The sequence below is a fragment of the Ammospiza nelsoni genome, chromosome 4, assembly GCF_027579445.1.
Source record: "Ammospiza nelsoni isolate bAmmNel1 chromosome 4, bAmmNel1.pri, whole genome shotgun sequence".
In the NCBI taxonomy this organism is placed as follows: domain Eukaryota; kingdom Metazoa; phylum Chordata; class Aves; order Passeriformes; family Passerellidae; genus Ammospiza; species Ammospiza nelsoni.
The window spans coordinates 20,334,664-20,478,842 of NC_080636.1; the positions used below are offsets into that span (position 1 = coordinate 20,334,664).

At 38.9% G+C, this 144,179-nt stretch overlaps 1 protein-coding gene across 4 annotated transcripts; it reads right to left on the reverse strand.

Annotated features, from left to right (window-relative positions):
• Positions 1-535: 535 nt before the first annotated feature.
• ZFYVE28 (zinc finger FYVE-type containing 28) lies at positions 536-114,175 on the reverse strand. 4 transcript variants are annotated; one of them, XM_059470920.1, is made up of 14 exons: positions 114,129-114,175; positions 80,961-81,101; positions 62,431-62,568; positions 59,694-59,896; positions 57,871-57,960; positions 55,429-55,518; positions 52,706-52,807; positions 43,453-44,817; positions 32,106-32,210; positions 17,295-17,449; positions 16,584-16,700; positions 14,908-15,012; positions 3,740-3,843; positions 536-2,847 (listed from the first exon to the last, which is right to left on the reverse strand). In XM_059470920.1, exons 3-14 carry the CDS (start codon positions 62,536-62,538, stop codon positions 2,716-2,718), a joined length of 2,676 nt encoding a protein of 891 aa, XP_059326903.1. In that variant the 5' UTR covers positions 62,539-62,568; positions 80,961-81,101; positions 114,129-114,175; the 3' UTR covers positions 536-2,715. The 4 variants fall into 4 exon arrangements, with proteins under 4 accessions (XP_059326903.1, XP_059326906.1, XP_059326905.1 ...); XM_059470923.1 differs by lacking the exon at positions 32,106-32,210 and having other exon boundaries at positions 17,295-17,446; XM_059470922.1 differs by lacking the exon at positions 32,106-32,210.
• Positions 114,176-144,179: the final 30,004 nt, after the last annotated feature.

Sequence of the window (144,179 nt, forward strand, 5' to 3'; positions counted from 1 at the left end):
GGAGCTGTAACGTTTTCTGTTCAGTGAAATGGCATCCCAGAGCCATGCAGCATTAGGTCCACTGGAAAAGAAAATTAATTCCCATAAAACCTTTAACAGCTGTATCTCATACAGGGGGCAGAACAAAGCAGCACTGGGCATTTATATTTCCCAAGGATAACTGTGCACAGAGATCCAAGGAGCACTGTTTTCATTGCAGATTTGTATCCCCCACAGGAAAGATTATTCAGATGTGACACAGGCAGATCAAACATGCCTGATGACTGAAGTGGCCATTGACACAAGATATTTTGGGAAAGGAGATTTTCAGCTGGTGGCAAGAGATAGCACGAGGCAATGCTAAAGTGACAGGCTGGTATTCCAGCTTTGATTTACCACCCCTTCACTGTATGGGTGACTTCCATCTCCAAATTTAAGCTCATTTCTTTCACATTTTTTGCAAAATGAGAAAGAGTTAAGGCCAGTTTGTTTGACAGGATGGCAGCTGTCACTCTATGTAAACAGACCCCAGAATGAAAGAGCAATCCAGCACATGGAAGTAGAAAGTCCTGACACTTTAATTATCTGAAGAGATTACAAGATGAAAGTCTTTCTTGAGGCAAATGTATATTAGTATTGATATAGTCATTGTGCTTTTCAGTAAGAGAAATAGGAGTCTGTATTTACATAAGAAACTATAGTGTCTGAGATCTTTAAATATCATATTTATGGAAATGATTCTGAATTACAGCATTTACAAAATAAAAACAAGCTTAAATAAATATTCAGTGCATTAATTAAGATTTTTTCCACAGAAGCAACTTTTTGTGCATATTTATTTCACAATTGAAGTTTGTTGCAATTTTTTTATCCTATAAAAGAAGCATTAAATTTCTTGCGTGTTTTTCTGTTTTTTTCTTCCTAAAAATAAAACTGCAATAATCATTGCAATGTGAAGCCTGAGATTTAAGCCTGAATAAGTATCATTGCTTGCACCACATTACCCATCTCCCACCAATCACCCAGCCCATGCCTTTCCAAACTCTGGTGAATGCAGACACTCCAACCCAAGAGTTTCACGAGAAGGATTTCAGGGATGTAATAATAATAACAAATATAAATAAGTGAGGATAACACATCAGAGCTGACATTGTCTACAAACAGCATCATAAGGCTTGTGCATTACACATCAACTAAGTGAAGCTGTTTCATCTGAATCAAAATGACAGTAGTGCCAAACTGCAGCACCCTTATATGGCTCATTAACACTGAACAGTAAACCACTGAGCAAAGAGAATGTCCCCAAAAAATAAATAAACTTAAAAACAAATTAACACTGGCCAGTTTTGCCTTATCAGTTTGAGTGACGACCTTTCTCAGGCGTGATACCACAAACAACTTCCTCACCCATTTTGGTATTTCTCACTTTGAAACAGTGTGTAGTGCCACAAGTCAGGAAAGGGGGCACAGCAAAGAGCTCTTGATCTCGTTTCCTCTGTAACCACAGCACACACTGCCTTGCTTTTCATGTGGCCAACTCAAAGCAGGTCCAAATGCCTTTGAAACCTCAGTGCTCAGGGAGCTCTTACTGCAAATAGTTCGTGCAAGATCATAGCATGAATCTGTGTGAGTCTCATTTCTTTCCTCTCTGAGTGGAGATAACAATTATTCCCTGGTGTTTCAAATAAATATAAATGTCTTCTGAGTTGTTAGCATGAGTGAAGTACCAGTATGCACTATTTTACATGGTTACTCTGCCAAATGTGGACAACAAGTACTCTTCTCTGGCTGACCATTCTGTAAAACCTTTTGGATATCTCATTACATATTTGCCTTTTAAAAAAACCTCAGTATGTAAGAAATAATTTTTAAAATATTGTCTACTAAATTTTGCTGCCAAACTTTCAAAAATATCTATTTTAATATGAATTAATTTATTTGGTAACCACTTCCTCTGAAATTTGTTAAGTTTAAAATGCTGATATAGAAACCAAACTTCTGCGTCAGACTTTATTAACAGGATTTAGCATAAATGATTCAGATTATAAATACTTCCAAAATTCCAAACTATGGAAATGGAAGTTGAAAAAATTCTTAGAAGACAATTTGGAGTTATTGCTCTGCTTGGTAAATAAGAGGCAACAGAAATATATTGTTTTAGGGCCTTCAGGGCTTCCTATGGGACTCACTGAAAATTTTGCCTTTGTAAATATTGAATAGAGATTTGCAATAGATTTGCTTTTTTTAATCCTAGCATAGGTAGCAAAAATCTAGACATGGGGAAGTTAAATGGCAGCAGGTGGGAGTGTGCTGATGCCCACAGCCATGCTGGGATTCCAGTGGGCACAGGAGCGTCTGAGCTTTGGGACCGATCCACTGGGGATGGACTAATTAACTGTCTACTCTGTTCCTAGCATGTAAGATAAGCAGCAATGCCTGTTCAATTCTCTGAGCTCTATTTCCTTCCACACAGTGCATTTGTTCTGCATATGGCATCGTAACATTAATGTTATAAATTTATGGAAGACTGTCCTGTAGCCTCAGAGCTACAGACGCCTCGTAGTTCCCTTTAGCAGCTTAGTAAAATGCAATAAAAACTGTCTGTACAAAATTTATAATAATGGATGTCAAAGCCTACGTGCCCTCACTGGGTCCCTCTTTCAAGTTAATTCTTGGCTTAGGTCAAATATATCAGTCCATGTAAGACTCCAGAAGACACAGCAGTAGTTTAATTTGTCAGATACCAGCTCTGTCACTATAGAAAGGAGTGACATGGAACATGTAACAGTGAGTGCAAACACGGACAGGCTTCATCTGGCCATAACGAGGTAATGGAGCAGAGTGGGAGGAACAGCGGGAACAGAAGATCTGAAAAACAAGAGGGAAAATTTCTCCTCAGTTCCTCTGAAGAACAGGATGGGACAAAATTCATTTCAAGGGAGGGGAGAGAAGATTGTATGAGCTGGCACCAGCACCGTCCTCAGCACAGCAAGTGAAGGGCCCCAGCAGGCAATCCCCACCCAGCTTATCTGGCCAGGCTCAGTCCCTCTAGTGAGGGTGCCCAGCACTGACAGCAGCCAAGGCTGGCCCGTCTTCTGCAGCACCTTCAGAGGTGCAAAGAAGCATCTCTCCCTTGGTTTTAAAGAAAGGCTAGGGGAATACTTGTGAATACCTCTGAATTTCATACTCCTGCAAGTCCACTACATGGTTAAAGAAGCAGCTTCTTCCTTTCTAACTTGTACCCCCAGCCAGCAAGTGAAATGGGATTGCAGATTTCTGGCTTCCTGTGGTACATGACTGCTTTTTTCTCTCTTGCTCCCTCTTCCACCCCCACAAACTTGCAAAGCAGCAGCCCTACACACAAGAGTGATCCTCCAAAGGTTTGGAAAGACAGCAAAGGGACACCCTGTCATGCAGCTGAGCTGTGTGTGCATCACACCTGGCAGTGCAGGCTGCCCTGGCTCCTTAGAGCTTACAGCAATAGTCCAGAGTGACTCTGTTGGGGTGGGGAGTGTTCTAGGATCTCATCAGGGAATTCTGCTTTTAGCTTTATACACTTATTGCTGTATAAAAGTCGAACCCCTCCCCAGTCCTTTGTAAACATAAGCTGAGAGCTGGCAGCCCAGGCACACAGAAGCACCTGTGAATTGAGAACCCTGGCTGAGTGTGCACATTTTGCTGTGCAGCCAGGTTCTGTGGTGCACATGAATTTGCTGCTGGCTTTGGTGGGAGCTCCTCACAGCCCTGAGTGAGTCATTACCTTGCCACAGCTCCTGCAGTGGTGCTTCCTGCGAATGACTGTGAAAGGAGCCTTGCATGCTGTGCAGTAGCTGCAGACTTCATCAGGAACCCAGTCAGGAGGATCTGGCAGAAACACAGCAACAAAAGGGAATCAATCAAAGGGGAATGAAACCAAACATGTGATTACCAGATCCACAAGGAAGTAGGGAGAGTAAAATATAACAGCAGCTGCTTTCATCTGCATTTCTCCAAGTGCTTTGCAAACAGTAGCTGAGTGAGTAGATGCCCAGGAGGGCTCAAACTCCTCTCTTCTCTGCCAGGCACTCAGCTTTGAGCAGAGCATATCAGGCATTAAAATGGCAGCTTTGAACTCGAAATAAAATCTATCTTAGTCATATGCAAGTCCAGGGAAAAGAAGAGAAGCAAAATAAAGCAAGAAGACAAGAGATTATTAAAGCAGAGCTGAATCACAAGTGTTTTTGTCAGTGCCACCACCATCAAAACAAGCTTAGAGCTGAGATCATTCCCAGCCTCTTCAGCCTTCCCTCCAGAAAGGCCAACTGCTTTTCTTCAATTAGGCAAGCAACTGTACAGGTAATAAACCCAAAGCCTGATTACCATCTGTTCAATTATTAGGACTCTTCCTGGAAGTCACCAGTAACTACAGCAAAACCACAAAATCAAGTGTACATAGCTCAGCAGAGAAAGAACTTGCCCATTACCACAGACAGCATGTTTCAGTTGTTTATGTCTCCTGTGAGCTCTCCAACCTCCCATAAAAGACAAGCAGGGAAATGATTTGGTTTTGGCAAGGCAGAAGGTATTGGGCTCCCTTCTGTCGAGCTCTTTCTGCTCATGACAGGCTGACATGACCTCAGAGTCTGGAGTTACAAGTGTAGAAATGATGAAGCTGACTGCTTAATCAAGTTGGTAAAAATCTAATGAGTGCAAAGCAAGTTCTGTCCAGAAGGAATCCATGGACAGGGTGAACATGAACTTCTGGGTGTATTTATCAAAGTTCCCTGCATGCAGCTCCTTTTTTACTATTATTTACAATTTGCAAGCCATGCAATTGCTGATTTATAAACCTGACAAGCAACATCCCTGCCTCAAGGAGCATACTATCAAACAACAAAATATATGGTGCAGTTGATGCAGAGGTTAAGAGGACTATAGCTACAGGCAGAAAGATAATTAAATGAAAAATCCACTGGTTTGTTCCAACATAACTATGACCAGTTTTCATGTGTTTGTCACATTGCAACATTTGTCAAATTAAAAGTACAAAGGATATAGCATTCAATATAAGAAACTGCTCAAAAAGCAGATTAGTAAAAACAAAGAGAACTTAAAACTTGACTCAGCTTTTGTAGGCTTCTCTAAACTACTTTAGAGGTTGAACCAGCTTAAGGAAGTTATCCTTCACTTAATGAGCACATCAGTCTGATAAAGGTTACACCTACAGGGACAGTAACCAAACCCAGAAGTTGATGTGCAGAGAAATTACTGATGTGGTGGACAAAAAGGAGATTGCACAGAGAAGCCTTCACCTCATCCCTGAGAGCAGTTCACCAGAAAATGTTCTCTGGGGACCCAAGGCTACAAATCCCTGGTTCAAAGCAGGGTTTCCTTCAGCAGCAGGGACATACAGGACTGCCAGCTTAAGCCAAGCATTAATAACAGTGCAGCCAAGACATGTTGCTTTCTACTTTTTTTTCCTTTCCTGCCATCTCCCAAGGCACTACATGTATCTTGCCCAGTGAAAATTACTCCCAATATCAGTTTATGATGTAGATTTTGAAAACTTTGTCACTTTCTCTGATCTGAAACCATGGCAAGCCTGATGGAGAATCCCCATGTTCTCCATCCAGGAGGCCCTTTGGGTTATCACATATACAAAAGGCAAAGATATGAACCAATAACAATGTTCCTGTTTAAAACTTGTCTCTACATAGATTATGTTTCCAGGGATTAAACTATCCATTGATTCTCACTCATTTTGAACACAGCAAAAATTTAGGAAATTATCCAAGCTCTGTGCCACCAGGTCTCCCTCTGCAGGTCTGGTGGAAGCAGGCTTGGTTAAGATGCTCAATTTGATACTGATGCTTTATAAACTGCATTGCAGGGTGGGCTACCAGGTTCAGAGAGTTATTGATTTTAATATTCACAGAAAAGCCACAAAGCACAGGCCCTTTCTGTACCCCCTGCAGCATCCCAATGTGATGTGCCACTTCTGCAGCAGCTGGAGCCATCATCACTCCTTCCCTCAGATCACAGCTAGGTCACACACATTATAAGCCAGCACAAGCCCACCCCAAAGACTCTGGGACTCATCAGCAGAAAGCAGCTTTCTTATCAGCTGCTTAATTTTTATTTTATTTTTTAGTTTCCTTGAGGGGCTTTTTTTGTGGAGGAAAGAGTTATTTTTTCTTCCCCCCCTATATTTTTCTGTTGTTGCCCATTGAAGTGCAATGCTGAAAAAGTTATTTTTTAATTGATCTTACATAGATTTTTCTCCATGCTAAATAGAAAGACTAACTGCAAAAAAAACCCCCAAAGACCCCAGCCGCCTCAAAAAACCAAAACCAAGCAAATAAACAAAAACCAAAAAAAACCCACCCAGCAAATTTTGATAAACAATGACCTCAAACTAACAATAATCATATAAGCTGTAATTAACAGTTACAGAATCACTTGACAGACAGATGAATTAATCTGAAAACTTTTGTTATTGTAACTTGGTTTTCATAAAAAATAATTCACAACTTCTTGGCAATGTATAGAAACAGCACAACCCTCTCCACAGAACACTCTCCCACAGCAGAGGGAATCTCTCTGCCTCCACACTGGTGTCACCTCAGCTGATTCACTGAATGTGAGTGTCACTAGGGTGGCCAAAGGGCGCATTTCCCCAGACAGCGACTCATCAGCAGGGGGGCACAGCCAGTCCCGTGCCCCTTGCCTCAGGGGTTTCATGCCCTCCCAGGTGCTCACGCCAAGATCTGCTGCACTGCAGCACACCCCCAAATAGTAACATTTGGTTATGTAACAGCTTTTAGCATTCAAACTGCTCTAACAAATGTAATTGCTTTAATCCTCATCACCCAGCTACAGTCAGTGTGTGGGGAGAAATCAGGAGAGGGATGTCTTGCACAAAATGAAAGCGGTGCAGCACTGAAGTGACATTTGAAATGGGGAACTCTGGGCCACTACCCCAAAGCCTTTCCTTCCAGCTGACTGAAAACGGCCTTACACTGACTACAAACACAGAGCTGTGAGAGTTAGAAATGCAATGCAGTGCTGGAGTGGAGCTGAAGTGCTCACCCTGGCAGGAAGGATGAAGTCCTGGTTAGGTCTCCCTGAGCCCATACAAGAAGCCCCAGTGGATGCCACCCCTTGGTTCCCTTCCCCAGGCTCATCTCACTCAACCTTGGGAGCAGCCCCTGACTTACACACATCAACAATTGAGTCACTGAGCTTTTAATAGAACAGGCTATTGAAATACTCTCTGAAGAGCCCTCTCCTGAGGGGAAAAGCTTCCATGTGAGGAGCAGAGAGTGCGTTACACGAATTAAACCCCGAGCACGAGCCTGGAGCTGTGCTGGGAGCAGGGCAGCAGCACTGCACCCACAGGCTTTTTATGTTACACTCCTTCTCCAGGCTATGCTGCTCCATTAGCTCTGCATGCTGCAGCAAATAGCAACATCCAGTCTCTAAAGCATTATCTGCCTGTGCTTCAGGGATTTGGACAAGGAAGGGAGGGCAAACCTTGTTCCTGGGCTAATTGGCCCAGTGCTTTATCATGCAATGAGAGTTTGGAGAAGTCTGCTGGGAAATGGATGAAGTCCACAGCACAAACATCAAAGAGGAGGAGGAAGGGAAGGAAGGGATTAATGAGACAGAATACAGATATAAATTTTAGAAGAAAACATTAAAAACATGCACAGGAAAAAAGGCAGAGAAATGAAGAGAAACAAGTATTTAAATGAATAAAAAACAAGTTTAGAGAAAGGAAAAAGCACAAGATAAAATTAAATAGTGTTAAGACTGAAAAAGGCTCTTAACAATTCAAACATCTTGCATAACAATTTCTCATAAATCATGAAATTTTAGTCTTTCTATTTATTCTGTAGCTTTTAGCATTCTCCTTTACATGTGTATGCTACCTCATTAGGTAAATACATTTTCTGCTACTGGAGTTAAAAGTCAGGTAAATCCAAGATGCTGGAGCTTTAAGAAAACCATAATCATGGACAAAATATCACAGACACCGTAAACTATCAAAAAGAACACATTAATTGGGCGTTAAATATGTGCATTATACCTAATGCAGTCCCATCTAATCTTAGAAAACCAAGATGATCCTCTCTCTGTCTCAGAACCCAAGAGGAAGAGAACACGGACCCAGGTCTATCTGCTGTGTGATGACTGAAACATTAGCCCAGAAAGCTGAAGATTTTCTGTGGTGCTGAGACACAAGAGACCAATGCAGAGAGAGAAACAACCCCAAAAGTTGTTGGAGCTTGCAGAAGGCCTAGGCCAGCAAATCTGTACTCTGGTAGGAAACAAAACAGAAGCAAGCACAGCACAACTCCCTGCTGAAGAGCAGCTGCTAAACCCTAAACTGTGGTGTTTGTGTTACAGCCAGACAATTCAGGGAAAATACCCCTTTCTGCACCTTTTGTTTTTATCCAATGTTCCTAACGCAGAACTCCAACTTAAAAGTTCCTCTTGCATTAGATTTCAGAGCACATAATGCAAAATAACCCTGATTACTCCAAACTGAGCTGCAGAGTGCTGCTCCCACAGCATCCTGTGGAACTGCCATGCCTGCAGCAGTCACACCATTACTTTCTCCACTGCCAAAAGGGTCAGATGGGGCTGCTGGAGCTCTCTGAGCAAAGCAGGATTGTAAATTCTCACAGCTTTAAGCACAGAAAGTTGAAAACTACGGTGGCTTGACTTTACCCCTCACTTCAACTGCCACAGTAAAATGAACCTTTTTTGTTCCTCATCACATCTGATTTTCCACGTCATTCTGGGCAATCTCTGACTTTGATGTAAGATTTCTACCAGGCAATTGTACCAAAGTAATTTTTGTCCTTGCTCAGAAGATTCAGTGCTGATTACAGCCAGCTTGACATTTTTCAAAAAATAAATTTTTATGCTGAATATAATTTGATGAAAATTTTGGGGCTAAGGGAGAAAAGAGGTACATACTTCTTAGCTTCAGCTCTGGTCAAATGGCTTTGTTAGGATGGAATTTCTGTGCCAATCTAGAAAGCTTTCACCAAGACACAGAGCTTTGCAAACTTGGGCTCAAGCCTCTGCTCTGCCTGATTCAACATCACCTTGAATGATGTCCTGTGTCCATTCTGTCCAGGTACATGATCAGCAACTAATTCTTTGGGCAAATTAATTATTTATATAAAATGGAGCAACTCTCATAGAAAACACTGGTTTCCATTGAGATATGGGTCAAATCTTTACTTTAAATCAGATGGAGCAGAGACTTGAGTCTTCCATATAACCATTAGTAGGAATATTCTCTTACCAATCTTTATAATACAGAGAAGTTGATAATGTAGATCTACATAAAAACATACCAGAACACTCAAAACACATATTTATTAGACAAAACCTAATCAAAATCTCAGTTATGATGTTACAGAATTGATTAAGTCTGTTCTTTACAGTATTTAGGGGATTCTTTACAGTATTTAGGGGATGTTTTCCCATAAGTGCTGCATGGAATTCTCCACAAGTTCCACATAGTGCCAACAAAGAGGGATAGTCTGAGAAGGGAAAAGGCTCTGAGCAAGTTCTTAAAGCCTAAGTCAGATTGAATTATTTCACTACAACCTAAAACCTGTAAGAATCCTGTAATTCTACATGCATGAATAAATATGTTCAGTTGATTATAAAACATTGCCTCCATATGGAAATTTGATTCCTCTCTCACACAGTGTAAGCAGAGCTGCTGACAAAGGAAAAAGTGAAAAGTTATGTGGACAGAACATGTTTGGCCAATGAAGTGTGCAACAGTTTAACTTCTTTCATTCACAAGGTGTTGCTGGTCATCATCATAAATAACAGAGGCACAGGCAAAAAGAGGACACAAGAAAAACCGAAGCATTCAGCTGGGTCTGACAGCTATCTCAGAGCCATGGTGATTAGATTCTGCACATACAGGAGCATGGGTGGGTTTTTCTGACCCAGGGACTTATAATGCAACAAGAACAAGGGGCTGAGCCTGTGAACTTCTGACTTTTGCTTGTGCTGCTGGATAGAGAGCAGTCAGGGCCTGTGACCAAACAGGAGAGGGTAGGATGGCAAGGGATCAGGGAGGAATAGTGTGTGCTGTGAAGCAAACAGATGCTAACACTACTTGGCACAAGCAGGTATTTGTACTGGCAGCCACAGCAAATCCATTATGTCTGCAGTTTTTAGGTGCTAGCAAGCAAGGCAGTTCTGTGCAGATGCTAGAGAGATAAGGAGTGAAGATGCAGGTATGGCTGCAGAGACAGCTGAGATGCTACAGCAAATATTTTCATGGAGCACCAACAGCTTCATAATGCTTGCTGGCTTCCTTGAGAAAAATTTTCAGATTTCTAGATATCTCACGCTAGGACAAGAATTATAACTCACTTTCTTAGCCTGCCTTTAACTTCATTAAATGGGAAATCTAAAATATTCACATTTCCCTCAGTTGTAACAGATCAGTCCTCCTGAGTAATAAGTTATCCCAAAATACATGTCCAGTAAAACTCAGATTTGCCCATCTTTAGTATTAAAATCATCAAACTCACAAGGATAAATGTAATGCTCCCAAATATGGTGAGCAGGGTCACACTTATGCTTTATCTCATTAACAAACTGATAAATGAAAACAATAAAAGGCAATAATTTTGAAGTCAAAAAATTTAAGTCACTCTGTGTGTGTGCACACCTATGTATACACATGGGAATCTGCTAAGCAAATACAAAGGTTTTCTGTTAGGACTAGAAATATGATGCCAGATGCATAAATGGCAGAAAGACACCAAACTTCTACTTCCCTGGTGTTTCTAAAGTTGTACTGGATATTAAGAATGACATAGCTCTATCCTGATGAGGGATGCATTGACACTGGGTTAAATAAGAGCAATTTTCTTACATTTTCAAGGTTTCCTTTACATTGTGTGTGACCTGTGCTGCCCACTCTCAGTCAGCTCTCATCCAGCTGTGCTTTGTCCAAGCTGGAGCCCAGGAACTTCCCAGCAAGGTTCCTCCTGTGCTGGTTTGTAGCTCACCAGGGCACAGGGAGAAAAGGCAGTCCCATGGAAGTTCCAGCACACAGGCCCTGTCTGCTGTTACTGCAATTCAGAGCCCAACCTTTTTGCCCAGTTGTAGCCTGCCACTACAATTTGCTTTGAGTTTATACACAGAATTTTGTATCCCACTTGCCATCACTTCCATCATACAACCAGGACAAGAAATTCAACTATGTTTAAAAAAAACTTATTGAATATTGCATAAATTAATATTCTACCATAGGAAAATAAAATTGTTTTACACTCTCTGCCTATAAATATATATAATTTTTTAATACTCCATGAAGTATAAATGTATATACTTTCTTGACAAAAATCTTAGAGCATTAGGACACCAAAGATTAACATATGGACCATAGGCTCATGCTTGTTTTGGAATGCCAATTAAGCTGTAGCTTATTGTATTTCAACCTTCAGAAGGTCACAGGATTTAACTCTTAAACCCTTGCCAATGTCAGTTGGCTCATAATAAATATTCATATTTGTTTTATGTCCTAGACCAGCTGGTGGGTTTTATATACAATAAGAATGAAAAGTCTGACAAAAACAAGTGATTCATCTTCATAATGTGAGTAGAGGCTAAAACCTTCAGTACAATCTTAAGGCCATTTATTTGTTCAGGTTGCTGGGCTTGCTTTCCATTTTTGAGGTTTTTTTAAAATTTGATTGAATACAATCTAAAACATTTGCTACATTCAGTTAGAGGGATTTATTTGGTAATAGGGAAGAGCTTTCCTGGCCGGTAGCTGGCTGGACCTTCTCAATTTGATACATACTCTGCCACAATGGCAGAAGGAAAGAGCTATGATGTGCTCCTTTGCTTTCAATTGTTTTCACTTTCAGTTGAACTAATTGAGTGACCTGAGGTATAGAACTGAAGTACAAAAAAGGAATCAATTAACTTTGATGCAATGCTCTCAACCTTTGCTTGATTACCCTTACAGTGATAACTGTGGTGTATTCCAGTACTCCTGTTGATGGCCCCTGACCCAGATTTGGCCTGAAGGACAAACCCACCAGGCTCACTGCAAGAAACAGGGAACAATGTTCAAGCAGCAAAAGTTGCTTTATCCACCAGACATCTTCAACCTGCACCCAAACAACACCCAGGGGCTGTTCCTTCCACAGTGGCCAGCAAAAACAAGACACGTGGGGAGGTGCTGTAAGGGGAAAAAGGCACATGGCTGCTGAGGTTAAAATCTTGGTGGGAGTTTATGCCTCATGCTGGATGCCTTAGGGATGGCAAAACCACGTATCCCATTAGCTGTCCCTGCATACCTCAGCAGAAAAAGTCTGTACAGTGTTGCCAGCAATGACAACTTGTGATCTGAAAGGACAGGTATGTGTATTGGAGGTGAGGGATATTTCCAAAGTTCCCACAAATTCAGCAAATTGACCCACATCAGATGCCCTTTTTAGTAGCCTTTCTGTGACTTCTTGTGTTATGGAAGGTGGAGCTCATCTCCATATTCCTCAGCATCCTGTGTCTCTTTGGGATACACAATAAAATTCCTGCCCATCAGGAATGGAGCCAAGTTACAGCAGACTCCACTCTTCAGTTTACACAGCCAGAAGAGCTACACTGGTTTGTAGGTATTTATAGCATAACCACTTACACATAAGCCAAGGGAGGCTCCCAGAGAAAGCCTGCAAGGAGACTGGTGCAGGCATGGCCAAGCCCCCCACAGTGAGCCTGTGTGAGCACCAAAAGCAGAGTAACTGCAGGAGCACCTGCTATTGGCTTGGTTTAGAGGATATGTTAGCATGGGACACCATTGGCCAAGGCAGCCAAGCTCATCCTGGCATCCACATCTATTTATTCCAAGGGGACTTACTTATCCCACAAAGATCTACTTTCTACCATGCAGGCACATATAAAACACGTGCTATTCTGGAATAAAGGTGCAGGCAGGGGGTTGCTTTTGTTGAAGTTATCTCATATGCTATAAATACTACATATCTGGTTTTACCACTCACTTAGGGCAGGGACATAAATGATTCACACTGCCTGGGTGCTGCAGGGCCTTTTGAACCTCCAAAGATTCCCCTTTACTGTGTTGGCCAGAACATCACCTAAGTAGCCAGACCATGGTCCTCCTATTTCAGTAAATAACATGCCAACCCACCTCTCCAAACATGAACCCTTCCCCATGACAATACCAGCTGCCATGAAAGGCTGAAGAACCTTAAAAGCTGAGCAACATGCCAGGGAAAAAAAAACTTTTACATTTTGCTGTGACAAAATGCACATCCACTGTGAGAGGGTTATGCAGCATCCTGCAGTTCAGAATAACTGGCTTTCAAATTCTGTAAGTCAAACTCACCAAGAGCATCAGCATCGATCCAAAACAAAAGAGAAAGAATTGAGAAGTGGTAGAGAAGGAATAATCTTGCACTCTTTTGCAATACAGCCCGTACATGGCAAGGATTTTGCTTAAAGATTTGTTCCTTCCTGCACCTTCTGTGACATTCTGAATTACAGCACAATAGAAAAATCAATTAAAATGACTACTGAATAGTTCTTTATCTGCCTTCAAATCATCTTCCCGCAGAAGAGATAATATTTCTACAGTGCATTATATATGAATCAGCCCTGCTGTTCTAAATAGCTTAGATTTTTTAGCCTGCAGCTTGAGAAGGGTAAGCAAGCAAACCATGGGTTTTATATAAGCACAAAATAAGTTATAAATAAGTAGCATTTCTCTAAAATCTGATCTTTAAGAGTTCTTTTTTTCCCTCTGTGATTTCTGATCTTTATTACAAATTACATGAACCAATATTTCTTTTCTGTTGGTCACCACCCTCCACATGCAAGCAGAGGCACACACTGCTTATCACCCAGCTCTGTCATCCTGCATTCCAAACCTCTCACTGGAACGACAGTAGTGTACATGGACAAATATATAGCAATAAATCAAAGTTTTAAAGCACGAGGAAATTACTGCACACTTGAGTTTCTGGGAAGCTCAGGGACAGTTTCATAGCTGATGGTTGTCTTGTACTTCTCACTTGACCACAGACATATTATGGCTCTGGTAATTGGGCTCCTGGTGCGCTGAAACCACCACTTATCCTTGAAGATCAAAGCTGATTGCTTTCTTGTTTGCTCTATCTCATATATTTCTTTTCTTATTCTTTGACTGCAAGTGCTCTGATATATTTTAATCCATTTTTTATACTGAGTTTGCTAGAATAGGACTTGAGCCCATAACTAACTCTGAAGAAGCTCAGATTAATAAAAGAGAAACAACTTGTGGGCTTTCAGAATACCCAAACCTCAACCAAAACTGAGACTTACATGCGTTTTTCGTTCTTACCATGTACTCAGTGAGATTTGAGCAACCTCAGCAGACTTATCTAAAGCTTTCATTTTCTTTGAAATAATATGGCGAAGAATGTGAAAATATTAGCCAAAATATCTTGATCAAAGACACAAGTAAAGAAAACATGAAAGGTACTTCTACCTTGGGATAAAGCAGCACATCCACATGCAGCAAACAATACAAAAACCCTCTCAAGATTTGGCTGAGAAAACCTTACTTAGGGCTTTGCATCTCACACAGCCCTGAGAAACTCATCAGATGTAACATCATACACTGTATTAAAGCCTTTACTATACAGACCCTTTCTGCATTGATACAGAGCAATTCCTACTGAATATGACCATTTGTGGATAAGAGTTTCATGAGGCTGTTAGAAAAAACCTGAAAGAAATATGCTCAGTTTACCTTCTGCCTTTGTCTCTAAACCAGCATGACAACATTTTATACTCCCTTCCCAGAGTCAAACATTAAAAGACTTTTCATTTTAATTATCACTTTTTTAATACATTAGTGTTGTCTCATTTTAATTCTTAGAAAAAAGAAAATACCTTCAAAGTCCCCATCTCTGGCTTTTGCTGCAAGTTCTGAGGATGATATACTTTCTTGACATAAAGCACAGTCTTCCAATGCTGCATTCCTTAAACCATGATTAACTGTAAAACAATTCAAAAAACATTCATATTTTTCCAATTTTCACTTTAAAGATTCATGTTAGAACTTCTGAGGTTAGACCACAGTAGCACCTTCTTAGACTTCTTGCCTTTTCTCTACCCTGACTCAAACAGTGATTTACAAGTCTCCTGCTTTGCTTTGGGATGACAACAGAAATGAAAGATGCTGTTATTACAGGACATGCAGTCTTCTTCCTTCTGCTAGTTTAGCTGCACTTACATTATATTTCCCAATTCTTAACTTGGATCCTTTAACACAAGCAGATTTTGAGAACAGTGAGAGAGTCCCAAGGTGAATCACACACATCAAATCACACATATCAAAGAGAAACTTCACCCCAAAACTCCAATTTTTTAGCTCATTTTGTTTATGCTTACTTTTGTCAATACCTTCCTTTTTAATGCAAGAGTTCATCCATTAGAAATTACATCCATCCAAGTACTATTGTTTAATATATATTTCTCAGTGATAGTTCTTTACAGCTCCAGTTTCTTTATTACTCTTATTTGAAGGTTCAGGAGCTCTTGTGTTCTCTTTCTAGCAATTCTGTCTAACCCCATTTATTTATTTTTTTTAACAATAAAAAAACACAGTCTATTTTCACATCATGACAGGCTGCCACCATAAAACTATTGTGGAAGTTTCAACCAAAAGAAGACTGTAATGCATGTTGTGCATTATCCCACTGCAGAATTGGGACTGGAGTGTAGGTTTTTTCTGCTGACTTGATCCAACTTTTTAACTAAGTGTTTCACATAAAAAACTCAATGCTTTTAAGTGAAACTAGGAGAAAGAAAAAGTTTTCAATCTGGAGGAAAGGAAGTAGGAAAATAAAAAGAGCTCTGGTCACTTTCAGATGCTGGTAGTTCTGATGATAACAAAGGACAAAGGTAATTGCAGTCTTGCTGGGATGACACTGTTACTCTTAGATAAGTTAGCAGACTTGCCACTTAGAAAAGAAATAATAAAAATGTTCACAGAGTAAAATATCTTTTGTTGATTCATGATCTAGTTCTGGTTCCATTACTTTCATTATCTACAAGTGAAATGTGGTATTTTTTTATTTTGAAGCCAAATTCATCAATTTGTTCAAGAGAGGAAAGATTTCAGCATCTTACGATATTCTAAGATGAGCATTCCCATCTTACAGTCTGTTCTTTGGTAATTTAAAATGGACCCATTGTGAAACAAATCTGGGGAGGGGAAAAAAAGAATCTACAGAATTTACTCTGCATAAATCATGGGCTATAAACTATATGGGCTACAAACACTGTGCTGCTGTTAAATACAGGAATATGGAAACAGCAGATGAACTCTGAAGACTAACTCTTTAGTATTTGCCTTAAAATGAACTCCTGTGTTCCTAAACAGGACTTCATCCAGTTTACAGTCTGTTTCCATGACTCCTTTTAAACTTAGGTGAAACCCTATACAGTGAATCCTGTCAAAAAGATAACAATATGTTAGGGGAATTTGTGTCTAATAGCTTATGGATTTCCACCGGGCTACCAGCAGAAATTCATTAGAGAAAACAAATGTTTAGATCTTTTACCTTTCTTCTGCTTTTCCTTGTCTTCTGTTTCAGGTTTGGTTGCCATAACTTCAAACAAGGTCTTCAAGATACTTCTCAGATCACTAGCATAGTTTGTCTGCAGCTGGTCAGCAACACCTTAGAGTTTGAGAAAAATGGGTAAATCAATTCTAGACTGTTACACCATCCTTTAAAAAAGTATTTAAATCTGTCTGTTAGTACCAGTAATGGCCTCACTTATTTTAAGGGGATCACTTGTTCACATTAGGAATAAAAATTGAACACCTAATTAAACTAATTAAACTAATTCCGATTAAACTAATTCTCCTTAATGGCCAAGTTACATTCTGGTTTTTATGCTACCTGCAAGCCAATACATATATTCCATATCCTTTGGCAGGAAATACTGAAAGACTAATTTTGTATGAAAACAGAACTGCTAAGTCACATTTCATTCCTTGAACACAAAAGGGCATCACTAGGGAAAAATCAAACCTGATACAAATCCAAATTCTTCAACACTACACGTCTAAGATGTCAGCATCTCTGATTCTGTATGTTCCAAACAGGTAACAGGTCCTTCTAAACCAGACTGCAACTTAGGCCCCAAAACCAGAGTTTTCCTGAAACTTCATCTCTAGCCCTTTCTACCACAACTTGATGTGCAAAAGCTCAAAAAAATAAACCAAACCCCCCCCGAACAATACTTTAATAATTCAGTGATTCTCATACCTGAGATACAGACAAAAAGGCGGTGAATAAGATCATTACTGCCATGAAATCTAGATCTGATCTTCTCTCTTGTGGCAATTTTGGCAGCCTGCAAAGCCAGCTGGATTTCTTCCTGATCAATGTCATCAGATGAACAAGAACTTGTCATTAAACTGCTGTCAGAGAAAAAAAAATAATGTAAAGGAAAGTAATGTAAATCTTCACTCAGTTGTTCAGGATGTTCAGCAAATTCTAAAGTATTTATGACTCAGGCAAGACTCTATAGTAGTAGAACTAATTGCTGTAAATTCTTGTTGAAGTTAATCAGCACACAACCAATCACCAGCACGTTTGATTTTCACTCTGTGACAGCTGCAAAAAAACTTGAAGCAGAAAATCTCTTGTCTGTATTTTACCGCACAAAGTGCTGTGCCATTTTTCACATTAAGTTCTTCTAAAAGCTCAATCCTGAGACCATAACTCCACCAAAAATCCTGAAGGGGAATATCGACCTAAAAATGTAAAGGTCAGTTCTGAAGTCAATTTAGAAATTTACGAACATGGAAATTTTCTGAAAAAAAGAAAGAAATTCTGAATTATGTTACCTTAATATAGCAAGAACAGAATCTAACTTCACAAAAAAAAAAAATGGAAAGAGCAGCAATAAAATATGATTTACACAGTAGAGGTAGGTTAATTCCCTTATAAATGTAACATTAGAAATAGATGAAATGTCAAACTATTGTGAAGAATGGCTCATCAACTCTAAAGAGATTTAAATGTGCCACCAAATCTCTACTCAAACTTTAAATTTTTTGTTAAAAACCAGATGTCGGACATTCCCACACTTTCACCACCACCACCCCTACCACTTTTCTTTTACAGAGAAGCAGCTTAAAACAACCTGAGACAGCAGGGAAGCCTTGGAGAGAATCTTCAAATATCAGCAATTATCTTAAATATTTGTAAATCAAGATGTTAAAACCAGGAAGCACTTAGGGGAAAAGCAGCACTTTGCCCCTAAAAACTCTGAAATGGGACTGGAGCACAGGATGTAACTACACTGAAGTCCCAAGGATTCACTGTGCTGACCAGAGGAGACAGGAGCCTTCTTACTTGACTATTTTCAAGTCACAGGGAACATGAAACCATTTTTCTCCACATAGTGGAAAGAAATTAATATAGCCAATTATTACCAAAAAACTAGACTATTTTACTTAAAATCATAGTTTTGATGCCCAAAACTCCAACAGTCTTTACAGACAAATACTCAGTTAAAAGAAGAGTTACTTAATGCAGGTATAAGTAGCATATGTAACAAAAAAAGTAATTTCTAACACATTTTGAGTTCAATCTGCTTTTGTCAGGTGCAGAAACATTCACCATCTTACAGATCCTGTCCTTATGGCAGTATGCATGAACAGTTATTTTGGGAGAAGACACATAGGTAACATCACTATTTATAACAAAATTTTATAGGATATAGTTTTCCAATTCTACCTGTAGGCTCCACAGGTAACCCTTTGAAATATAAAATAGAAATAATTATGCCACCCAATATTAAAAGCCCTAAGAAAAACAGACTGAAAATAAGTACTGGAGATTAGTTATTGATAGAAATATCAATGGCAGACATGTAGCATGAGTACCTTAACTGGCCCCCCATTCTTTCAAACACAGAGTAAAGACCAGGCTTGCAGGAGACACGTTTTATTCGTGTTATCTGTTGCTACTAACAAAAAAAAAAACACTATTGTAAGGAGATGTTATTTCTGTGTTTACAGTTCCAGCAGCACCATGACTGACTGGGCTTATCAAAGACACTGAGAATGAAGTGAGAATTCTCTTTCAGTTTTCCTTTGCCTTTCCGAAGGGGATTTAGTAGATATTAGAAAAGCAAGCCTGGCAGCATGGATAGGCCTGTGTTCAGGACAATGAAAAGGTCATGTACAAATGTGGTTTACAAAAGAACAAACTGAAAGGCAGCAAGAGCCAGGAGGAGATTGCTGGCTCACAAGGGTGTGCAGGCAGAGGATGCCTGTTCACACAAACCCTCTCACACACAGATAAAGGACTCTGCCTGGCAACACGGCCAAACAGGCTCTACTTTTTGTTTCACATAAGAACTTTCTTAGTGATACACACATAAGCACCATAAACTGCTCTGCAAGGCAAGTATGGACCTCCTGACAAAGCCAGGTGCAGTCTGTGTAAATATTACTTTAGAAGAATTTCATGTGAATAACCCTAGCTTTTAGAAGAAGTTAATGTGAGTAACCCTTACACAAAGGTCTCTTCAAAGCTCCCAATACACAGAAGCTTTAGTGCAGGGAGAAAACAGGGCCACTGAATCAAGGATGACTTTTCCCTCCAAATCACAGCTGAAGAACCATTTCAAAGGAAGGTGTTAAGTGGGCAGAGAGCTGTGAAGAGCGCTTTTCAAGAATATAAACTACTTGGTCCTTTGCTGTTTTGCAGAAAGGAAGAAAGGCTCATTCCACAATCCTGACCATTTTAATAATAATGTTTGCCTTTCTGAGCCTCCTCCAGCTGGGAGGAATGCAGGTTTACCTACTTCATTCAGGAATGTGGTTTGACCTACTTCCATTGCAGACTGTTCTGTCAGGTTTTGTGGTGTGTCATTAGGACTGGCCATGTCACCACAAGACTGGCTGGGACTCTTTTTTCCCCAAATCCCCAGCAGAGAGCACATGTGAATTGCTCCAGCACTGTGGGATGGAAGGTCAGCATGTCCATACACTCACATTTCTGACACATTTTCATATGCACGCTCCCATGCTAATGACAGTATCCACATACAGGAGGTTCAGAAAAGAGGATATTTCATACTTGGGATTGCTTGTGCTACTACAAAGCAAAAAAATGAATACTTCAGAAAAATTTAAAACTGGAACTAAGAATTGCTACAGAGTCAGAAACAATTACTCTGCCTTTACCAACACAACCAAGTCCAAATAAGACAAAGATGACTCTCAAAGAACATCTAACAACCATCAGTTCTTTACTTTAAAGTATATCTGTTAAAGAATATAGCCAAAAATACAATATTGTAGAGACAGTAAGAAATACTGTAAGAACAGAAACACTGCAACTGTTTCAGATAAACAGCAGAAGAGCCAGCTACTTTTTAACATTAGAGTATCCCAAACAGCAATGACTACATCCATGCAAATAGATTCTAATGATTTTATAAATTGCTATTATAGAAAACAGCCCTGAAATGTGATCTACTGGGTGCAGCTTATCTTCACCCCCCTGCCCCCAAAGAATATCTTTCCTACTTGGCTTATGTAGGGACAATTTGGATCAACATTTTCAGCCAATACCAGATGTTTAGGAAGCATTTCATTAATGTCCTACTACACTTGGATCTAGAATGTTTCACAGCCAGCATCTACAGAATCATGTCTCATTGCACAATACAAACAGCCATACTACTGCTAGCAACAGGTCCTCATTTTCTCAACTACTGGTTGAAAGGAACCCTGAATAACCCAATGGATTAAGTTACAAAGAGGTAACACCAAAATACACATGGAACCCCTCGTGAAACATTTAACATATACACAATGCTTATCATGCATTAATTTTTCAGACTGTAAAAACATTGCAAAACTACCACATCAGAAGGTGAATATAAAGAAATAAGATGTTATGCCAAAGGTTGATTCCAAACACTAAATCTGCTTTTACCTTATAAAAGGAACTGATATTCTGTGGCAGAAAAAATGAATTGTCTTTTTGTTTAACTTGGCTGCAGCCACCCATTTTAAAATTACACTTCATTTATTACACGAGAAGAGTTGTACAACTCTTCCAACACTATCAAGGTGTATCTCTACACCTTGCCTGCTCTCAAGGCTTTACTGTGAAATTTAGCCAAATACGTACAAGCAAACAAAAGCCAATAATGTAATTGTACACCATTAAATCTTTCACCAAGATGCAATCTGCTTGATAGCTTTTGTATTTCAAAGGACACTTTGAGCCAATTTACGTGGCAGTGCTCATATGTTGGTTTTTCGGCTGTTTTAAAGACCTGGAAAGGCCCGGGGTGGCCTTGGACAGCCCACGCTTCAAAGGATGAGAAGAGGCTTCAGATCTTTTCTCGATCTCGGTGTTTATTAATTGTTTATCTAAAAGATTTTCTCTCGGCCCGACAGAGATCTGCACAGCAGCCAGCCATGAGCACACTGCGAGCCCCCGGGGCAGTCACTTATCTTTATACTCAAAGTTACGTATACAATATTTATCATTTTTCCCCAATACCTTTTACCCTTATTAACCAGTGCACTTTTAGTAATAACCAATCCCAAAGTGCCAACATCACCACAGAAGATGGAGGCCAAGAAGAAGAAGAAGAACAGGACACGCCCCAATTCCTCCACCTTACATCTTTAGACCCCCCTGTACAGAAATCCTAAACCCTGTGTCTTACACTCTAATTAACCTATCCCTTCACCATTTACCCCAGTGAAATCCTCCCATCCTCATACAGGTGTCGTCTCCCTTGTAGGATCAAAGTCCAGCCACCAGACACTTCTGGCAACATTCCAGGACTCCCGAGCCCCCCAAGGGTGGTCTCGGTCACTCTGCACATCAGTCCTGAGGTGCTGAGATCCCACACTCATACATAATGGAAAACAGGACTGTGGAACAAGAGGGTTATGACAGACATTTCAGGTAAACATCTCTAATACTGTAGACTTTGGGCTGTGCTTGTTGGTCATTGACAATCATCCAAAAATGAGTGAAAGCAGCAAAGTCTAAACCCAAACAACCAAAGTCACCAATTCAACGTTGGTGCAAATTTAAATATTTTACATTTGTGCTTGAAACATAGCAACAGCTGTAGAAATCTGTGTCCACTCACAGATGTTTCCTTTCAAATTTGTCTGGAAATGTTTGGTTCTTTAAACCTGAAATCTGCTCTGCATTAATGTAGATTGTATGATATTCTCTGAAAGAATTTCTCATTATTCACACACCAACCCCCAGAGTATCTTAAAGATGCATTAAAATTACAGCAGTAACAGACAAAAATAATGTAAAAGCTCTATGCTTCAAATACAATGAATACAAAAAAATCAACTGAATCTTCATGTTTTCAAATTAATCACAAAAAACTTTTAAAAATACATGGTTTGGTTTTGTTTCTTTATATTTTGAAATCTTAAATCAAAAGCAACAATGGGTGACTTCTTGCAAAGGAGAAAGCCCAACAGACCCACTGTACTTTTTATCACAGAATCAGAGAATGGTTAGGGTTGGAAGAGAGCTTGAAGATTATCCAGCTTCAACAGAAATATAGGATGTAATGATGTCACCAAATTTAAAAGGAAATTAAGACCATCCTTTAAGTGTCTGATTTCAGGCAAGTTCTTGAATGACAACTGATTTCCAGGAAAAGATCTCAGAAGATTGTTAGTGGTGCCTGTAAACAGACAGGGCTCACGTTTCAGTCACATAAACTCATCCCAACTAAGTCTAAGAAGAAAACTCTATAACAATATTACAAATGTTTACTAGAAAAGTGTTAATACATAGTTCAGTGAGTAACCTCACCATTTATGTTGTCCAAATACCTGTGACATCAGGGATTCTCATTCACTTTCTCTGGGAATCTCCAGCAAACTACACAAGCAGGGGCAGAAGTAGAATAACTCTGCAACAAAACAGATAACACCTTCCTGCTATAGTGAGAATTTATAGCTGGTGTTTCCACTTCACAATGAATTCAAAATCCATGCAAGAATTCAATCCATTAATTGGTACCATTCTGATGCAGAGGTTCACCCAGAGATGCATTTTACGACCAAGGTACTCTCTAGGATAGTTTGGTAAGTCATGTACTGTAGCAGGTGAGACTCCTGACAGCAGAGAAAGGTGAAAACTTTCTAAGAAGTTTTCTGTGATTTCACACATTCCTAATATTCTACACAGAAGGACATTACAGTCATAAACCTTGCTGGAAGTTTTTACAAAAGGTCAGTAGCCCAATTCTTAAATACAAATTAGTGTTCATTTAAAAACTGATTTGATAATTACAAATTATCAATTATCTACAAATTATAAAACAGTGCAATTCTTTGGACTTAGATGACATCAAACTCATTTGCACTAGTTGGCCTTAACAAATCTCTCATGTCCATTATTTAACATCTCATGTATTGAATAACTAAAGATACACACGTGTCATGTAAGTGAATTTCCTCGTATACAGACGTACATTTAGAATATTCTAGTTCTTAAAATATTTCTCAAAACACATTACCATGAGCTCCCCAACTTTCATTGTTTGCTCAGAGTTTAGCACAATGGCCACTTATGCTCTGTGTACAATATCAATAACATACACTTTTTATCCAATCTACAATATTTAAGATTCTCTCCCATTTGAGTATTTTCATCCTTATGGTAAATGAAAAAAAAAAAACCAAACCAAAAGGCTTGCAGGCAAATCTGTGTTACTGACTGCATACAATTTCTGAAACAACTTCAGCAAGTTGGTACATTGCTCCCACTGATATTTGTGTAGGCTGTAACTGGAAATCTCACCACTAACCTGTCAGCCAAGCTATTACTCCTCTACTTCAGAAGGCTGCAGTCAACTCTGGGTTCCAGTTTGCTAAAAAGAACAAACAGCAACTCCAAAGGCCATGTAAAGGTTCAAACAATAGTTCAGGGAAGACAAAGGTTGCATCCATGAGAAATGACAAGGGAAAATTACAGGGGTTTAGGTAAGAGATATGTAATTCCCATATCAGTAAGATAAAACCCCAACCTACTTCCCATCCTGCTTTTTGCAGTACCTCAGGTGTTTCTTTTTGGATACTCTTAGCAGAAATACAATAAACAGTAGGCTAAAACCTGTTGTTCTAACATGTGCTAGTTTTGATATGGTTGGAAGAGAAACTGTGAGAATCACGGCTTCTTACAAATGTTTTAAGTGAAATGAGTGGCTACGCACTTAATTTTAGAGTCACTTAAACCCAAGCCAGAACATTACATGCTATTATTTATGTAATAGCATATAGGTTTTTAGCTAAGGACTATGCTTTAAGGAATGACTCCAGAAGCTACATTTAAAGGAAACTAAAAAAAGCTTTAATGCAGAATTTTATTTCTTGTCTTTTAAACCCTAGTATTTTGTAAGTCAAGAGGGTTTCAAAATGTAACCAAATATAACCCCTTAGCTATTTCCTCTCTCTTTTAAGAGAAACAGGTCAAGAGGATGAAAAACCCCCACCAATCAACCCAACCACCCTTAAAGCACACCAAGGCTTCAGAACTTTGCCTTGAGAAAAAAATAATGTAACTGCATGCAAATCACTCTGGCTAGAAATTACCAAGAGAACTGGACTTGACAACAGAATTACCCCATGTGTGAGCAATGCCCAGCTCCATGTGCTAGAAGCCCCCTCTGCTGTCAACCTTCTGAATTCCTCAGGGGGGAATTACTTTTCACACACTGCAAGATTTGCAGAAGCCTGTCCTCAGCTTCTCCTGCCCCTGCAGAAGTGGGCAGTCTGAGGTTGGCTCAGTAAAAAAAGGAATTTGTCTAACAAATTCCTAGGTGCTATCTCCAGTCAGGAAAAAGTCCTGAGCATTGAACTCTGTTGAATTTGAAATCAACAGCAAGAACTTCTGCCCCAGATCTTGGCAGCTTCTGTAGCTCCCCACTCTGCTGGAAGAACATCTTGAATCTTTCCTCAGCTGTTCAGATCTCAAACTTCAGAGCATTCTCACTTGGACTTTGCAAAATCCACAGTAAAGCAGCATCTTGCCAAACAGATCCACTGTAAGAAAGTCAGCCTAGGAGAACTTATGGCTTACTCAAACTCATCAACACTCTGGACTGGGTTTTCAGATTAATGCAAAGAGATAGTATTTCAAATGGAAATTAAAATAAACAACACAGCCAGTGCAGAATTTATCAACTTTAACAGTGCTCTCTCCCAAATAGCTTTTTTGATCGTTATAGATAAAACTTCTATAAGTGTGCATATGAAAAAATAACTGAAGAGCATTAGTAATCAACAGTGGTGCTTTCTAACCATCAAATTTAATGTCAGAGACTTGCAAGGTACCACACTTACTGCTTTTCCTAAGTGAAACCAAAAAGGGGTAAAATCTGCAAGATAAAGTTATTGTACAATTCAAGAAAAAACAGAACAGAAAAAAACAAGAAGTTAGAATATTATCTGGATTCTACTTTTTCCAACTCCACCATGACATTTTTTCCACCACTTTCTTGTAATCAAACTTGCATTTAAAGCTCTCAATCATTCATTCACACTGCAAAAGGATAAAAAAAATGAGATTAGACAGCAGGAATATTTAAATTTCAAAAATATATATTGAACTGGAAAAACTGAAAGTGAAATCCACAAATAGTACAGGACTTATAATTAAATGGTATGTAAAACCAGCTCTGTCCCTCTGATACAGGGACAGAGATGTATCAGTCCCAGTTTTTACACTTTATACAGAACTTGACAAAGGACAGGCAGAGCTTGGATACCATAAATATTTCAGGGCAAAGAGTAATTTTATACAGCTCATTAGCAATGTCCTCTGTCATAGGCAAGGCACAGTTCTGCATGGCATCACAACAAGTGAATTATTTCATTTAGCATCCAGCTCCTGCAGATCCACTTCCCAGCACAAGGAACTCTGAGGGATTTGGAAACTTGGTAGCATGACATTTTCATGTTGCTTCCATCAGTTACTTCAAAAAATACAAAAATGAGCAGCAGAAACATGAATGCATCCCAGGGTCCAGGAGAATCCCACAGAAATTCTGCATCCAGATGTGGTAGTCAAAGCTGAGAAAAGCTAATGAAAGTATAAAGTGGAACCTTAAAATTTTAATTAGAAAAGATAGCTTTCTCTTTCACCTTCAATACAGCTGTAAGTATGAGGAAATCCTCCCTCTTTTTCCTCCAATCTAATTGTGATTTTACAATGTATCTTTAGACATGGACAAAAACTCTGCAAAAACTGCAGTTACTATAGTGATTTTAATTACACATAATCTGAAAACTCCCAAACATGCTATTCTAAGGGTTTTACTGAGAGAAAAAACACTAATCTGTAAAATAAAACCTACTTTCTGAAAGCTAGTAATTTTGTTCTATTACTATCACAGAGAACACCAAGTGACATTCAACAGCAGATTTTTTACACATCACTAAAATGAAAATGATTATAATTGTGGCCAAATTACTAAAAATGAAAATTGCAACTGAGCTATGTAGAAACAAGAACACAAGCCCATTATGATCACTTTGTGTCAGTCTCCAGCCATATGGTATGTTTGATACGCCACTCGGAATACAGCCCCCAAATGGGAAATTTGGAGTGTCTACCAATTGTGCCAGGACTGTCTTATTGCCTCTGCCACTGATGCTAGTCAGCCTAAAATATTGCCCTGTTTTACTTGATTTACACAGAGAGCAATATATTCTATATTTACTTCAACCACACTGAACATTCTAACACCTCTAAAATATGAAGTTTATAATTTTAATAGGGAAAGACCAAAAAACTTCCAAAACTGAATTCTCACCTTCCCACTGTAACAAGCATTTGTTAACATTAGCTGCCTGGGTTATTCCTTGGAAGAAATAAAATCAGCATCCAGTTACTAGTTACTAAAGACAGAGATATGCATAAAATATAGAATATCCTGTAGAATATCCTAGAAAGGAACACTATAACTTAGAAAATGCTACACCATTTGACATTTAATTTTTTTTTTTGTCTTGCAGGGTGAAGAACAAGATAGGCATGAAACACATCAAGAAGAATTCTGGCGGTGAAAACCCAGAGACATCTGCTTCAGTCACACACATCTCACTGACTAAAATCAGAAGCAAAAGCTGACAGACCTCATGGAAGCTGACTTTTTGTTTTGCTGGTACTGCTCAGCTGGTTGTTGGGGCAAGGGATTTAGCAGCTGAACAAAAAGACTGTATACAGCAACCTGTTTATGAGTGTATTACTACTGCCCTCACAGTACTTGAGTGACAGAGCTGTACAAAGCAGCACAGACTCTCACTACCTAAGAGACACACAAACAGTTTGCAGTTCAAAATCATTAGGCAGGAACAGCATCTATAGTGGAAGTGATTCAGATTTGCTCAAAGTATAAAACCCCTTTCTCTCCTCACAGCTCTGCTCACTGAGCTCTTTATTTCTAGAACTCCAGTAAAAGCCATATAAAGCCATTATTAACAGCCTCTTTCTGGTTGTGAGTAATTTCTCCATAAAGAGCAGCTCTACAGAAAAAAAAGAGACGGAAAATCTACAGCAATGCACTGATCAGACCCAAAATGACAGTACCAAACATGAATGCAGAACAAATCTGTCATTTTGCATAGCTTCAATGTGAACTGAGCACGTTAACAAAGGAAAAAGCGCAGGACAGAAGAACTGGAGACAGAGCTGATCAGGTGGGCTGACCAGTCAGCTAACATGCATTGTTAATGTATTTGTTGTACTCCATGTTATGATCTACAAGTTCCCCAGAGTAGCCGTGGTCTCTGTTAAAACCTGCAGCCATGTAATTTGTAGCTTTGATAGCTTAAGCTCTGGACCATAAGATGAAAGAACTTCATTCTCCTACTATAATTCACAGTCCTGGAGAACAACCAAGTTCTTTTTCCTTCTTGAATCCTTTTCAAGGCACTGAGTTCTACTAATGAGAAAGCACTGTATAAAACCTGCTTCTGTAAGAAACTGTCCACCCACATGAATTTTGTTTGGTCTGAGAGATGGGCAAGAAACTGGCTCAGAGCTCCCACTCAGAGTGCTGATCCATGGTCTGTACCAGGGCTGGCAGCCTGCACAAGTGGGAATCCCCAGGGATGGACATTGGGCCTCACTTGTTCAGCATCACCAAAACCATCTGGATGACAAGAGTGTGAGCACTGTCCCCAGGTTTGCTGGTGACCCCACACTGGGCAGTGAGGTGCACATGCCAGCAGGGAAAGGCATCTCACAGAGCAGGACAGGCTGGAACAGGGAGCTGCCAAGAGGAATGTGGAGTTCACAGGGACAAGTGCAAGGTCCTGCAGCAGTGATGACACCAAAGAGCCTGGCACAGGCTGGGATCCTTTGCTGAGGGGGTGCTGGGGGTGCACAACAAGAGCTGAACAGGGCTCAGCAGTGACGCTCTGCAGCAGTGACAGCACATCAGATGCTGCCATGCACCCACAGGGACAGCACCAGCAGAGATGAGAGATGTCACCATCCCAAACGACCAAGAGCTTGTCAGGCCCACCTGGAGCACTCCTGTGTGCAGCTGTGGTCACACAGCTCAAAAAAAAGGAATAGATGGACTGGAGAGCATCCAAAGGAGAACCATGAAGATAATGGAAAACCAGCCCTATGAAGAGAGACTGAAGGAATTATATCAGTGTTTTACTCCCTGGAGAAGGCTCCAGGGGACCTCATCACTGTACATAAAGAGTGGCTGCAAAGAGGATGGAAGCAGACTCTCCACAAGGAGTCACATGGAGAGGACAAGTTGCACCAGGGGAGGTTTCATCTTGATATAACAAATATTTTACACTAAGAATGATCAATGCCTGCCCACATATGCACAAATACAGATATTCTAACTGAAATATCTAGATAAATATCCCACCGTAATTGCTGGCAGATTCTTGCAGTTTTGGCATAAACTTGAGTCACAATTCATTGCAGATACTGCCTTTTACAGACTGTAAACAATGTGCTAAAACTTCACCACCAATTTTTTAAAATTACAAAAATAGTAGAAAAATATACCAAAACCCACCAGTAGTTAAGCTGCAATGACACATCTAAAAAACCCCCCAACCTGTTGACTAGGGAAAGTATCTAGTGTAACACTAAGGTTAGTTTTAAGAGTTATTACTTATACTTAAAGTTCTCATTTACTGGCTCTTTATAACCTTAAAACAAAGAAGTAGAATTTACCATGTACACTTTACTCTAGGCAGACAAACCCTTGAATAGATTCGTCAGTATTTCTTTCTCCCTGGCACTCTTACAAAAACTCCAATGACACTTGAAATCCTCTAATTGTAACTACCCTGGTTCTTCTGTTGTCTCACTTATCTTTCCTTATCGTTCCCAAATCAACATTTTTCTTGCATTTTCTAGCTGCAGTCTTTCAAAAAACTTAGGTCCAAACTTTGAGCATATCATATTATTCTTTGCTGAGAAAGCTGACAACTGGTATGGGCATCTCAGGTCTGGATACTGCCTAATGAATATTTTGAAAAAAATCATCTGAACTGGACTGAAAAATTAATTTCTTGACCACCAGACCCTCTGGGACTAGAAAGAGGAACATTTTACCAAGATCAAGTACTAATGAAATCAAACTTTCCTTAGCAAAACCATTTGAGAACCCAAACCACTGGTCTGAACACTGCTTTGGCATCCAAAGAGTTGGAATTTTCTCCCTGGTTCTCCATTTGGAAAACAATAAATGTACATTTCTACAGAATTCCATACATTCAACACTCCATTGTTTCAAATCAATTCCATCTGTGCTATTTAATACACAATTAGTTCAACCTTACTGCTGCAGTTAAACTGGTTTTGCTATCACAGCTAAATTTTCTGAAGATATTCCCAAAACATGCTACAATCTGACAACATGACTGTCAGTCTCAGTACTGATTATTAAATAGCACAAAGAAATTGTTTATGTTTCACAGGAGGATGAAAGACCACATAAATGTATTTCAAGAATTCTATCTTCTGCCAATTATTTTTCAGATAAAATTGCAAATGTTACATTTAATGTCTAATTGTTGTTAAGTGTAAACAATAAGAAATTAGATACATTAGAAGTGCATATTTCAGATGAAAAAGAAACAAACTCCCAAATTAGGTATTATTTTGGATATTCATATGGCATCATGGAAAACCCAGTTATTTCAGAAAAGAACATTTTAGAGATTATCTTTGCAAGGAACATGTTTGTTGCAGTAAACAAATAATGCAACTCTAGAGAAGCTGTTTAATGGTCAAATAAAGCCCTCTAAAGAGAGAACAGAGGAACACCTAAAAATAACATTCTCAAAAATTATACAAATAGATGCACTGAATATTACATTTCTATGTACAAAGATCTAGAAACATACTACTGTGAAGTACTTAGAACTTTAGAGTTGCTTTTTTCTTTTATTTCATTAAAACAAGCTGGTTTTAAACGAAGTCTTTCAAAAGGGGAAACTCCTGTCATTGCAGTCAAGCAGGCACTTTGCTGGTTTGTTTTACTGGACCACAAACTACATCTCTGGTAATATCCATCAGATTGCAGAAAAATGGACAGCTTAGATTTCATCAAGCCACCCAGGGATGATGCAATGCTGTTTCTCAGTGGACAAGAACACAAAGGCACATGTGCAAATACTGCCTTAAAAATCAAACTTCCTTTCTCCTAACTACCAATACAGTGCCAACTGTAGCACCAATGGACAAAGGCAGTCCAGTAAGGCCTTCCAAAGAGGTGGTGCATCTAATCAAGGCTTATTCTCCCTGCTCCAGTTATTCCTGAAGAGTCACTGAGGCTACACCTACCATCCATTCAGACAGCCCTGTGTGAAACAGTCTTCAATGTACAGAGTACTTTGAACAGGGTGACTGCTGCATGCAGGTAATTTGGGTTTTGTTTGAAGAACAGTCAAAAGAAAATATATTTTAAAAATAAAACAATGAAGAAGAGTTTTTGTTGCATCTTTCTGCCCTTATTTGAAAAATACAAAACTCTAAAAAATTGAACTTGAAGGACACACCAGCCTAATAAAACCTCTCATTGTTATTTTTAGTATTGCTTCTACCAGTATTAGAAAAGCCATCTTATCTCCTCTTTTTTATCCCCAAACCTAGATGAAATCTCAAAATCCTGAAGTTCAAATGAAGTTCTGGAGAAAAAAAAACAAATGAAAAAGAGGACAAGAAGCAGTGGAGAATGAAGTAGTGGTATTTCATCAGCTGAAGTAGTGATATTTCAATCTGTCTGTACCAAGGCAAAAATGTTATTGCATACAGTGCATGCAATACATCTCATACATGTATGTTATGCAAACAGTGAAAAATACAAAGATTTCATTTTTATGTTTTAGTTACATTTTTCTGTCCTAACTTTAATTACATTATCACTCTCAATAAGTGCTTTGAGTAAAACTAAAGTTAAAACTTCCATACAGTTTCAGAAGATAAGAATATAAAATAGGATTGCTAAAAACACCAAGGTCATGGTTTCAATCCCTGTATGGGCCATTCACTTAGAAACTGAGCTCCACGACGTCTGTGGGGCCCTTCCAGCCCAGAACATTCTGTGAAGTCAGAAGCAGCTCTTCACTGTATTCTTACCAGTGTTGTCCAGCAATAAGGATGTAAGTTAAACTGTTAACTGGAACATCTTTTATTTTACAAGGCAAAACAAAATGGAAAAGACATGTTTTTTAGAAAGCTAAAGGCTGGCTCAGGAAAACATTTGTAACTCGTCAAGATACAACCTGAAGTCTCTTCTGAGAATTGCTACATGGATAAATAAAAGTGAGATCATGGACATATGTAAGTGGTTCCTGCATGCATTAAAAACTTTTCCATAAATAGTTGCCTCATTTGTCACAGCATTGAAGAAAGCTGGCAGGTTAAAAAAAAATAAATCAGAAAGCACCTGTTGTTCAAAAGGAAGAATACTCAGAAGTGTTGCTGTCACTTGATTAATTCAATGAAAATTTTTAACCAAGCACAAGTCAGTAGCATTTGTCAAATCTGACTGCAAAGTGATGTTATTACCTCAGAGCGTAAATGCTGGAGAGACTACAGGTAGTGACAGAAACACTCTCATAGTCACTGCTGGAGATGGAGCTGAGGGGGGAATCGCGTAAGCCATCCTGAGAACTGGAAAAACACACGGAGACAAAATGAACTGCTGAAGCAAGCAAAGGCAAAAACAGCATTGACATAAGTCATGGCTTGGCATGGGTCATTCAGAAATAAGAAGAAACTGGCACTTGCATTTTTTTTGCTCTCCGGATGATGATACAAACCTATTCCGTTTTCTTTCCAAAAGGACAAGCAATTCAGCAAAGTCAGTGGGCACACATCTCACAACAATTTTCGATTTAATTCATGCCATACAGTTAAAATGCTCAGGAAATAACTGTGAGTCTTACATTTTCATTGGAGATAGAGGGAGTAGCTTGCCCACGCTGCTAAGTGTGGTATAACTTTAAACTGAAGATATAACAAAGCTGAAAGGTTCATAAAGTCATCTTGGGTTTCAGGCCAAGGCACAGTAATCCATACACTTCAAAAACTTCTGAATATTGTGACAAGTCTGACCTATGTTTGCTCCCCATAGGAAGGAAATTCCGCATTGTTTTCTGTTAGAAAACACAACGTTGACACTTGGGTGATGGAGCTGAATGCACCCACCCCTAAGTTTGCTCAGTCCCTCTAAGTGCCATATATGTACGTCAAATTTTGTGCTTTGAGCCAACAGATACTGCTGCCAACAATTTACTGCTCAGCTACTGGAAATTCCACAAACTGAGAAAAAAAATAATATGAGATAAGAAAATATGTAATCTTGAGCAGAGATATCAAAGTTGTATTGGCTCTAGGCAGTGCAGAAGATTCACTCAAGCCAGCTGAACTCAAATGTTCAGTCAACAAATCTTTGGACAATACAAAGAGAAACCTAAGAAACATCTCCAGTTAAAAGAGAGATACTTAATATAGGTCAGGGTTATTTCACCTTACTTGTCCACAACTATGAGTAGATTTTTTAATGTCCTTTTGCTTTTTAGATATATGCAAGCCAGTTATGTTTCAAGCTCTTTTTTTCTGCCAAATTTACTATTACAGCTATTTTTTCAGCTAGAAGTCTGGAAGAATGCTTAAGGGGAATTCTTCAAAGCAGTGTATGGGAGGTATGTGCTCTAATCCCACTAAGAAATAATAGGATTTGTTTGCATACCTCCCACTAATCACTTGGAAAAGGTACCCCTTCATGTTTCTCATTTCTGACTGCCAATCTGAAAATAAATCCCAAGTGTACCATGCTTTAGTTGAAAGGAAAGACTTCACAACCAGAAAATAATTTTATCAGACTAGAACAAAAATCTATTTAACTTGCATTCGTTTTATGTAATTTCCCTTGCTAATTCTGCTCATTATGAAGAGATATATGCATTTAAACAAAGGCTTACTCTTTTATAGCTCATCACCTTTACCCATCCAATCTTACAATATGGTCATGCTACTAAAATGTAATTTTACTGTCTGTTTTACAGCAGCTGAGTGATATTAAAAAAACCATTAGCACACAATTTCACACCATGATTAGGCAGGTGTGGTGGTGTACTCAGCCCCCCTTTCCTTTTTAAACAAAAGCAAGAAATGGCAGTCTGAATGTCTGTACCCAAACTGGGCTCTGGGGAGACAGGTAACACCACAGGAGCCAAGGGCCATAAATCTTGCACAGCACCTGGGGGCTACCTGAGCACACACCAGCCCAAGTACAATGGGTATGCAAATATGACTGCAAGTCACTCATTTCAGCCCAAAAACAGTGGACAGGCCAGGGCCTGCTGAGCTCTCCTGTGTGGCAGCAGCCTGCATGCCAGGATCTCCCCCAAAGGGATGGATGCCTCTCACAATTAGTCTTCAAGGCTGAGTGAATCCTTATCACAGCAGATACTGAGTAAGTGAAACTGGGAATAAGCATGCTGAAATGTGGAAATATTAGCTAAGTGACAAAAAGATTGATTGAACATATATAAATAATCCTTTAGACGTAAACCATTGATCAGGTCTGAGACTAAGTCAAGATCCTGCTCCTCTTGGAGCTGGATATCTCAAGACTCAGTGAAAGAGTCTTCCTGGCAGCTTTGTTTGATCCTGTCCTCCAGGCACTAAATACTGAAGTGTACCTTGTCACTGAACCTTGTTAAACTGCTCTTCCATTTATCATGGAATTTTGTTAACTCATTGTCTCACAGCAAATACATCACTGCTTCTCCCTTGCAAGTCAAGCACGTCACTCTTTTGTTCAGAATAAACTAATCTTTGAACAGCACAATCAGGAAACAAGAACAAGTAGCAAACTCAGCATCTTCTTGTATGCTCTTCCACCTCTCCACCATTTCCAGATTTTTCCAGTGTAAAAATCCTGCCAGCTGATTTGGGTAGTAATCATTTTTCTGAAAGATGTCAGGTTTGCTGTCCTTCAGTGCTTTCTGTGAAGCTCTGCCTGCTATATTTGCAGTCCAATCAAAATATCTCAGTTACCAGTATTTAAGCACTTAAATTCCGTTTTCTTAGGTTCTTAGTTTTCTACTTTGTTTTAAAGAATTTAAGACTTAAAGTTCTTACAGAACGCCCAAAGGGCTTACATTTTTCCCAAGAACTCAAAAGTTCACACATGTTTTTTGGGAGTTGAATGTAAATGCTCTAGGCTAAAACATAAACCAAAGCAAGCACCACCCTAAAGTAAAACCTCTCTGCTAAGAGCAGATATTATTTATTACCAACATTGATCCAAGACATGAAATCCCTTTCTATCATCAGCTACCTATGTGGAATGGACATTCTGAGAGAGAAGGCAAAGCAATAGAACACATTCATGGTAAGTAAACCCAGTGAGCATGATGAACATTAATGGCCCACAGCCAGCTGGCATTATCAACCATCTCAATGCTATCTTTACTTTCATCTCTACAAATGTCTTCTGAACAGGCAGTAAGCCTCACCTCATCTCTTCTCCATACTTAGCCTCTCATTTCAATCTTCTCTCACTCCATGCCAGTTCCTGTCAGCACAACTCCTTCTCACCAGTTTCATCATCTCACCAGTTTTTAAGCCTTGTCTTAACCCAGTTTGCCCATTCTAAACTGCTTTATAAATGCCTTCATTTTCCACTTCTTCATTTTTCTCTCGGGGCACCAACCTGACCAGGCTGAACAATCTGCTGAGTTCAGGATGAGAAATCCATCCAATCAGTCATCACTTGGCAATGCAAACTGCTTGAACACACTTGACACAAACCACACTCACAGACATTTGTTTGTTGTAATAAACTATGTGTAGTTCAGGCAATTACAACACAGAAACATTTTTCTCATTCCTGTGTATCCATATAGACTGACTCATTGTACTGGAAACAGTATTTATGATTTACAGTGTTTATTACTGGTTCATATTCAGGCTGTAACTCTTCACATAAGAAGTTCTGTGTTTATTTAGTACTAAGAAATGGGAATCCAATAATGATAACTGTTTTACACTTTCTAAGTGTTATACTAACTAGCTTTTTAAAAAACTCCTTAACAACCACTGCTTTCCCTCTGAATACACACAGTCTTGGGATAACTGTAGTTTTTTTTCTTATTAGTATCTGGCTGAAGATCCTCTCTGCTTTTCTAAGGTGCTGGTAGATCCTGAGGTGAATTGACCTGTTTTTCCCATCTCAAGATTCCCATTACTAACTGATGATGGCTCAGCACACACACTCATTAGCACAACTATAAGAGATAATCTGTGCATAAAGCCACATTCTGCAGCTGGGAGCTGCTAACCCTTCCTTCCCACATCAGCCCACAGCTGACCTGAGCTTCACGACATCATGCTCATTTGCAATAACGTTGTTTTGGATTGGGACTCATAGGCCTGCTTAAAGTGGGGAATGTGGCAAAAGTTTCTTTCGTTTGTAGGTTTTAAACGCCTACAGTGCTGTTTTAAAAATTGCATTCTGGCACTGGATAAAACCACAATCCATGCTCATCAAAACATAATTCTTCAGCACTTCTGACAAAATTACAGAATAAAGATTTGAGGACATGGAGCAAAGTGCCATGGGATGATATGGCTGCCTCTTTTCATGGAATACTGGCAGACTGAACCAATGAACCCTTCACTGAAAGCTGTTGGTCACCTTTTCTAACTATTCTAAAAAGAAAAAACAAACTGAAAGCCACCTCTATTTTATCCATGCTTTTTTCTACTGGAATGTGTTTCTAGCCTCTCACATTTAATTAAACCTCTGCTTCAGGGGACAGTTCCTTCATGAATGCTACTAATTGAATACAATTACATTTCATATTACAATAGCTAATTGGCACAAGTATTGTTTGACTGGCTCACTACATGAGGGTTGACTAAAGCCTCATGTGTTGCACCAAATCCACTCAAAAATTATCTTTTAAAACTTTTTAACTTGTTATTTCAGGAATCCCTACTTCGAAAGCTAATATGGTTCCCTGCTTAATTGATATTTGGACCTAGTAAAAGGGAAGCTGGTATAAAACAGTGACACCAAAGCTTCATAACAGCAGTGGTGTTATAGGATACTGCACAAAATCAGAGTTCAACAGGCAAGGTAAAACACTGCCATTTCAAATTTGAGACCTGTGTTGTTAAAAAGAAGGGGAGGAAGGACTGAAACAATTAATTTATATTGAATCTGAATTTGGCTAGTTGCACAAAGGCAATAAACAGAATACTAGAAGGGGAACAAAGAACTTCAATCAACAGCCAGATAAAGGATTGCTTAAGGGAAGTTTTGCAGTTAAAAGGCTGATGTTTGATTCCCAATCAAGTACTATTTGCTTTTTGCTAAGAAGAATATTTGATGAGACTTTTTCTTTCTCCTGAACAGCCAGTTAAAAGACTAATCAGTACAAGACAATAAACAGACATTTTTGTTTACGTGAACTTGTACAGCTGTCCCTAATTTTTCATAGAAAAGCCAACATTTTCATTTAAAAATATACACCATTTTCTTAAATCTTACTGTGAAGACAATATTCTAGAAAAGCATAAATTTTAGAAAAGCATAAATTTAAGACATTTAATCAAGTAAATTTGAATTTTAATATCAATTAATTTAGTTTTGATAAAGAAATACTTGTAGAAAAGCTAGAAACTCAGACAAGCTAGCAAGGTACTTGTTGTTAATTTGGTTTTGTTTTTTTTAGCAAATGTTAGCCATCCTCCAAATACAAATGGCTGAATGGCTGTTTTCCATGCACTTATAAAGGTGGAATGACTTATCTTCAAGTTACTGCACAGAAAATGTGCACACATCACATGTTGCTAAGGAGTGAACAAAATAAAGTACAGGCCAAAAAAATCAAAATTAGAAACCAACTGTCTGAAACAGGTGTTCATTTTTTAATGAAGTTATTCTAATATGTTGAGGAAATAAGATTTTTAATATATTGCAATAGACTATTGTAATATATAAATATTGTACAATATATACAATTTAGGATTAAAGAATTGAAAGACTAAGAAAAGAGATAACTTGAACACCAAGCTCAAGAATAAATTATTCCTCTTATTCTAGAGCTGCAATATAGATCAACAAATAGCAAAACATGCTCTTCCAAGGACATCTCATTCTTCCTCCTTACACTGCAAAAGCAAAAGGCAAAATATTCTGATTTTTAGTCCCCACAAGTAAATGCAAACAATGCCAGCATCCAACAGCTGCTGGACACAGCTGGAGCTTGCAGGAAGGGTGAAGGTAAGAAATTCTCCTCACTACCAACTGCAGCTCCTTTTGAAAACTGTCACTGCAAAAGGCTTCATCAAGAATACATTCAAACAGATCAAGGCAAATGCAAAAAAAAATTGTAAAACTCATGGTAGACATTTTAAACAGACCTGCAGTGGAAAAGAGAAACTACACTTAATAATCCCTTTTTTTATATCAGAACTGTTCTGAGGTCAGTATTGTAGATAAACAAACATGCAATGGAACCAGGTATTTAAGACTAAAACATGAAAACACCAGCATTTTATGACAACATCAAACAAGTTGCCAAACTTCATAAAACTTTAGCAGGTTTACATGGACTCCTCAGCTCCAGAAAGAACAGAAAGACAAATATTTACAAAACACACACAAAAAATATCTTCCCTCTTTGTAGTTTTCTTTCTTCTCTGAAAGAGCATGAATAATTTTACATTTAAATGAACATTTAAAAGAAAGAATTGGTATAGCTTGCTCCTGATTGAAAAACAAGGAATACTAGATAGAGATTTAAATAAAGCCTGGTTGTGGGGTTAACTTACATTGTTTTTTACTCCAAAACACCAAATGGTGGGGGGTTTTTGTAGTTTTATCTTCTTACATTCTATTCTTACATGGCTTTTCCCCCTTTAACTGTTTGTTTTGTTACATGACAGCCTTTATTTATCACCTTGTCCCTTCAGCAAGTCAGACACTGCATCTTTGCTAATGCTTTTCTCTTATTTGCATCTCATCAGCACTGCTGCCCAAGACTTGTGTGCTGTTGCTGTTCCATATCTTTGAGATACAAGCAAATAGCAAAGAAAGACATCAAATCAGCTAACACTTAAAAACCCAAGCAGCAGAGACCTGTCAATAGCCAGTGGTGGTTGTCTGTGATGGTGTGACTCCATCAGCCACAAGGGAAGGGCTGTGGGATGTCACTGAGCTGCAGTTCTCTAAAGCCTCTGACACAGTCCCTCAGAGCATCCTTGGATGCAAACCGGACAGAGATGGATGCAGTGCATGGACCATTTATGGATAAGAAATTGGCTGGTCAGATCCAGAGGGCAGTGGGCAATGGCTCAAATCCCAATGGACATCAGTGACAAGTGGTGTCCCTCCAGGGACCAGAATTACTTAATATTTCCATTAATGACACAGATGAAGGGATTGGGTGCACCCTCAGCACATGTGCAGGTGACACACCTGAGGGACAGGACTCCATCCCCAGGGACCTGGACAAGCTCCACAAGTGGCCCATGGCAATCTCATGGGCTCTAACAAGACCAAGTGCTGGTGACCCAGGGCAGCTCCCAGCGCCAGCCCAGGCTGGGGATGAACAGATCCAGAGCAGCCCTGAGAAGGACCTGGGGGTGCTGTGGTTGAGAGGCTGGACATGACCCAGCCATGGGCACTCCCAGCCCAGAAACCTCCCTGTCCTGGGCCCACCCAAAGCACCGTGGGCAGCAGGTGAGGGAGGGGATTCTGCCCCACTCAGGTGAGACCCCACCTGCAGCACTGCATTCAGCTCTGGGGCCCCACCACAGAGGACATGGACCTGTTGGAGCAAGTCCAGAGGAGGCCACCAAGAGGGATGGAGCACCTCCCCTATGAGGAAAGGCTGAGAGAATTGGGATTCTTCAGCCTGGACAAGAGAAGGATTCAGGGTGACCTAACTGGGGTCTTCCAGTACCAGAAGAGAGCCCACAGGAAGGATGGAGAGAGACTTTTTACAAGAGCAGGGAGTGACAGGATGAGGAGGGGTGGCTTCAAACTGCAGGAGGGAAGGTTTGGATTAGATAGAAAGAAATTCTTTACTGAGAGGATGGTGAGGCCCTGGCACAGGTTGCCCAGAGAATCTTCAAGGGTCCCATTCCTGGAAGTGTTCAAGGACAGTTTGGACAGGGCTTTGAGCAATCTGGTCCATGGAGGCGTCCCTGCCCATTGCAGTTGTTTGGAACAAGATCTTTAAGGTTCCTTCCAACCCCAACTATTCTGTGATTCTATGAAATCTTTAGTAGAAGAGTGTTTGATCTTTATTTTAAACTCCACTGAATTTTGAGGCTAGACAGAGAAGCCTGAAATACCAGCTATTTCAGATACAAGGATTATTATGGTAAACCTTTCTGGATCACAGAAATTACACCTATAATGTCATATTGTGTAGTAAAATAGTTTAGACTTACTAAAACAAATGGTTTTATCACAACAGTCACATTTGAGAGCTGCTTTATTCAGAAAAGGGAAAGAAAATTTTCTTCTACCTGGTGACTTACAGTAACTAGAAAGTAAATACATTTATCAACTTGATAAATGAGCCTATCCTGCAGCTATTCCATGTGTATGAGATTGCTTATTGTTCTAGCTAATGGGACCATCATTCTGAAAATAATCTACTGTCTCCAACGTTTCCCCTATGGTTAAGCTGGCATTCACAAGCATGTAATAGGGAGCAGTCACAGAAGCCTAATGTGATCTGCCAATTTAAAAATATCATCAAAAAGTAGTGATTAGTCATTGCCCAGGCAGCATGAGTAAGGAAAGGTCCACAAATTTTGGAACTGAATTATCTCTTTTCCTGATAACATGACTAGTGATTCATAGGCAAGACCCCAATCATATATATATATATATATATATATATACACACATTTAAGGCAAAAATAGGATCTATCCACATATAACTTTTTAATCTAGTTCTCAGTAGAACCCCAGCATCTCCATCTTTCACAGAATATACCTAAGGAGTTGTATTAGAATGCTTCCAAATAAAGTAGCAACAATCTAGTAATAAAATACCTCCATCCCTACTGCTCTACTGCTGCAAAGGTGGAATATTTGACAACTCATAACAGATGTACTGTAGTCTCAAAAATTAATACAGCTAATTAGAAGAAGTAATCAACAAAGTAATCAACAAAGTATCTGTCTAAAAGGCTATGGTGAAAACAGAAAATCCAACTAATGTGTTAACAAGATATTCAAAAACATTCACCCAAGAGTTTTAGAACTCAAGAATGAATAAGATGAATTATTAAGCTCTCCTTTAAAACTTCCCTGATGCCTGGAGTCTAAAGCTGGCCATCCCTAAAAAAAAGGACTCCATAGGGATTCAAACAGCTCTAGCTCTGTGAGCCTGATTATCATACCAAGCAACTTTAAATGTATCCAAAGCTAAAATAAGTAGACAACAATATGAAGGTCTGTCTGGGAAGACGTAAGTTGACTTCTGCAGAGGGAACCTCTTGGGAGCTCTGTGAAGGGGTCAAGAATCTTGTGAAGAATGGTGACTCAGCTGTCAAGCCTCTGGATTTTTAAACAGGTTCTGTCAAAATACCTCACTTAGGGCTTTTAGGAAAACTAAGGAGCTACAGCACAAGAGGGAGGGACTCAAAAAGGACAGATAATTCTTAATCACAAACTGGGAGAAGCTGGTAAACAATCACTTCTCAGAAAGGTGAGATTTCATTGTTGAGCACCCTGGGAGCTTTGGTTTTGTGCATCATGTTCAAAAACAGGAAAAGCAATGAGCTCTGACAGGTTACTACCAGTGTAAAATTATTATCAACCAAAAGAGACTGCGCAACTGCCCAGCCCCCCAGAGTGTGAGTATCAGGTACTAAAACAGCAAGACTTAACAGGTAAACACATGGAGAACAACTTTAGCATCAGATACAGAATGACAGCCTCTGAGACCACAAGCAACATCTTGGGGCTTTAGCAGACAACTTCAAAAAGAGCCTCAGCACACCACTTAGTAAGAATTCCAAGTCAAACACTGAAAATCACTGAAAAACAATTGAAAACAATTATGGCACTGCGCACATCCACAGTTTGCTCATACCTTGAGTAAGTGCAGTTCTAATTCACTTATTGCCAAGAGGAAATGGTATAATTGAAAACTGCTTAGGGCAAGAGATAAGGCATGATCAAAGCTATGGACAATTTGTGGACAACTTCTGAACAAGTAGGCTCTGACTTTGCCAATCTGAAAAAGTAACCAAATTGACAAAACGTGACTTAGGTCTACAAAATCACAACAGGCAGGCGAGGCCAGACAGGAATCAGGAGCACACAAAAGCAAACAGGAAGACAGACTTACAGAACTCCCTGTAAAAGGATAATTCTCAGATAAAGTTTTAAACAATATTAGCAGAGGCTGGATAAGACAGCGGACAAGTTACTACATTCATAAAACATGCGAAGCTGAAATAGCAGCTTACAGATATATATAATTTTATTAAATTTTACAGACCTGTTCTCAAAAATTCATTTATTATCCTACTCAAGGCAAAAACTGGTAGACAAAGAGTCTGAATTTTGTATTATTTATGAGAAAACTGATTAGACACAGTGATTACTTTTACATAGTAGTCCATTTGAAGTGCTGCAAAATCATGGAATGTCAAAGGGATTTGTGAATTACATCTTAAAATGAAGTCCACTTAGAAACCCTGTTGTAAGGCCTTTAATATGATCATACTTGCAAGCCTAAGATAGCAAATAGTCAGAATAATGAAAAAGATAAGTTGAGTTTTGGGCATGCTAAGTCATATTTAACCTATAAAAGCAATTAGGTCCAGGCCAAAGAACTCATGATTCTATTTCCACTACCAGTAAAATATTTCATAATTCAATTGGTACACTTATTTCTGTAGCTTTTATATTGCGGTTATGCTTTGTGGTTCAAGCTACCTCCACTGTGTTACCCTGAACTCTGTGAACATAAAATGGGAGAGTGTGCATCACACACACACAGAAAGCCAGCTGTCACAGAAATACAGAAAACAAAGGTAACTTAACTCTAATGTCTTCCCTCTGCTTCATGATATTAATACTTCAGGGAAACTGAGGATTCACTACAAAACAGGTTATCCTCTAACAGTAAACCAAAATGAAGTCAGGTTTTCTACTGATCTATGTAAGATCCCTTGTGTCTAATCAAAGTTGAGGTGAAGTGTGGCATTTTCTTTATTACAAGTATTATGATGTTATCTCCCTGTTATCAAGTTAAGTTCCTTACTGTCATTAAATATACAGAACCTTAATCCATGACCTCCACTCTTCTATCAACTTTGGCTGAAATGGTCCAACAGCTTTAAGAGCCACCTCTGCATTCTGTCAGGCTCCTTCAGCACACACACATCCACAGGTACACTTGTGCCCAAAGGCAACATGGTCACATCATGCCCTTTCTCTCAAATGAAGCCAAGGTAAAATGTGTTTAGATAACAATTTAATCCCATGCACTGATGCAAAAGTTAACTTTTTAGTATTTTCCAGACACACTTCTCCTACAAAACAGCAGAGGACAAGGGAAGTAATGACCCAGTACTGTTTAGCAGCAGTGCCCTCCTGGATACATTAAGCAGGTAATGTAACATTGATTTCAATGATACAGAGACACTGGATGATTAAAATTCAGATCTCCAAATCTTTTGCAGTAAAGCTGAGGTCCAATAAAAAGCTACCTGCATTAAAAAATATATATGGATAAATTCCCTAATCCTGCAACACTATTTTCCTTAAAATCAACATTAACGATACACCAATCACTGCAGTAGAAGGGTACAGGAATTTATGTACATGCAAATTACTGCCAAGACATCAAGTTGCTCTTACCTTGAACTAGATCTTGACTTTACATCTTCCTTTGCTGTCCTTTCACTACTAGCATCTTCATTGTAGTCCATTTTTTTATCACACGGTTGTTTCCTCTTCTCCCACTTCTTCTGCTGACTTGAGATGCTCTCTGCTTCTCCTTGGGAGTCACTCTCTACTTCTACCTGTGAACCTGAGGAATGTGCCAGGCACTTAGAGGAGGTTGGCAGTTTTTGCTCTTCACTGCCAAAGTCTCTTTCTGCTAACAAAGCAGAAGTTTCAGGTTGTAATGTTTCCTGCGCAGGGACTGAACTGTCCAAGTTATCTACATGGTCCATTTCCTTACACTTTACTAATGTGTATGAAGCATTTACAACACCTCCTGCAGAATGTTTAGTCTTTAAACCTTCAACACCGTCCTCCCTGATGTCTTCACAGCTGCCACAACACACACAGGAATTAATCAGACAGTTTGTGGCAGCTATACTGAGTTTATGGGACTCATCCTCCTCCTCATTTGCTAATGGATTAGCAGATCCAGGAATACAGCTAATAGCTGCTTCTGGGGTTGTTACTGGGGATTCTGAGCTAGAAGGAGATTTAGGATTGAATATTACAGTAGCAGATATTTTCATTCCCCCTGTCCTGTGCGCGATCACTTCTGCCGTTTCCGCGTCGTCGGCATACGCATCCCAGCCATTGAGGTATAACTGTGAGTCTGCCCCTTCCAGACAGCTACATGAGTTTGGAACTGAAATGCCAGGCATCTGTTTTCCATCTTCAACATTGTTATTATTGCTTAAGTCACTTTCAGCATCTTTTAAAAGCAAAGTTTCCTCGGTCTGATGGCCATTCTCATAAAGCAAAGCATCTCTATATTGCAGGTTCTGCTTTGAATCATGGCAAGGGTTATTCACCCAAGCAAAAGTATCACTTACTGAATCCAACCCTGCCAGGGCTTCTCCTGCTCCATCTAGGTCATCCATAAAAAACACTCTGTCCTCTTCATCAGTTAAGTTGTCAAGATGGTGTCTTGTTGGTGAAGCTTCAGCACTAGAACTGTTTCTTAGGCCAGCTCTGTGAGCTGGAGACTGACAGATGCTCGGGGGGGAAAGCAGAGAAGACATTTCATCGCCGACTCTGTGCACCATCCTGTTCAGCTGCTCCAGCTCCTGCTCATCATACTGCATGGAACAAGCCAGCTCAGCCTCTGTGTTCTCAGCTTTTGCTGAAAGTTCCTTAGGAGGCAAAGCTGCAGTTATGCCTGGTGCAATGACAGAGGGTACCTCAGGATCTGCTCTGACAGGAAAATCCACATCTTGGGAGATGCACAGGTTACGTTCCAGTGTGTGCAGCTCATCCTCAGTCAGCGTCTGAAGGAGATCCCTGAAAAAGGAGAAATACACACATCACTTGTCATTTACAATCATGAGGCATTGATGCCACAGATTTTAAAAAAGCTTTTACTGTTAGTGCAGAAATCCAGAACTTGAGGGCACAGAATACTTTTGACTGTGTTATTCAGTGCATTTGGCATTCATATCCAGAGCATGTGACTACTGATGCCTGAATTTGAGATTACTCATGCAAATAGAGGGCATAAAATTATATACATGCTTGCAGTGAAGCCTCAAAATAAACCAAAACACACACAAAAATGGAAATTTTCCCCTCCCCATCATTTATAGTGAAAATGTCACCCACAATTAAATTTATTTTATCATTTTACTTTTTTAATTCACAAATTTGACTTGGATTAGCAGACCAATTTTCCATCCCTCAAGTTGATTCAGAAAATTATTCTGCAAAAGTGTACTGCAGAAGTTTCACAGCATTAAACTGTCAGATAAAAGAATTCAATAAAACAGTAATATTGCTTATGCACCACTGGTATCTGGAAGCCAGATCACTGAAACTGGGATTGGAAGTTGGCGTTCTCGTGCCTCAAACATTGAACTCAATCTTCTAGCTTTGTCTGGCATAAACTTCATTTTCTTCACAGTGGCTACTATGGGGCTGTGTTTTGGATTTGTGCTGGAAGCAGTGCTGATAACCCAGGGGTGTTTGTGCTGCTGCTGCCCAGGGCTCACACACAGCCAAGGCCTTTCCTGCTCCTCACCCCGCCCCAGCAGTGAGGGGCTGGGGGTGCACAAGGAGCTGAGAGGGGACACAGCTGGGGCAGCTGACCCCACATAACCCAAGGATATTCCACACCACATAGATGGCATCAGGTCAGGATATAAAGCTGGGGAAGGAGGAGGAAGGGGGGTTGTTTGGAGTGGTGGCATTTGTCCTCCCAAGGCACCCTTACCATGTGATGGAGCCCGGCTGTCCTGGGCATGGCTGAATTCAGCCTGGGGAATTAGTGAGTTTATTCCTTGCTCTGCTTTGCTTGTCTGGGGCTTTTATTTTAGCCATTAAACTGTCTTTATCTCAACCCATGACTTTTCTCCCTTCTACTCTTCTGCTTTTCTCTCCAGACCCACTGGAGGGTGAGCAAGTTGGCTGCATGAGGCTGAGCTGTCATCCAGGGTTAAACCACAACACCAGGTCATTAAGGACTAAATAAAGCTCCTGCATGATGTTAAGGACAAGGCAGGGCTGGAAGCAAACACTGAGCAATTCAGCAAACTGTGTTTTCTATAGACATGCAGCATCTCCAGTGTTACCAAGTGTCCTCAGTACTGCAGTTTAGGACTATGGGCACCTGAAAACAAAGTGTTATTAAGTGCTTGATAACTCAAAAACAAATCTGCAGATACAGCAGCATGTAATTTTAGGCCTGAATTTGATTTACATTATCCTTCTCAATAAGAAGTCACATATACAAATATCCTGTCAAGAACTGCTGCTACTATTTCCAAAGATCAGTAAGTGTATTTTAGCATAAAAGAATGGATGGGAAAAGCAAAATCTGTTCAACAGAGGTTAGGAGTCCATTATTCCTCATGTGTTTAGGAATAATTTGTAAGCAGGTAACATACAGCTGTAGTAGTAGTAGTAATAATAATAATAAGCACATATTAAAAGAATTCCCTTAAAGGAGTAACTTTGGTATAAAAAAGAGGCCAAAAACCACCATTCAATACATCTCATACCTTGATTTCCAGTAAATGGTTTACATTCTTAACTTTCTAACTCAAAGATCAAATATTTTTGCAAGTACTACCAATTTTTCAAATAGCTCAAAATGTACATTACATCACTAGTATCTGACCTGTATACCAGCTACCTACAGTTTGAAAAAGCTAACATTTAAGACAAATATTCTCAAGTCAGAAAAAAATTATGACTATGTACATTCCACACCATTAACATTTTCTTTATATGAGTAATATGACCTTGAAAAAAGTTCTAAGCTTCCAGTAGTACCACTTGTAAGAACAACTGCAGTATTGTATCCCCCCTCTTCACACTCCGTAACTGAGAAGTCAGAATTTCCTAGAATCATTCTATCTGCATCTTCAAATCTAAGGTTTGACCATTTTTTTAGTCATAAAAAAGTAAGAAAGGAAAATGGGCAATCTTTGTTAGACCCACCTGCCTAGTAAGCTATAAAGCAGTATTCCTATTTAACATATTAGAACATTTTAAATACCTATACATTACTTTTGTCTACACAGTATGTACTGATACCACCTTATTATTACTCAGATCTTGTATTTAACCAGTGTCTGTAAGAGATTAAGCACTTGAACATCACCTCAAAAACAAACTGAGAATGGCTTAAGTTTTAAGGCCAACATAAAAAAAGTAAAATTATCATTCCAATTATTTTGGAAATAATTATACCAATAGGATGGAAAAAAACATAGAAGAACATTATTGCTGCCATGAGGCTTTGCATTATGCATTTGCATTGTGTTAGTGAAGAAACACTGATGTAGAATTTTATAAACATAAAGTAATGTGATATTTTTAAAAACAAACAAGAGTAAGCACAGAGATGTAACAGTGAAGGTTTTAAGCTTATCCCTCACATATTCAAAGGCATGAAGACATAGGAAATTTCTGGGTTGGGCCAGGGTCCATCAAGTAGAGAATCCTGGCACCTCATGGGTCCTAAGGAAGAGCAAAAGCACAGGACAGACCCACAGGGATCCCTGTGAGTGCATCCTTGTGGCTGCCAGCAGCCAGGAATCTCTGAACCAAGGCAGCATCCCTGGGCTCCACAATCCACAGGGAGCTTTTCTTGCACAAACTGAAAATTGTGTGTCAGCAACTGAGCAACAGAAAAGTGCTTAAACATCAGCTACCCTTCTCCATACACCACAGTCACACACAAGTTATCAAAACAAGGAAATGAGCAACTTCTACAAACAGAGGCTGCACCAGCAACATGCAAAGGAATTTGCTTTCCATCCAAGCCCATCAGCATAATTGAGAATGATCCACTGGGCCCAGGAAAATCTAAGATTGAATCTTTGGACATGCAGCATCTATTCTGGGGTTTTATTCAGTACAGAACACCACATGGCAGCACCCAGGATTATTGCATGTCTCAGTGTCCAGAGCTACTCTGCTTCCTTTCCAAAGGCTCAGAGAGCCTGGCTGCTCAGACCTATCCAACACAGGTTTCACACATTCACTGTAAATTCAGGGCTGGAAACACATATTTACTTTATACTAGCTAGCTCCATGGACTTGAGTAATAGATTCTATTTCTGCCAATAACAACACCCCAAAATTTAAGAGTATGCAGTTTTGAGGATAGTAAATAAAGCCTGGTTAAACAACAAAAACAACAACCACCAGTGGAATCAGCTGACAATCCTCATGTCTTTTCAGGTGAGTCAGATCCATGCAGCCTTGGAAGAATAACATAACCAGCTGAATTACACATGGTAGTCTACCAGCCCTGTAATTTCAATAGAAAAATAATCCTGCTTTAAATTCAAAGGGAATATGCTCATTTTCCTAATCCAAACACAGGAAATTTTGCTATTAACAAATACAGCTTATTCTAAAAGAGGTTCAAGTAATTACCTTCACTTCTCTGATTAAAAATTCCCCAGATTCACCAGTCATTTTTAAGGATGACAAATGTTTGAACAACAGGTACCTTTTAGATACACTGTACATTAGATTATACAGGACTCACTGCCAATCTGTCATGTTGTAAAATGACTATGAAGATACTGAAAATGAATGTTAACCAATATATGGAAAGAAATGTGACATTTCACCACTAAAAAACTGAACATCAGGCGTCATCAGTAAACTTTAAGCTTTAATTAACTGTAGCTACTTCAGTGGTTCATTTCCTTTCTGCTGAAGAAGCTTTAACTCATTGTGCTCATATGGACAAAAAGGATTTCTCCCTTTGCTTACATTATTCAGAAGGCACAGGTAAAGTCAGCTTCTGCAATCCACCCTGAGGAGCAGCAGTTGCACTTTCTTCTCAGAGGGGCTTCAGAAAATACTCAATTTTAAGAAGTGCATGTCGAGGTTTCACCTGCTTTTTTACTCTTTTTGGCATTGTATCACAGAAAGGCAATCTAGCTTTAAAAACAGGAGGAACATTCTTCTTTCAGTGGTTACAGCTACTCTCAGAAAAACAAAGCAAGTTCTTCAGATGTGCTCTGCCTGTTACAAGCAGAAGCAGAGATTTGCTCTGCCTACTGCAGAACCAATGAAAATATTTCATTTCTACTGCCAATATCCAGGGTACAGAAATGACAAAAAAAACTTCAAAGACATGAGGCCAGATGTCTTTAAAGACAAGTCCAGCTTAACAGAGGTCAGGGCCACAAACATGCACATTTCTCAAGCCTCCTCCATTAACTTTCTCCTATTCTGACCAGAATTTTAAACTGCCTTGTTGTCAGAGAACAGCTTAATTGCCATGTCCAGCCTGTGCTTCAGTTCATGCTCCAAAGAGAGCACAACCAGCTGCCCCAAAGGAGCTGCCACTGTAGGAGCCTGCTGCAGGTACACAGATCCACACACATCCCCCCACTCCTGCTGTGCCCTGCTCACCAAAGTCCACAGTAGTGTCTGACACACCCACACTGAGAAACCAACACTGAGATATGTGACAAACTGCACTGACACTCCTTTACTGCCACAGGTTTGAATCAACTCAAAGTTTTGAACACAGCCACCTCAGAAAAACTAATCCAGTTTTCTCCCAGCCACTGTGCACACTTAATGTAAAGAAAACAAATTTACACTGCCCCACCCAATTCTTTAAAACACAGAGAGTATGCATACTACATTTAATTTCTAGTCAATGATACAGAAAGGTTTCAGTGTATTTAAAATGGCATGATTCTTGGATTCTGCACCACTTGATGTGCACCTCCTTGATTCTGCACCACCAAAATCCATGGGGACCCTGCCATCACTTGGAATGGTCTAGAAACAAGCACCAGGAAAGCAAAGAGCTCTGAAACAGGGCAGGATAAAGGAGTGTTGCAAAATCCCATGTTTGCTGACTTTGGAAAATCCCTGTACAGCAGCCTCAAAGGCATATGTAGTATAGGCAGTGTTTTATCACAAGAATGTTCAGTGTGACAGGCCCTCAGTGACATATCTGTGCACAGAGCAGGTGATGTGATCTGGGTATTTGCTAAGCAGATTGCAGCAGTTTGGCAGAAATGGTTCAAACACCTTTGTTTCAAAGGCACAGGGATAGCACCACTATATAATTATGCTTTGGTAGATGTAATGCTAATATTTTACATACAAAATAATAGTCAACACAAGCACCTGGCTTATTAATTAAAACATTCAAAGCCATAATTTGATGCTCAACCTTTCAAAAAACTCAGCAAGAACCTTTATTGCTTTTTCTCAGAGTCTCAACAATCTCTATTGTTTTCAAAGTTGTCAGCCACCAGTAGGACACCAAAAATTTTCATACCTAATAGATATTTATCTTCTCTGCTAGCTCTGATTTAATTATGTGGATAAACATAATTAAATACGGTACTTATCTTTGCCTTACGGATATTTTAGGATAACACAGTTTTAAAATTAATTACCTGTAATCCTACAAAATAATCAGCTCTATGATGTTAGTCCATGAGCTAAAATACTTAGTTGGCTAAAAAGTTATAGAAATTTACAGAGAAATTCACTGGGATGTGATCACATTCTGCAGTAAGATGTTCTATATTCTTACAACAGGCACAGAACTGGAATACAAAATGCAGCTGCTTTTAACAGCAAACTTCTGAACCTGTTTTCATGCCTTAACTATTGGTGCTGGAGACAGGAGAAAGACTCCAGGGAAAAACACTCTTCCTTTGTTGGGGAGCAGAAGTATTGGTATCAAATATCATTCCATCATCTTCATAGATTTCTAAGAACCTTCTCACAGAGTATGGATTGCAGTCTGATGAGTTAAAAAAAATGATAAGGAAAAAAAAAACCTACACAGCTGAGGGACTTTTAAAATTAATTCAATTACTCTGTATGAACAGCACACTTATTTGCATCTCATTGTTATTTTCATTCAATGTATTTTCCATTCAAGATTATTACTAAAGGATCTTTCTGAGCTCAGTTCTTGCCAGTATTAGAGTTCCTTCAATGCAGAGACTGCCAGACCTGGAATTTCATATTACTTCTTGCTTGAATTTTAGCTCTGATAGATGTTATCTCAGTAAGAACACTTTGCCAACTTTGTCTCCCAGACAACTGAAGTCACATTTTTTAATGTTCCCTTTCCTTTACAGAATAAATATAAGTCTTAAAGCATATCAGAACTTTGCCAAAATTGAATATGAAAGATTTCTATTTTTTAAAGTTTGCATGGAAAACTGCAGTTATTGAACAATCAAGGATTTTACAAATTTGTTTTCAACCCCAGAGCTACATTCACAGTAAAAAATGAAAATTAAATGAAAATTAAATGGGCTGAGCAATACACTGACTTCACTGATTTTCATTTTCCACGTTGTGGAATATGAGGAAAATAAAGCAGAAAATACAGATTATGAGAAGAATATTAGCTTTTAAGTATCTTTTTGGCTTTAGACAGCAAGTGGAATGCTGGGGAAAATAACTGCAATAGCCACATATTGGGAATAAGGTAATTTAATGTAAACTTCATGGACTTTTCAAGCTTCAGTACCAATAAAGCTTTTTCCTCCTTCTAATTTCAAGTTTTGCCCCTCAGTTCATTTTGTTATTCTTAACCCAGTGTTTTAAACTACCATAATTACTCAAAAAAACCCAACAAACCAAACGTTCATTTGTCAATTTTAATTCTCAGATTTCAATATGAATATCACTAATGTACCTAAAAATAAGACTCGTAGACAAAAATACTAGGAAGTTTTCAAGGGACACACAAGGATGTGGTCTAGATATTTATAAAGGCTAACTTCAGAAATAGCTCCCCTCTGAACCACCCCTGACAGAGCTCACATTCCCTCAGGAGATGCCTCACCTCTAAGGGATGAGAGGAGATCAATCTGGATATAAACTATGTGAAAACTATTTTTGTATCAGACTGTCACTATGACATTCAGAGAAGGCAATAAACTGCTGAAAATTGGACACAGGGAAAAAACCCCAACCTTTCAAGTTATCGCTCGAGATTTCTAGGAACAAAAGTTGCAGTTGGTCTATAAATCTGAATTTTAAGAAAATAACAGGGCTTATGGATTAAGAAAAATTTTTAACACCCAGATAAAATACCTGAAGAGTGAACATAAAGATCCTTTAAAGATACAGCTCAATTTCTCCAAAGTAACAGATCAGTCTTCTAAAAACCTCAGCTAAGGAAACAAGATTTTAATGTTCTTTATACTTGAGCCAAAGCCCACATCTCCAATGGTAACCCACACTGAAGCATTATGGAAAGAAGTATAAAGTGATTCATCCTGTAAAAAACAAATCTACAATATGAAAAACTGATAGTCATTCCTATTAGGTTAAGAATTATCTGGGTATTGCATCATAGCATAACAAGAAAATGTAATAAGCCTAGTTAAGCAGAAACGTTGATGCTAATTAGAAACAGACTCTCCCAAAAATAAACTCTAACTTTAGTACTTCAGGCATCATCTAACCAGAAGGAAAATGTGAAATGCTATAAAATGATACTCAAAAAAAATAAGAAACTATCACAGAGATTAAAAGTTCAGAAAACTACCATGAAATGAAAACCTACATTTAGTTATTTCATGGGTATATCAGGCTGATGAGAGGAAAATGCTGTTTATGGTTAACACAGCAAACAGAAACACTTTTTTAAGCATTTATGAGGACTCTGATTTTCACTTCAGAAGGGAAGCAATTACAACTATCATTTATTACTTGCCTTATTTTTCTTAGCAAAGTGTGAAAAGGTCTGAAGAGCTCAGACATATCTTCTGGTTTATGGTCCAAGTTTAATGGTCCCTCGGAGTAGACAACAAGGCCACTGTAATTCAAACACATGCATGAACACACACAAATGAAAATTTTATTACACAGAGCAACCACTGAATAGTCAGAAAAGCAATTGTACATAAACATTAGAACAACATTTAACTACACCTCGTTATCTTATTTTTGTATTATTCACCCACAGCTAGAATTAGATGCTATTTAAAGTAACAGGAAAAAGATCCTCTCCACTCTGTTCCCCTTTCTTAAACATGGCAGAAAAAGCAATGGAAGCATAAAGGGAAGAACACACATTTATTTCATTGCTGCAGCTGAATTAAAAAAAAAAAAAAAAAAAACACAAAGAAAACCCCACAAAAGAAACCTATTATCAAGTACATTGGGGGAGGGCCACTGATTTGAGATACTGCAGATGGCTTTTCCTTTTCAGTCTATAATTTCAAGGTAAGGTAGCTGACTCCTGAGCTCCTAGTTTTTTTACCTCCAAGATAAATATAACATTGTATTGACATATGGTAAAAAAAGGAAACAGATTTTCTTAATCACATAAAACATATTTTGAAGAAACCATGCTTTTAAATCAATTCAGCATTTGTACAAATTTCCCTGGAAAGAGGTAAATTCACAATCCTGAGAGCCTCCAGGTACTTCACTGTAGGTATCTCAACAGCTCCTCCTGACCAAACCACCACTGCCCAAACCTGTTTGTGTACCATGGATTAAACAAAATTCACCTTCACATCTGCTGTGCCACACCATACAGGGTCAGAGAGGATTCCCAAAGGCACCACTCTGCTTAAAACTATTTCATCCTCTGCCCACTGCAAAAGCAATGTATGTTTCCCAAAGGCAACCCATTCTCACAGCTGAGATTTCATCAGTTTTCTTTCTCCAAAGCCATTTTCCCCTTCCTGTCCATGGTGTCAGTGCTCTGTTATCCAAGATATTTCAAAGGCATGTTACTTTCCTTACACTTAAACTCCATACTGCTCCAGGGAGCTATCCAGCACCCAAATCACCCAGAGTAACACAAGTCAAAGTCTTTTGGTCCCCAGCCTCTCCCTAGCAAGCACCTGTGTGACCACCAAAGACTCTCTGAAACACAGCAGCAAAGCTGATATCACCAGCTATAGGAATTCCTCTGAAGTATTTAAAAAAAAGACCAGGGGATTAGGGATTTGAGGGCAGGAGCAGGGAAGAGGACAGACAGAAAAAGTTGCTTTCTTTGCAAGTTGCTTTTTTTTTTGTGGCTTAAGACAAATTATCTTGTTGCCAGGGACACATAATTTTATCTTTTTCTCTATGCTTGCCAAGCTTCAACAAGCAGGCTGCCACGAAGTGAAGCAGTTATTGCTGACTCATGTCTTATGTTCTGCATAAGCAAATGTTACTGCTTTGCCCTGTGAAAGCTCAAGGCTACTCTCCTCAAACTTCTACCTGATGCAAGTCACTGTTCCTTTGGCTTTCAGGCAGTTTGCTTGCCACAGAATTTAACTCTTGGAAAAAATAAAAAAAAAAAAAGTGGGCTAGAGCACTACAGAAAAAAAATATTATGAAATGGCTTCTATACGTGCATAACATTTGAAAGAGCTGTGATACTTCATGACAGTCATCTAGTTTCTTATCACTGGATAATCAGGAGCACTTAAACTTCTTCTCTTCTTCTCTATCCTTCTTTGTAACTTGGGATAGACATGATGTATTTGCCAGAGAGCCCTGGTTTTCCAGTTAGTGTTGGTGTGTTCTCCTTCACCGTGTCTTCCAGCAGCTTCAACCTGAGTTCTCACATTCCTGTTGTCTTCCAACAATCAGATTATTACTGTTATTATTTTTAGAATGACAGTTAGAGACAATATGCCATTTAACAGGAACAACAGGCCACAGGGATTTCCTGAGGAGAAGTGTATTACACTCAGGATTTGAGGGTTTTTATTTCCCTCAATTATCCTACTTATATTAGCTAACTGTAAAACATTCACAATGGTAAAATATTAAAAATATGCTGGCTTTACTCCAGAGAAACTGCTGCCTTAGTAAACAATGAAGACTCATTAGGAAAAATCCATCTGATTTGTTCAATACTGCAAAAACTGCATGAAGCAAAACCACTGTCAGTTTAGTTGAGTGGTCAATACAGGGCACAAATCAACACAAAAGTTACAAATGTTAACACTTTCCTTCAAGAGAAATACACCTAACTCAACAGTTACAATGCAGTTTGCCATGATAATTCCTTCTGAACCTAGAGTCATTGAGAAAAAAACCCACAAATTTAATTGAAAATTTGTAGTTTTCAAGACTTGTATCCTTAAGTCATCCTATTTTTGAGTGTCACAAAATATGTGCTTTCAAAAAATATTTCTGACAACATGACATTACAAAGACTGATGTTCCTAATTTTTAAATTTGGCTGGTGGATGCCTGATCAATTGTTCCTGCCTGCTCTATTTAGAGATCTACCATCTTTATTTTTTGTCTTGCTATTCTACATTAAACTGGTAATGATTTAGAACAAAACAATCCTCCTCTTTAATTTTTTTTTAAAGTTAAAGCAAAATCAGGTGTGAAAGACCATCAAAATTCTAAACACAGCTCTTCAAATCTTCAATAAACCTTTAAATGAGGCAGAGCAGAGAGTAGTTAAAAATTACTTACCATACAATGGCTAATCTTGGAATTGTAAACATTAAAGCTGGTTCATAGTCATCTATCATATCTTGAGTGAGGTATCCAAGCCTTAAGGCTCTAAGCAGAAGAATAAAGTTATTTAGTAAGACATCAAAGTCATGAAGAACACATTTCACTAAGGAAAAGTTTGAAAAATTTGTTATAAGCCAAACCAAACTGATAGTATTTAACTCATGCACTGGTTTTGTACAATCTAAACCACTATATACATAACAGATTGCTTAAGTCTCTGCTTTAAAGAAAAATATAGTATAATACAAACATAAATGCAAGAAAAAAATCCCTTTAAGCATTTAAAGCTTTTATAATCATTCAAAACACAATTCGTTTTTATGATTTTTTCTCTATTTACTATTTCATGTCAAGCTTCAGCTTGATACTGAAAACCACTGGTGCTGGCAATTTTTCAAATAAAAGAAACATTTTTAAAGTAATAGCAGAAGTACTTGGTTTCATTTTTAAATACAAACTGCTCTAATTATCAAGGTCAGTCTCCCCCTTAACTAACAAAAAACCTAAAAACCACCCAAGAACAGCACAGTTCTACACTATAACTTACTGAAGTCTAAGGATTTAATATTTGGGGGAGACTTCATTGTCCTCAAATAACTTCTCAAATGTCTTAAGCGCCTTTTAAACTAAACCCCACTTTGCTTGGATTTTTTTACTTTGCTGTATTTCCCAGGTTTCTTCACAATTTTCAGATTTTACCATATGTTTCATAACATCTTCAAATTTCTTCTCTGACTTGTTCCATCAGTGTTTAAGATTGCAATGAAAACTGCACATGAATCCTGCTTTTGGTCCCCCAAAGAATGGAAATAACTTTCTTTTTCCCTGTCAGCATTGTCCAGCCAGTACTGCTGGGGGTGGATGGGACACAACCACAAAAAGCAAACCCTTGCTGGTGCCAAGAGTGGATGGACACACTGGTGTGTGGCCCATCCTCACCCCCTGTTCCTTCCTACAGCCCAGACAGATTCCCAAAAGCTATAAGTAAGAAACCATCTTTTAGGTTTTTTGCCCTCTTACTGGGCAAATGCAGAATCCCAGAATTGTCAGGGTTGGAATGGACCTCTGGAGATCAGCCAGTCCAGGTGACACAAGAACACATCCTGTGTGTTTGGAATGTCCCCAGAGAGGGAGACTCCACAACCTCCATGGGCAACTGTTCTGCCACTTCAAACTGGAGAAATTCTTCCCCATGCTGGTGTGAACTTGTCTTGTTGTAATTTATGGCTGCTACTCCTTGTGCTGTCCCCAGGCACCATGGAAGAGAGCCTGGCACCATCCTCTTACACACACCTTTGAGATATTTGTGTGCATGGATCAGATCTTCTCAGGCTTGCTGTCTAACAGGCCCAGCTCCCCCAGCCTCTCCTCCTAAGAGAGATGCTCCAGACCTCTCCTCATCTTTGTGGCCTCTGCTGACGTGTATGCCACAGGTGAGTGTGTGCATGTGTGGTACTCCCTGACTGATGGAAGGTAATTCCTCCTACTTGTGACCCTTTCTGAGTTGTAATCCTGTCCCCAAAATGCCTCAAACACCTCTGATCTTGGTGCCACATACAGACTGTGGCAGTGTGCTCTGCACTCCTCCATTCCTTGAAAGGGTTGATCACACCAGGCCAGGGTCCTGCTTCCCAAGTTCTCCTGACATGACAGTGAAACCAAGACTTATCCTAAGGGCCTCTTACAGTCAACTGGTATCTAATAATTCTACACAGAACATAATTCACTAATTTTCTTTTAAGAACAGTGCTGCACTTCTCAAAACCTCACTTAGGCTGAGTATTTCACATGCTGCTCCCCTCTACTGCCCATCTGCAGGCTAGTTAACCTGTCACAAGGGAGAAGAAAAAGAGCTGTTCAACACAGTATATTACAAATTCACACTTTTCTTGGCACTTTATACTTCTAGAAGAACTCATGGATTGCTGAATTGATTTCTTTCATCATTGTCCCTTCATATATATAGAGCCAAAGACCAGTCCTTTGAGATTTTCAAGAGCTTTTATGAGTTCTTAATGAAAATCAGAGGAGGTTCACAGATTATTTGAACCATCTTTCCATGTATTCTTGCATGAAATATCTTTAAGTCTTGATGCCTTGAACAGACTAAGCTTATTTAAATGCTGAGTCTTCATGTACACTTCTGTAACTAGGCATACCAACAACTCAGTTACTGTTGGATTAACTCTCGTGTTTTGTTTTGTATTTTTTAATGTAGAAAACAAAAAACCACAGGCTTGTGCCTGCCAAGCATGCTTAATACCTTTGAATTTGGATACTTACTATAAAAGCAAAATACCTGGTGTTTTAGGACAATTCTTCAATATTAATAGTTAATGCACTGCAATAAAAACTCAGACAAAGCAAACAAAAATTAAGATCTAATCCTTAACTTACCTCTCCACAGTTTCACAGAACAGTACAATAACCTCTTGCTGTACATAGTATTCTTTTGGAGACTTCACAGGTACCATGGCTGACACGTAACTACAAAAATTACAAAATAATGTACCACTGTTTCATGTGCTTTAACAATAAACCAAACCTAGGAGGAATCATCTTAGAAACCCAAGATGATTTCCTGCACCAATTTGTATTTATTTCAACAGCACTCACTATGAAAACTCTACTGTGTAAGAATCTATGAGAAACACAGCCAAATTACTTATTGAAGTGGAATTGAGGCAGCGGAAGTCAGCAGTAATTTAGAAATATTATAATTCTATAGCATATTTATGATACAATGATGCAATTATGATAGCATTTAGCTATCAGAACCCTCTACTGTGTGGCATAGTGCCTTGGAAGGATCTTCACTGCCCCATCTTAAAGACAGAATAGTTTACTCTGCATTTCCTCAATAAAAAAAATCTGACTTAAACCAAACGTTTTGTCTATAATAATTTTACCTGAAACGAGATGAGTAAAATTCAGTTACCCAGATGACACAGTTTATGACAGTTAAAATTTTGCCTCGTTTCTGTGTGGAATTACTAGCAAAAGTACTAATTCAACAAGGTAAGAAACACTGGTAGAAGTTCAGTGGTTTTCTGTCACTGTGTTACTTAATTGGTCATTTGTAGAATATAAATAACACATAAAGGGAAGAAGCTGTTTGCAAAACAATGGTGAAGAAAAATGCTGTGCATAGAGAGTGGTATTGACAGGCCAAAAACGGCACAGACACTGCCAAGAACCAGTTACTGATTGTTATTGGTGTCTGCACTCAAACCCACACTTAAAAACATGTTTTTAGACAACATTTTCAATTAAAGTGATTGCAATGTACCAGAATAATGATGCCTTTTCTAATCAGAAAAAACCTGCTTACCCTGAGTGAAGAACACAAGAGAATAACAACTTTGAGGAAGGGCAAGCAGTAATGTGGGACATGACAGTCTATAGGTTATTACCAAGAAATACTAAAAGACTACCCATTTCTAAGAAACATGTTCTGCTAAGGGCAGCAGTGACTGTGCCATATTAGATCCACAGATAATCCTGCCCATTATCTTGTCTGTGGCCAGCACCACAAACATCTAATACACAGGCAGGTAGCTGGCTACACTCTGAAGCACAGTGCCAGACTGGTCAATGTGACCCTTGATGCAAAAAAGCATCACTCCAAAAAGCAGTTATTTTTACTTAAGGTATAAACCTCAAAGTCATTCTTCAATCACAAGTTTTCAAATCAGTGATTTCCTGTGGTTAATTATGGTTCATGTAAAAGCCCTTCCTCCATCAAAATTCAATCTGCCTTCCTAAATTCACTGGGTACATCTTGCTTGTACCACTAAGCACAAGAGAACAAAACCTCTGTCTCTAGAATATTCATTATCATTCTTTTCTTTTTAAACATCTATTTGTTGCCTTTTCTCTGACAAAGAAAACATTAAGAGATTTATGGTTTCCTTTTGTGTCTTGGAAATTCTCCCTCAAATGCCACATGCCAGTATGCAAATGGGGGATTATAGTTTAGTTGGAGAGAACAAATGTTGATTGCTAAAAAGCTATTTAGTTTTTATTATTGCTACACTGGAAGGAGAAATCTAACAATACACAAATTACTAAAGAATTCAAATACTATGATAAAAAATTTACATCCTTTTTCCACTCAAAGAATATAAAGTGAAAGAGTCAATTTCCAAAAGCCAACAAGCCAAAAAACAGCTGCAGTGGCTAAGACATGGCTCACAACACAATTACTTCATCTCTTTTACCTTAATTCAAACTCAGCAAAAAGGACATCAAAATGCTTGAGGGAATCTTTCATTTTTTCTGTGTAGAGGTTCAAATCCCTTAAGGCCTGGTCACGGATGATATTTCTGACTTCCTCCAGGCTTCGGGTCAGGTCCTTGGCCAAGGGCCTCATGGCCATACTCTCAATTTCACGATTCATAATAATTGAACCAGCAGCCAAACACTATGAAAGACATGAAGAGAGAAAATACTAGTTTTTACAAAGTAAAAATCCTTCTATACTCAAAAACAAAGCACAAGATGTGCTATTTAATAAGATGTGCTTTTGAACAAGGGCAGTACTTAGCCCCAGTTGGCTGCAAATTATTAAACAAGGGAAAGATTTAAGGCTGGTAGGTCTAGAGTCAAAAGCTTTCACAGAAAAGGTTAGGGAGCAGCTCAGCCAGGGAGACATGAGAAGAGGAAAACGTTGAAGAATAAGAATGTCTTAGGGTGACCACAGTGCTGACAGAAGAAGTAAAGTTATTCTCCCACTTGTTAGGCAATTAGTAGGATTAGTAGGATAAACATTAGTAGGATAGGTCCTCTATGCACACACAGATTCCTTGCATAAAAGAGATGGGAATCCAGCAAAACTACAGTCTATGGACCGGTTTGATTTGAGCTTTGATTTGGATATTTTGTTGTAAAATAAATCTGTTCATTATAAAAAGAACAAATTCTGCAACTGTGATGTCTTTTACAGCAAAACTGCTCACACTGGCTAGCACACAGGGATCCAGTTAGGCCAGTATCCTGCTTCCCACAGAAATTATACAAAAATCAGGTCACTGAGTGATTCTTCCCTTCCAGTGTCTGGAAAGCACCTATTTAGGACTCCTTGCCCCAGGCATTATACATGGACTCTCTCTGACCAGCTGACAAAGACATTAACAGTAGATTTTTACTGTAACACATTAATAAAACCTTTTAAAGATCTTGCCACTAAACACAACTGCTGGCTTTATTCTTTTATGGTTACATTTGGAAGACAATGAGCCCCAATATAAATTACACCTCCTGCATTAATAGAAATACTTCTGCTAACTGAGAAAATACAAGGTTGTTCTCAAAGATCAGGGGTTTTTCCCTTTTTTAAATCTCCATTTGCAGCTGTGTCACCCCCCCTCCCAGGCATCCTGTGGATGGGAGCCACAGTATGAGGGACCTGCAGCCCCAGAAGGGATCCTTTCTCAGCAGTCTGATGCATTGATTTGAGGGCACTCAGAAAAGATCATGTTCTTCCTTCTTATCAGCCAAAGCAGTGTTTGTGGGAAGTATGGATAAAGTAAGTGTTACCTGCTGAGAGGGATTCTCAGTCTGATAATTCAGTGATTGTACTGACAAGGACAGAAGTGTGTACTCATAAAGCTCACACAACCTTTCTGCCCCATGAATTTACAGGAGGACGGTGCCTACAGCAGTAGGAGTTGGCATTACATCATCACTGCATTTGTTCCTTTCCCTGAAACCAACAGGTCTCTCCAGCCTGAGGGTTGCACAGTGAAAGTTGGATTTGGAAGCAGGTTTAGCTCATATAACGCAGCAGTGAATAAAACAAGACTCAGGACAGGATTACAAAGCACTGACATATCAAATTAATTTTGTAAATTCTGAGACTTCTCTGACTCAGAGGAGCCTACAATTAACAACTGTCAAAGCAAGTTTCAGAAACAGAACATATGGAGGCATATTGGACTGAGCAAGATGGGAAATCTTCATAGAGAACATGCACTTGAAAAAGAACGAGAAACTGGTAGAGAAAAAAAAAGATATTAACAGGAGGCCAAGGATTGCTTCAAATACAGGAGAGGCAACACTGATAAGACCACATGCTGTTGTGTGGTGGAATGTCTGGACTAACCCACTCGCAACAAATTCATGGTGTCACCTTAAGTCACCTTCAGGCCAGTAAAAGTGAAGAGCTTATCACTAAAGATGCCACAATGATTTACTTTTTTTAGCCAAAGACATCAGTACAAATAAATAAATATACAAATAAATAAATATCTTGTATATTGTTTTGAAACTTCAGGCTTCCTTTGGTTAAAATAACAGAAGTTTATTCACTACAAAAATTCCTTGTTCCCACAGGTTGCTCTAGAAGCAAGTCTTTGAGAGAAATCAGGTAAGAGAAGAAAAGTGGACTTCAGTGTTCTACAGAGGAACTACATTTGTTTCACATAACTGCCTTGTTTCATGTGTATGCCATGTATGTTTCATGGCATACACATGAAACAAGGCAGTTATGTGAAACAAATGACAGCCTGAGGTTGCATATTTAGGATGAATTATAGCATAACAGAGGCATTAAAATAAAGTGACAGCATGCACTTCTATTTGTTGGAGATGAACTTTTGTCCTGTTAAAACTCCCTAATACACTTTTATTTGTTTCTAAGGTCTTCTAAACACAAAATGGCTGATCAGAAAAAAACTCAAAAACATCACTCAGCTGTTAACCCACAAAAGAATAGCTTTTCACTATAGATTACTGACAACACACAATTATGAAGATAACCTGGTATGCTCTTAGTCCAGCCGAAACCACAGTTAAAGAACCCCATTTCTCTGAGCACCCCCAGAGCAAGTCCTCTTGTTTATTTTGCCCTGTAATTCTTTTTTGTACCTCTTTCAGAAAAGTCTGAAAAGGTTCTTATGGCTTTACACAATAAAAAAGTGTCTATTAATCCAAAAAACAGCAGTGTGACAGACCTACCTCTGCTCCAAACCAAAGCTGTCCTGCAAGGTTGTCATGCCGAATTTCCTCTGGAAACTTCACACAGAAGTCTCTGTTGGCCCGTTCATGTGGAATGCATTCATCCATGATTTGGTTTATGATGTTCAAAACATTATCCTGAAGCAAAACACAGGATACCATATATACTGTTTGCATAGAAAATAGTGAGGTACCAACCCATTAAGATAGAAAATGCAGTGTTTAACTCTCATGGTCTTCATACACACAGTGAAAACAGAGAACACTGCACAGAAACAAGAGCAGCAAAATTCACTCTTTGTAGTTTTCCTAGAAACTGTTTCTCAGATTAGCTGCACTTTAATTTGACTACTCTATGGGGACTTCTGATGAGGAGGCATGACAAAGAGCTCGTTACCTCCAGTTATCTGTATCTATCAGTAAATAAATTAGAAATACAAGTGAATTATACTTCCATTTCCTCTCACCAGCCCCAACAATACACACTCCCCTTATTCCCACAAAGACACCTGACAGGGTACCTTGCAGTTGTTAGAAATTGAGTTATGTTGGGATCATTTAAGCTCATCCTGGTAATCTAAAGCACTTTACACACTTGAATCCCCAATGGGCAAGGGCTGGCACACTCACCAACCACGTCATCCCCCAGGCAGCAGGAGGATAAGGGGCCACCACAGAAATTACAGCTTTAATAACTGCTCTGATCTACCTCTGCACCAGGACAGTGATCAAAGACCTACAAGCAGTTTCTTGATATGCAGTAAATAATCTGTATTCATTTATTTGAAAAGATAATTTTCACATTCCCCTGCTGGGAACTGTACAGAATTTAATTAACATAATAAAGGTAGATTGAGAGCATGAAAAAGGCTGAGTGCTTTCATAAAGATGTTTTGTCTTCTGCTTCTTCCGCTATTTACAGAATTTACATTTTATTTAAAGTATTTCTCAAACAAATACCACCACATCTGTCTGTACAAAATTGCTTAACAGACAGAATTGCCTTAAATGTACACTTCACTGGTTTATTTTCACCTACATTTAAAAAACAAGGAGACAGGAATTTTGAAGAAACCTGCCCCTTTAATATGTTCCCCATCAAAAAAGACAAAACCTACTATAGCTACAAAGAATGATCCACATTTTCTGCAATTTCTCCACAGACTGTTGCACCTGCTGTTGCCACAAAATAATCTTAACATTAAGGCTGTAATTACAGTTGTCTTCATCCAAAATAAGGGAATAAATTAACAGTCAGCAATATTTATTACACACTGGTATAAGGTACTTGATGTGTTAACCATTAAAACAGTTTCACAATAAAGCATTTTTTGCAAAGCTGTCATGAGATAATAAGTTTCATTTCAATAAAGTTGTAAAAAACAAACAAAAAACCTCATCTCATACAGTTAAAACACACAAAGAAATGCAACCATCAACCATCTTCTCTAGATGTAAGACTGAAAATCAAATGCCCTGTAGCCCCTCCAGGGCATCACAACACAGACCATGGCCAGCAGGTATGAGAAAAGACAAGAAAAGAAAACTAGAATCACTGACAAAATTCCTGATTTTAGAGATGAAATCTCCCCCTCACTGTGCTGGGCCCATTGTACTGCCAGGATCAGTGGGGCACTAGGATCCCTTAGAACCCAAAGGGATGCCCCTTGCAGGAACAGATGGAAAAACCAACCTTAAATACTGCCTGGGGTCATTGCAAGGAGCACTGGAAGCTCAAATGCTGGAAGAGAACAGAGCAGAGATGCCCAGACCCTGCTGCAGCAGCAGCATCTGGAACCGCTGGCTGCAGAACATGCACCACCTCCAGGACAACAGGGAGTTAGACAAACAATCACATCCAAACTGGCATGACACTTTAGGGTCAGAAAAGCCAGAATAACAGCAACTTTCCCATCCCCCTTCCATTTCTTAATTCGTGGTATTGAGTACACTTCTCTCACCATTTTTTAGCTAACTCTGCCTGGGAACCAAAGTATTTGGAAAGTAGGTCTCCTAGGAAAAACAACTCCTAACCTACCCAGCTGCCACCCAAAGTAACAGAGCAAAGACTGGAACTGAGGATAAAAACATTTACATTGTAGAAAGGCATGAGTCACTCAAATCTGTTATTACTGATCTATTTTGAGACCAGGTGCTTTGCCTGTAGCTCTTACTTTATCACTAGTGCAATACAAGTTGGTCTTTATCACCAGGATGAAAAAGCCAGATTCCTGTTTTCAGAGAATTAATCAAAGTTTGTAAAGGCCTTTTTGCATTAGAGAGATACAGTGGTAAAAAGCAATCTTACCAGTTAAAATTTTGTAAAACTTTCACAACATGCAGAGAAATATTAAGGCAGGAAATGGGAGAAGAACACTATTCAAATCTGGTTATATCAGACTGTAAGTAATCCAATGACATTTTATTTTAGAACATGATATTCCAATTTATTTTACTTGCCAACCAACTTTAATATGGGGAAATGCAATTTTTCTCTTACTTTTTTCCCCCTAAAATGCTACACAGAATAAGAGGAAAAGACATATTAAAAAAACTTTCCTCCCTAAATTTTATTTTACTTCAGTGGATTATTTTATAAATGTAATCTTATTTGACAGCAGCTACAAGATTGAATTTCCCTTACATAACCACCTATATACATATTCAAAATTCCTGAGTATCAAAGAAGATTTTACACAAATAGAATAAAGAAAGAGGACTCACAGCTGGTAAGCAACCGTTCCATGGTTTTGCTCTGTTTTTTTAATCATTATACCTGTTAAAAAGCTCTAAGATGGTCTAAATCATCTCAGGAGATAATTATTACAAGCCTAATGAAATTTTATACCTTAATGCACTTAAATATTGCAACTAAAGACAAGATGATGTAACGAAGATAATTCAACTTTATACAATATGCTAATGTTTAAGCATATAATTTATTTGCTTCCTACTTAAAAGACCCTTAATATTCTTCCTCATTTCTTCAACATTCCTATAATCTCTAGATGCGTCTGCTCCAGAGCATCCAAGATCTACCAATATATCTCCACTTATGCCAAACTTGGAGTCAGGTGTTTTTTTAATATGTGCAGTACTACTAAGTTAAACTGCAGATAATTAGAATTTTAATATGCACTTCCCAATGGAGATAAATCACAATAGCCCATCTCCAGTAGCAGTTGTCTGTATGCTTCATGTGGGCAGCTGGTTATTCTGCCAGAGAGCTGAGTGAAAAAGCCAATTGAAAAGATGGGCATCTTTTCCTGCCTGGTCTAGCAGAGATACAGGAAGATTAGGAAGGAACAGTTGATGGAACTTAGATATAAAATGTACAAATACTGAAAGATTTCTACAAGGTAAATTGCTTTTGCTGCTTCAAGATGTGCAATTTCCCAAATTCCCTGTTGTTCTACAGGGTTTATTTTATTGTCCTACAGAAGAAAAAAAACCCCAAAACAAACCAACATTTCTCCATCACTTCCCTCTACCATTTTTCTTATGACACCCAGAGCAGAATAACTTCCATAAAAAATCTGGAATATTTGCTCCCATAATAATTTCAGATCTCAGATGCTTTAAAACTGGAAGGATGCCAGCCAATTTAGACAGACTATCCAAGGCATTGTAAGCAAATTAGTCTTTTCTTTATAAGAGCTTCAAGAAACATTCAATTTATTTAATTACAGTATTCTGCTTTGTAAGCTAATAACAAATGGGTTTGGATACATGGTAGCACTGAAATTTTGCTCCAATTAAGCAACAGAAATCAATTAGTTGGAATTGAAGTAGTAAATCTTTCACTTGATCCATCTTTCCACATAAAAGCCTCTGGATTTTAATGCCTCCTTTGGTGGCTTTATCTGTTATCTTTTGCTTTATCTGCACACTGGGATGTGCACAGTTTTGTTTCAGGTGCTCTGCTGAGGCTTTTCAGTAGCACAGGCAGCCACTGCAGAGATTCTGCTTTGGGATTTACTCCAAACTCCTCATTTCCTGGAAAACACAGCTCAGAGTTTCACATAACAGACAGCACTTATATTTTATGCTGATAGGGAAGATAATGAGTGGTAGTGAGACAATGTATGTAGGTAGCCAGAGTAGAGGACAAAAAGTTGGTTTATTTTTGGCCCATCAGTAATTAGCCATATATGAAATAATTAGAGCATAACGCTAACATCAATTGCTGCCTTAGCTTCCTGAATAGGTACCAAAAAAATGCCAAGGTATCATCTTCCTTATACTATGAAACATATGTTTACAGCAACAAAAGGCAAACTAATCTACTCTTTTGTACATGTCATTGATGAAATTTATGCCGCTCTTCCACAACATTAAATTTAATATGACCTTTCTGAGGTCTTTTGCAAGACTTCTTCAAAGGAAGGTAACTTTCTGTGCTCTTCAGTACCTCTTTAACAGTCATGTTTTGAGTTATCAGTAAAATCCAGCTAAGGCAATGTGGTCTATGACAATATCACCATGAGCTGAAGAGATGATTCTTTATCCTCTTCATTTAATTAAGTCTATGACATTTTTTGTTACCTTTTCTAGCTTGGTAAGTTCCAGAACTCCTTTAACATCACATTATTGCAATCAGAAGTCACTGAAGAACAAAAATTAATGCCAAAAATAAAGGAAGATTTTATTGTAATTAAAACAATTTGTGAGTATTTAGGGTTTTATGGGCTACTTTAACAAAAGAATCCAGTACCAAGGGGTGGTGTCCTCTGTGATGTAACAAACAGGTTCTCAAGGTATACACAAAAGTCCTGGCTTCAGAACCCAGACAGTTATTTCACACTAGAGATCCCAAGCCTCTCTGAGGTCTTCCCTCCAGTCCATCTTGCACAGATCCAAAGGCTGAGCTTTCAGACTCTTTTTGCCTCATCAGCTAATTGATTATTTCCTACTGGCAATGTAGTTCAATGGAATTGTTTGGGGTGGAAAAGACTTTTCAGATCAAGTCCAACCACTAACACAGCACCACCAAGTCCCCTGCTAAATCATGTGCCCAAGTACCACATCCACAAATCTTTTCATCACCTCCAGTGATGGTGACTCAGCCACTGCCCTGGGCAGCCTGTTCCAATGCTTGCTAACCCTTTTCATGAAGGAAGCTTTCCTAATATCCCATCTAAACCTCTCCTGGCACAACCTGGGCCATTTCCTCTTGCCTTTTCTATTATTACTGAGGAGAGGAGCCTGAACGCCACCTGGCTACAACCTCAGGTAGTTGGAGAGAACAATAAGGTCTTCCCTGAGCCTCCTCTCCAGGCTAAATATGTCCAGCTGCCTCAGCCACTCAAAATACCTGTGCTTGGCCACACCACTGCTGATCCAGCCCAGCTGCCATTGGCCTTCTTGGCCACCTGGGCACCCCGGCTCGTGTTCAGCCACTCTCACCCAGCACCCCCAGGTCCTTTTCCACGGGGCCCTTTCCAGCCACTCTGGCCCAGCTGTGGCACTGCAGGGGTTGCTGTGAGCCAGGGGCAGGACCCAGCACTCGGCCTTGTTGAACCTCAGAGCCCTGGGCCCACTGATCCAGCCCGTCCAGATCCCTCTGCTGAGCTTTCCTGTTGAAAGAGATCAACTCTTGTTGAAGAGATCAACCTGTTGAAGAGATCAACTCTTCCACCCAACTTGGTATCATCTGTAAACTGAGGGTGCAACTCATGAGACTCCACTTTCTAAAAGTAACATAATTTTTCCATGTATGAACTTTGGGGAGCAGCCCCTAGTTTAACCCATCCCACTAGAGAGTAATACCAAAACTGACCATGAAAAGGCACCTTGGATATCTAGCAATTTAAATTCTGTATTGCCCCAGCCTAGCAACAACTCTCAATAAATAAAAGAGGAATCCCCATTCAGAGGGCAGAATGAAGGAGATGTCATCATGAATTACTGCCATCTTCACTTTGCCTTCCCCTGCTGCAATGAAAGCATCCTGCATCCCCAACACATTCATTACTGAGTTGGCATGGATCCAGCTTTCTTCCCTACAGTTCGCTGCTGCAAATTAATTCCCTGACCTGCAATGCACAGCATTTTCATTCCACTCTGTCCACAGTCTTAGATAACAGGAGTTTCTCACAATGACCTATCTGACCCTATGTGAGCAAGTGGAAATACATGAAAAAACTTGTTAACGTGAGAAACTACAATTTAAGACTACAGTACTAAACATTATTAGGATCCTTTTTTCAAGGAAAAAATACATTTAAATATTAATCACTCCCTATATAAGATCAAATATGAAATGTAGAAAGAAAATACAATTCCTGTTAATGGAATACATTAAATACATTCCTGTTGATGGAGTTGTACTGATGGCCCAACTTACAGTCAAGCATTTTATATTTTATAGCCATTTGCTAATTATTCTGTAGTGACCAGAAGTTTCCCCCAAAATTATGAAAAGCTGTTAAAAGCCAACATTTAAAAAGACATATTTATTTTTTTTATTGATAATGAATGTTTAACTCTGCAGGTTTGTTTTTCACCCAACTACAACATTCTGCTGATCACCTGATTTACTGGGGGAAAAAAGGCAAATTTAACATCTGTGAACCAAACCCAACAGACAAAACACACAACTCTTATGATACTTATAAGTTCCTTAGTGTATTTACAACAACCATACTCAAGTTCATTTGCAGTGAAGTATGGTGAAAACATATGAAAGGGTTGACAACTCTGCCTGCTTGCAAAATAAATGTTAAGATCTTTCACTCAATGGCAAATCCAAGTAGGAAGCAGGTACCTGACACCAACTGTTTGAAGATGTCAGGCAGCAAAGAGAAGACATCTGTTAGGGCAATGCAACTCACACAAGTCATCACTGCTAGGAGTAATGAAATGACAAATGTTGCCATCAATTATAAAACAACTGAACTGGAAATGAAAGTCTAAGGGAAAACCACCCAAATTTACAAGCTCTGTGATGACAGGAAAAAAGTAAAGTAGATATGTGTATTGTCTCAGATTTAAACTTAATCTTGACATCATCACTTTAAAATGGCTCTTGTCAGTTTTTCTTTCTTTTTCTAGACTGGCACTGTCCCCACTAAAATTAAATTGGAAGACACTGCATAAAAGAAAATAATTTTCTCCAAATAAGTCTTAGCTCACTCTCATGTCAAACAGCCTAATCCTGGCACAAATTTCTGACTTTACTGCAGAAAGTCTCTTAAATACAAGCCTTATGAGAACTTATTTCTAGAGTCCACCAGCTCTGTTCCAGTTTAAAAAAGGCCTCAAACACAGATACAATTCAGAAAACAATCATGATTCCCTCCTCACCACAAATCAATGAGGAGCACCCAACAAGTTGGACAGAGTTTGCTTCTGGTTCTTACTTCTTCCCTCTGTTGTTAAAAGGCATCTTTGTCTGCTACAGTTTCTAAACTTTGTGACCACGAATGTTTCTTTCGGTCAACTTTCTCTTTCATCTCAGGAATTACCCTGCTGTCTCCTTCACTGACATAACATAACTAATATAATGTCTCCAGGGTTACAAATTAGGCAAGAAAGACCTGGCCATTACTTCAGCTAAAAGTACTCCTAGTTCAATCCACACTGTTTAACCTTTGTATCAATTAACAAAATAGCATCAGGAATAGATTCTTGCCAACTGCTAACCAATCATTAGGTTTCAGAACCCAGCAGGGAGTTCCTTTCACTTTTGGCTAATTTGTCTCCTTTAATGAGATCTATTTCCATCTAATTCTACAAGAAAATGTTCTTCAATGGACAGATGCAATCAAACAGGAAAACATCCCACCTCTGAACTGTCTCATTGTTCACAGTGATTATGGTACATACTCCCAGTTTGCTCCTGTCAAGGATGTTAATGATACAATTAGTACTTCACAGATAACTCACTGCCAATCCATTACAGCACTGCCCTCTGAGTTCTTCAGCAGCTCCTGACAGGTACCCTCTCCATCAAGGGATGCTCCTTGATGCCGACTTCCTTTGTAAAAACTGCTTCTCTTCAGCATGGATCCAATTCCAATAAAGCACAGAATGCAAGAGCATACATTTCCCCCTAGAGATTCCTTATTCTCATACCACTTAAACTTATCAGATAGCAGGAGACACCCTCAGATAAGGTTTTTTTACCCCTGAAACACAAAGCCACTTTCCATCACAGACTGGCGTCAGGCCATTCTGCAGTGTCAGCCTTTGGCAGGAGACTCAGCCCTTATCTCCCCATCTCACCCACCCTGCAGTCCCTGTCCCCATGTCCCACCAGCACTCAGTGCTCTTGTGCTGGGGACACCAGGAAAGGGTTTCAGTGCCAGAGTGACCCACGTCATTTCACTGCTAGAGTTCACAGGCAGACTCCACAAATACGTGCATCAGTACAGCTGAACAAGTGTTTGCAATGTAAAGCTTACCACAGTTTATTTAAACTAGCCTTGGATAAGGATCTAAAACTTCAAAGCTCTCTCAAAGATGTGCTTTGAGGGGTGCCATGCATAAGTGTGGGAATAGGAACAAGAACAGTGTAAATTTTTAAACTGACGCTGCCAACAGACCACGGAATAATGCCTAAGGAATTATGTGTGATAACACAGAAATACACATTGGAACAGGGTTATTTTTATATAAAATCAAAGTTCATTTCTCTCGTTAGCCCATGCTCAACTACACAGCCAAGCAATAAAGTTAAGATATTTACTGAAACTAAAATGTTTATAACATTTCTACCAAGTGCCCAAGGCTTGCTTGAATCCAAGACTGGGCAGCCAACATGCAGAGCTGCTAAAGCTATCACAGACCTCTGACCAAAGCCACTCAAATTTACAGAAATGTTTCCTTCTGAAACCACTCTATGCCCTTCCATTAATACAGTTATAAAGCCCACTCATAACCCACAGCACTGGTAAATTTAAAAGCCTTTACCTGGTAGGAAAGAAAGAACACATTTAGTGTTAAAAATCAATGAAAAATCTGATTTCACTGAGTACAGAATTAATTGAGTTATGCTGAAGTTGCGCAGCTGCAGACAAATGACAAAAAAAGGCCAATTGTGAAATTACACCACAAATACAGAGTTATATCCAACAACACTTAAATTGAAAACCAAGGAGCCCAAATCTTTGGAGACTCATTCTAAGAGTGTTCGAGCTTCAAATAATTTCTACAGTGTGTGTATTTTAAATGAGTGGCCTAAAGTTCTCCTAAAAATTTACATCAAGATAATGCTGCTTTCCTGGTTGAGGAATCCCCTCATAATTTTCTTTTCTCAATTATACATTATGATATTTGCATTTCAGAATAAGCCAGACAACCACAAATGTTTTAATTAGATCTACTGAGAAAACTCATCACATTCCAGCTACAGGGTTAAAAGATTTTACAGTCAAATTTGCAAAATCCCTATGGAGGAATATGGTACAAATAATAAACAAGGCTGGCACTGAGGCCAGAGGTTTGTACAAATGTATGAAAATGAAAAATAATTTCTCATACCAGTTATCAGCTAAGTCAAAGGTAAACATGACTCTGAAAGCCTACTAGATTCCATCTCTGATTATTTGTGTCTGCATCAGACCCAAACAGAAAAAAGTGAACAAAAAACACCAAAAAAGACTTTTTCACAGTACCAGAACAATTCCAAAGCAAAAATAACCAGAGCTTCCATCACAAAGGCAGTTTAGCTCAGAGCCTCAGTTGCACAAATCAATTAAACAAGCTTTGCAGCCTCGAGAGGATCATCATTTACCACCTCTACATGAACTATTACTCTGTTTGGTTATAAGCCCTGTGTATGTGGAATAGCAACAACCTCAGCAGCAGTTACAGACACTGCAGGGCAAGTGAGAAACCAAAGAATACAAATATCTGCTGCTTGGTATTTGTGTAAGTCATCTTCAGGCACAGAAACCTTGAGACCTCTAGAGAACTGAAAATGTATTCTCAGGGCAAACCTAAGAATTTGCATTGTGTACATCATAAGTTAGTATCAAGAGCACTACATTTTCTGAATTAAATTCTGAGCCTTTCTCAGAACTATGGAACAAGGAGCAGTATGAACATGTAAGAAGTATCGAGCTTTATCTCTTCAGCAGGTGAAGAACCATGTACTTGGGGTAATGCTGCTGCTGCTCACCTCAACACCACTTGGACAAGTGTTGAAAAAATAGCACTACTCTAAAAAATGGAAACCCAGCAGGAGAGAGTAGGTGGAATAAGCAAAAAAGGTAAGCTTCCTTAATCAAGAGAAGATTTTCTGCATAATTAATTTTATACAAGTACAGATTTCCCAAAGCCTTTAAAATGGGAAATTTTTATGAGTGCAAGCAGTGCATAAGCATGCAAGAACAAAGCCCACTGTCTGAAGCCTGCTCTCCAACAGCAAATCCATCCTTATCACCAGCTGTTTTCATATCAATCATTTCAAACTTCTTCGAAGCAACACTAGCTTGCTAATACATGTAATGCTTTCAAAAATTTATAATTTTGTTAATTATTGTCTTAAAGTCTGCATTATTTTTCACCAAGAACACTGTGCAGCAATGAGTTAACACAAATTCTTTCAAAAGGATAAATGGGAGGCAGAAGATAAACAGTGCATCTTTTCTCCAAAGAGAACTTGGAGTTATAAGGGAACTATTTAAGTTTCTCATTCTCTCTGGCTAATTATAAAGTTGCAATGATTGAACAAACCCTAATGGCCAACAATTTATTTTCTTCCCATCACCTTGAATTCCAGCCATTCAATTAGTAGTATATTGTTAAATTATACACTAATGGTAATGAAAGGGCAGTGTGAAATTCATCTTTTCTCTCAAACTCTAAAGCATTTTGCAATCCCTCCTTGTAAAATGCAGAAGTCCTTTTTGTGTCCAATATTTAACATATATAGATATATATTTAACATATTTAACACCTAAAGGCTTTCATCCCAAGGTGCAGCAGGAGGATCCAGCAGGAGGAGCTCAAAGCCTTGGCCCAGCCCCAAGGATTTGGCATCAGTGGCATGAGCAGAACCTGTGGGATGAGTTCTGTGACTGCTGGAGGGGTGCAGCTCTCCAGGAGCAGAGGGCAGGGCAGGGAGGGGCATTGCTGGCTCTGTGTGTAATGCAGGGCTGGGATGCACAGAGCCTGGAGCTGGCAGTGGCACAGTGAGAACCTCTGGGGAAGGACTCAGGGACAAACAAATGAACTGGGGATGTCCCAGGAGGAGGAAAGTGAGAGGAGACCTCAGTGCAGTTAGAACTTCCTCAGAGGGGAGGGGCAGGCACTGATCCCTGCTCTGTGGTGACAGTGACAGGAATGAGGGAAGGGCCTGAAGTTGTATCAGGGGTGTTCAGGTTGGATATTAGTGAAAGGTTTTGCCCCAGAGGGCGGCTGGGCCCTGACCAGGCTCCCCAGGGCAGCGGTCACAGCACCAGCCTGGCAGAGCTTAGGGGGTGTTTGGACAATGCTCTGGGGCACAGGGGGGGACTCCTGGGGATGGGGCTGTGCAGGGCCAGGAATTGATGATCCTTGTGCCTTCCTTCCAACTCAGGATGTTCCATTCAAGGATTTCGCTAAATGAAAACTTACTTAAAACAACCTAACACATGAGAAAACCAGATTGCACAATATTCCACAAAATATTCTTCATAATAATCCATTATTATGAAATTAATTATTTCTTATTAAAAAACAGGCTTTAACTTTCAAGTATGTTAAGGTCACAATGAAAATTAAATTCCACTGCTAAGAACTGACTTGAAAAAAATTACTGGCTTGCCTTTTTGTCTTTCTTATCATACTTTCCCAGCATTAAAGGAAAAAATAAATAAAGAAAGGGGATTTTTCTATATGATTAAGTGAAAAGGCTTCTAGCACAGGAAAGAGACTTAATCCCCAAGTACAGAAACATTGCAAAATAAATAATTTGCACATATTGTTAATCTTGCTAACATGGAGCTACCACATCCATATGGAGAAAAGAAGGAAAATTGCAGCATATTTAAGTTATGAGACTACATAAACAATTCAGACTACATAAAAAATTCAGTGGCTGATACCAGAATCTATCTTTCTTTGCAACAGTAAAAAATATAATTAAAATTTAGCCAATCACATATAGCAGAGCTGACAGCAATCCTCTGATGGCACTGCTGAAGAGTGTGGCAGAACTGTAAAGCCCCTGACAGTCAGACACATCACATTACATTAATTCCTACATAACTGGGTCTGGTACAGTATCTTACTTCACAAAGGCTCAAAAAAGTCAGCCTTAAAATGACCTGGCTCCATTGTCCTCATTTAGCCTCCAAATGTTCTGGGAATGACATCTCTGTGTCTCAGGCCCCCTGCCAATTCTCATTCAAGGTACCAAGGTGCCAATTGTTAGCAATATAAAAACTATGATCAAAGGCAAATAATCATACATTAAGAAATGAAAAATCATTTTATCTTTTGAAGCTGAGCATTGGAAGACTCCAATACCTCTGAAATTAAGAGCCTTCCATAGCTGGGTTCTCTTTCACAAAGAATAAATGTATTTTTAAATTTGAATACAGCTTGTGACCAAAAGAAGAAACTGTTCTAATTGAAGTACAGATAAAATATTAATTTTGCTCTTCTGTCAGCACCTCAAGTTTTATATGGATGACTACCTCATCCACCAAAGGCAGTGGCTTTCCACAGGAGTTTGCATGCAATGACTGTGGTCATCATGAGCAGATGGTACAGCACATCCTTGCATCACAGCTCTTTAGCAACAACCTATGGCTACCCCAGCATGCACCATTTAACATAATATAATCACATCCCTTTTTCACTGATAAAAAATTAATAGTGTTTTGTACACAAAGATAAGTTCTCTTTTCATTATTTAGCAACTTGTCAATCCAGATTGAGTTTCACCCTTGTGCATTATTGATTACCACCTGTGTTGTCATTTCATGCTACATCAACTTTTGTTTATTTTTAAATATATATAATAAGAAAACTCAAATGTCACACACTGAAGAGCCTTTCCATTTCCCACTACAGAGAAATCAATGCATGCTCTATGACAATTTACTCAGCTCAGTCATGTTTCTCTTCCACTCTGGAAATGTTACTAAGCAATTTGCAAACCCTGCAACAGCTTCACAGTTCTGTGTGATGGTGTTATGTTGGAAGTTTTGTTTGTTTGGAGTTAGATTTTTGCTGGCCTGTTGTTTTCATTTGTTTGGTTTTGTTTTGGTTGTTTGTGGTTTTTTTGGTTTGAGTTTTTTTGTGTTACTGTTGTTGGTGTCTTGCGAGGTTTTCTTAATTAAATAAAAAAACAATACAGAAATCTGCCCACATACATGAGGTAAGCTGCTTTGAAAGACAGCTGGATGCTATCCCCATCAGGCTGAAATTGGTAACCAGCCCCTAAAGTGACCCATGATCAAACACAATCACTGCTTTGGTCAGACACAACACAGTGCCAGACAAAGAGCTTCCCCACTTCTAGACTTGTTCATCCATCCATCTCCCTCTTCAGAAAGCAAATCACATTCCTAAGCTTTTAAGATATACAAAAAACATATTTCAAAGATAGACTATATATTTTCTTTTTGTGTAAAAATTTTGATTCAACGAGGCCAAGAGCAAGGTCCCTCCCCCTGCTGGGGAAGTCTAATGAGAGGTGTTCAGACCCATAGGAGGGGGCTTGGAGCTGGCTGATATTTAAGGTTTCTTCCAACCCAAACTATCCTATGAGTGCGATTTTAGCATGTGACAAAGCAGATTCCCCAAGTATGCTGCCAGCAGCACTGTTCCTTTACTCCTTGTTTGCCATATTCAATTTATATCATCTTTATATCCATTTACATCATCCACACCCCACAGTAAGCTCCCTCAGCCTGGAACCCATATTCCTTTATGGTGAGGACAAAGCTTTGTTTCCACTGACACTTGTACGTCAAACTCATTTCATAGTGATGCTTTCAGTTGTTAAATTGAGCTTGAAGAAATATGGAGATAAGTGTGGTTGAAACATAGCATTTTTGACAAAATTCACGACATATTTTGTATTGCTACAGAAACTGAGACAGACAAGTGATAAAACACAACACAGAAATATGATTAGCTTTCTCTGAGGGCTCCAACTCCGCAGCAACACTTACTTAGGCTACAGAGGGTAACAAAGTTCAGGTTCACAGGTGCCTCCTTCTCAGCACTGTATGAAGGAATGACCTACACAGGTGGCAGTCCACTAAAGACTGCATTTTACAGCCTCATGTTACAGCAAAATGGAACTGCTAAAGCTGAATTGGAAACACTGGGCTGCCAATTGCAGTAATTCAGGAGGTGTTTCCCAAGAAGGCAAACAGCAGGAAAGGAGTGAAGAACCAGTGTAATGTACTGCCAGTCAATGCAGTGTCCATCACTCCTAGCAGTGAGCCAGAAACAGTCATGTCTCACAACTATTACAAATGCCCCATTTTACTGTGCTGTGGAACAGTGCAAAAGGACAGCACAGCCAGGAGAGTCTATGGTTTGCTCTAGGTCAGTGCCCTGATGGGGCAAATTCCTCCCTTGTGCACTTCAGCAGATCAAGAGACACTGCTGAGACACAATCTGCAGGAATAACGCTGATAAAACCATGCTGGAGCTGACTCATGTGCTATTCTGAGACCTCACTACTGTACACAGAGAAGTAATTCTCAGTGCACTGAAACAGCAAGCAAGGACTATGATCCTAAAAACATTCTCACCTTCTATGCACAGGTTTGTTAGTGGTGAAGTCCTAACAAATCTCTGCTTTAGAAACAAAGGGGTTTTTTACTCTAAAACAAAACAAATGAACTTTTGTAATATTTAACAATAAACCAAACTCCATTTAAATAGCCAATAAATTGGTTTAAACCAGTTTACCAAGTCAACTAACAAAACACTAATCAATGTGAAAACAGCAACGATCAAAGCAAAATAATTTAGAGAATGATAGTGAATGCATGAGTGAGTAATTCAAAAGTGTACATGAGCTACCATCACTTCTTGTAAAATTCAATACTGTGTGATGTTGTGAAAAGCATAGCAAAGGACACCTTGTTATACCACTAATATAAAAACACTGCAATGATTTGTGTTGCAGGGAAAAAACCTCAGATGAACAAGCACTGCGTATTACTGAAGACTCACTAATGCAGAGACGTTTTTCTTAATAAAAAAAAGTTTTCCTTCTAGAACCATCAATCAAGTTCAATAAACCATAGTTTTACATTCTACCTACCTTTTGGTTCATTTAAGAAAAACTTACATGGCTTTTCATCATGCATCACAGCACACTTTAGATATTGTTCATCTTAACAGAAACCAGTAAAGAAGTGTTTTATTCTGTTGAATAGGTATTAATCACATAATAAATGCAAGATACTGTATTGATAGATATGTTATGATTTCACAATAGTTTACCACTGACATGCAAACAGCAAGGCAAAATGAGGGATGGCATTTTTATACTAAGCTACCATAACTGGAAAACAGTGTTACATCACATTATTGTGAAAATGAAAAGCTTTGAAAACCATTCTCTTACTCATCTTACCACTCTTACTCATGGATTATGCTACTCAGCATCCTGCTGTACAGTCAACCCACAGCATTTGAAAACCAAGCTGCAAGATACTGAGAAATTCTGAAGAGTTAATTTACGGTAAAAAGTGTGATTCTTATCAGCAGACAGCATTATGACAAAGCAGAAGACAACACTAAGAGCTGCAGTTCTTTACTAAGGATGCATCAACAGGCTTGAAGACTGCAGTTCTCTGCACATCCACAATGCACCATGTCTTCAACCTGCCTTGACTAATTCTGCCAGTTTTGTTAAGACAGAAAACTTGAAGTATGTCCTCTAGGAAGTGTTACATCCTTTAGGCAGAGATCTTCTGGTTTGTCTGTCTGCTCACACACTACAGCAAACTTGGAGATCTTTAACAAAACTATCAGAAGTTCAGAACAGACACAAGGATTTAAATCTTGACTCTTCAGATATGGTTAAGAGCCAACATCACACCCAACCTCTCTCCAAGAAGAATCACAGTTTGTAAGACTTGTTAGCATTAAAAAAAAAATCACATTAATTTAAAGGCATTTCCTCTCTCTGATAAAAATAAAATTGAAAAACATAATTTGTTAATCAGGCAGACACTAGCAGTCAATGATATGAAAATAAGCAACCCAGGAACAATGATTAATTTAAAAAACAGATGCCAAGATAGGACACGGAATTTTAGAAATCCTTGTCCCTAAAAAACACTAAAATCTGATAGAAATACTATGACTCTAAATTTCATGGAGATAAAAATTGGGAGTAATCTGGAGATCTTAAAACTACGGTTTCCATGGAAAAGCTAGCACAAAATAGGAAAAAAATCATGCAAAGACTGGGAGTCTGGTAAACTATGTTCTGTGGTCACAAAGTACTTTTCAAAAGCATTGCTTCAAGAGTCAGAAAGTGCACATTTCTAAAGAAAAGGTCTCAGAATTGCATGACAGTTTTTGCAGACACCAGAGGCGTTGCACAATGCAGCTGTTACCCTCCTTTTACATGCACAACCTTCCACCACAATTCTGAGCCCAGGGCTGGCTGTTGGTTCTCCATCACTCTCAAACCCCACCACACCTTAGGCTAAAACCAATTTTTCCTCCTACTGTGTGAAATTTGGTCAGGAAATATCTACATTTTGAGTCCTTACTAAAACACTGTTCCTTCTCTCATTTAGAAATTAAAGGACAAATTCTTGAAAGAAACCAAAAACCACTGCATTTACACAAAGTACTACAAAATAATGTAAAACCTACTTAAGCAAAGCCATTTTTGACATGACATTTGACCTATTCTACAGAACTTTTAAAACTACAAATTACAAAAATAGCTACATAAAAAATCGTCCATCCTTTCTTTCAGTTCTAGCAACAGATTGTTTTAGTAACAGCAATCTGTTTGGCAAATGAAATTACCAGACATCAGAAGATAATAAGAGTCACAAGGTAGTGAATCACTACAGAACAAGCCAAGCAAACTGACCAAGGAGCAGTCAGAGTCTGCATTTCCTGCACTCCTACAGGTGAAACATTCAGAGAAGATTTTTTTTTATTAGAACAGCTCTTCAGGTCTGCCTATACTACAGGAAACACATCAGAAAGCCTGTGTGCCTGCAGGGAAACAGGGAATAAATTGTCACTGCCAAGGATAAAACAACCAAGGAGATTTGTCTTGCACAATGATAGTGTTAACCCACCCTTAATATCAGGAAACCTTTCCTGCCAGTCTGGAAAGAATTTGAGTAGAAAGTTTGTGGAACATCCAGTACTGGAGGTTTTGCAGAAGTCAGATAAATATTTATGAAGTGTGGTTTGAGTACAACTGATCTGTCATACAGAAGACTGAAGTCTTCCCCTGAAGGCAACTTTCACATCTATTTTTTTTCACTCCAAGTCACAGCATTTTTAATTGTCAATAAACTTACAGCGTCCAGTTTGGTAATCCCTTAAACTCACATTTTTCTGTAGGAACAATACAGTAGGAAATTGTGAAGATATTCAAAGTAAACAGAAGTAGTAAAATTGTTTCTGACAGAACAACACAATCACTGTCTACTCTTTCTCTTTAAGCACTCCAAAAAGCTGCAATTTGTGAAATTTAGTTTTCTTGCAAGCATACACAGAGAACCTGACTGTTTTCTTTTCAACAGATTCAGCTAACCTAATGTGAACACTTCCTACAATGATCAGAGCACTTTTCTTGAAACTCATTGTAACATGATTAGTGATGAAATTTTTCCACATAATGAAGTTTAGTACATTTTATTAGGAGTAACAGGAAGAAATTTTAGCAAGGGTGAATCAAAATACATTCTTTACGCTTAACTGCATATTTTACTTGGAGATGTAAATGTATATTTATTACTATGGTCCTTCCACTTAAAATTGTCCTAAAGTGACAGCAAACATTTACTTTTCATACAGAAATCCTCATAGCACCTGAGCATCATGTATTTTGGACTTGAACCTACTCCAGTTTAAATTGTAATTCTTGGGTGTGACTGGGAGAAGAAATATCAAAGCATTCATGTAAATATGAAGGGTAGAAAAATGTAGATTCTTTCTACCTCTAAAAATCTGAATTACCTAAACACAACATAACCCTCTGAATGTTGTTCATTTACTAATGAAAAACTCTGAAATTCATGAGGCATGAAAGATGAGCAGCTACAAATGACATGCCTATTTTTTGCTACTTGAAATTTTGAAACATGCCTCATGCCCTGTAAGCTTATTTTATATAAAGGAAACAAAGTTATAATGTGCATTCTTATTCAGGGAAAGCATCAGCACTCTTAAATGAGATGTAGGAAATTTAATTTATGGGTAGTATTTTCAAGAATATACCCTTTAAAGTAATGAAAGGCATGTATCTAACAAAGGTTCATTTTAAAAAGCTCTGACAATAAAAACTAACTTATACAAAAAAAATTAATGGAATACATTAAATGTACATAAAAATCCCAGTGAAATCAGGAAGTTGCCACTTTGATTACCTGACAGGAGCGAAACTGGTTGACCAGCAGGGTACATCTCTGTGGGTCCTTTCTTCCATCCAAACTGTCCAGTTCAGCTGCCACTTGATTTAGTTCCTCATCAGCATAGTAGAACTGAGCAAGGAGCTGAGGGTCTGTTCTCTGCATTGGAGACATGGACAAAATTACCCCAAACCAATCCCAAAACCTAAAAACTTCAAAAAAACCCCAAACCAATCCCAAAACCTAAAAACTTCAGCTAGTTGTATTTAGTGTGATTTTTTTGAACATATAAGCCAGATAAGCAGTATAGCAGCATGGAAAATAATGATATTGAGATTATTTACACTCACACAGAATTTTTTTCTACTTTGAAGAAAAAAAACTTTTCAAAAAACATCTCACATAATAAATCTGAGACATTACTCAGCTACCATTATCTCCAAAACCACCCTGGCATTCTCACTTCTTGTGGCATAATTATCTGGAGGAGTCAACAAGTGAATCAGAAGGTTTGTTTATTAAACAGAAGCAGACTTCAGCTCTAGGCAGAACAAGACAAAGATGCTCTCCCAGTTAAAACAAACTATACCCCCCAAACCTGTCAAGCAATGGGATAATCCATCAAGCACCATGGTAACCTTTGCAGCATGGTCTGGTCAGAATCCTCCCTTTGAGCATCACAAGAATGAAGCCACAGAAAAGAAAGGTACTGAATCTACCAGGGTCAGACAGATGCACTTCATAACACTAATAATAATAACACTAAACAAGGCATTACAGAGAGAAAATGATGTCACAAGCCTTTCAGGTGGCAATGAACAGAATCATCACAATGGATTTCTGGCCACATTAAATCAAAGTAACTATAATAAAAAAGACCGAACAAATAAAGGAATGCCTCCTCAAAAACACTGAGAAATATTAATAGTAAAGTTTTACACCATAAAATGATTTTTTTGAACATTAACAGCTAGGAGTTCTGGTTCCAACATCCTAATTGTAAGCTGTCAAAAATCTACACTCTTGAATAGTGTCTTCACTATAGCCCTGATATAAAGGTGCCCAGGGAGAAGAATAAAGCTTGTGATATATGGTCAGGGAAACAAACAAAATCCAAAATGAAGGATAATAAGAGGGAGAGCATGCAATTACTACTAAATTTTATGTTTAGTTCTAAATCTCTGTATTTATAGTCAAGCTTAGTAAAGCATTTCTTTAAGCATTCTCTACCCAATGATTTTATTATTTCTGATTTTTATGTTTTCCTTCAGCATTTATCCACAACCATTAAAACCCTCTAGACAATAAACAAAGATGCAGGAGTCTGTGTATGGAATTGTGACAAAGCATGACTGCTGATTCTTAAGCATCTAAATTGCATTGCAGAGGCAAAATAAGGCAATTTATTACGACTGGTCTCAAGCAAAACAAGCATGCCTGAGACACAGCTCCCGCGTGGCTGATTTTTTCAACTGGAGGAACAGAAGTTTTAATTGAGTTCTCTCAACTGTGTTATGTTTGGTGTGGATTAGTAGTGTGATCTTTGATTAATTGTGTCAATCGTATGTGGTCCCTGGCAAGATGAAACTGCATGAAACTCTAAACCTCTTCACAGGGGGCCACTTAAAGCAAATAAAACAGAAGTTTACCAATTCAATTTACTGCACTAGGTAACAGAAAATTAGGGATAGTGCCATGTACAACACCAATTTTTATTTTCAGTTTATGTAAAATATGGTTCAAATAATTTAATCCAAATTCCTTACTATTCTTTGGCAGAATGAGAATTAGCAATTCCCATGGTTAGGTACTAAAATTAATAGAAAGACTTAATTTGAAAACATCTCATGGAGATCCTACCACTTACCCTGGAGTTTGTTTCAGGAAATAATCCCATTACACAACAAATTAATGCATCCAAGCTCTTGTTTTGATTTGGTGGACTTCACCAAATTTTGCGTTATTCAGCATTAATTCTATTTGCCTATTTCTGTTTTCACTGACTGCTGTAACCCCTTTAACCATGTCACCACTGTGGGACGCACTTATGGGTTTGGGATTTCTGGGGAGAATTTTTGTTTAGTTGCACAGGAAGGTTTTCTGGACATGGTGATATTGCTGTTATCATCCCAACAGCCTTTTCAGTATCAGCTCTCCAGGCAGGAATCTCATTGTGCAAGTACACCTTGCATTCCTTCTGCCTAATTTCTCTTTATATTCCACACATTCAGCCCAATAAATGGCCCAGGTTATCCTGAGGATCTTTACTGCCAGCACAATGTATCACACCACTGGAGAACATTCTTCACAGATTTGAAACCATCATTTCATATATGGGTCAAAATTTGCTATCCTCATTTGTATGCTGCACACAAATTATCATTCCAGCCAGTACCAAAACAGGGATCAAAACACCACAAATTAAACAAAAAAACCTCCAACCAAACAAAATAACACACATTTAACCATGTTATATAATAATACACCATTATTTTGTGAAAGATCACTCACTGAATATTTATTTTAATGATTTTTACTTTGTAGTAAGTTCCACTCAACAGGTCAGATAGCAAAATCAGAAGATGCCTGCCTGTCATCCACAAAGTCAGTATGAAACTGTCCATAGGAAAAAGTTGCAAGAACTACTGAACTGTTACATTCTGGCTTTACCCATCAAGTCTGACCAATGAACAGTGACCAGGATTAGGTTAGTTCAGTTTATTGCATAATGAATTCTGATCTGATTTTTCAAAAAGGATTTAAATGGACTATAAGAGAATGTTAAAAAAGTCTTAATTTAAGAGACATGTTAGCCAGTTACAGGTTATTAGATTAATAACAGGTCTGTAGAATTATTTCTTGCATGTTATCAAAGGAAAAGTTGCCATTCTCACATCTTGTAAGCAAGCTGGTAGACCAAAACCAGGAACTCTCCCTAAAAAATAGTGACAACCAACAGAGAGGAAAAATTCTAGCACAGACTTCCCAACATGGGAAAGAGACCAAAAAATAAACTACCAACAAGAGGCCAGGGTGCCAACAGAACAATCTCAAACCACACAGTAATTCTGGAATCTAAGAATCATTTTGAAAATTGCATTTACAGACACAAGGGTGGTTCTTAGAGACACATTCCTTTTTGAAAGAAAATTGCAAGTACTTTTTGCATGACTTTTAACAGCAGCTTTCAAGTATCAATACCACCTCTTTTTGAGTAACATAAAACATGTGTCATCTTAGACCTGACAGCAGCCCACAATTTGAACATTAAAGGGAAAGTTCTCCCCAGGTACCATGATCCTTTGTAGAGAAGTACAGATTTTCTTCAGGCTTTTTCTTCCACTGAGATTGCAACAGGAATGCAGCCACCACCACCACAAGACGACAAGATAATCCCAAATAAGCCAAAGAAGAAACAGAAGCAAGGGAACCATGCAAATGAGCAAGATCCCAGCTAGTGATTGCACTATCTTCTGAAGCCTGCCAGCTGTCCTCTGGAAAATTATATCCACCATTTTTGAGCTGCTGATCTAAAGTCTTCAGAACAACAGCTAAAACCCAACCTTGCTTAAAATAAATTCCATGGACTTGAAAAGCTCCAGATCTCCCATTGCTCACTGGCACTCTTCCAGCACTAAGCATTTGTTTTTCTGCCACACACTCAGGAACCCTGACTTGATCCCTATGGAACAAAACTGTAGAGAAAAGCAATAATTATATGCCTTTGCTGATGGTAAATCTAGATTGCCTTTTGACATGGGAACAAAGTAAACCTACATCCACTGGGGTAACTTTTCAAGGAGCACTTGGTAAAAGGTGCATTTCACACAAATACTTGTATTTTATGACACATTGTATGAACCCCCTCACAATCATAGCACAGTATTTGGTGACAAAACATGTGCAATACTTTTAGCTGCTGCAGGGTCCAAATGACACAACCATTCCTTAAACAGGAAGGTTAAACATGAGCTCAACCACTCCTATTCTGCTACAGCTCTAACAGCTGAAGTGAGAAGTTTTAGAGAGAGGCCATCATGTTCACATCAGTGGAACTGCCTTGCATCTATGCAGCTTCCTTTATTCCCCTGTGGTATGGGAAAGGGCTGTTTTACAAGCCTGGACAGTAAGGAGTTAATGCATGGCTATGCCTCAAACACCAATTTCTCACTCAAGTAAGAAAGTCAGAACAGGATGTGCCTGGAAATGGGGGCTGTGCAAACACAGGGCAGCACCTTTCTGGAGCTAATTTTCCCATTCAGGTCCATGATGAGCACACGAAATAAAGTGGCGAAGCATGGAAGTGGGGTCAACGAGTGGACAGGGCCAAGAGGGGGGCTCAAGACTACCCAGGACCTAGAAGTGCTCCCTCACTCTTTTTGGGAATTCTCCATCAGAGCACTGTACACAGACCATAGTGTGGCATGAGACTTGGGGAATCCCACCCAGGAAGGGATCCAGGCATTTCCATGCCAGCTTGAGTGTGTACAGAACCTGACAAACTTTTGGTTTCATGGGTCCCCACTCCCAAGGGATCACATCTGTGAACACTAGAACAGCAAAACAGTAATCAAGCCTCACCACTGGACCCACAGGTGGTGTCATCTTTCCTCTCAACTATCTGCTCTTATCCTTCTCTTTCTTTTCCTCACATATTTTGTGGTATTTTTATACTTTCATAGAAGAGAAACAAAATGCCCACATAGTTTCCACTGCAACTGAATTGTTTTAAAATAAACCTGCCTCATAAACACACTGGTCACTCAGTGTCTTCTCACTGTAATTCAGCCCAAGGATTTTATTAATAGGAATCTCAGCCTGCCTCAGAGGCAGGTCATAATAGTAGTGTGTCTCAAATAAGGAGAGTCCAGTTGTTCTCAGTCTAAATCTGTTGCCTACTACATTTTCAGTGAAAGGAAAGAGGCATAGGATCAACCTCAAAATTTCCAATCCTCAAAATAAGTACTGCCATTATCAGACAGTCCCAAACATGAAAAATTACTGCACAGCACAGAAATTTTTTTAAAGGGACTTCCCAAGAGAAAGCACATTCCCTTTGGGATGAGAATTCATGAAAGCTATAGGTTAGAAGCTTGCTTCTATCTGCAGTGTACAGAAAATAATGATTCTGTATTGGAAAACAACTCCTTGCACCAGGTGGCAATGTGGTCTGTGCAAAAGGCAGAATTAGGCCCTAGATATTTAAATAAAGGCACTGATGAGCCAATTCAGTATTTTCAAAACTTACAAATGATTCTGCATATAACTAGTTTTAAGCTAAAATTTTAACTAACTCCATAACATTATCTGGAAAAAAAATTATTCAAAAGTCACAGGAATGAGGCACAAAGTGCAAAGTTGACTTATCCCCCACTATGAAAATGTAATGTACTTACAGCAACAGAAACTTAATTTACAACTTTTTACACCAGTAACAGTTGCAGTGTTTAACTGGCAGATGACAAATTCCAAAGTCTGAAAGTACTTCTTCAAAAAGAGATATCAGCAAGTTGTTACATCTGCTTATTTCTCACCTCACATGTAAGCAAGTGTATTCACATCCTTCCTTTGGACAGGCACTTGGAATTTGTCATTAATTTCCAAATGCTGATAAATAGTAAGAAGAAACAGTAATACTCTAACAAGCAGGTGAGTCAAAAATTCTGGCATTTAACTGTCAGAAGGTTTAGCAGCAAAAATTTTTCTTCATACTAAATGAAAAAGCAACTGCTGTTCCAAGTACATAGTTGGGGGGGTTGTTTGAATCTGGCTTTTTACTTAGTTTGTGGTATTTTCCTTTTAGTCTGCTATCTGTTGAAGAAAAAAAGGGAAAACAATCCCTCAACAGTCATATTTTGTACAATGCCATGAAGTCTTACGCTAGTGTTGCACATGCATAAAAAGAAAAAGGATTCAGAGACGAAGACAACAATTGGTAATTGATCACGAGGATATGTAAAAAAAGGCTCTGTGAAAAAAGCTACAGCCTGGTTAAAGCTTTGCCAGCTGTTCTGTGTTTATCTATAGAATATCATTACACAAACAAGAAAGACAGGTGAACAGCTTGTTAACACAATAAAATGCTAGCAGCACCTTAAGCAAAAAGACAAACAAAATAAACAACCCCAGTGAGATTGTGATTCATAGGACAACAAAAATCAGGTGGATGAATTTTTCCCGTGTTCTCTACATTGGGTATAATTCAAACTCCTCAAAAGGAAAATCTTATAATGGGTATGCTTAACTAGAGTACCAAACATCTGAGACTGCCATGCTTTGGGTTCTCACTCATGATGGATCAAGTCAGTGTACATAGTTTCTATTTCTGAGGGTTCATCCTACTAATCTGGAAAAGCATGTGCTCAAATCCATATTTTCTGGGAGAAGCACACCAGCATATGCTGAATACAAATTACTGAACCTCTTGGACATCTATTCTGCAGAACAGGAGTGCTCTGCAGCTGAGCCACAGCCTTGATTTCTAGGAAGGAACACAGACCCCAGAAGAAAAACGGGTTTTGCTGTAGGGGAGTGATGGAGCAGCCACTTCTACCAAGTGAGGCGTAGAGAACCTTCAAGGTTGCCTTACCCATATTGCATCTGTTCTGCTCATGATGGCAACTGGTGAGTGATTTCCCTGTCTTTATCCCGACCCACAAGCTTTTTCATCCTATTTTCTTCCCCTGGCCTGTTGTGCACAGGAGTGAGAGAATGGCTGGGTGGGCACCCAGCAGCCAGACAAGGCCAATCCACTCCTCTGAATTTGTAAAACACTTACCCAAAGCCTCCCCCAGCAGCTAATGTCTCAGAGTCTGACCTTTAGCTCATCAGATTTCCTTCTCAGCTGTTGCAAGAACAATCAAGTTTAAAGAATAAATATTTACTTAGACACAAATTCAGCTTGTCAGGATACATATTGAAATATACAAATCACTCTTTTTTTCCTGAATGCTTTTATGCAGTTTGCTTTAGATTTGTCTAGATTTTTGTATTTAAACATTACACTAAGCATCTCTACAAACAAAATTGATCCTGCAGTGCTTTTAGTGATTTGTTACCTATCAAGGAAAAAGAGCCAATTTAGCTCCCTGGGCTTGTTGATTGATTATGTCCAATTCCAGATGTACAGCCCCAGCTGGCACAGAGGAATCCTGTGGCATTCGGAAGTGGCACCCAGCAATTTGTCCTGCAAACCATCCTGTCACACTGCATCTTAACTTACCACATTAGAGGACTTTCAACTCACTCTAGTTATGTTATACCCTGTCTAATGGATGTGTCTAAATATTTATAACAACTCCTAAATATTTGGGCCAGTAATGACCTCTTAGACTTGTCTAACATGTTAATTTCTCCTGAGTTATTATGTTGCTATAACCTTTTTTCCTTTCAGAACCAGACTTTTATTCTAAAAAAACCCAACTAAACCAAATAAATGAAAAAACCCAACAATCTCAAGCAACCTATTTATGCAGTTAAAGGACTGTTTTGAAGACTCTTTTTGGCTGTCACCTTTTAGCACACACATTCCTGAATCATTTTTTCCTTCTCAGGTCTATAGTTCCAGTATTTTGGTCATGCTTAGCAGACCTGATAAAATATGAATTTTGCTTTGCTGTTCAGAACTAACTCATTTTGAACAATATGCCATATACAGTTTTTTACTTCTAGATCATAACAAGAATATCTTACTCAGAACATAGACAAAGCTCCAACAAGAGGGGAAACTGACCCAGCAAGTTGAAGCCTGCTGACTGTAGAAGTGTTGCTCCAGTCCTTCTCAGGAGTTAACAGGCAGAGCACATTCCTCAGTTTCTTCATGTTCAAAGCACATCTTTTTTTTTTTTTTTGGCTCAGCAAACTCAGGGTAAGTCTGAGGTGTTCCATGTCATATTTTAATAAAAGCACCATCATCTGTGTAAAGCTGCTCATACATAATCTCGTTTGCCTTGTAGGAGACTTTCAATAAACTCAAGCTGAACACTTTGACAGATGTTTGGGATTTAACTACCTTGGCATCATATCAGTAGCACAATCAATCATTGCAACAAAAAGATTTCATCAAAACTTTGTTTCCAAGTGCATCTGTTCAAACCTGGTGATGAAAGAAACTGCTTGTACAGCCCTCAGCACAGGAACTTTTCCCAGCTTCTGCCTTCTGACAATAACTTCAAATGAATGTTTGCATGAGTAAATCTTTTGATTTATTTCCACTATTTCAGCTAAATCACATAAGCAAGTAGCTTTCCAAGTGCCATCATCAGCCACACTGTTTCCTACTCAGTTTTCCAGGTAACAGCAAGGTTCAGTGATTGCTTGTCCCATGTTTAGCACAGCACCCATCTGTGGATTTTCACTCATGTCTAACCAGGAAAACACTCCAGACACAGTCCTCAACCTCAAGGATTTAAAACCATCTCTCTATGCAGAAAGACCCCACTTCCTTGTTGGCAGAGCCTACCTGAAGTTTTAGGGAACTTTTAGGGATTTCATTGCTTTTAAGGACTTGATACTGTGATCAGTACCCTTTTTCCAAGCACACTTCAGCATGAATAGTGGCTTTGAAAATTACCAGAACATGAACAAAAAGAAAGGCCGAGGAAAGGCACCAGACAGACAGACCAACAGCAGGACTACACAGAACTTTAAACCATGTTTAAAAGTTCTGAGGCAGTCCAACAACAACAAAATATATTCAAGTACATAAAAAGCAGGTATTTGCTGTAGACAGGAAACTGGCTGGATGCTAGTGCATGGCAGAAGGCTCCCATGCACCCCTGCTCCCACTCCCTGCTGAACTGAATTTTTTTTTTTGCTCAATTAGGCATTCACAGGTCTTTTCAGACAATATCCTCAAGGTCTGTCCTTGGTCTCCTGGTCACGCAGAAAATCTCTCCTGGGAGACAAATGGGTTTGTACAGCTATTGCTGTTTTCTGTGCTAGCTCAGCACACAGTTTGAGTTTGACCAGTTCTCTTCATCAGCATGCATGCTGGATAAGCTCTATCAGTCTTCAGCTATTCTCCACCCCAAACTGCTCCTTTTAAATCAAGACACAGAATGCACAAAAACTAAACAGAAGTTAAAGGCAACCATGAATGTTTTTTATGCTTAATATGAACAGCTCTGTATTCATTTATTAAGAGTAACAATAAAACAAAAATCCAAACAAAACAAAAGAAAAAAATACCCCAAATCCTCTAGTCAATCATATAAGTGATTCGTACAAGTATTTAAGAATCACATATTTTTTCTTCTGGAAAGATCAAGCTCCTCTGACCTGGCTGCTGCCTCTTCAGGTACTTATAAAAACCTGCATAATTATGGCACCACCTATTTAATGAATGGACACTTTTCCCACATTCTCAGCAACAGCTTTCAGAGGAGCTATTACACATACACTCTATTGCCTATTACCCTTTATTGACCAGCAATATTGCTGGTTGTCCCCAGATGCATTCTGCAAACTTCTGATTGCCAGGTAATTCTATAGAATGCTAAATGGCAGAAGAGACAAAGGCATTAATTGCAGAACTGATGCTAAAAGGAAATTCATTACCAGTAATGCTTACTGTAATATTTACAATGCCTTGGAAGGAACATGATTCAAACTAGTTTTCCTTTACTGTATTTGACAATACTATTGAAAAACAACATTACATTGGAGACACCACAAAAAGGAGAAATGAGATGTTTGAAAAACAAAGCTAGCTTAAGTAATGCAAAAATACCAGCTCATAAGTAAAAATTGACTTCTATTTCAATGTAAACACCTGCTGCAGACCTTTATTAGCAGACAGTAGAAACCTTATTTATTAGCAGACAGTAGAAACCTTTATCTTCCAGCCCAGCTGAATATCTTCTCTACCATCCCTGCACTATGCAGGCTCTACAGTCCAGTCAGGCTCTAGAAATGAACACTAACTGGGGACCATACCAAAATCACAGAAAGGCTTAAGACACCTCACATGTAATGGAGCAAAGTACTCCAGTGCTTCCAAAGCCTTAAGGAAGGACACCTGCTGGAGTGGCTTTAGCTTTTATTTCAATACATAACAAGTTAAACTCTTCCATTGGTTTCACTGTGAATACTGAATTTGATACAAAGTTCAGCATAAATGCAGTCTTGAATCAAAGCTATTAATTTCTTTTCAGCTGCAAAACAGTGAATATTTTTCCCTAAGCAACATAAAATCCAAGTTCTTAATCATTGCCATTAATTTCAAGACTGGTCTAAAAACAATCAGTAACAGTTGCATCCAGCCTGACTTGCACAGTTTTCTAACCTACAGTTACACAATCCCATTACTTACCTAAACCATGGCAATTTGCTCTAGAGGAGACAAGAGCAACCACAGGCATTCTCCTATTCCTCATTTTTCCTGCTCTAGCCTGTTTTGTGTAACAAATGCAAAGTGAAGGTCAGAACCTGGAAGTTCTTTCCCACATAGGTCTTGCCTACACCAGACACTAATCTCTCCAGCCCAATCAGTATTTTGTTGTTCCATTCCAAGGTTCAAAGATGAGATCTCCAGATCCCTCTAGATCTGCCAGGGCATAATGGCAAAATTTCCTTCTGAAAGCAAGAGACACCAGTTAAAGCTTACTGAAATAAAAAAATCTCTTTTTTGCCCTTTCTTGCTACCTTAGAGACAAAATGCCTTGCATCTGAATTTAGCTCCAGCTTTTTCTGTTTTGCTCCCTCCAGCAGTGGTTGCACCACACCTGAGCCACAGCTCTGCTTTAATTTCCAAAATCCAGTGTGCAAGAAACGGGCAAGCCTGCAGAGCTTCAGGGACTACCAATGATGATCTAAAAAAAAATCTCAATGCATTATTAAACACAAACCTCCTGCTTTTAATACACATGACCCAAGGAACTGTGGAAAAATACTTAAAGGAGACCCATATTTTACACTTTTGTTGCATCCTGCAAACACAGTCAAAGCAATTAATTGAAAAGTCTTACAGTAAAACGTTTTTGGTTATTCCTCCAAGCAGTTACTTCATCTAGTCTAGTTTCTTCATGTACTGAATAATTTACGATTTCTAATGTTATATTGCTTTTCCTTACCAAGCTATAGGTGAAACACAGCATTTGTTTTCAAAGAAAATGGAGTGAAGACTGACAGGGAGTTCTTGTAGTACTGCATATATACATACCAATATACCATAACTCAGATTTTTTTGCTATTTGTTTTCCTTGATCTATTTTTTTACATTATTTGTAATTTATAATGATATTAATAGAAAATCATTACAAGACAGGCTAAAAAAGAGCACATCCAATTAAAGGTACTGTTCAGGAAGATAACATCATCTCTGAAATTAATGTATCACATCCCAAAATTGTGCTGTGAACACAAACACCATTCAAAACCATGACTAATATCCATAATCAAAGTATGTGCTGAGAGAAATTTTATTTACTTTTTTGTTTATTTATTTGAAAGAAAAAGGAAGTCCAGAATTTATCAACTGGAAATGACAGGCAAAGAATATAACTTGGAACTCATGAAGTCTGGGGATATGCATGTATTTTCAAGGGCCATCGAAGACTATTTATATTCAGCAAAACACAATTATGATTTTGAAATGGACTGAAAATAGAAATGTAAATCAAGTTGGCAGTGTATTTCTACTCTCCAAGCAGCTACTGCTTGACTGCTTCTGTTACTACCTACACCAGCCTAAGGACTAGTCAGGCCCCAATACAACCTGAGACAAAAAGGGCATTACCTATAGGGGGGTGGGAGGACTTAATTACAAGTAAGATGGTAAAAGTACTGACTGATTACAACACAATGACTCATTATAGGGACATGTATTTATCTATTAATTCCACATTCAGCAAAATAACCTGTCAAAAATTTATGGCACAAATTCCCAGGTGTATCAATGTAGATTGTTTCAGAAAGACCAGTTTGAGACAGGCAGCTCCACATTTAAATTACACAAAACCTACATGTGAAATATCATGGCCACTGTTTATACTGGAAGTGCTGCAACGAAGAAGGCAATGAAAATCTGAGGTACAAGATACAAAAAAAGAAAAACCAAAAGCACTAAGACAAAGTCAAACTCAGTACTAGTGTTGAGAACAGAGCAAACATAGGAAACAAAGATATGAACTGAAAAGATGGATTTATAAACTCAACACAAACTTTCCTCTTTGAAAAGCATCTTGGAGTTCCATAGTAAAACCAGCCCTTCTCACTGGTAACTTCTGAGCATCAAACCCCAAAGCTAAATCCTAAAGCTGTGATGAATGCAGGGCTCCTGGCAAGACAAATCCCAACGTGCCAGATCTTTTCAGTGGCGCCCAGGGACAGGACAAGCAGTAATGGCCATAAAATAAAACACAACCAGTTTCAACCAACATGAGTCAGAACTTTACATTGAGGGTGGCAGGGCACTGAACAGGCTGCCCAGGGAGGTCATGGAGTCTCCCCCTCTCTAGACATGAAAAATCCACCTGAACACATTCCTATGTATCCTTCTCCAGGTGCCCCTGCCTTGACAGGGATGTTGGACTGGATCATCTCCAGAGATCCCTTCCAACTCTAAACTATTCTGTCATTCTGTAAATTAAATAATTTGAATTATGAAAATTACATTAATAGCTATTGTATATATGAAATTGTATTAGTAAAGGAAAACTTTAAGAAAGCTATATAAGTTATTTTATTCCAAAAAGGACAAACTAAATTACCTGTGAAGTGAGACTTTCTAAATTACCAGAAGAGCTATTACAAACATCTTTATTTCCCATGAAATAATTTCATTATGCAAAATACGAAAAACCAGGAGACTGCTAGACTTCCTAATGATTATATATAATGTTTCTTACCACAGGGTTGTTTGTACTTGTGAAGCACAGACAGAGAACGTCCCAAACACCCCAAATTTCTGCAGAGGAGCTTAGTGAGGCTGTGGTCTGCCATCCCACAGCCCAGCATCATCAGGGTGCCACATGTCCCTCTGTGGCAGCACGTGAGTGATTCTGCTCCTGCCCAGCTGGACCTGCACTCTGCCCAGCATGCCAGCTGGCCCAACAGAGCCTTGTAATTCCCAAAAGAGAATAAAAGGGAGAAATTTCTCTTATACACTTAATTTCTCTCTGAAGAAATAGTTAAAAACATGTACAGCACTTAGAGCAAGATATACTGCAGGAAAAAAATTGAAGAACCCCAAAACTTAGAATTCAAAGAGAAAAGTTCCTTTTCTCTTCATTCTGCTCAGGCCAGCACTGATTCAAAATTCCTCTGCACACATTGTCCTCTGCAACAGATGGGAAAATTCCCCAGCAGAGCAGTGTTATACACTTCAACAATTAATTGTAGAGGACAACATGACTCCCATACATTTCATTTTACATGCTGAGGAATTTATTCTGACTTGCAATGAATGGCGGTCCAGTACAGCCTTGCCTTAGTGCCTCACCACAAGCATTGCTCAGTACAGGGGACTGCAGTTTGAAAACTGACACTGCCCTTTTAACCAACCAACCCACTCAATCATGTCAACCTCCAAAAAACCCCACTATAACAAAATATCATCACAAAAACTAACTGGTTAACAGCAACTAGAGCAAATCACTTGAAATTTCCAAAAAAAGCTTTTCACTTATTCTCTGCAACACCCCAAAGTCTCTTTCATGCTGCCACAAGACAGATTCACTGATTTATATCCAAGGGGAAAAAAATTTTGCTGGTTGCCATTGGAAAAGTTCACATAAAGCACCAAACTGACAAATTGAACTGATTTCTGATAATGAACTAATAAAACAGAATGCATGTTACAAAGTTGAAATAAAACTTCTTAACTCTTTGCTTATTCTATTTATCTAACATACACAGAACAGGTTTTCTTCAACATCTACTTTTTCAGTGGCACCTTGAAAGAGTGGCAAGAAAAACAACTCTAAACACATTTCACATGGACCTCAGTCACTAATATGCTTCTATATACCTTGAAGACATATGAAGAAACATTCTCAGTGAGAAATTAAATATGTCTGAGTTTCCTAAGGTGGTAGTTCATTGACTCACATTCCCACATGACTTACTGAGTCCTTTCAGAGGTTTCTAAACCCTTACCCAGACTAAGCATTAACTCTACCTAGACTGGAATAACAAGCTCTGAGGATTTTTTTCCCCATTCATAAAATCAGCACAGTTCCTAGCTGGAATAGAGTCAAAAGTAACAGTTTTTCAGACTATTTCTCAAGTTTGTCTGTCAGCTTGTGCCAAGAAAAATTTCACTTAGGCATAAGCAGCCACAGCACCCCAGAAATAGGGAGGGGAAAAAAAGCATAATGCCAAAGAGTCCAGAGGAAAACCAAAGTTTGGTAAAGTCAAATCACAGCCCATTCCCTGAGAACTGGGCCTTAAGAATCCTCAGTTTTAATAAGTCCACACCTGTGCAGGAGAAAGGCCCCACATGATACCATGAAGACAAAGTAAAAAGACCAAATCCTGCAAAGACAGAGCATAGCCTGGAACCAACATACTGCAGACACTTCAGAACTTTGCAGTTCTAGGCAGCAGATGGCTCAGCTATGCCAAAACACTTCTGAAGTACAAGATGTGTTCATTCATGGAAGCTCCTGTTACTTGATTTTCCCATTTGTCCTCTAGGATCAGGCTGCTGAGGCAGTCCTCTGCCAACATGTTATTTCTCCTCAGAAAAACATCAACAGACTGAAGGGGAAAAGCTGACATCATACCTGATGGCTCCAAAATTACACATGGACTAGCAGCCTTGGCTTATTAAAAAAAAAAAAACCTAAACAAACAAGAAAGAAAACAATAAACCAAAACAAAACCCACCAAACAAAAAAACTCCCCAACAAACTCACCCAGGATGATAGGTCAAATGTAAAGAACCAAAATTAATTTTAAGAAAAACCAGTAGTCATGTGCTAGGGGAGACAAGATGTACTGGTTTAGTTGGCCACTGCCATAAGCTTGCCCTGAATCTTGGCACCAAGAGAGAAGCCAATGAACTGAGATCAAACCAATGAAGAGGAAAACACTGGTGGGACACCGATACAGAGAGAAATGGCAGATATAGAGAAAAGAATCTCCTCAAAACTACATCTACTAATGGGGCAAAGTTTCTGTCAATTTTTTTCCAAATAATTGATGGAAAAGCCTTGGATTAAAGCCATGTCCTGTCTGCAATACAGCTTCACTGAATATACTAAACACATTCCAAAAAAACCTAATCCTTACTTGGATATTGGCAATACCTCATTCAAGACAACACCCATGTTCTTGCATCAAGCCAAAACCAACCAACAGTTTATGATTATTACTGTGAATTCATCAAGAAACCAGTAATCATAACATATGTTGTTTTGATTATAAGAAAAGCAGAAAAGTGAAAAGGACACTTCCCATTCTGAGGGGGAAAAAATAATCTCATCAGTGGAATTTAATTACTTGCTCTAAGTGTAAGTAGTTTTAGCAGGAACATATTGCAGGATGCATTCATTTGAGTGTATACACTGGTGGATTTATTTTTCCTAATGCCTTCAAATCACTGAGTCTACTGGACCTGATGGCAAAACTTACAGTGCAGCAAAGAAGGACTGAGAAGAAAAGAGAAACGTGAGCTCTTTAATAAGAAAGCAAGCTTTTACATAGATTCAGGTTTATTCTCTTGGTAGTTTGAAATTTTTGTCCTTAAAATCAACATCTAGTAGATTCTCATTAGGATGCACATTGCCATAAAAGCTGTATTATTTGATTATATACATTTCTGATATGATAGCTGCAAAAGAATTTTAGACCATCAGACAACCCAGTAGCCCATCTCAGTTCACATCTGCACCAGCAGAAATTCAAATACAGCACTAGGGCAGTGAGACATTTGAGAATCTTGACATCTGGTTTCTAAACCCACAAAAAGCTGTTATGGTTATTTTGGCTCAGTCTAAAAACAAACTAGTGAAGCTCTGCAGCATACTGGGGGAAAAAATGTTTAAAGCTGGTTTATGTGCAAGAGCCTATTATAATGTAGCATTATACATAAGGTTCCCCAGTGACTGCTTCACACAGAAAAGGTTAAATTGCTTAGAGAAACTGTTTTGCAAGATGCTAGAAAATGAATCCTGTTTCTTATTGTAAGCCATTGCCATTCAGACGTCGTACCACCCTACCAAGATAAATATGAATCCATTTGCATATACCCAGGTGAAATTTTGCACAGAGTAATAACAAACTACAAAGAAATTTCAAAAAAATGCTAATTAGCTTCCACATCCAGCTTTGCAGAACACAGTAATATAGTTCTGTCTAAGAAATTGCTGCATTCCTGTTCTTTCACCATTCTGCAGCATATGGATGAACAGCCAGGCTGAAGGCAGACTTTGACAGATTTTCTGATTTATATACAAGGCGAAAAAATTTTGCTGGTTGCCATTGGAAAAGTTCACATAAAGCACCAAACTGACAGATTGAACTGATTTCTGATAATGAACTAATAAAACAGAATGCATGTTACAAAGCTGAAATAAAACTTCTTAACTCTTTGCTTATTCTATGCATCTCACATACACAAAACCAGTTAATTGCAACATTTACTTTTTCAGTGGCACCTTGAAAGAGTGGATATAAAAACAATTCTGAACACATTTCAGGTGAACATGACAAAGAAGTCTTAATACCAAAAAAAGGGGGCATTCACAGGTTTTATACCACTGCTTGTAACTCTTATCTTTCGGCTATTGGCAAAACAACTAATTTCTTTCCAGCTTGGCAATAACCTAAGTAATTAGAGTTTCCAAAAAACTGCTGTGTCCTTTTCTACGGTTTAATAACCAACCTTAATGTAAAATTTATATTACTGTAGGCTTCATCATGATCTGGCTATGCTTCAGTGCTCCCAAATCATTTTGAGAAACCACCCCCAGTTTCAAGACTTCACCTTCACAGCAAGTGTTAAAGAAAAAGCCAGGAGGAAAAGCCCCAACAAAGAGAAGGCAAGAGTCAGACTGGCTCAGCAGACAGGACACCAGCTCCACACTGCTATTCCTCCCTTGCCCTTCTGCCACACTGGGTGAATTCCTTGCCTACTTGTTCAGCTGTTCAGTTGTGCTGTTTTTCTGTATGACATGCAAATGTGAAGAATAAGAACATATTATCAGACCTAGTATGACATCTTGCTTTCAGAAGCTGCCTTCTGCTTGTAGGTACAGCCTTCACAACAATTTGCTGCAGAGCAACAATTACTTAGGTTTGACTTCTCTGCCAAGTGACTACAGACACGTTACTATTTGAATATTCAACAATGAAGAAGAACAAGGCAGAAAAGACAACCTAGAGTTGTCATCTCTGCTTTTACCCAAACTTCTCCAGAAAACAAAAACAAAAAACACATCATCGTATTCCAATAGCATTTAGCACATGCTTGGTATCAGATTCATAGGTTCTAAATGAAAAGCTACTTAGAGAAGACAGGAAGACAACTCAAGCTACTCCCCATTTTCTTTAATCAGACAGCAACTCACATTTTTGCAATTCATAAAGCTGTGCTACCCTTTGACAAGGTAACCCATCTATCTGATCAGGGGAAGTGAGGTCACATAACCACTTTGGATTCCAGTAAAGCTTTCAGTGCTGTCTCCCAGTATCCCTCTGGATAAAATGTCCAACAAACAGCTGGTAAAACATCATGTGATGGACATCACTAATGACCTGGATGCAGGACTGGAAGGGCTCACTTCCTGAGTAAGTTCACAGATGACACAACACTGGGAGGAGCTGCTGACTCCCTTGAGGGCAGAAAGGTCCTGCCGAGAAACCTCCACAAATGTGAAGGCTGGGCAATCACCAAACATGTGAGATTCAACCAGGGCAAGTGCTGGATTCTGCACCTGGGATGGAGCAGCACTGGATGTACAGACAGCCTGGGGAATGAGAGGCTGGAGAGCAGTGCCAGGGAAAGGGACCTGGGGCTCCTGGGCAGTGCAGAGTGGAACATGAGCCAGCAGTGCCCTGGCAGCCAGGAGGGACATCCCTGTGCTGGGGACATCAGGCCCAGCATGGCCAGCTGGGCAAGGGAGGGACTGACCTGGGCTGGGGCAGTCTCACCTCGGGTCCTGTGTGCTTAATTAACACTTGGCTCCCTCCGGCAAATAATGAAGAAAATTAGCAAAATTACGTGTCTGTTCTAGTAAACCAATCTTTATTGGCATCCTCTGGTAAAAGGATATTGAAAGGATGCTGCTGCATATTGTTTACATCAGAGGCAATGTAAATAAAAAAAATTTTTAATACACGCTGAAACTTAAGACGGGTTTTTATCTGCAGACTACAAATTGAATAAAAAACCCAAGAAATCAAGGAATGAAGATAAATTACTGTAGCATACAAAGTAAAGAACCCATTAAGTCTTTTTTCCAAAGGATCATCACACACCAACACTGAGATAAATCAAAGGCACAAATTGTGTTTCAGCAGGGAGAAGCCTAACCTGTGACTTCACAGAGAAATGATGCCCTATTGTAAATGCTGGTTCACCAATGAGGGGAGAGAACGATGCATCTGACTCCATCTTATCAGAAGGCTAATTTAATACTTTATTATACTATATTATAATAAAGAATACTATACTATACTAAAGAATACAGAATGCTAAAAGGATAATAATGAAAACTCGTGACTCTTTCCAGAGTCCTGACACAGCTTGGCCCTGACTGGCCGAAGAGTGAAAACAACTCACAGCAGAATCCAATGAAACAATCACCTGTGGGTAAACAATCTCCAAACACATTCCACATGAGCACAACACAGGAGAAGCAAATGAGATAAGAATTGTTTTCCTTTTCTGAGTCCTCTCTCCCTGCCTTACATCTTTTCAGGAGAAAACCCTGGGCAAAGGAATTTTTTCAGAGAACGTGAATGCTACAATGCCCCTTCAGCCAACATCCCTGAGGCCTCAGAGTGGTCAGAGGTGAAGAACTGTCACCCCACAGAAAGACCCAGGCAAAGCCTGCATGAACCAGCAGAAAGCACCACTGTGAGCCTGACACCTTGGTTATTCCACCCCTGGAGCTGAGTAGCACTTGCACAATTTAGCAGCAATCATACCAAGTGTTTTGCAGTGGCATTTGTTACATGCTTGAAAGCACCAAAGAAAAACCATGACTCAGGAAAATGAGGTAAGAAGCAGGCTCTCACAGTTAATGTGGTAATTTAATGCACAATAATCTCAGTTCATAATCACATATTTGAATTAAAATGAACCTTCAAGACAACAAATATTCTAAGAAATCTGCATTTTTAGCACAGAAACTAATGGAACTCAAAATTGCCACTAAATTGCAGAACTGGAAAATCCTGTTTTCCTCACTGTAGGTGAAAACAGAAAAAATGTGAACTTATTCTGAGGAACGTGACTATACAGTAGGAATTGCAAAAGAGAAAATATTTTGGGCAAAATAATGAGAGAAGTCTTCATATACATTGGAAAATAAAGCTTCAGGACAGAAAAGGAGCCAAACTCCAAACCTGAAAACGGGAAGTCATAAACTTATTTTCAGCTTCATCTAAAGGTGTCACTATCCAGCCAAAGTGGAAGCATGGAACCAATCAATTTCACAATTCATCTCCACAATGTTACATAGAACTTTCCTCATTATTTACTCATAAAAGTAAAAAAGAAGAAAATGGTATGCCAATAATATAAGTAACTGAATTAATTCAAGCTTCACAAGTAACTTTTTCCTCTTTGCAACTTTGTAAAAAAAAACCCAAAAAAACCAACCAAACAATCCAGGCTACCTAAGAAACCATGGAGCCTCAATTTTTTTAATGTTCTGCAGCACTGCCATGTTTTTCTCTTTTCTTGAAGAGAAGAGAATTGACTAGAGTCAATTTTACAGCTGTTCACAGACACACAAGTGTTGATGCAGTGTGAGGATTAGAGAAAACACAAGCAACAGAACAAATAAGATATCCAAACAAGAAGCCTTCAGATCTGTATTGGCTTTCCCTGTTTATACAGAGGTGCTCACATGCCTCTAAGGAAAAGCAGATCCTTTCAACCAAGAATATTTCATGGGAGGCTTTCTTATTCTTTACTCCTTTCATGAAAGCTTGGTTATAAATGTCGGTGTTTCACAGTTCTCATCTTTATTACACAGACCTCCCCTTTGCTGCAACCATGTCTGCAGGAAACTTACCCTACTGATTTCTCATTGAATAAAATTGTTATTCCACCAAAGGTTACCCAGTTTGGGGGGGGGGAAAAATGCATCATTTAAACATTGCAAATGTCATGTTCTCTTCTTTCTACAAGCACATTATTAAATGGCCATGTTGGGCAGGAAGGAGTAAAAACCAGTAACCCCAGCTACAGTTTTAGGCAGATGATGTGATATGGATTGTAACCTGAAGCACTGCTAGGCTTCATTCACTGCTAGGTGACATTTTGGTATCATTTTCTTCATGATATAAAGAAACAGTAAGCTGAAAACTATATTGATTATAAATATTAATTATATTGATTAAATAAGGCAGGAGGGGAAGAAAACAGAAATGAGGAGGAGCCTAAGGAAACAGCAGAACTTGCATTTTCTCAGCTCTTGAAGCTGAGATTTGCAGTATCATTCAATTACTTGGTTTTCTCCTACTGTGTTTCTTTTAGGTTTTAATTTCTATTCAAGTGATTAAACATTGCAGTTCTTTAAAAGCCATTTTACAAACCTTTCCATTACTCAAGAGGCTGTACAAAACAGTATTAAAAAACAAGATGAAAAAGTGGGAAGAGCCAACAAATGGATTAAATAAGGAATGGATTTTAATCCTATTTTAACTTTCATGTCCGGTGAACAAAGAAAAAACTATCAGCTTTGGGCCTGGCAACTGCTGTATCAATGTCTGCTACCAGCATTAGCACTGAATCCATCTGTGACTGTGGAACAGTTCAAGGACTTGAACAATATTATAACAGCCTTTAATTTTCACCTGCAACTCTATGATTAAGTTTAATAAAACTGTGGTCTACACTGACTCACATTCTTGCATCACCAATGAACATTTGTAGCAGACACATAACATGCCCATCTTGTATGTGGAAAATTAAGGTAACATTGCACAGCACTCCCTTATTGCAAAGCACTGCAATACAGAAGAACATTCTGAGAACAAAGCTGTGTTTGTAAAGCACGTGGAGATTCTTGGATAAAAGATATTATAATTAAAAATTAAATTACTCCAAACTAGTGGGAGGCTTTTTGCACCTTTCCCTAACAGAGCTCACACCCCCACACACAGCACCACCACTATAATGCTCCTGCACAGACAGAATCTAAGCTAATTCCAAAGTTCACCCTGCCTGAAGTTACAAATCTGAAACTCCTGCAGCTAAGGAAATTCAGCTCTTTCATGTAACTAAGACTGAAACACACTAAATCTGAAGCTTTCAGCCTCAGTTAGATCAGGAATCAATGTGGTAACCCTTCAGTGAGCTTAAAATGTATTGCCACCATTACCTTTTTATAATTTCAAACAAATACCTACACAAAAAAAATAATGAATAAGCAGTAAGTTACTGAGACATTCAGATAAAAAAAAATTGTGAGCACCTGTTCACAAGATTTTTCTTATCATCTGGCACTTTTATTACTTGTGAGTCAAGTTAAAAAAGCCCAGAAAGCTTTGCTGAAATATTTTTCATGTATACAACAGTCATTTCATACAACAGAAGAGCTGTATTTCACATTTTAAAGCCCACTGCATCTGAAAACCCACACACACATTGTAATGGTCTCTACACTGAAAGTAAAAAGGTTTTAAGGTGGCACTGACATCAACAATTTATTGCACAGCTACTCAGATGTATGTTATGTTTTGTCCTAAAAAGGCACAACTCTAAAATGAGACTCCTAGCATTACTGAACATGGGGAGGACAGCAATAACCATAAAAATAAAAGTTAAACACACCAGCTGTTGCATAATTTGGAAGCATCAAAAGTTATCACTTATTTGCTTTCATCATCAAAAGAGATGTCTGGAAATAAAGCAACTTCAGAATCAGTTCACTGAAGACCTCACAGGCAAGTGCAAGGGAATGGGGAAGTTGATCTTGCACACTTTTACTGGAATCACAGAGTGGTTTGGGTTGGAAGAGACCTTTAAAGATCATCTAGCCCAATCCCTTTGCAATGAGGGGGGAGTATCTTCAACTAGATCAGATTGCTCAGACCCCATCCAACCTGGCCTAGAGTATTTCCAAACATGGGGGCATCCACAGCTTCCCTGGATAACCTGCTCACCACCCTCACAGTACCTATTCCTTATCTACAACCCAAATCAAAGCTCTTTTAGCTTAGGCCATGACCCCTTCTCCTGTTAAAAAGTCGGTCCCCATTGTTCTTCACAGCTCCCTCCTGTACTGGAGAGCTGCCATGAGGTGTCCCTGGAGCTTTCTCTTCTCCAGCCTGAGCAGCCCCAGCTCCCTCAGCCTGTCCCATCAAAGGATGCTCCAGCCCTCTGAGCACCTTTGTGGCCTCCTCTGGACTCACTCCAGGTTCCTGTCCTCTCTGTGTTGGGGCCCCAGAGCTGCCCAGAGCATTCCAGGGTGGCACCTCTCACAGGAGAGGAGCAGAAGCTCAAAGCCAGAGCAATGAGCTGCCCACATCAGGGTACCTGGGCAGTAATGGCTACAGATGGCACACATTCAGGTAACTCCACTGGATACCTGGTTATGAAGCATCCTTCCACAGTGGCAAGTGTTCATAAATCCATGATTGACAAGGGCAGTCAAGATGCCAAAAATCAGAAAATCCACCCAAACCAGAAGATGATTGACATCAGTCAGCTGGTAAGACTTCACCATGTAAAACGGTGGCAGTTCTAACCAGCCTTTTTTCCCCCCATCCTATTTAACATCCAAAATTTGCAGAACAACCTTCAGCTTTTACACAGCCAAGTTTTGGGCAGACAGTCTCCTTCCTTTCTTTTCTGGTTAGGCAAAACAGGAGATCCGCCTGTCTTTATAATCTCTATTGGCAAGAGAAACCTACCCTGAAAAAAGCTAAAGCATCCCTTCCCAACAGCCTTCTAAATGTTGCATACAACAGGAAAAATAAGCTGCTGTGCTGAATACAGAACTAAAAAAAACCCAACCAAACCCATATATGTCTTTTACAATTACATAACATTACATTCTGTCTCTAAAAAAAAAAAAAAAACAAACAAACCACAGAAAAGAAACAAATGAACAAAATAAGCACAAAAAAAACCTGGCAGATTTTACAAATATTATCTCCCTTTGCCATCTAAATAGGAAAGACAAGTAGTAAAAACCAGCAATTGTTTCAAAACATGTAGTTTTGAACATATGAACACTTGACAGAATCTCCAAACAAGCTGGGTTGGAAGGGATCTTTAAAGGACATCTGGTCCAACCCCCCTGCCGTGGGCAGGGGCATCTTTCACTGGATCTGCTTGCTCAATAGATTTCCCTATTTTAAGCATTAAATTCTCTCCTAGCCTTGACTGGGTCTCTCGTGCTTTTTTAGAGCGTATTACTGCTGCCAGTGGTTGCATAAGAGAATTACTGAGATTTTCAGAAATGCCAGCAGAAGTAAAAATCACAACCTTAGGAACAAAACAGAAATTCAATTATCTGCAACTATTCCCAGAGACATTATTTTTCACAAGCAATAACCTGGAAATATCTTTAATTTAAAGACCCACCCTCTAAAGCAAAATACATTTTTTTAAATGGAGTTATGTATTTGTACATCTTCAAGTATTTTGAAATATACAACTCACTTCCTACAACATATGGTAGATAAAAACCCAGACAAGTAATATAAGGGCCTGGTGCATCTGTAAAGTTCCTTCCAGCTGCTGCTTAAAAAAAAAGAAAGATCAGTTTAAAAAACAAAGAGAAAGATCAGTCAGGCTGCAAGCAGAGTTGTGCTGAGTGTGAGCAGGCCCTCTAGCAGGGAGATTATGTGATTATTTTGGGATGCCGCAGTCATGTGGCTGCACAGCAAAGCTTTTGTGGGAAACATGACACAATCCCAGTGCACTCCAACTGCTGCCAGCAGTGCCCGAGTGCATTTCCCTCCAACACAGCCACGGCAAAGGAATTACAGATTCCAGGGCTATGGCCTCAACTAATCAGGGATTCTTTATTCCCTCTTGCAGTAAATTTAGAGGCTCTCCTCTCATTTTTCACTGGGTATCACTTCATGATTATCTACCCCAAAAGGCATCTCCCTGGGTACTGCATTTATTCAGTGTTAGTCCTTCTGCCAGACAGGTATGTTTCTCAAACACTGTCATATAGTCTCACATTGTACTTTTCAGAAAAACATCAGACTTGCTAAAAATATTTCACTGGATTACATCTCAAAGACCAACACTGTTTAACTAATTCTGCCTCTCAAGCTGTCAAACTCAGAAGACTTCCACATTCAAGAGCAACAGTTAAATCATATACAAAATACTAGCCTCTAGGTAGGACAACCTCTATAAAAACTGAGCACAAAATTAAGTATGTTAGATGTTAAATAACAGAACACTTTTATAATAGACTGGAAATTCACATATTTACCTCCTATCACATGACTCATCACTAGTTTGCTTTTACCTATAAATATGACATACTCACTGCCAGGTACATGGAGTACTGGAAAACACAATGTAATTACCTGACTTCAGGATAATAGGCATTTGACCATAAAAAAAAAATCAAACCTTGTAATTCAATACTTGCATGGGGTATTTCTGCAGCAGGTAAGTTAAGTTCTCCTTCTAAAGGCTCATACGAGTAACACTCAGCAATCAAAACCAATTCCTGTCCAGCAAAAAACAGCAAAATGCTACTAAACATAAAACCTCATGAAAAGTAACAGAAACAAACAGCCACTCCAGAACACCTGGGAAAGAAAGTCCTATTCCCAGATTCAAATCAACCCATTTAACCACCTCAGGAGTGAGCTTTCCTGTGTCTAGGAACACATTTTACTCATTTGCTGTGGAACTTTGGCAATCCAAGGGCCCAGCCCAACCACAGCCCTGCTACAACAAAGTTCCTCAGTTCTGGCTGCACAGCCACCAGTGGGGCTCTAGGTTGGAAGTGGAATCAGGAGGGATTTACAAACTGTAATTCTAACATGATATTATTATATTCCAGCCTTTGTCAATTCCTGTAATAAAAGCTTATCATACTGGCAAGATATTTTCTTTGCCCTGTTTGTGTGAGCCAGTCTGAAGGCCAGACACTGCACCAGCTCAACTCTTTCCCTGAAAACTTCCCCAAAATTTTACAATTTTTTTTCTGATAGTTGTTAAAACCACAAGGTGTGCGATTTCCATTTCCTCCCATCACAGACACCATCCCCAGGACATCAAGGCTTTGCTGGTATACCTGGCTGAACTCAGTGCCTGTCTGAGTGCAGCAGCTCAGAATAGCACAGGGGGTGAGGCAGAGTTTAATTCATGCTCCACTACAGCTGAACACAGCAGCAGCAATTCCCTTTTTTTCCTTGGAACACACTAAATGAGCCAAGCTGTAACATGCAACTCGTTAATGACTTCAGAAGTTAAATCCTTTCAAGTTAAAAATATGCAACAAAAGGCATGTTAATATTTTGACCTGTCTACAATAAACCCCAAACTAATAAAACTATTTTTAAAACAAACTCATGCAGTTGGGTTTTTTCCCCAGTAAGCTGAAATAATTGAGAGGGGAGAAGAAAATACCAGGTAGGATGAAAACCAAGATTGCTGCATTTTGAGAGAAGAGACCACATTTATTGATGCATCATTAAATACAAAGGTTCCCTTAATGTTTTTAGGATTGACTCTTAAATCTAAAATTTTTCATACGCTTTGCAACTGATTCTCACACTATCTTAATTCTTACACTTTCTAAGATTTTTATCCCACTATAATTACATGAGCAAACTAAAGCTTCTTTATATCACCTCCTGACTTGCTGCTAGTACCTTCCTAAGGTGTCAAATAGAGTTTAGGTACTTACTGAGCATTTCAAAGGCTTTCAACTTAGAGTACAACATCCAAATCCACTGACATGACATTTTGTAAAACTCCTCCTGAACTGAAATACAAATCTGAAGACACAGCCTCTCAAAGCAGGTCACCATGGAGTCTCAGGCAGAGCTCTTGGAGAGAGGAAGAACTAATGCTGACTGATGCCATAAATACCATTTTGAAAGAGAAAGACAAAGAACAGGTGGGACAATCTGCTGGACAATCTAAGCTGTTTTTCAGGGTTGGTGATTAATATTCTTCTCAGCATCCTAAGATGCTCTCATTATACACATATTGAAAAAAATAATGACAGCAATAATAAATCTGCCAGACATTACAGACTGAGAAGTGAATTTTTTTCATCAATATGTAAAAGGTATCTATAGTAAACAGGTGAGACAGATGACAAATGTTTATGGTGTTGTTTAGCTATTATGGACTCATTTGATGAGCAGATCAGTCCTGTGTGATTCTCAGCCGTTCCCACAGCTCACTAGAGCTTTACAACTACCCTGTTTGCCAACCAGCATAAAACTAAACCAAACAAATTTATTTCAGACTTCCTTTTCTCACTTTCAGTAACTTCTCTTGACTTTGCTTCTGCCAGATTGATTCAGCTATTTAATTCCTGGACTTCATGGCTATAGAACTGCATTTACACCTTGTAAACATAGAATTTTAACATCTCTGAGTATCTTTAGTTATGCTGATATGTAGCAACATGATACAAGTCTCCCAAGCAGAAACTGATGAAGCTGCATCTGGTTAATTTTACAGGGAATTTGAACGGAACACTAAAATGCATCAAGTATTCTATTTATCCCAGGTGATAAAGTACTGAACGAACTGCATTCTGCATTAAACATTTATTTGAAGAGCTAATAATTTTATTTACTATTGCACCTGCTTACCAACTTCAACTTTTCATTTTTCCCATATTAAAGTCAAAGGTCTGATACATCTGTTTATAGCTTAATGCATTTGCTTACCCATGCATAAAAAGAGCTCTACAGTCAGATTATATTAATTTGCTCACAAGACACAGTCTGTAATTAATAATTCCCTACTCTGACAAGTCAATACAGCAATCTATTCTGTAACACTCACTCTGTAAATACACATTACAAAGACACAGCATTCTAAAGAAACAAACTCCAAATCCTCAAGCACAGTCTCTCCAATAGTTTGTTTACTCACTCAGCTGAACACAAAACAGTCTGACAGTCACCAAGTGACATCTGCTCACTACATAAAGCTTTGAAAAAGCAAGAGCAGATACCACTAGCATCAACTTCCTCACAAGAAACCAAAACAAACTGAAACCAAATGAATAAGCTTCACTTTGCTGTTTTCTTTCCACAGAACTTAGTTTAAAAACCTGTCTTACACCTTCAACACCACCACCTGATCAGGGCTAGGGCTGGGGAGCACAAAACAAGTGATTGCCCATACTGGTTTCTATCCCATGGCAGGCATCCTAACCAGCTACACCAACCCCCTTAAGCATGCTTAAACATCCTTTACCTTGCAACTCTGCAGGTAAATCCCTGCCTCTGAGCAGCAGACTGCATCATCTTACTTCACAGAACAGGCCTGGCCTCATATTCATCCTCAATTTGCTTTTTGAGCCTATTCAGTGCAAGTCATGCAGTGAGGGAGTTTGAAGTGAGTTGATTCCAGAGAGCTGCTGAACACCCACCTGGCACTAACCCACTACCCTCTCCCATGGGATGAAGTGAAAAAGAGAAGGAAGCTAAAGAGACCCATGGATCAAGATGATGACAGTTTAATACCTGCAGAAAGGAATTAATTCCCTGAAGAGATGTCCAGCAGCCTCCTGGGAAGAGGAGCCTCAGCACAGCTAACACTGGACTGTGAAGACAAGTATCATAGGCAGAAACACTCTCTCCCTTGTTCCTCTTTTCCCTGAGTTTTCACTGGTGAGCACAGCATCATATGGCATGGCATAAAACATATAACAGTACCATGGCATATAACATGTAACACCCCTTTGGGCAGCTGAGGTCAGCTGTGGGCCAGCACTGCTTTAGCCACCAGTGTGGGACACAGCCCCACAACTGCTCTGCAAACAGAAAACTTCACAATACCACCCCAGCCAGACCCAGCACAGTGTTATTTCTACATTTCTCTGAGATTCCAACTGTAAGACTTCTTTTTTCAGTCCCAGGATCCTGGCTACAAAATGACTTCCCATTACTATCCCAAAACACAAAAGAACAGGACAGGGACCTTTAAAAGGGTCTCCCCACTACATTGTCAGACACTTTTTTAAAATGCTCATTGTGCATAACTTTCTTAGTTAGAAGTCAGTGACAGATTCTTGAAGTCACTTCACATCCTGCCCACCACAGAGCAGAGGACCATGAATGGCAGAGGCAGACATGAGACAGAAAGGCTCACAGGAGTGCACTGTGACTTGCACCATGTGGGGTTTGTTTTGCTGGAGGAGTTGTTGCTTGGTTAGCTTAAAAAAACACCCACAAAACCACACAGCAAATTCATCAGAAGGCCCATAGGTATTACTACGCAGAAAGTAGAAGAGGAAAACATCTCTTTTTTCTCTTTTCTTTTTTTTTTTTTTTTAATCTTTATGCTGCTTCTTTGGGCAGCAAGGGTACCTCAAATGTGTATTAATATGGTTGCCCTGGTGCTCATTAGTGCTCCACTCAAAATGCTGCCAACAGTTCGCACAAGCATTTCTTGGCTGGAGGAGGTAAATATTTGACAGGCTGATGTACAGCCAGTCTTACTTGGTTAAGCACAGGTTACTCAAAACCACGTTGTTATTCACATTCAATTACCCCAAATGCAATTACTGTCTCTAAGGACCTGGTGAATAGCAGATATTCCAGATACTGTGTTCAGTACTGAAGCCATGTGTTAATGCTTGCTTCATGAGAGAAGGAATGCAGAGAATCAACCATCTGGAATATTCAAATTCAGAGTTCTGCATATATTTTAAAGAGTCACTTTATTGTGACTGTCTCCATAAGTCAAGGGAAAAAATTTAAAACAGAACTTGGAAGACTTTAGGCACCATCTAAGATCAGTATTGATGAACACTACTACAAATCTGGGAGACATTCAAATCTCAAATGAATCACACTATTACTAATATTCAAGCTAAACCACAATATTTACATTCAAGATTTTGCAATCAGCTGCCATATAGCTAATTCTCAGGATTTTTCATTAAAGTGGATTTGGAAGAGAACTCTTCAATCCAAACTGACAATTATCTGCTACATAAACTAACAAACTTTAGGCAGGTTTCATTATGATGGGCACTAAAGATGATGAACAGGCAGAGGCTCTTGCTTTTTTATAGTGTACCTTTGAATCTTTTGTTTTCTTCCACACAACTGTAAAACCCCAAAGAAGACAAACTATAAGATGACAGGACATCATTCTAAATCAACTTTGTCAGGATGCTTTTTCTTTGTTAAATTCTGCTTAGCTAATGACAACCTATTCCCCACCATTTCTTCCTTGAGCCATTACCATAATAAAACTTGGTGACATTTAGCACCAAGGAAACCCATCTGCTAACACATGGACAGCTAGTATCTTTGACAACCTAATTTTCATCAAGGACAGGAGAAGAAATGATCTCTTGCTAACACTACATCTATCACAAATGAGATCAGCCTGTGCTTTTCATTATTCGACATGGATTACATTTGGAAGGGAAAATATACTGCTGCATTAATGCATCTCACTGTGCAAAACATCATCTGCAGTTGTACAAGTTTCAAGGCAGAAAGAAGTACATAAGGGAAAGGGATTTCTTCAGGGAAATCAGGAAATGACTGAAGGATGACTCAAACTGACGAACTCAGATTTATAACTTTCTTATGTATAAATTAGAATAGACAATTCAAATTTCAGTTGTATGTTTAAACATCTGGAAGAAATGAAGACTACACATTGTAGCCTGTAACAATTGGTCATCATCCTAGCACTGTATGTTTACAAACTCCAAAGGTACTATAGAGGTTACAGTAGAAGAGACAAATCTTCAAGAAGTGATAGCAAAGCCCCAGAGCTGAGTCTGTATATACAAAGATAAGAGCTATCTAAATTCCATATGGTTCTATAGAGAAAACAAAAACAAACATATTAAGAAGTGAAAGAAAACGGATCTATTGCACATTCTGACATACTGCTACCATAGGAGGCCAAGCACCCCATCCTGCCTCACCCAGCTCTGGGGCAGGGGCAGTGCCAAGCTCCCCTTCACATCCACTGAGTATCCTGTGCCTCCCACAAGAACATCACATGCAGTAAGAACAAAACAAAACTACAAAGGAACAACAAAATAAAAACAACAAAAAAAAAAAAAAAAACACCAACCTTCATAAAATACCAGCAAATCTAGGAAACACAAAAGGATGAAAGATTTCACATCTCCCTCCTCAGCTCCATGCATAAATCCCTGAGTATATCTACAAGGAACATGTTAACTGAATAAATTTATTCATGTTACCATAGATTTTAGAATAGTTATGATTTAAGAAGCAAGATTTTCTTTCACCTCATGCATCAATACCATTATTAGCATACTTCAATTACAGAATTCTCTGCAGCTCATTTTCAAGGTATCAAGTATTCAGTATTTGAGAATACTGACCTAAGTCCTGGGTATACTGAAACAGAGCAAATAAAGTATGGTCATACAGAATCAGTGCAAGTGATTAACAGCTTATTTTGTTTGCAGGTTGCTGTATCCTGTGGCCTCTACATAAGCTGCTGCTGAACTTCCAGATCACCCTTTAATAAGTTTAACCTTGCATTTCAGTGCACTGTGCCAGAACTCACAATGAGGCAAGTAAAAAACTGTGCTGCTTTATAAATCAGTTCTTCATGGACAACAGTGGCAATAAAAGCCCACTAAGAAAACTGATGTGAGGAAAAATGCATTTTAAAAAGCCCAAACACCTCTAAATCCCCTTTAAAGGGACCACAGACAACACAAATTCATATTACTCAGTTTAGTTCAACTTCAGGATCATCCTTCATGCCTATTCACAAGAAAAAGCCTAAATAAAGAATGGTTGAGATCTCTTCTATCTTCTCTCATGGCCTCAGTAGACACCAAAGAACACAAAGCACATGTACACAAAATCCCTTTACCTCTTTTCACAGAAAAAAATATAAGAGAAAGGGATAGCTGAAGAAAATATGATGTATTCAAGAAGCATACAGAAGGAAAAGAAACCCTAACTAACTTCTGATGAAAAGATTTTCTGTTCTCGTGAAGCCTCTGAACTAACATTCACTTCACCACTCTGGTCTTTTTCCATCTTGACAAGAGACTTGCTTTAGTGGCTGACACTCCACAAAAACCCCCAGAATAAAGGAGATGTATCAGGATGGTAAATGTCATTAAAGTAAAATAGAAGGATGAGAGATAAAGCAGGAAAATATTTCTAGCCAATTTTAGTACTAAATTATTTTAGCAAAATTTTCCATTCTTTAAGTCACCAACTGTTTTGAATTCTTCCTTACATATCTTATCCCTTCTCTTACACAACTGTTTCTCTAGATGAGCAAAATACAAAAGGTTAAAAAGAAATTTAGTATCTTTAGTGTCCTGAAAAAGAAATTGACACATATTAAAAAAAAAAGGCACCACAAAAAAACCAAAAACAAAACCCTATGCTGTCCTACTTGGAATTTCCTTTAGTCCAGTAACCAGAGTTCTTACTCCCTATTTGAAATGATCCTTGTGCCAGCAGGGTACAGAAAAGCAGATCTGAGCAATTTTTAAACAAATATACTCTAGACTTGTACTTCCAAAGTTATAACTACATTAAACACTGGCAATTTTTATGAATGACATCACTGTCAGACTTGATTTATATTCTAGAAATCTAGTAGTTATGGACATGCAAATAATTTCACTTATTCAAGTATGTACACAAATCTGGAATTATATGTACTAGGCATACAGAATTCTATGACAATCACTTGAAGGTTCAAAACAAGAATATTCAACGTTGTTGCTCTACTTTCTGATGTCTGTAAAATACATGTTCCTCACTGAAGAATTAAATACTCTCCTGTCTCATATTCTTACATAATTACCAGACAATAATTACCAGAGTTTATTAGAATTTAGTTTTTTTCCTAAATGTACTTTTAAACTAGCAAATGCTGGCAGTGACTTTTTTGTGCATGTTCTCACTGAATAGCATGTCAAATATGCCATCTGAGCTTTTAAATTTTTAGCCTTACAGTTTAAATTATTGGCCTGCAAAAGCCTCCATGTGGATTTATAAGTGCTGTCTGAAGAATTCACTTGAGCAGCTTTAAAATACTCAGGAGACAGCACAACATCTGTCCTTGACAAGCTGCTGAAAACCAGGCAGGAAGCCAAGCACTCCCCAAAGTTCCAGCCCAGCAAAATCAGGCAGTCTTGAACAGCTGCAAAGCAAAGAACTGCTTTTAACATTAAATCAAAGAAATCAAAGCTTGTGATAAGCATGCAGCAGTTGTTCCTTGAAGTCAACCAAAGAAAGAGAGGCACAGCTTAACTTGTCCATATCAACGTATTACAGCTTATTATTATTTTACTGATGAAGTTGTTTGTGTCTCTTAAAATTACATTAGATTTGAAATACAGGGAAGGCTTCACTGCTTTGCAAAACTAAACAAATCCTCCTCTGAGGACTTTAGTATGCAAATTCACAGGAGAAAATAGAGGGAGCAGAACAGTAGAAGAAAGAACACTACAAAATAGACTTTGGATGCTTCTGATCATCTGTTTCATGTCCAGAGCCTTCTCACAGACTTCAACTGCTTTTGGTGGTTTGTTTTGCTCTTAAGGAAACAAGAATAAAAATTGTAACAATTAAAACTACAAAACAGAGTGAAAAAGGCTTGTAAGGTCAAATGGAGATAAGCAGAGGTCCAAAGAGATGAAAGAAAGGTAATTGGTAATTCTGTAAGTGGAATTCAAAAAGGAAGTTCTAAAAGATGCTTGACTCCTGGTGAATACAGAAAGCTAAAAATTAACAAACAAGAAAGCCAGTCTGTTTTATTACGTAAAAGAATGCCAGAATGTTTCAAGAATGTTGTCATTATATTACAAAGGTTCTATATTCATTACATGGCAAGGGTTCCACATTGCCAGAGTTTTGTACCTCCTTGATGTTTCTCGCAGGCAGCTCCTCCAGGCACTGACTCTTCCTTGTCCTCACAGCAGCCACTGACTCCAGATCCCCCAACCAACCAATCCACTCTTTTATAACACGCTTCTGACTGGCTACAGCTGTGGCCTGTTAACATCAGGGCTGCTCCTGATCTTCAGTAATTGGCTCAGCTGCAACTCTTTAGGGGATAAGATTACTTTCTGTACCACCTTCATTTACCCATACTGTATCCCCCTACATAAGAAGAGAATAAAATTATCAACTCTTTCAAGATCAAAAAAGAAAACTCTAAAGGCTTTTTCTAGCAATAAGCCACAAGTAACCTGCGTTTGAACATGGTGCATTAAAAAAAAAAAAAACTTAAATCATGAATTCTTGAGCTACAAAGTAAATCTTGAGAAAAACTTCACCTAAACACATGCAGTCCCATGTTTTGGGTTGCTCAAAAGTGTTCATCTATACATCTTTTCTTCTGCATAATAGATTTACCTACATTTTTCCTTTTTCTGCCTTCTTGCAGAAAGCTACCAAATAGTGAAGGTTTGAAGATAAAGAAAAAAATTCTAAGTCACACAACTTTCAACTGCCTTCTGGTTTTATGCATGGTATGCTATATTAGGCTACAGGACAGTCAAGGGATGCTGCACATGGAACATGGAGGCAGGTGAACCAGCTGGGGAGCAGCTCACCACACTGCCCAGGAGGGACAACCCTTAAGCAACAACCTCCTGGTCATGGGGAGGAAAAAAAGCTTCCCCCAGAATGCATTGTTGCCATGTGTTGATTCTTTATATCCCACTGGCCCTTCCCCTTTGTTCCACCCCTGTACCCTCATCTCATTCATTCTGATGTTCTGCCCTTCCCTCTCTAGCCCTATTTAAACCCCTGCTCTGTCTGGGAGAGTTCTTCATTCCTGGAAGCCTTGGGGTAGGACTCAATCAAGACTCTCCTTGGAGCCCCATAAGAAGACTCTGTCCCTGTCCCTTCCTTCTGCATCACTCATGGCTGAAGTCACCCCAGAGCTGGAATCCCTGAGCGAGGGCAAGTTGAGCCTGTGCACCCAGGACATATTTTAAAGACTTCTCTGGGAAGGTCACAGCACTCTGCCACCTCCTCCTGCAGGAAATTAAAGGCTCAGGGCCACTGGGATTGCTGGTGAGCCTGCCCTGTGCTGCAGGCCTTGCACAGCTGGCAGCAGCTCAGCCAGAACAGCTCCCAGAGCCCAGCAAACAGGAGTGCAAAGCAGGAGCCACGTGAGTGACCCTGCTTTCAATGGGCAGGACAGGGGGAGCCTGCAGATCTGCAAACCTGGGCTGTGAAAGAAGCTCACCCTGGGAAGAGCAGAGGGGGGAATTGAAGGAGATCCCTACGAGGTCAGGCTGTTGGCAAGTGCAGTGAACAGGTCTGACAACTTTCATTACCAGAACCATATCACAAAGCACCTTTCAGACACACATCCTGACTTCCTATTTGCTTCCTGCTGCTTTCCAAGCCCTGACAGAGCCCTGTCCCATTACCTGCCCATGCTGCAGTAATAGGGTGAAGTGAGGTTTTCATACTGGTGCTTCCAAAATGCAAATGCCTAGTGACAGGCAGCATGCTCAGAAGGAACCTGTATGCAGTAATTCCCTTCCCCATCAGTCTAAAACAAGTCAAGCATCATCCTTCAAAAATCATACAAGCCCACCAACTTTTGTTGCTTTTTTTATTCTTGTTACCTTTTTTTTTAAGATTATGTGATAATTCAAAGGCTGCTTCACTGTTGCTCTGAATATACTTCCTTGGTTTTACTATCATGAAAGTTTGTGATTGAAAATTTCATACCCACTCTTGTCTGGCTATTTGACTAAGTGAAAACTAGCTAAACTTTACTTATACCATATAAAATATAAAAGGAGAGGCTTGTCCAAACTTACTGACAGTTTGAAGAAAAGTAGAATTACTAGATAATTAGAAGGACACAGGAGTGATTTCACATTAAATGTAAGAATCATCTAATTTAACTTGTGGCTGCCATGCAATGATGTCCTGGAGACTAACTCTCTGAACATCATTCACCTTCAAGTCAAATTATTTATCTTCAAGTGCCATGGGAAAAACACAGCCTTGAAGCACCACAGTGAAGATAAAAATAGCATCCATACCTTTCTCTCTAATATAGCAGATATTGACAAACTAATTTTTTCCATTATTCTTCACAGGTTTGCACTTAATCTATTTTTTAACTTCAGTTGCTCTAGGAACCAGGCCTATACCAATGCAGAGAAAGAACTCAAGTCACAATAGGCAGCCTTCAATCCTGCTCAGAGAAAACACAAGGTAAAATGCTTTTTAAAAAACCCCAGAATTGATACCAGAATCTTCTTTGGTCAAGTAAGATTTAAATGACACATTTTTCTCCAATGGCAGCTACATACAATGTGATACTCCAACTGTCCATACAAGGTACAAGTTATGACATGTTTTTCATTTAGCTCTAACTAAAATTACAATCAACATGATTTTGGAAGTTGCAATTAGACTATTCAAACACCTTTACTAAAGCAACATAACTGAAACATTCAACTCCACAGAACTAGTAAATTTCACAAATAAAAACTCACCCAAGATTAGAAAAGGGGACTCTTTCTCCAGCCTATCGTGCTGCTGGTTTTAGAAATTCTGTATGAGATTTTCAGGGACTGGTGGAAGGAGTGAGTAAACAGAAACCACAAAGAAATATTTGGAAGATATTTCTGATGTAAAAACACAAGTGTGGCACCAGGGATAAGGGCGCTTGGGATCAATGGTCTGCCATGCACACAAAGAGCTCATGCTCAGCTGCTGTGCTTGGCCACCTTTAGGTTCAGGCTTTATGAGTAAAGTGCCGATGGGAACTTAGGACTTGTGTATTTATCCATCAGAAGACCTAAACCCTTGTCCATGCATGAAACATGATGATTAATTATCACCATCTATCATCATCTTGAGCCTCCAAACTTGGTACAAATCCACATATTGGTAGAAATGCAAAGCAGGCAATCTGGTTCTTTTGAAACAGCATTAAACAAAATTACTTGGACTTGGAAAAGTGTGTGGCTTCTACAAACTCCATTATGGTGGTATCTGAAAACCAGTATTACCAGTATGATACAAGATGCTACAGAACCTTGCTGTTCCAAAGGGAAAAAAACCCACAAACACAAAACTTCATAAATATTTGCAGCTAGACCAGGAGAGATGAAAAGGGCTAAGATAAAGTTCCTACTCAGACACCTGGGCTCCATAAGTGTTTTGTGTTTATTTGTTTAAGGAAAAGGAAATAAGCAACATAAGCAAGGCTCGTCTTTCTCCCAAGATCTGCCAGTAGCTGCAGCATTGCCTTTGCCCTGAGCTTCACCCAGGTGATGTTTCATAACTCTGGTTATGAAAACATGGAATAAATTCCCTCTCCTAGCCAACAGGATGTGTTCACATCTCTCACCTCTCCAGGATGTCCTTTTCTCTCCCACCTTACCATCCACCTCAACACTGCTGTGCATTGATCTGAACTTTCTGAATGTTTGGAGAGAGAAAGAGCTTTAGGATTTTCCCATATAAACTGGGGAACAAGATATGCCTAGCAGGCTAATTAATCCCAGAAGCAGTTTAGCTACAGCCAAGGTTTTTATGATTACATTGCAGGAGAAAAAAAACCAACAAGGAGTTCTTGTCAGGGAGCAGCAGGGAGGAAAGCAAAGAACACAAGCTGGGTATTACTGTCCAACTGCAGAGCTGACCTTTCAATATTAAACAAAACCTCCTACATATGCTGGAATTAGGTGAGGTAGGTGGCTCAGGCAGGAAAACAAAGAAAACAAAGGAAATAACTTATGCACCTGCTATATTACAGAAGAGGGAGACAGTGAAAAGCAGCTCCACTTAAGTGTATATGGTCACAGAAACCAATCCCAGTGATTGAAGTGACCACATGAATCTTAAAGGAAAAAAATATTTGAAGAAGTCAATGAAATTAGTGGTGAATGAATTAAGAGACAAAAACAGCAGCAGTCTGCTCAATGTGCACAGGAAGAGTGTATCATACTGACCCTAAGCCAAATTTGGGAAAAAGGACACACAGATTAAAGGCAAAGTCAAGGAGGGTCTGAATGGCACAGCCAAGAGAATTGGAAAATCAGGATGGATGGTGGGACTATCCAAAGAGAGAAACATGGCAGGCAACAACGAAGGTAAAAAAACACTGGGAGGTACTGGACACATGTCCAACCTGAACTGAAATGCTCACAAAGGTTTTTTAGAGTAGTGAGTTTATGCACTCATCCTCTCCCCAGGACAGAGAAAGCTACAGGGAACAAACAACCAAAGCAAGACATGATCTTCCTCCTTAGGTCACCCCCAGCACTCCCATCCAGCACGGTGTCATAGTGTGCAGCCACACTTGGGGACATCTCCCAGACCTGAGCTCCTGATCTCCCTGAAGATGGCACAGCTGTCTGTCACCTCTTTGGCAATGGGGCACAAGCCACCAGCAAATGCTGCATCCTCCCTGAGCCAGGCAGACCCTGCCATGGGAAGGGGCCTCCTCTGACGCCTCTCTCACAGCCCAGGGCTCAGGGCAGGTGTGCAGCACCACAATCCCCTGCACAACAGGCTCTCTCCAGCCTTTCACCTACATTTCAATATCAAACAACTTTTAACTGCATCCCTTCACTGACTTGAACTGTTAAACAAATAAAAGAGTAAAAGAAAAAAAGCTGTAAGACAGGCAGGGTTTTATAATACAGTAAAATTCCTCTTTATAGTTGGGTGTAGTGTGCCAAGTTCATTTTTAAAATGCCTTCAGGGCTAAACTGCAAAAAATAGAGCTTTGCAGATAAGAATACCACTAGCTCTCTTAAAGGTGAATACAAGAAGCTGTGTACTATCAGGAACCACATACAGAAAAATACAGAAGACACAAAATCATTTTATCATTAGAAAAATTGTACTGTTCAAAAAGACTGACACTGCCTTACACTACAGAGAACCTACCACACTATCTGCCAGCACTAACGGAATTTCAGGAATATTTCTATTACAATACTGATGTTTTCTACTTATCACAACTCTCCAGAGCAAGCTTACAAATCAATATTTTTCAAAGAGTATCACTCACATAAACAAAATTGCTCACCTCTCCAGAAGAAAAGGTTTAAACTAAAGTTATGTTAAAGCAAGCAAGAAAGAAAAAAATATAACCTTTTCTCACAAAGAGAAATCTTGAAATGCAAAACAATTACAAGCAGTTCTAGTCAGTCATAATTCTGAACTGTGAAAGATCAAGTTTGGCATGTTAATATCTACCTCTGGGAAAGCCAAGAGACAAGCAAATTGCTCCATAAACATCTCCATCTTATTGCTGGCTATGATGATTTTACGACAACTTACTGCAACTGTGTACTTTCAAAAAGCACAGAAGCTACTCTGAAGGTGTAATATTCACAGCAACATCTGCAATATTCTGGACTTCTCATGGTGACACTGCACCTGCAAGGAAAAGCCTGCCTGGCATGTGGGCTTTACCAAACCCACCACATTTCAAGGTTCACTTTTAGGGTATTTTTTCTGTTAAGCATTTCGGTTTTATCACAGGTGTTTCTAAGAAATTTAAACCCCTTAAACAATAACTAGCAGAAGGTTTTTGTCACAAAATTTAAAAAAAAATCAACATATATCAGAATGAGAACTAATTCCTCAATACTTTAGAGAACTATGCCTGATTGATAAAAGAAATGAAAGAAGTGGAAGCCTTAACATATCAAGCAAAGGTCCTCAGAAGAGATAACTCAGGAAACCTTTACTACCTCCAGTTAATGTCTGACATCTTTAAAAAGGCCTTATTTCATATCAAGGTTAGCACTTACATTAGAGAAGATGATTTTTAAGGGAAAGTCAGACATGCAACATTAATACACCTGGATTTTCACAATCCTTTCTCATCTTCTCACCTATTCACTGGATCAAAAGTTTTCTTTTCAAATGCTCTCACAGTTATTTATAAACAAAAGCAAAGTTAAAAGCATGCATTCAGGAATCTTCACATTTCCTCATAAAAGGGACCATTACAGTTTTCAGGAAAACAAGGCAAAAAAAAAAGTACTTTCAAGCCATTCTGTATATTGTCTCAGAATCACTCAAAATGCTGTTTTATTGAATACTTGCAATGGAACCATAGTTCTATTTGTCTTTATTCCTATTGTCATAAAAACATGTTGAGTCTGCCAACTTTTACCAACTTTCTTCCTAAAAGGAGGGTCAATGTTTGGTAGCCATCTCTTACTGAATTCTCAAAACACTGCATTAAAAAGGTAACCACAAAAATGGGCTCAGACCTAATGTAAATGATCATATGTTATAACACCATTGCAAAGTATGTTCTACAAAAAGCCTAATGTTCTTCACAGCACTCACTGTGAGATTTGAACAAGAAATTCCAAGAAAAACAGCTTTTCTTATCAAAGAGCTTTTTCTTATCAAGCAACACACAAGAATTTAGCTGAAGACATTTCTTTCATCAGTCAGCCCACAGAGGAGCTGAGATTGTAGTCAAGGCAGAAGAGTAACCCAGTCTGTGTCAGACTGAGTTAAGGGATGCAGGTTACAATCTCAGCGCAGCCTCAGCCAGCCCTACACCCTCCATTCCAGTTTTCCACTGGAGATCAGTTCATCTTCACCTATGGAAATGAAAGCCTTTCAAAGGAGATACTGTATCAGTTTGAAGCAATAAGATGCAATTTAAAACTTGATTTCTCTGAAGTACATCAAGAAAGCACAAGAAACGGGATTCAGTTCTTCAAATCTAATTGCATACATTTGTACTCCAAACTCAAGTCTCAATACATAAAATAGGATTTTCCAAGAAGACTGCAGACTTCTCTCTTACCTAACAAGCAGAGCCCACTAAATCAGAGCCCCACAGAAAGTAAAGAATAAAAAACTATTTAATTTCTTTTTGAAGCTTGCACAAAAACAATAAAAACAGCAGGCTAGCATCAATAATGAAAAAGATCATTCAGCTTCAGGTACTTTGTATTCCTCCTTATTTCTGTTGCAGACTCATCTTTTACAATGAGAGGGTTAATATATTCATTTCTCTGGAAATATAAACTTTCCTTTTAAAAAAACTACCTTTATAAGCAATTTATATGAATAATAAGTTTTTAATCCTCTGAATCCTAAGGCAGCACAAGGCTTCAAGTGGTGACATGGAAACCAAAACCAGAACAAGACACGGAAGGTGTAAAGGGCACTGAACCACACCTCATTTTCCTGAGACCTAAAAAGTTTAAAAAAGTTGAAGCACGAGCTTCTCCCAAACATCAGAGTTCAAATGCTCCTAAGAGGAAAGCTGCCAAGTCAAAAATACTTGAACAAACATATTTAAATCATAATACATCTATAATACAACCCATATTTATTTTAGAAATTTCTCCTATGAGTCCTTCTTAACAATCATGTTAACTGTAGATGAGGGCAAGTTAGGAAAAGTACAGGTATAATGTTTATACACAGTGTATAAATTGCCATTCAGGCTATAAAACTCCTGCCCTATCATCCTACATCTCCTTAAAACCAGACAAAAGTTTCTTTATGAACTTCCTGAACATGTCCAACAGACAGCTTCAGAACTATAAGAAGTGCTGGTTTTAGTTTCTCTGCTGTGTTGTACTTTTCTTACAGCATCAAAGTTTTAGACAACTTCCCAAAATGTTCCAGGGTTGGGATTGGGTTTTGGGTTTTTTCAGGCTGGATACTTTGGATTTATTTGGTCACAGTTACATTGTCTATAAATAATAATAAGAAAGTACACAAGTAGCTTCAGAGAGAATGAATGAAAAAGAACCCTTGTGATGATGCAGTATATTGATGATATACAAATCACATTTTTTCCAAAACAGCTCCAGCTGATCAAGTTTTATGCTATTCATGCTATACAGAAAGCTAAGGAAAATGTGATCACTGTACCAGTCAGGATAAAGCCAACACAGAACCCGACATAAATAATATCACAGAACATCATCTTGTACTTAAACCATTCCAAAATTATAATAATCATAGAAGCACAAATTGCTTTATAACAGCTAAAGCTGGAATAAATACATGAAATTCCCAGTCACCCTGCTGCAAAGCTGCTTATTCAAGTTACTCGTGCATCATTCAAACTTCCAGCTTGGTATTTCTTCAAGCATCACATTCACTGTTTCTAAATGTAGTCTACTTGTCTGAAACTTTTCACCAAGATACAAAAAATCAGCGTTATATAAAGCACTCTTTCCTGATACTGATGATGCACAATATGAGTCACCACTTCAAAGCCTCCAACACACCAGCACAAGACACATTCTTTTAAGTCACGAATAAACCCTAAAGTGGTTTCTTCTGTCTTCCTTCTAATGAACTATCCTTGGTTCCCAAAGCAAAGGGAAACTCTGACAGTCAAGAGAATATGAGCTCCACAAGCAGAAATTAAAACTTCTTAAGAATACATACATCTCCTTTAACTCACTATTTGCCAGATCTGCTATTTTTAAAGCTTTTCTAAAAAGGCTGGTAAAACACAATCACCAGTGAAACATTAATGTTGTATCTTTATTTATTTCTTTTCCAGGCTCTTTACAGTAGATTTGCAGTGTGGTTCCATGATCTGCAAGAGAAGGGGGTGGAAAGGAAGAGAGGGTTTGAAAGTTTAATGCACACTCTTTGCCAGTGGCAAGAGCCAGGCCATCCCAGGTGAGGATTCACTCAATATAAGACAGATAAGCTAAACAACTTCACTGCTACAAGAACTAGACTTTTTTTTTAAATGTGCAATAACCTGTAGATATGACTTCACCCTGAAAAATAAGACAGGAAAAAAGAGGAAAAAATCTGAAAATTATCCTTGCTGAGGAAATGATTATTCTGTCCTGGCTGGTGACAGCTTCATCCATAAAGGGCTTTTACTCAAACACTTGAAGCCCAGCCCACCTGCATGTGTGTGTGAGTGTGCAGGCAGACACCTCCTCCAGCCCAGACAAGCAATGCTGCAGGTGTGGGCCACAGAGAGCCCAGCAATGAGAAGCCACTGCTGCAATAGCCCAGTAGGTGTGGAAAAATCTCCCAAGTAGATAGTCCACCACAAGCATGCACTGCAACTCCTAAGTACCACTTTATTATTACAAAACTCTAATTATAAAGTCAACATATGGGTATAGCTAAATGTGCACACCCAGATAGATGCACATATAAGTATACAAGCAAATACACCCAAGGAAGTCATAAGAGAAAGGCAATAATTTGGGTTATTTCTGAACAACAAAGTGAAAGGATGCCCAGATGAACTGAAACAGCCCTGCCAGTGGGAAGAGCACAATGCCAGGGACCACCCCACATCCTCAGAATTGGGTGATGCAGCAGGACAGATACTGCTCCACTGGAACAAACACCAAAGGAATTTCCCAGGGAACTATCTTTGTTGTCTTTTGCCACGAGAGAGGCCAGTACCCACAAAGAACATCTCTACAAGCAATGACCCAGAACTAGTGAGGTGCTTAGAACTATCTGAATTTATTCACCCCCAGGAATCATTTTCACAGCAGTACAACCACCCCATCAAATAGATGTTCCACCACATTTTCATCATTTTCCTTCTTTAAGAGGAATATTTCCAGTTGATGGAAGGTCCTCTCATGATTCCCAAGATCCCAATCTCGAAAGGTCTTGCTTTTTATCACTAAAGCAAAAGCTAAAAATGTTATCAATGTACCTTAGATCATCTCAGACAAATACTGATGGTGCTTTACACTGTAAATGCAGCTTTATTCTTGTTTCTACTTAGTCTGCTTTGAAAGGAAGCAATTACATTTCTCAGCTGTTTCCACATGATTTCTGCTAAGGCCATCATGAATGCCATGTGAAATTTTTGGCTATGAAAAAGACTGCTTTTCCAAGAATGCAATGTTTTGTGATGAAACACAGCATTGTACATTATCACCAATAGTTATATTTTTAATTCACAAGTATAACGTGAAAACATGGCTTTTTGGTCAAGTAATAGTTTTTGACATCCAAGTTTCTATTGCAATTTAGCCACAACAGCAAGAACTAACAGAGATCAGAGCTGAGGTCTGACAGTATTAGCACCTTGTGAATAAAGCACACCATCAGCTCTGCAAAAGTAATTCCATTAAAAATAACAAGCTATGAATATATATAGAAAATTTGCTGTGAATGGCAGCAATGTAGTATTCAAAAACTTGTTGAATGCATGAAATTTTAAAAAGAACTCCCCACATTTCTAGCCATAGAATAGGGTTTTGGTTGGGTTTTTTGTTTCTTTTAACTAAGACTTAAGCACACAGTCTCTTATTATAACTAGAATACAGATGGAATCCAGCTGAGATACTTAACATGCTCCTTTAATGCAAATTTATAATTTCAAAATCAGTAACAGGTTAAGGAACATTCTTGCTCACTCTTTTCTTGCTTGGTTCCTTCCTCAACCCTCAGCCTCCTCTTTTTGCTCTGCCACTTCAGTTCCAGCACAGTGCAATTGCAACATCACTAGAGAGATGCAAGGTGCAGGGAAAATAAAAATACAAGAAGATTAAATAGATGTGAATAGCTTAGGACCCCAAACTGCCTTAGGAACAGAAATTCTTAATATGTCTGAAAAAATCCTCCAAGACTTTTCCACACAGCATAAAGCCCATCTCATGCCACTATCCTGAGCAATGAGCCAATAAAACATGCTAAACTGGAACTTGCTGACACAAGAGCTCAGTCCCTTCCACTGGGACATGGGTAAAGCAAGGGGCAGCTGGCTGGGATGCTGAGAGCCAGCTCTGGCTGCTCTCAGCCACACAGGCACTCCTCATGGCAGCACAGCAATGTAGCAATGTCACCTCTGCTCCCCTAAAATGACCTGTATGCACAGCCCTGAACTCAGTGCACAAGCAGAAATCTGAGAGGCTGCTAACTAACAGAGCTGTAACAGATTCTGCCAAAGAACCAGGGACAAGCTCTGCCAGGGGCAGACCTTGCTCTGTCGTCCATCAGAACCTGCTACTTCTATACATGGCTTTTTCAGTTCTGATTAAATGAACTACACATAGACAGCATATTATGGATTAAAAATTCCACATGAGAACATCTGCTACTACCACACTTCTGCAAAAGCTACACCATATCAGAAAACCCCCTGCAGAACTATGCTATGCTATTAATTTAATTAATAATTTTTAGGTATATATTTAAATTCTCACTGAATGCTAGCTGGCATTGGTTCTGCCAAGCTTCTGGCAGCTTCTCATAGAAAACAGCCCTGTAGCCCCCCTGGTACCAAAACTGTGCCACACAAACCCAAACCAAGCTCTAAAGCCACTGCTGAACAAAGCTAAAGATTCTCTTCACAAGATTCTCTTCTCTTTCACAATGAAAATGGCAGGTAACAGTTACTGCAAATGAAGGATTGTGTCTTCTTGCAAGGCTTGGGTCTAATCATTCAGTCACATTATTGCAGTGTGCCACTGATGACAGCTGAAAGTGAGCACTAGTGCTGTCCACAAATGACAGAGAACACCAAAAAGAATAAAGTCAAAAAGCATAAAGAAAAATCAAAATGCGCTCACACACCACAACAAAGCTCATACTTTTTTCTGTTGAGACCTATTCTATGAAAAATGCTGATATCAGTTTTACTCAGAGGGAGGATTTCCCTCTATTCACTAGTACCTATTTTGGAAAGGTAGATCATAACTTCTGGGGTTACATTGATCAGAGATTTTTTTAGAAGATAAATCCAAACAACTCACCCTGATTGAGGTTTTAGGAAGCTACCTTCCAAAGTGCCTGATCATCACCCCCATACACTAGCTAGTGATTTTAAGTGGCTTGCTTACACCAAGTAAAATCCATTATAAAACCAAACACCAGTGTTCAAGAACTTCTGGCTTCTGGACGTGTGTAAAAATTCAGTAGTTTTAAACCCTGCCACAACACCAGCTTTACTTCTTTATTAAGGAAAACAAAAGAGAATAGAAGATTTGATGTTGAAGAACATAATCCACCTTTAAAAAAAAGCTACAAATCCTTTCAATCCATAAATACCTGTTGTAAACCTACATGGTGACTCCAACAGTCACATTCAGTGCAGAAAAGCTGTGCTGTTTCAGTAGTTTTCAGGTAGATTGCCCACACATAGGTACCAACAGCAAGTTCAGTAAGTAGCACAAAACAGTGCATATTTCAACAGTAGATGTTCTGTCTAAACAACACAAGAGAGTGATTTTTCCAGCAAAAAGCATGGTCATTCAGTGGACAGAATCAATTATTAGGAGGTTTTGCACACTCCATGTACTTGACATGATGCACCTCACGGTGCCTGAGTCACCTCCACTAGATTATCACCTATCATCACATTTGCTCCAAGTTCCACAGTGTCTGTGTGCTTGAAAATTCCAGGCATACTGTTACTGAAACATGAGAAAAGGTGCAATTTCAGCCCCTGACATCTTGCATATCCACCTGTAGTGGCAAAATCTTTTGGGCTGGAGGCCAAGTCAGACGTATAATGAAGCTTTGAAGATCTTGGTTTGAAGACTCAGACTGCAAATTAATTTCTTCAAAGAAAAACAGCGAGAAAGAAAATGGATTGCAACTAAAGGATTAAGGGCAGTGGAGTGTTGATGTTTTGGTTTCTGTAATTTAGTTACAAAAGTTAACAGGCAAGATGAGAAAGTAGCACAGATATACATTTGCCATAGATTGACCTTATCAACAGGTGGCCTTTAACACTGCCCATGCATCAAGACCATGATCCTAGCCAGCTATAACAGTATGCGCTGCTTATTGAAACAGACAGAAAAAGAAACTGGAAAAAAGACAATTTATGAGTACTCTTTATCTCCATCTGCTGCTCAGCTAAGAATGAAGAATTCCAGGAGAGACTAGCAGAAATCAGTTTCATAGGAAGTTTATACATATACAAACCTTAAATTACCCAATTCTATTGTACACTGTTTAAGCAAGGCAGTACACAGATTAAAATTTGCTACATTATGCTGTGTATTCAGTTCTTACCCATAATAATCTGTTTACCTAGAAATGAATAGTATTAAAATGTATAACAAGAAATATAACAAACCTGTTAAAGTTTCAAAGGAAACTGAAGAAACTTGAACCCAATTCCCTGCAATCTTTGCTACATGTAGCAACCACAAGCAAAAAAAATTTCAAGCAAAGATTCACTTATCCAGTTGCTGGAAACACTTCAAATATAACAAAACAAATAAAAAAAAAAACAAACAAACAAACAACCCCCAACATGTCTGACTGATTTTCAGTGAGGTTATTATTTTAAAACACTGTGTTGCTTTATAATGCCTAATAAGACACTTGTGCTATTAAAATACAAATGAGACATTCAGGTTTCTTTCTACCTGCAGCATCATATTTGTTTTAAAACACATCCCTAAAGCCTCCTAAAATGTGCACTTAAAATGCTAAATTGTAAGACTGGAAAAAAGTGATTCAAGCTTACATTCTCAGCTGTTTGTAAAAGTTTCCTAGTTTCCTTGCATGAGTGCATGTCTGAAGATGTATAATTACTTTCAATAAAACTAACAAGTAAAAATCCACATTAAAGCTGTCATGTTGCAACTAGAAAGCACTTTTGCAATTTATATGTCAACAAAGAGAACATGCAAATTATGTAAGCAAATGGTTGTTAGACATTCAAATGTTTCAGTTTTATAAGTAATGAGAGTTTCTTTATAGTGAAATTTATTCAGACAACTGGTGATGGGCAACAGTGCTTCTCAGCTCAAACTGCATAGTACAGATAGCAAAAAAACAAGAATACTTGATTAAATGTATTGTTACTTGCTGAACTAGCTCAGACATATTTCACATTCAGTTGTCAACACACAGAGTCACCTCCACTAAAGATGTGCATTCAGTTTTTGTACTAAGTGATTTTAAGAATTTATTACTGAATCTAATTTATAATTACTAATTACCTGTGGGGATTTACACGTGCCATTATTAGAAAACACCTTTGAGAATAACTGAAGCTGTAGGACCTCACTGCCACGGTCTGAAGAATCAGTTCCTGCACACCACAGCAACTCTACCTGATGCTATGGAATTGATAAATTGCAAAATACTTCAACTGGCTGCACCAAATCATCTATGAGCTTCATCAGGGATGCCACGGGGACAGAAAAGCTACAAAAGCTCAGTTGAAGGGCAGTTAGATCACACAATTTTTAATTTTATTTTTTAGTAAGTAAAACATTAACTAGGCAGGCCTAGCAGCAAAGCCTTAGCCCAAGTACCTTCCAAAAGCTGGGTAAGAAATTTTACTTTCAAGTGAAGAGAGTGACAAGAGCTCCCTTTCACTTTCAAGAGGACTAGGATATCACTCTAAATAAATATATATTTTTTTCAATTTTTTAGCACAATTTAAGGTTAATCTAGGGCTAAATTAGGGCAAATCTAGTCTTGCTGGAAGAAAAGAAGAGGCCATGACTCCCAAGAAACTGAACTAAGAAGGGCTGATCTGATCACTTTAAAGCAGATCAGTAGAAAATTAAACTCATGAACAAGGTGGATAAAAGACATTGCAAAAGTATAAACACAACTACATTTCTACTAAATTTGTTCAAGGGAAAAGCAGAAGTAAGCAGCACCCAGAAGTATTGAAATTTAGGATGATTATTCTATAATCAGATTAATTCCTATCTAAGAGGCAAACTTCTGCATCTTTCATATGACAAACTGAGGGCTCTGTTTTACCATATTGTTACTTCAAGCTGTAACTCAATTTTAGTGTCCCATTCTCACAAGATATTTTGCTCTAATTTAACAACTCTTTAGAAAAAGCTGCTAGAAATGTCAGTTGAAACTCAAACATTGGTGATGTTCAGTAGTGAGACAGCAGGATACAAGAGGGGCTAATCCAGCCTTCTGCATAATCTGAATTATTCCCCAGGGTGGTTATTTTACCATCAAGGTTTACACATTAAATACATGAATGCAAAGAACCGTAAACAATTGAAATCAATACAATTTCAGGTCGCACTGTTTTTAGGAAAATATCTAAATTGTGCAGGAGTCTTGACCTGGACATTTCTAAAAGTGCCTTTTATGTGACATTCATCTACCTAGACAACAATCAAAAAGGTCAGTGCAGCACAACCTTGCTACCCTTAGCCATATCACCACAGGCAATGGAAATCAAGATATTGAGCACAAGAAAGCCCAGGAGATGCCCAACAAAATCCTGGTAACTCTTTTAACCCTCAGCAACTCAATATTCCAGCTATAATATAAGCCCTACCCAAGCAATCCCTTTCCTCTGCTGGGGGATGACAAACAAGAATATGATAAATGTGGCCTGACAACCCTGACTATCCTTCTCAAAAAAGCTCTTTTGGCTAGTTCTGCTAGTAAGAGGAATCTGTCACAAACATTTTTAATTCAATTTAAGATGATGAAGGGACTGGAGCACCACTCCTATGAGAAAAGTCTGAGAGAGCCGGGACTGCTCATCCTGAAGAGGAGAACAAGGTCTCATCAACATCTGTAAATATGTAAAGAGCGGGGGCACAAAGGATGGAGCCAAGCTTTTCCAGAGGCTCCCAGTGTCAGGACCAGAGGCAATGGGCACAAACTAAAACATCTGGGAACACTTTTTTACTGTGAGGGTGACTGGCACAGCTTGCCCAGAGACATGGTGCAATCTCCATCTTTGGAGACACTCAAAAGACATCTGGAGATGATTCTGGGCAGCTGGCTCTGCATGAGCCTGTTTGAGCAGCAGGGCTGGTCTCTGGTTTGACCTCAGCCATCCTGTAATTCTGTAGTTCAGGTGAGGAAAAAAATGCTTAAAGCCATAAAACAAAGATCATGATCCTTTCTCAAATTTTCTTTGCAGACATGGCAAAATTAACAAGAAAATTATACCTACTAATAGAATATAACTTGGCATTTAATTCTACAGTTAAATATTATTAAAATTATAAAATACAGTACTTTAAACATTAAAATACAATTTTGTAATCCTGGAAAATTATTTTCTTTCAGCCATCCTAACTAAACAAAAAAGTTACCTTAAAATAGATGCAATATTTTCTAGTCCCTAAACAAAAAAAAAAATCAGCCAAAGTGTGAATTTTCTGAAACAGTAACTGGATTTCACCTTGAGGCAGTTGCTGCCATTAAAAGCATTCTGGCACCAACAAGAATACCATTATTAAAAAACTGTATGAAAGCACTCAAACCAAGTTTTTGTGAATATTAGTAAAAACAAATCAAGCAAATATTTTTATTCTTGGAAGCTATTATACCTTTAAAACAACAATTCAGGATACCTGATGTTCTTCTCACAAGATAAAAGGACAAAGTCAGAAGAGAAAAACAGACTAAAACAACATGATCATTACTGTGAACATTCTCTAGTTTCAGGTTTACTTAATTTTTTTTTCAGAAGAATGGGACTTCAGGAAAGGTCAGAAACTGGAGGAATCCAAAATAGCCTATACATACTCTTAACTGATAGCTAAGACATTTCCATTCTCTGCCATCTCTACAATCTGAATTATTTTTCTGGGGGAGGGCAAAGCACAAAAGTACCTCTTCCATTGAAAACACTACTACTTCAACTGCTGAAAGCAGATTTGCCAGCTCACTTTAGGAATTCCAAGAGGAGCAAGACTTGCAGGGATGTGACTTGCCCTGCTTAGCAGTCAGCAGAAAGCAAAAGAGGCAAGCTCTTCTAGGAGAAAAGTCACACTAAAATGTAGCTACAGCTGCTCCAGACTGTCTCAGCAGAATGTCTTTCACTTCCTCCATGTGGGAAGCAGAGAAGCCTCACCAGGCTAAAGTTAGCCTTTCAATAGCTTGGCAGAACCTCTTGCCTTGGAAAACAGAGGAGTGCTCCTCCCTCCCTGCAACTCTTGGGAGCCCACATAACTGCAAGTACTCTGTCTGCAAATGGAGAAGGCAGAAAAAGCCAATGCAGCTTTATTTTAAAGCTTTATGGCTTTGGAAGATGAGGCTGCTCAAGGTGTGCTCAGTGACAGCAGCACAGACATGGAACAGGACACTGGCAGAGCAGCAGTAGCCCTGGCTCTCCTCATGTGCCACCATCTCCAATGGAACCTGCAAAATTACTCAATTACTTCTTTCTTTCATCAACTCACAGGTACCTTCTGGAAACCTCTACCACAATAATGTATAAGAATAAACAGCTCCACTCTGGATTTGGGTTAGTTTCATTATAGAGAGGAAGCTATAACTGTCTCTTCAGAGAAAACCTTCTTCAGAGACTTCTCTAAAAATAGCCTAAAGCCTATCCAACCTCTCATGAAAAGAAAACCTTCCAGGATGCTTCAAAATAGCATTTTAGAAGCCAAAGCAGAACAAAACCTAAATCAGCAAATGTAGCTATATTCCAAGTATCCAGAGTCAAAGCTTCTGTGTAAAAAAGTAATTTTCCCAGATGAATTTCCCCCACCAAAACTGAAGATTCCTTATGCTCATCATAAAAAATCCCCCCACACCATGCACCCACACATAAACCTGCCAAGAAGACTTGGAATGAAACAGAACAAACCCTTTTTCAAGGTGTATGGTCCAATAAATAAGTATCAGTCATTGAACCCACAAAGTTAACTGTCAAAATCTGTCCTTCCTGAAAAAAATATTGGAAAAAAAATCTGCCTTTTTATTTTCTGACTTTAAAAAAAAAAAAAAAAATTAACTTCACAGCCTCATTCAATACCTTCAGTCACATCATGTGTACTTAGGTTCTCTCTCAGGTCTTTGCTCATGTTCTGCTTTTGACCTAAGGCAATCTCATTCAATATGGAAGAATGTGAAGTTTTTAACTGCACTTTGTAAGAAGTTCACGAATCCAAAGGTTTGGAAACGTTCATTTCCCCAATATTACAAAAGATTCAATTTCACAGACGAACTTTATGTAATTGCTGTTGCCAAGAGTAATCCCACTTCTCTCAATCCTCCATCCCCAGCCCTGCACACCTGGCTGGCAGCTCTTGGATGAGAACAGCTCATCTGGTCCTTCACTGTCAAAGTGATTTAATCAGCAAATGTGGGAGGAGAGGCTTTCCAAGGGGCAAAAAGAGGAGTGGGAAAGTGTTCAGTTCTCCTTACACTTGTCCAAACTGCCTCCTTCCAGGCTGAGTCAGCTCACGAGGGCTCCAACAAACACCAAAGTTGGAGGAGCAGGGGGAAAGAAAGAATTGGTCACAGTGCTGCCAGGCTGCTTTAGATTGGCCCTGGGAGTTGGAAGGGAACCACTTACAAATGCAGAGCAATAGGTTGTCCAGAGAGATGGTGAAAACCATTTCTACCAATGAAGAATAGGTCAGCAACAGGCCCTTGCACCCCAGGGACAACAGTGCATCCTGAGCAGTGCTGGCAAGGAGAGGGAAGTAAATCTGCCTTCCAGTCAGGACTAGGGAGGCATCTGGAGGACTGGGTCCAGCTCTGGACCTGCTAGTAAAGGGACAGCATGGACATACCAGAGGGAGTTTATCTGAGGATGATGATTTTGGCCTAGAAACATCTGTCATGCTGGGACAGAAGTAGAACAGATCAGCCTGGAAATCAGCTCAGAGTGGATCATATCCATGTATATAAATATCAGATGGGAGGATGGAAAGAATACTCAGAGACTTGTGGTGATACCTAGTGAGAGCAAGAGGCAGTAGATACAAACTGAAATACGAGAAATTTCATCCAAGCATCAGGAAATTTATTTTTACTCAAAAGGTGACTGAGCATTGTCACAGGGCTGCTCAGAGAGGTTGTAGAGTCTCCATCTTTAGAGGCATTTGAAGTCTGACTAGAGCTGGTCCTGAAAAGCCAAGGGGCATGGACTAGTCAATTTTAACAGGTCTGTTCCAATGTCACCCTCTGCCCAGTTCTGTGATTACCATAGCTACAAATTATCTATCATGTGCAAAAAGCTATGATAGTATCACCCAAAACCAGGCAATTCTTCATAGACAAAGAATTCCTATATGCTTCATTAGTTATCATGACAATATCCTGAATGAATCCTTCAAACATATTGAAGGAACACAAAGAATATTTGACATGATTCTGGTATAAATACTATGACTGATTTAGTAAAAAATTACAAGAATTAAATTCCTGTTGTACATTGAGAAGAGCATTCACCTACAAAAACAACTCCCATGCTCATGGATCAGCTGTGTAGTCTCAAGCCTAACCACACTCTTGTGCAAATCACAGCAGTTCACACCAAGGAGGGTCAGACTGCTCAACAGCAAATTAGAGGAAACAGAAACATTTGCAAAAAGGCCACAGCATTGGAAATACATTTGGTCACTTCTTTCCCAACTGGCCTGAAGCAATACCCCAGCATGACACCAGCCTGTTGCTGAACATGGAGCTGTGACATGACTCAAAGGTCACCTAATCCTGAAACCTGAGATCACGAGCCAGCAAACTGGCAGTTCAAAAGGCAATACTTCTTCAGCTTTTCTCCTCAATTTGTTAAATAGCATTATAACTTGCCTGTCACACAGATCTAATTCTCACACCATTCCCACTGGACATTTTACTTTTCAGTCTGAACTTCAATGAACCTACAGCAACTGCTGAGAGTTTTCTTTTCAGGAGAGGTGCAGTAGGATAACAGACACAAAAGGTCTACAACATGCTAATTAATTCTTTTCCCTACAGACCTACTATCATACTTTGATGGGCCTAGAGAGCAGCATAAAGCACCCAGATACTTAATTTTTCTTTTTGAATATTCATTCCATTAATCCATCACCAGAAATATACAAAGCTCATTTAAATATTATTATGAGGCTGCAGAGGGTGCTCCAACACTGCTTAATAGACAGTTTCTATTCAATCCCATATTCCTCAGCAAATCCCTCACTGAAACAATTAGGATTTGGAAATAATTCTGAAGGCCGGTTAAGAACAGACTTCCCTTAACACCTTGCTTTATCCAGAGAGAAAAGTGACAAGAATCACAAAAGAAATTCTCCTCCCCACACCAACGTAAGGTGTTATCAGTGGAAATAGCATCAGGAATGCAGCCCTTCTCCAGCACATTGCCTTTTTCCTGCATCTAATTGCTCCACATGGATCTCATGGACTGGGGAGCAGGGAAAGCAGGCACACAGATATGGAAACACTTTATGGAATATCATTCTCCATATTGCTTTTAAGTTGCTCGAGCCAATAACGTCCCCAGAAGCAGCTGCTGCTGCTTTAAGAGTTGCTCCTCCGGAAGAGCAAAACTTTCAGCTCTTTTTGTGACCACTGAGTGCCACTATAAAGCAGTGCAGTGCCACTCAGTGCAGAATGCAGAGACTTGTGCAGGTACTCCTTGCTTTACTGGAGAGATGGGAGCAGGAATCTGCAAAGTAAGAGTACCTCTATTTGTGTATCCCAGATGTTACTTCTTTATTTAGCTGTGCAGAAGTTTTATTTGGTAGCTTGCAAAATACAAAGTACAAGGCAAAAGAGGAAAAAAACTACTTTTGGTTAAAATTAACAAGGATTTGTATTCTCCTCTTTCTTACAGTTTTCTAAATCTCATTACAGTAAGCACACAGTGAAAAATATTACAGTATCTGACAATACTGTCATTTCAATATATTAATTCTGAGCCAGCTGATGAAAATTAAATAGAGAAAATGCTTTTAAAGTATTTAACATTTTTTTAATGTTTAAATAGTGTAATTAGCCAATCTTTTACTCTACTAGTTCCAAGCCCAAAATTAACAAGTTTTAGGTTTGATAATTCACATATGGAATTTGAAACAGAACAGATATACCAAACTCACAGTAAAGCATGCACCACACACCTTCACAGCTCTTTTTGGTAAAAACAACTAGCTCAAAGCACCATGCAGTTCAATAATGGAAACCTTGCCCTTTGCATAAATATCACTGCCTTGCCCTGCTACTCCTGCAGAGGTTTGCTTCCAACACGTGCTACCTGTGCCTCTAACATCTTGCAGAAAGATTACCTGAATTAACATTTTATACAAGGTCTGCACCTTAATGTCACCTAAAAATAACTTTGGGTGAGCCTACTTTATGCTAAGGAATTGAATCAGAAGCCCAACTCTCAGTCCCACATGACTTCACCTGGGTTTCAGAGTGGCCCCTGTGTAACAGAAATTAACACCATCCATACAAAACACAGAACAATACAATTGCCACAATTTGGGTTGGGATTTCATTTTACCAGTATTTATACTATGAGTAGAACATAAAACAGAAGCCCTAAAGACACTGAAGGTGCAACTCCACAGCTGGTACAAGGGAATATAAAGACCATCCTGCCACCAAAGGAGGAGTTCATGCTGCCCCCTCTCCCCAGTTAAGCTGATAACTGAGCCTGTAAAACTATATATTATAAAAGGAAGTTTCCTGTGCTAGAAAGATGATCCAATGCAAGACACAGCTACACAATTTCCAACACCAACATCAGGGAGGTAAGACAGGAGCACATGGCTGCAAGCTGAAAAACCAGCTGAGCACCAGCAGCATTTCTGCACTTTCATTACTGTCCTGGTTGACTTAAAATTCACAAGGGGAGTGCACAAAAATTCTTGATGAGTGTCAGGTATCCTGGACACTGGAGACAGGCAAATATGTCTCTCTTTGCACTAATACATTTGATCATATCTTATTTACAGAAGATTTCAGTCACTGCAATAGAAAAGTTACCTAATAGGCAGTAAAAGGAGGGAGTAATAAACAGTGTGTAATAACAGGGTTCAAGTAACCAGACTGAGTAACTAAAATCCACATCCTATCATGAGTTTGCAAGAACAGGTTCAAAGGTTGATTAGTCATGACTTATAAAACTTTTATCCAACACTGTAAAGCCTGTTTACAGTACAGGTACCAGCACTCAGCATCTAATTCCTGTTTTACTATGCAGCATTACATCAGTAACTTGATTTCACAAAGAGCAAACAAAAAATAAAATCTGGAAGTAAAAGGCCCCACCTCATTTGAGGACCCACACCCTCCAAATTACAGAAGCATTTTAGTGGAAGGAAACCCTTTTTTTTCCCCCTCAGAAGTTTTGCAATTCCATATACACCAGAGATGCTACCACGAGGGGGAGATGAGAAAGACAGAACTAACTGGAGGGATGGCTAGTGAGGCATCACTTTAACCATGACTAATTAACAGTTGAAAATCACCATTACCTATCTCCCATATGTTCTCATTTGTAAGGAGGAGCTGGACACTGAATCTAAACATATGGCAACAGTAAGTTGCACTCCAATCTTTGAATAGCAAAGTAAAGACAATCTGCTCTATTGCTTCAGCTGTAAAATGATATTGCAGGGTAACCTAAAAGGGAAAATCATCTCATAAAAAGCACTGGAGAGAAAGAAGTGGCAAATAAGGAATAAAATGGCTGAGAAACCCCCAAATTAAGCTTTTCTGGCTAGTTTGGCTATTGACCTACATTTAGGGCACCAATAACCCCTGCTCACCTTCATGCCTCAGTCCCCATTTCAGAGACAGGAAGCATGACTATTTGTATTTGAAAGATGCACAGATGATGCCCAAGTTTTGGATCACACACAACATGCAGGCACATGTGGATACATACAGACTGAGAATTGACTGTAAAAAGAGCTGGAACCAACCTCACAACATTTCACTGCTTGACCTGACTGATAACAAATGACTCTGGGCTTAAGCAAAAATTGTGCTTATCTTTCCTACAGTAAAGCTAATGTTTCCAGGAGAAAGGTTGTCACCTCTTAACTCTTCAGGATTGCTCATGAATTATTGTCTTACACAGCATATGGTTTCTCACAAAGTACGCATTTCTACCAGACACATTTCTTTTCTAAATTAATCAAAAAGCAAATCAAGCTGATCAAATGCACTGAACAAGTCAAATATTATATAATAGACAACCTCTTTGTTTCACACAGAAATAAACACAATGAGGCACCTACAATTCACTAACACTACTTTGTTAACATCAGAACAGTAGATTATATATCCATGAAGACAGATATACATATATTACACTGAGAAATTAACACATTTCTATTGCAGAGCAAAACATGGGTTTAATGTTTTCACGCAGGAAAGGATGTAGTCTTCATAAAGATTCATTCATTTTCGGAAAAAAAATGCATCCCAGTTTCATATCCAAAAATACTTCAAAATTCAGAAGTAAGAGTTATTTTAACATTAACTTACTGGTCTATTGCATCAATTATACACAAGACTGTCTGCTATGAAACTGCCAAATAGTAGCTCTCAAATTTCAATAGAAAAAGAAATAAACTGAAAAACAGTTACAACCTAAGACTAAAGCTTCCTGAAATAAACTAATTGTCAAAGGAAGTAGTGTGGCAAATTAATTGAGAAAATACAACTTTAAAAATCACTGGACAAAAAAATTGTCAACAGAATCCAGACTCTAAAATAAAGATAAATGCCCAATAAGAAGCCTTGCTTCCTTGTCTCTTCTAGTGAGAGAAGTGAAGGGAAAAAAGCCTACTGCCTTTCTACTTCAGTCTCTGTCTTCTTACTGCCACCACTACTATCAGGTCTAGTATTTGTCAAGTATCCTGACTGAAATCAAGGAGGAAAGAAATTTACAGCAGGTTTGCAATTATGCACAAAACCCCACCAAAAAATCTAAGTGGAAGTAATGTCAAGGAAACACGAAACATTGCAAGCAGTAAACAAAACTTTTGCACACAAGGGTATGATATAGCCTAGGGGGAAAAATTAAAAAGAAACCAGCAAAAATTTAAAAACCAAAAGCAAACCAAAAACCAGCCATAAAAAACAGTCTTACTGAAAATGGAATATTTTCTGTGGATCTAATATTCTCTTCAAATATACTTAGTCAGTTGCTTCAACAAAACCATAACAAAGCAATTACTAAAATACAATAAAACTACCAAAGATACCCTTCCATAAAATAACTCCAGAAGACCACCAGAATAGCTGAAACCAGACTCTCCAACAGAAACACATCAGTTCTCAGCCACTTCAATACAAAGAAAACACTAGCCAAATTAACAGTTAACACCCATGAGCACCTGTCAGTGCACAATAAGCACTATTTAACATAAGGCCTCTTCCAATTATTTCGTGCTGATCATGACATAACTTCCTTATGCTCAACTTTCTACAAAAAAAGTAAGATAGCTGTGCAGTGCAGAGAAGATCATTCCTCAAAAGAATAGTGCTACCTATGGTCTTGAGAACGAACCTTTAGATCCAGCCAAACTCTCCAGCATGAACATTCATATCAAAGAGAAACAGACTTAAAGAAAAATCACTGCAATCAAAATTACAGCCACACAAACAAGGCCTGTGTGTACACTTGCAATCAGCAACCATGGCACCACAACGTCTTTACAGGACCTCATGTAACCACCACTCATCACCAAAGGACACAGAAAAAGCCAGCTGCCATTCCCACTTCATCTCTTACACCTTGGTGAGGACCTACAAGAATCCTTAAAATACACAGCAAAATAAATCACAGGTTCCAGATGAGATTTGAAGGCCCTGTGCATTTTTGCCTGTTCCTTACATCATACTAACTCTTCCTTATTCTGTAAGGGCTTCCATCCATCCTGTACCATAAAATTATATCAACTCCATCAAGACATTTTTGTAATGTAGTTGACTAGACCAGATGTCCTGGTCCAGCTTTACAAAAAATACTTAGAAAATAAACATTAAATATCTAGCAATGCAGACATCCACTCTCTATACAGGCATCTTGAAAATAAAGTAAAAAGCAGACAGTGCTTTGAGAGGATTTGTAAGGTTTACAGGAAGAATGCTGGTATGTTCTCATTGGTATGCTAAGAGCACACAGACTTCAACAACTGGACCAACACAGAAAGGTAAAATTTCTGCCTGCAGATTGGTGCTTATAGAAGGAGAATTAGACAAAGATATTACTATGACAGCCCTCACCATTCATAAAAAAGTTTATTAGATGACAAACATCCAAAAGCCAATTCTAGACAAACATTCAAGACCCCTTTCAAGCTCAGGTCATTTCTTGGCAGGAAACAATAACCTGAGAAAACTGTGGTTTTGAACATCTGATGAACTTCAAAATGCCAGGAAATGTTTCCTACATTAAAAGACCACAAAGGAAGGTGAGAATTGGAAGAATGCAAAGCAGAAATGCAGAACACCCTGAGCATCCAGTTAGTTCAGCCACCTATGATTCTCAGAGATCAAAGTGCCCCTTGATGACAGGAATTAACACATTCCAGCATAAACATCACCCTGATTTAAATTAACCTGTGTTCTATTTCAAAATAAAGAGCAGGCATTTTGAAAGAGCAAGAGAGTCATCCCCCCTTTTTCCTATTTCAAACTATTCTTCTTCCATTTCTATGCCAAGTCTTTTTTTAACCCCATCTTCTTCACCTGTCTCCTCCAGTTTCTTTTCCCCCAGTTGCTTCCCTTTCATTCATTCACCCAGAATGATGCACCCAGTACTGATGTGATGCCCACTCTTACATTATTCATTCTGAATGGTCATCAAGTATGAATAAAGACCCTACAAGAGAAGAAAAACAAGCTTGTGGCCTACCAAGACTAAGCAAAGTGCAGGCACAACTCCGCTCCTGTTTATCAGCTTTTCAGGGTATCATATTCCTAAACAGTATCAAAAGCAGCAACAGCAATGCAGGAGAGGGTGGTGAATGTGTAGAGGGACCAGAGGAAGAACCACCATCTATGGGATGAGGAAGGTGAAGAGGAATTGTCAGGCTAGAGGCCTAAACAGTAATGCAAAAAAGTCACTGACTACTGGAGTGACAGCAGGAAAGCCCTACAGGCTGCAGGGCAGGACAGACAAACAGGATGTTGTAAGTCTGACCCTCGTCATCAAAACAAACAAATAAGAGCAAGGCCTTACAGTCACTCCAGCAAGGCATACTGAGCCAGGAATACATTGTAGTTAAGTTGTCCAAACATTCTATCTCCCAAAAAAACCCTCATTCTTTGCTCCACCCTAAATCTAGACTTCTAGAAAATGCATTACAACTTCTGTCACTCACCTGTTCTCAAGAGGCAGGCAGCTGACACTGCCTCAAAGGAAAACCACATCCTGTGACCAGAACCAGGCTCAGGGTGTGCTTGAGCTGACTTAGGGGCAGCCCGAGTCTGCAGGATTCAAGAGCCTCAGCTAGCAGGGAATGCAGCAGCTTAGGCTGAATGCAAGCAGGGGCACGTGGCCATCACACCAGTGACCCCAGCTTGTCATCTGAGATACAATGAATGGTTGGAATATTGAGTAAGTTCAAGAGGAAAACAAAGACTCAGAGAACAGGTAAGACAGACTCAAATTTAGCATCATCCTCCAGTATAACAATCAAGCTGGAGAAACTTGCTCTTTTACACTGCACTGCGAAGGTGGGTCAGCCTTCAAATGTGAGCCAAATAAACATACACAGCCTTCAATTAATTTATTTTAAACACCATTATTTAAAAATAGTTTTACTGAATTAATTTAAGTCAATGTTGCCAGCACAACTGCCAGGAAAGTAGATCATCATAACTATTAAAGCAGTTAAATGCAGCACATTAACAGCATTTGCACTGTTTATTTTTCAGTTAGTTCAGTAACAAAATGTTCTACTGGGGTCCAGGGCTGAGATATTCTTAGTGGGAGTTTTTTTGTCATTTCTCTAAAATAACCTAGGACAAATGCATTGTGATTTCTAAGAAGTAATTTTTTTGTAAATTCTGTTAAGTACCATCACATTGTGGGAGGAGAACAACAGAATCTAAACATCCAAATCAGGTTTCCTGGAGAAACACCAGAGGATGAGTCTGCAGGACAAGGGACACATTAGGTAACACCACTATTCCTTTCTTTAGAACATTTAGAAAATGTTCTCCATTGGAATCAAACTCAGCTTTAAGCACTGAGAAGACAGCAGTCATGGAAACCAGAAGTATGAATGAATTGAAAAGTTGTTAGTCATTTAAAAGAAACAACTTAATGAGCTGTTGAATTATAAGAGCACAACCTGTAGCTCAACAAACTCCTGTGCTGCAGACTACCAAACTTTTTTAAAAGAGTCCAGAAGAAACAGCAGTTTCCATTTGTCTCTTCTTTGTCCCAGGGCATCTGCTGCAGGACAGATAAAGAGATAACCACCAGACATTACACCAGGCTAGATGGGCCCTGGATCTGATACATTTTGATTCTGCTCACAGCAATCCACATCAAAAAAATCATTTCACAAGGTACAAATACATTTCACACCAGAGTAATTAAAAACAAACAAGCAATTCTCTTAGTCAATTGCAATAGTGGCCTCCTTCCCTTTTTCAGCTACAGGTAAACCAAGGCTAAGGAACAATATGACTGCAGGTAATTGTCTTGATTTAGCTGCAGTGCTACAATACATCAGCAAAGAATTATAAGCTCCCACACTTGTGTTCAAACCACTAGATGGTGCTTCTAAAATGAAGCAATTCAATATGCAAAACTGAATAATGCATGATGATTTATAAGTTGCCTTCCTCAGGATTGTTATCAATAACACTGATTAATGTAGTTAAATAGCTGCAGACTCTGATCAGAGAGGGGCAACAAGAATAATTACACAGATAAGTGAGATCAAAGAGCTGATCATTAAAACAGTGACTTTTCAAAAACCCAGTAACAGCTGTTTTCTCAAGTAAGAAAAACTCCTCAATCTTCTGTCTTGAAAGTCATTAGTTGCTAATATATATATTACACTAAATAATAAATTTTGTTCATAGACTGCTGTGCCCAAAGATTTTGAATACCGTATGGCACCAGTCAAATGAAAGTAAGTTATAAATAGCTTTTACCTGTTCTTTCACTGCTCATTTAAAGACATTTTTCCCAAGAATAAACTTGCTCTAATTCTCTTCTGTGAACAGCAAACCTGTCACTTTCAAGATTTGGAAATCATAGCTAAAATAAGATGCTAGCTGCTTTCCATCTATCACTGGGAAATCATCCTTCCTTTTTTATTCACTCCCCCAAACTAGTATCAATAGTTGCTTGGCAATTAAAGCAGCTTTGTCCTTTTTCATTTCTGACCATTTCCATCCATTTAAATGCTGCTCAAAATAATTCTCTCTCCTGCTGCATCTCATTCTACTGACCCAATTTTAAAAATGCTTTTTGCATTTTGTTAAGCACAGTTAACTGTGTACTTTTTTACTACCTTCCATTCTTCTAATGAACTTTGATTCATATTTAAAATCCCTTTTTCTACTTACAATCTTTTCCTACAAAAAATCCTGCAAACATGTTTCTTTTCATACCATTAAAGAAAACAAATCAGCTATTTCCTATTGTACTTCCCATCTTTTACTTTTTGGAGTCAGCTCTGCCACTAAGTAACCCTCACAAGGTTGCTGAGGAAGATTATTCCTTGTGAAGTTTTTGATGTTCAACATTCACCTAGGATTTCTAGGACTTCTTTTCTTTTTTTTTTTTTTTTTGAGCATTTCTCCTCGTGCAAAGTAATACAGAATCTCCTAGAGGTTCTTTGGCTATTTTTGAGTTTTGCCACTGGCTCTCACTTCTCTACTTAAAGTGATTGCTCTAGATTCACTAGGCATACTCTCTTCATCTTGCTTGCTTATTTCAAGATACCCTTTTACTATCTATTAAGCCTTTTTTTAATTAGCATACCTTTCTGCTGTTTCAAGTCCTTTAACAACTATTAGTAGCAACAATTATTACTAGCTATGGCTCATTTTCATAGAAATATAGCTAAGAAAAAGCTTAAAAACAGTAAGAAAAAGGCACTCCATACAGGCATAAAAACAAGCCTCCTCCAAGTACCTGCCATTCCACTTATCCCTAATGCTATTTCTGCTCACAGAGCACCACTGCAGACACACATTACCAGGCAGCAAGAACCTCTTGAAGATGTAGCTGCTAATCCAGCTGCAGAAAGCAATTATCAGATTTAAGAAACCCACGAACAGTATTTCAGAACAAACACATGGGAAGAAAGCAACTCCAGTTCTCAGCATCTCAAGCACTCCAGGGGGAGAAGATGCTCAGCCTCTGAAGGGTGTGGAAGAGCTGTGCTGAGTACCCATTTGTCAGCAAGCGTTCACTCCCAGCTACAAGCTGGGGCCATTTCCTGAACCCACCTTCACATGCCCATGGGAGTTAGAGCCTCTGACTCACAGCAGGACTGAGGGCACAGCTGCACTTTGGTCAGTCTTAGAGGAGGGGGTGTTAAAAACCACACCTACAAAACCTCCAGACTTTGTGCCTATTTTGTGAGCATCCTTTAACTGGAGCCAGGCATTCTCAAAGCAGTAGCTTTACTAGCAGCAACTACAGATTTGGACTCGCTTACAGGAATGTAAGAAATTCTTTACTTAACTGCTTGAAGTTCACATTTACTATGTGAAAGAAACTAGGAGCGAAAAAAACCTCAGACATATAAACAACAAATAAGCAATATTTTTAAAATAAAAATATGAAAAATAGACACTGAAGATGCTTCCGTCTGTTATGTTAAACAGATTAGAAAACATATTCAAGTTGTGGTTAGACACAGACTTTTTTTCTCCCCATCATACACAAAACAGCTCTTTCAAAATATCAATAAACATGAGCTGAATTCAAAGCAGGTAGCCCTGTGAGCTAGTTATCCACGCATTTTTCAAGCTAGTCTCCAGATTTAAGCAGCGGCATTCACAGAAATTGTTCTGAATTCTTTGGACATCAAATGCATTTCAAAGCTCTGCAAAGCCAGCCCAGTTCTGTATTTTGGCTGGAGGCTCAGATCTGCTGGGAGCAGGTTCTGGCCAGACACCTGTGGAATGCTCCAGCAGGTACAAGATAAGAAATTCCCTGAAGTGGCAGGGAACATTTCTAATGTATCTGTGCACACAGACAAATATCTTGATTTAGACAGGATCATTCTTTTGTCTCAGAAGGTGGTGGTGCCTGGGAAGCCTGCAGTGTCCTGAGGAGGTCAAACAGAG

Bases quoted from the DNA above. Each gene is read 5' to 3' on its own strand.
- ZFYVE28 (XM_059470920.1), bottom strand. From the start codon at position 62,538: ATGGATGAATGCATTCCACATGAACGGGCCAACAGAGACTTCTGTGTG. The intron at 16,701-17,294 runs GTATGAGAATCA...TCAAACTCTAAG, and splicing joins CCTTTTTGTCTGTATCTCAG to GTGTTGCTGACCAGCTGCAG. The intron at 2,848-3,739 runs GTAATGACTCAC...CTTGTTTTTCAG, and splicing joins ACTGCAGGAGCTGTGGCAAG to ATCTTCTGTTCCCGCTGTTC.